Source organism: Micrasema longulum, unplaced genomic scaffold, assembly GCF_059751315.1.
Source record: "Micrasema longulum isolate JH-2025_06_02 unplaced genomic scaffold, ASM5975131v1 h1tg001048l, whole genome shotgun sequence".
NCBI lineage: Eukaryota > Metazoa > Arthropoda > Insecta > Trichoptera > Brachycentridae > Micrasema > Micrasema longulum.
In genome coordinates this window covers 3,029-132,725 of record NW_028278236.1, presented here as the reverse complement: position 1 = coordinate 132,725, position 129,697 = coordinate 3,029, and the positions used below count along the sequence as shown (strand labels likewise).

The following is a 129,697-nucleotide window of genomic DNA, read 5'->3' as shown; positions in this document are numbered from 1 at the left end:
ATGTAAGGACAAAACTCATATGGGTATGTCCGTACCCACAGACTAATTTCAAAATAGAAAATTGGAAAATTGATCCTACCATGAAACACAGCATGTTTGCATAAAGCAAAATCATACTTACAATATTTATTGTTCAGAATAATTCTAACTAATTCCTTCATTAGTTTTCTGATGGATGTAAAATAGACTATATTATTATCAATACATTTTACTTATTGAAAATAATCAACACAATTTTTTTTTTTTTTTCCCTTTATTAGAAAAAAGTATTTAAGAAATTGAAAAATGTAAATTATCAGATTTTTTATCAAATTGTCGCCTTGAAATGGTGTCATTTCAATCTTTCAGTAGGTTTATAGCTTAATTATGATTCCAATCAATAAATAATATTCAGATGTCAAAATACTAAACTTTACTGCATATATGTTGTATCCTTTTTAGATTTACAATAAAGCTGAATTGAAAATAATTTTGGCTTTTAGAAAATGTGTTTAAAGTAACTTTACTTTGACAAAATCATCTTTGTATTCACAACATATGTATGCGTTAATGGAGTGACAGTCATAATATTTAATGATAACTTCTCATTCAAATCTCAGATTCAGAAACTGACATTCTGGTTAAACATCACTTTTTTATTACTTGTAATTAATTTATGTACAGTCGAACTTGGTTACTACGAGGAAGTGGGACCGGCTGAATTTGCTCATTATAAGCATTACTCATTACACCGAAGAGGTTTTCTTAAATCCAATCACTGTTGCATATTGTCACTAAGTAAACAAATAAATATATATTTGACTCAAACAGATAATTTATAAATGCAACTACTAAGAAAAATTATAATAATTGCTTACAAATATACCACTATCTAAATTTCAAATGTAGATAGATAAACATTCTTATTTTTCCGCAATGTTGACTGTGGATAAAAATAGAGGAAACTTTTTACAAACTTGATCATTTTTTTTGCCATGTCCTATTTCACAAATAATTGCCACTTTTTCACGAATTCAGAGACACAAAGTGAACGCAAAAAGGTGTAGTGAATATAGAAGAATAAGGCTTATGAGCTACATTCTAAATTTTTTTTCAGAAAATCATACACAGAAGAATATATAAAAAGTGCGCGGAAAATTTGATCAAAATACAATTTGGTTAAAACCTAAAGGAATGGATATTGTACAAGAGATGCTCTCTGTTGTATTCAATTGCTTGTTGAAAAATGCCACGTCATGAACGTGGATGTGTACGCATGTTTCATAGACTATACTAAAGCATTTGATAAAGTACGGCACCAAGATCTTCTAGAAATTTAAAAAAGAAACAACCTGGATTTTAGAGATATGGGATAATTGGTAACCTCTACTGGCATCAAAAAGCTGTAGTGAAAGTGGATGATGAATTGACATCAGATATAGACATATGTCATGGAGCAGACTCCATTCGGCAAGGATGCATTCTGTGTCATCTCCTTTTAAATATGTACTCAGAAGACAATTTTAGAAATGCGTTAAGTGAACTACCAGACGGCATTAGCATAAATGGACAAATTATAAATAATATCCGATACGCGGATGATACTGTCCTTCGAGCAAATAGTATGAAAAGCCTGCAGCTATTATTGGACAAAGTACACATGGCAAATTTGAATAAAGGGCTAGAAATGAATATTTCCAAGACTAACTAAAAAGCCACAAAATTTCCCAATAACTTTAAAACTTGGAGCACAGATTATAGAGCAAGTCCATCAATATAATTATTTAGGATGCTGGCTGAATGATAAATGGGATCACTTTTAAAGAGATCAAAGTCAGAATAGAGATGGCGCGAGACTGCCTTTTCAGGATGCGTGGTGTTGAAACGTGGACACTCACCCAAAACACTTTAAATAAGATCAAATCCTTTGAAATGTGGTGCTACGGGAGGATATTAAAAATCTCCCAGGTAGATAAAGTCCGAAACTATGGCGTTCTCGGACGGATGAAAAAAGATAAAGAGGTACTGAAGACCATAATAGAAAGAAAACTCGAGTACTTTGGGCATGTGATGAGAGGCGAAAAATATAACATTTTACAAGTTCTTCTTCAGGGAAAGAATGAAGGAAGATGCAGTGCTGGTAGACAGCACATCTCTTGGCTAAAAAACTTGCGTGACTGGTTCCATTGCAGCACTCAGTCCTCGTTCGGAGCAGCTGCCAACAAAGTGAGAATCACTATGATGATTTCCAACCTGCATCGGGAAGAGGAAAAGTTAGAAGAAAAAGAGACACTTCGTTTTGTTAATAAAAATGTTTTTAATTCAAGGGTTAGTTTTTGACTGATCTATCATCACCCACTCATAATGTTTATTATGAATTGACCATAGAACATTTTTAAAAACTAAAAAACATTGAAAAAAACCCCAAAACCACGTCATTCGTAAACTACGTTACTGAGTTCAAAAAGCTATGATTTTTTTAGACACTAAACTTACATATAATCATAAACAAAATTTCATCACGACGCCCACTGGCATCGGTCCTAAGTTAGCCGCCGGTTTGGATTTTATTACTTACAATCTTATTTTGAAAGTTATGTTTTTAAACAATTGAAGAGTTTTTGCTCAACTGTTTACAATATTTTTGTTTGGTATATCCGAAAAGTAGCTTGTTATAAAAGTAAATAAATAATGTATGGAAAAAACCATAAACTAAAATGACAATTAATGTTCCTCATTACTCCGAGATCTTGCTATTCCTGTGATCGTTATAACCAAGGTTGACTATATATATTTTTTTGTACCATCAATGATGGTTTTAATTTTTCAGTGGTTCAATAAAATATTTATCGATTACTAAGCAATTTTTTTCACTGGTGATTTATCAGAACTGTAAAACTAATTTTGAATAATTTGGTTTTTGATTTTTTAAGTATTATTTTTTTGTATCTTCTCATGTCAAACAATTTATTTTATTTAGAATAATATTAAAGATTTCAGATGTCAATCTTCAAATCTAATTTGGAAATGATTGTTAATTTTTTTTTCCTAAGATATTATATTTGTTATATTTCGGGTTTTTATTTTACACTACCACTTAACCTGCAACATACCTGACAATTTAATCACTATAGTAAATTATATAATAACTATAGGTCGATGCATCGATGCACTTAATTTTATAGACCAATTACCGGTTTCATTGCTCTCACAGCATGCCAGGTTTGTGAGTGGGAGTGAAATGATATAATAAGAGCAATGAAAATTGATAAAACTAGTTTTCAACCCACAAAACTAAGTGCATGAATAAACCTGTTATTTTATTGATTAAAAAAAAATTACAGTAAAGATATATCAAGAAATTACTTAAAAAGTAGTAAAAGTTTAATTGATTATTATTCATACTTCATTTGGCTATAAGGTTAAGTGGAAGTTAAATCTGACCCACTTAGTCAATATATTTAAATAGTTTTATCTACATATATTATGTATATTTAAATGCCTTATTATTTTTCTATCATTATGTGTGTTAAAATAATAATTATTACAAATTATGCTAGTATATTAATTTGTTAATGTTTATTACACTGTATGCCTAGGCGTTAGGTTTATTATTAAACATAATTGTTTTATATATTTTTTACTCTATTTGTCAATATAAGGTATTCATATTATGTACATACATGTTGTGGATAAAGTATTGCTACTATTGAACATTCTAGTGTGTTGCACTATAATTTTTTTAACTCTGTACGTTTCAATTATCAAAAAATATTCATTAAAAAAATACTGCTTATGCATCTGGGCACACAATATTGATTTATGATTAGTAAATCGATTATCCTGCGTTACCACATTATTCTATATATATACTTTCAAATGTGTTATAATCATGGTTACTTTTAACTATGGCTCCTTAGCAATAATATATTATTATAGAGATTTGATTTCATATTTGGTTTTTTCTTGGATTTCATGGATGTCGCTGACAAGTTTTATTAGTCCACTGTGTTTTAAAAATTGTGAAAATAAAAATAAAAAACGTTTTTATCAGTCTCAAAGTGTCAATTATAACTTTCCTTCGTTATCTTCTTTCCTATTGACAACTTAATTAATTATGTTCTCCTATCAAAAACAATCTCCGTTTTTTTATATGAAATTAGTGGAAATATTATTTCTATTCAATTTTTGTTTTATCTGATTGTAAAATTAATTATCAAGCAATTCATTTGTGGGTTATTTTGAATTTAGTCTTAAATCCTCAGTATTTTACTAATTAAAAAACTTTTTACTGTCAATTCGGCATTGTTAAAAAGTAATTTCTCTAAGATTGTATATTTTCATAAGATGGAATATAATATTGTCTATTCAATTCTGAACTGTCTTAAATGCCAATTTTTCAAAAAGTTTTTCTTATATAATATGAATCTTAAAATTCTCTTCCTTTCTGTATAATTTTAGATGTTTAATATGCAATACTTTCAAAGTTATTAATTCATTTCTGTTAATCTTAAACGCATTAAACACTTAAAATCATTCTTCTAAACTATCCTAAAACCCTAGGATGATACTCTAGAAAGGCAATTATACTTTGAATTATTCACAGGATTTTCTCACTTTGAACAATTTACAACACTCTGGAACGTACCATTTGTGAACTTAAAAAAATTGCTCTTCTGCATATTTCATATTTTGTCATTGATTAATTAATTTTATTTATTTATTAATGCCCTAAGGGCTTTTACATATACATAGGTTATAAACAATTTACAAATATAAAAATACAACTGAAAATACTAGAGATTCAATTATTATTTTTAAAAAATTAAGAATAATTTAACATAGTTATGCAGAAAGCAGCCAGTCCACAATTTCAAAAATTAAATATTTTTGTTTTCGGGTGCAGTAAGGTCAATTCTATGTTCTGCTAAAAAACTAAACCGTTTTCATACAGTTAAGCTGTAATAATCACCTACTGAAAAAAGTGTCGATCACAAAAATGGCATTTCTCAATTTGCAAAAAACACCCACAGCACTAGAAAAATCTGACGGTACTTTAAAAATCATTAAATTATATTCTTGTTTGTAATGTAAAAAAACTAATTTTTTCATTGTTTATCATTTGTCAAAATCAAAAACATTCCAACTGTCGTGAAGATTTGATCATTCACTCATTTCATAAAGGTGCTATTATTATCTCAGTTTCACTTTTCTATGACTGGCTGCTTTATGCATAACTACGTTCAATTTCTTCTTGAATTCTAATACAGTTTTAGCAAATACATCAATTTTGTTACGATGGATAGCATTGAGAGATGACCAAATTGCTTTAGGATAGTTCTGAATGGAATAGACGATATACTGTATCTAATTATATTTATTTATTTTTTAAAGTCGTATTTACAGCATTTTAGCTGGGTTATTTCTGGTACCTCAGGAACTTGTGGATTTTTTCACATTTAAACTCGGAAAGGTTAAGAATTAATAAACATTTCTCATTTACTTTGTATGCCAAAAAGCCTTTATATATCAGCAATTAACACTTGTGCCTTTATTATTATATTATAATAAATACTTAATTTTTTTTTTGTTTAATCTCATAATTGAGATGTGAGATTCTAAGATATTCATTTTAAGTTGTTAATATTGTATTAGGTAATCGTTTTTTAAGAAAATGCAATTTTATAAGTAGATATGTTTCTTTTTTTTTTCTTACAAGTAGCTTTCTTCCTTTTTTATACATAAATCTCATTTGTTCCTCTTTGATAATGCCTTTTTTATTTTTAAAGTGAGCGTACATTCTCAATTGTTTTTAAAAAACTGATCGACTTTATATTTTAATTTTAAACTCTACTTAATTTGATCCCTTTTACAATTTCTCATGAAAACGTATTTATAATGCGTCCATTTCATTTTTTGCTTCTAATTTGGCTGTTAACCTACTCAGCCTAGCACAAAATGAAAAAGACATCTAAAGAAATATAGTACAACGAACAACGTATAATCTTGTTAATAAATATAACTCCTAAATAATAATTTTAAGAGATGTAGCTACACTCTACAAAAATAAATTTTGTTTTATTTTCAATTCTGTATTCACAAAGTAAAGTTATTGAGTACATTATAAATGTGAAAATGTATTATGCAATTATGATTTTTGAAAAAAACAACACAAACACCAAATCAAATTGAACAATGGATACTCTCAACGGATTGTTATACTTACCATACAATCTCGTTCAACTGAATATTGATTTTTTTACGCATATTAAAATATCGTAGTACATTTTTGTCAAAGTAGGGTCCTTGCTATGTGCACATAAAATTATTTACTACAATGTATATTAAGGTGGTACGATTTCTTATTTTTTGGAAATTCACTACGGCCCTATGAGGAAAACATGTTTTATGGCCTACAGTTTAATGGAAAAATAAACAAAAAAATATTTTTGGGTATAAATTGAAGTTTAAGAAGATATACTTGGACTCAAGTTCTTTTACCAGACTTATGTGTTTTTCGTTTTGATTTTTCTTCAGCTTTTTTAGAAACAGCATGGTCATATATTTACGTCCATCAAAATATACATTTTCTGATCAGAATCTGCTACAACTGGCTGAGATGATAAAGTGGTTCTTGTTATTGTTCTCTCGCACCGAATTTAAAATTCAATCAATGACGTTCGATATGTTGCTTAGAGATATAAGGCCAACATCTTGAAGCGCAGCTGACACGATAGCTATCTCTGCTCAATCAAAAGCGCCGTACTGATCTGTTCTAGCTGAAAATTCGGTCATTTCAAGTGTAATTTCTTTGAGATTTGGCATGCGCTTTCAACAATATCCGACTATTGGGAAGTCAGTACTCTCGCTCACACGCTGCTTCAGTTTGATCGTATTTTTGTCAAAATGATCTTGTGCTTAATTATCTTATCAATTTCTTTACTCGGTGCAGAAATGTCTTCCTTATGCCGCATGTCGTTTTTAATGCCAAAATACCGACCAGATTATGTTTTCATAGGTAGAAAGCATATTTGGTGGCATAACACAACCAGACCAGAAAATCGTGTCTTTTCTTAATATCGCTGATTAAAGCTGTCATAATATATTATTTAATTGATGATAATAACTTATGCATGTTTAAATCGTAGACGAACAGTCATTTAGTTTTCAAAATCATCTAACCAAAATATGTATTTTAAAAAAAAAAAAACAAAATTTAATCCCGTTACGGCAAATCTTACCCTTAAAAAATATTTTTAATTCTATTTTTCCCTTATTCTACATACTATGGAACATTTTTTCCGCAAAAGGCCATTTTGATAATTTTTTTTTTTTTTTATATACAAGATCGATTCACCCTAATGTATATGCGTAATACAATACTCCAAATTTATATTTGATTAGCACTTTGTTCAGTTTAATAAACATTTTAACAGATTATTTACATAAAAAAGTAAAGTAAAATACTGCACATTATTGATGCCATATTAGATTAGACTTAAGTGTTATATTCATTGTTCAAAAATTGTACAAAATATTTTATTAAACATTTAGTTTTTAAATATACATATATTAGTGGTGTTTAAATAATATATAATGTTTAATTTTATACAAGAAGAGGTGTAAAATACTATGGTTTTCTTTAATACTCAGCATACAATTTAGAATGTGCCTTCAAAAAGTTTATACAATATTTAATAAAACAACCTGTTCATTTACATAAAATAAGTAATTCAGCAATTTGTTTTTAGACCTATTAAAACAAACAACGAAAAAACTAGTTTTTCAGTGAGTTCATCGAATGAGTTTTTCTAAACATTTAACTATAAGACCGACTTGCCTTAAATCTTGACTTCAGATAGTTTTTATTGAAACAATTATAATTTTTATTTACTTTGATCACATTGCTACTTTTATCAATAATCATATATGTAATTTGGTATTTTAATGTAAATCTACTGTGTAAAAAAATACCATTATAATTTCTTATTTATAATAAATCTGTCGATGTATTTAAGAGATCTCTTCAAGTTCTCTGTTAAAATAATGATAGCATGGATATCAAAATATTCTTTGTAAAAAGCCATTAATATTAGTAATTGAGTCCAGGTTCATCTTATGTTAAAAAAATAAGAGGCGCTGAGAGCCAGAGAAACTTGAACAGATATTTTTTGGAAAAATGTCTTCAAAATATTGATTACTAGTTGGATTTCGATAATAATAATAATTATGGGTCCCGTGGGTAGTGTCGGGAACTCCGAATAGGATGTCCAAGATTCAAACCCCGCTCTACCACAACTCGTTTCCCATTTTACAATATGGTTATATCGCGAATAAAAGAAAATGCCCCCAAAATGAAAATATTTGGCAAAAACATATTACATTCTTTTTTTAAAAATTTTTCTTTAAAAAATGAGACTTGAGTTCCTACAGTATATTATTATTATTTTTATGAAATTTACACCTGACTTTTGGATCTTTAAGCCTCTATGACTTGCAATATAATTAGAAAACAGAAGATCTCTGAATTTTTTGTGACAATTTTTATTTTAAAAAGTCCATCTTAAATTGCCTGAAGTCATTGTGGCTTGAAACATAAGTTTTCTTTTTACATTAATTTAGTGCCAAATCTCGCTTAAGCTCCTACCCTCTCAGAGCTTCTTACATAAGTTATTAAAATTTTCAGATTAAAACATAACTTTTTATATTACATACAATTTTATGACAGTAACCTGAAATCATTACAAATTACCTTAATGTTAGGTAAGTTAAACCAATGTGATATAAAATTATTCATAATGTAACATGTAAGCATTTATTAAATCAATGAAAAATATTTTATGATTATGTATGTACATTTATCTTTAATCCAAAAATTTCTTTTAAGTATATAAATCTTTATTAAAAAAAGTGTTTTTCTATCATCCTTCTTTGCCCATTCCTTATTTAGTATTTTGAAAAATGGATTCATATTGGCCCCTTTCTTGGATACATGAGATTTCATTTCTTCTCATAAATAAAAAAAACACAAGTAAAACAGCATTCCGTTAAAACTGCTTTACCATATTTTTCATTATTAACTTCACTACCACAATTCATAAAAAAAACTTTGATTAAAACAAAACATGTAACTAACTTTTATTTTTCTTTTCTTTTCATTTTTTTTCTTTCTTTTCTTTTCTTTTTCTATTCTTTTCTTTTATTTTTCTTTTCTTTTATTTTTCTTTCCGTTTCTTTTCATGGTCATGTCATACCATATATATGTGCTAGAAATTTTTTAATCATTAAAAAAGGAATGGCCCACGCTCAGACGCTGTAGTCTTTGTGGGCATTTTTTCCAATTCATGTTATAGCTTAATTTTAGAATGTATTTTTCTAAAGTGTATTTTTTTAATTATATTTCTATGTAAATAATATGTGTATGGAAAAATAAACAAATAAAAAATTTAAATTAAAAAAAATAATAATAATAATGGGTCGAAACGTAAAACTACTTTTTTAAGAGTAGTTTAGTCGCCTTCTGTTTGATGTGCGTATACGGTTTCTGGACTATTCTTAATTCTATGGTTTTGGGTAATGCTTGAGGTCGCAATAATGTTCTAAATGGAAATCATCATGTTTGATTTCACGTGCTCATATTTTTTGACGTTTAATCATTAGTGTGGCCATCAGGGTTGCCAGACTGGATCAAGCAAAAAGAGGTAGATTCAGAAAAATAAATCGGTAGATTCGGGTGGTGAGGAGGGGGGAGGGGGGAAAAATAAATTTGACAGTTGGTCAAAATTAAAGCGCCGTTTCGCCTAAGGCCGTTGCTTTAAAAAGTCGAAAACGCTTGATAAATGAACAATTGAAAACCAAAATGACTTCACTATGTGAATTACCATTCCAGCTTGCAATTTTGCCAATTTTGGCCCAGAATTCAGGTAAATTGTGTTTTATTACTTTGAGGTTATGTTGATGTTTCTATTTGAACTTTTTCATTTATTTTGCGTAACTATACAAACTCTTCAAGGGTTAAAGGTATATACATATTAATGAAATCACACTAAGTCACCTATGAATGCATTTTTTTTTATGCACAAAGATACATCGGTTGAATGTATTTCCATAAAATATATTCAATGATGTATGATAATACCCGTTCTGTGGAAATTCAAGTATTGTGTATTGTAAACCTTGTTTGGTATAAATAGTTTTTTTTTGCAGGTAAAAGCGTCTTGCAGCATAGAGGCCCTGAAATTGATGGGTATTCTCTATCTCTCTTTGTCCTGGTCATTTTTACAATCATCAGTCAAACTTTTTGCCATCAAAATTGCCAAACAAAGAAATAATTATCATTAATATTTTAAAGTTCTTTAAATTTAAAAACTAAACTGCTGAAGTACTGAAAACTTTGCTTAAAACAATGATTCAACTAAATTTAAATAGATAATTAACTGTAGAAAAACTATTTCTATCATTTTTATATGAAAGGTGATCTCCTTTCATTTCTCTTCATAAAATAAACAAATATATATATGAATTTTTCAATATTGTCATGAAATTCTATCGTCATGATTTATCATACCGCAATATTATATATTTGAAAATAACCGGGAATCACCATTCACTAATACTAACCAATTCATTTCGTTAATATATAATTCGTTATATACTTATGTACAATAGATAATGAGTTTTTTTTAACAACCAACAGGTGGCAACCTAAGTGAGCAAACAAACAATAAATTATTATAACATATTTTCGTTTTATTTGTATTGAAATTTTGTTCTATGAAAAAAAAACAAGGAAATGTATAGAAATCGGAAGAATTTCAATAAAGTTCGGTAGATTGCTCCTAAAATCGGTAGATCTACCGAAAAATCGGTAGTAATGGCAACGCTGGTGGCCATATATGAGGCGAAAAATAGACACACGGAAAAAATAAATGTCCGTAAATTAACCACTTCAGGGGATAGAGAAGATTCACAATTGCACCCCTGAAATGAATGAAAAAATTAACTAGTATTTAACCACGAGTTTTTTTTAATAAAAATAATTTTAGTAAAAAACGTTGCGTTATATCCGGGCTAATACAAACAATATATGTATTTATTACTTCCTTGATAAGTTACCCGTAAAAGCTAAATTAAGGATAAAAAGTTTATATTTTAAGTTATACATTTTTTACAAAGCATTGTGGGGCGTACCTATGTACATGTTACGGTACACAACAAGGCTTGATTAGAGCTATTTTGTGTGCAAGAAAAACTCCTCGGCTTTTAACCCTCTTAGCACAAGCGTCCTTCCCCAGACACGCGAAAAAAAATCATATCTTGTTATTTTCCTAACCAATCTGCCCCATTTTTTGCATTATAGCCAAAGACATATTCTTAACAAAACAATATATTTTTTATGTTGGTAGTCCACGCTTGTTCTGACGTTTGTGTTTTAAAACGATTGTTTTCTTATTTGATAATTTAAAAAAACTTTACAATAATTAAGTTTTTTTTTATATACTTATAAATATGTTTATTTTTTTAAAATTCTAGTATATTTTTTATATTTTATGCGTTTCTTACAATTTTTTCGTATAAAAATATATAAAACAGTAATATATGCCTTTTGTACTCTACCTTTATTTTACACCCCTTGAGCCCCAATGTCATTCCTGAAGTTCATGTTTTTTTTGTAAACTATGAAAATATTTGAAAAAATAATCGAATTTATATATGCAAAAAAAAAATCTTTTAATCTGGTACTGAGGGGTTAAAAGAAACCACACCAGGAAAACTTCGAATATATGAAAAACACAATAGTTCTTACTTAACTACACGGCTTATGACGTTGACAGGTCATAAGCCCTGTAGATGCCTAGACTTCTATATTACCTTTTCTTAAATGTTCTTCATCTCTGTTGTAATATGTTACATTATATTGGTTTAGTTTTATCTTGTAGAAATTATAAATTAAAGCAGTAGAGTAATAAATCACGTTTCATCCAAAATCTAGTCAGACAAGCAATATATTATGACCAATGTATTGAAGCTCTCCTCCAGCGCATTATTCATGTGACCATTTTTTGAATTCAGTGCACTGAACTTACTTCTCGTTTGCTTTTCTGTGTGCAAAAAACTCCTGGCGATACAGGCAAAAAAAAACAATATTCTGCGTCATCGTCAGTTCATTTTATCGTCTTGGTTCCTTTTCTTTAGCCTTCTTGGGTTTCTTTTTTTTTACATTTCTAATTGCTTCTATAGCAGCATTTTTGTCCTTAACAGGTGTGTCAGTAAGCACAACAAATTATATCTCGCGTCCATTAATTGGTTTTACTTTTCTTGGTCAAGCCTTTGGCGATGGTCTAAGTGCTTTTGGGTAAAACACATAAAATGTTGTGACGACTGGACTACGAACTTTGGATGTGTAGGCAACAGGTCCTATATAATTTTCAAGTTTTTCATTGGCTCATTGACGATATAACTCAAAATACGAGTACTCGTGGCAGATGTTGTCATCTGTTCTTCGATGTCGGCAACATTCCCAATATTAGATATAACAACATATATACTTGGATTAGCAGCTCTGTTTCTGAACTTTGCGAAGCTTTTGTAACATTTAAAACTTGCTTTAGCACTGGATTAGTTACTTGACTGACGCAGGTCTACCATAGAATAAAATGACTCGTCTAAAGTCTGTATTAAATGCCGCAGCGAGACTTATTTTTGGAATCTCTAAGTTCAGTCAAATCACTCCACTATTTTGGGAATAACACTGGCTACGTTTTCCACAGAGGGTGGAATACAAACTTTGTTGGATTATATATAAGTCACTGCACAATTCTGCTCCGGAATATCTAAAGGAACTTTGCATTCCAGATGAACTAGCTGACATACGGCTTGCGCTTAGATCAGCTACAATTGAGAGGTAAAGTTATTATACCTCTACGCAAACAACGCACGAAATTCGGTAAACGCGCGTTTACGTTCGCAGGCCCTATGGCATGGAATGCTCTCCCAGCAGATGTGCAAAATTGGAAGAGTGAAGTGATGTTTCGGAAAAATCTTAAAACCCACTTGTTCTCTAAATTATTAGAATAAATCCGTAGCATGTGATAACAAAGTTAATTGTTTTGCTTAAATTTAAAAAGTAATAATACAATTTATTTATTTATATAATTACTTTGTAAAGCACCCTTGAGGTATTATACTATAAAAATGGTGATTAATAAGTAATCCGTAATAATAATAATTGACTATGCAGGAAATCGTTTTCTCCAAAAATATATAAATTGACAGGCCATATTTCTGTTACAATAAAACCAGCACTGATATTTTTCGCCATAATTGCCTCATCAAATGCAGTTTTCACTATCGACGGGATGTCATAAATGGACATGACTTTTTAAAGATTTTTAGTACGTCCAATTATCGAAAGAGTGAAACGTAGTAAAGATTGTATGATGGTGCGGCATTTCTGAGACTCTGCCCCTTCAGTCACCTCCTCATAGGCTAATATATTTCTATACAAGCCATGCCCCTATCTGTTGGGCATTCAGTAACAAGAACAATAAACAATTTAGTGTTTAAATTCACACCACAAAACATTATAGCTGATAAAACTGATTAAAGAAGAGAGTTGAAACAAGCTGTTTCAACTCTCCTAGACCAAAAAAATCACGCCATGTTTAGAATAATGGCTCTTAACATGAAAACAAGAGGCGAGCTATAAAATAATATCATGATTTGAAACTTGGATAGTCAGTGGATATAAAAAATAATATCACGGCAGCATTTACGTAATACGTATCGATTAACAGGCCATCAAATTATTAGCCAAAAACTTACATTTGGTATTTTTTCCGTCCAGATGTCGTATACACACAACCACTCCCTGTAGACTGCTGTTGCCAATTTAATCGATCATATTTTTTTTAAATCACCATTGTTACAACTCTCCTCTGTTATAACCCTCCTCGGTCTCCCCTACTATAAAAATGTCGTCAACACTTTTGAATCTAACCCCGTGAAAACTTACCGTAATGCCCATTGGTTTATAATATCAACGATAATTTTTAATTTATTTTTTATTAAATCATCCATTTTTTGAAAAAAAAAAGTTATACTCCCAGGAGTTACAACAAACTCATTTTAGGACAGAATAATATTTACATAAAGGTATGGTCATAATAATAATATGGTAACAAGTAATAATATGTACATACAACTGAAATAAGATAGCAAGCAAATATATAATACAAAGAAATTTAAACAATCCATAATAAAAATTAAAATGAAATATTTACATATTGTAAGAAAGAAATATCCAAGGAAAAAGAAGAGCTTAAAACTTAATTTCACCTTCCACGTTCAATTGATATTGCTTTTTCGCAACTACTGATAATCATCATCACACCGCTGTCCGTACTCGATGGTGCATAGGACACAGCATTGGTAAACTAGATGCAGCGTATATCAATCATCTGTTATCTTCAGGTTCAGTCCAGTAACACAAAATATTGCAGTGTAGAACCACTTTTTAAACCAATATTTCATGTCGACCTTCCCAAGAACCAAACCCGGGACAGAATGGTAGGCGAACGCTCCAACCACTACACTACTAGGCGGACTTACTTACGCTCGATTTCTTTATTCAGAATTTTTAACTGAGAATAGCCGCCAATTGGAAGAACTCGTCCAGGGTTCTTGTTCTACTTCATACACAGAACTGTATTCTCAATCCGCCCGATCACAGAAAAAATACTCCTGACTACAGGGATTAAATAGTTTGCTTTGCTAAAGTACAATTGTGGATAGGGAAATATCAGTTTTTTTTTCCTTTTGAATGTAATAAAGGTCTATGAAATACTGTCGTGCGGTGCGGAAAACGGGACAACGAATCGCCTATTTTGTCTATTCTAACAAAAGGTCAGACATGCAGTTGTCGTTTTCGCACAGCATCAGTGAGGCATCGCAAGACAGTGACAGAAATACCATGTTTGAATACCTAACATGTTTATCAATATTCTCTGTCCTCACAATTTATGTAAACCGAAACACAAAAATAATAATGTAAACGTACATATTTAATTTGGACTAAATACAATAATTGATATCATATCGTGTTCATTTAATATACATTTACGAGTAGGTACTCAAATCTAGCAAGAAAAAAGTATTACCGGGCTCAGCTCGTACTACGCTAAAAATTATTTCAAACTTATAATTAACAATATACGTAATGTGTCATAAGTAAAGTAAAATTATACAGGAATAGAATTTGGAAAACAAAAAAATTAAGGTTTCTACATATTTGCCTTTGAAAATTACAAAAAAAATATGCCAAATTATTGGTAGGTATTAAAATAAGTTAGGTATTTTAATAATCACGTCTCGAAATAACGCGAGCTGTGGTTCATTTCAATTTCATTTTATTTTATTCATATAAATACATACATATTACAAAAAAATATAATAATAACGTATCCCAAACTATTTGAAGCCAAGGGCCCGGTGTTGAGTTGCGATACAACATAATGAAAAGTGGAAGCGTGTACTTAATTAAATAATAGCAAAATAAAAATGAAATATTAAGACATAAACATTCATATATTTCAATAGACATCTGGACAACACGCTTAATAGTATATGAATGTATGCAATATCTCGCAGCAGTCTCCTATTTGAAACGAAGAAGAACATAAAAGCGGTGGTTTGACTAAATAAGGAATACAGAAATAATTTAGCCGATCACTGTCATTAAATTGTGGCTATTCTGTTGGCTCGGCCCCGTACTGTGTACGAGTATGTCCTCCGAGAACCTAAACTACGTTTTGCCTACTTTACCGCCCATCAGGTTCTCTAGTTCTGGATTTCCACTACCTACAGTTCGTTGATAGTTCATCTCTGAACCACTGAACGCGGACCGGATGCAGGAAGACACACAGGAGTTAACAGGCAAAGTTTAATTAGCGATATGTTTAAACCAGCCAATGACTGGTCACAAGCCCTGTTAATGCCTAACTCCTATAGTATTTTATTGGTACTTTTTGTATATATGTATATTTAATTTTATCAAACTCAGTTTTTGTCAAACACATATTTTATTAAAATCATTATTTAAGTGGAAATTGCAATATTTATATACTCATATTTATACGTTATTTGTCAGGTGTAGCGTGTAGCTACAACTTTCAGCTCCTTTTCTGCCGCATCCTGTGCATTTCTATCCGTTACAGCGTTCTCTTGATAGTAAATTCAGACTATCCTGAAATTTCAGGAGTAGTGAAACAAATTAAACGACATTTAATATATCTCAGTCAAGAATCCAACCTGACACCTTTCGCCTGCTGTGCTTTACCACACTACAATAATAGGGCGCGGGAAAAATATTAATTTATTACTTAGATAAGAAACAAAACATATGTTAAACTTTTTTCTCTCGCCTACTTGCTAGTTCGAGCGCCCATCTTCGTCGGCTGCCGCCTGGCGTGGCTGAAAATAAAGATACGTTTGTGTAGTATGTTTTTTTCCTATTTTTTTATTGTCATTATTTGTTTGCGAAATTTTATCATATTCAGATTTTGGACATATTTTCCAATCGAAAGTTTGATCGCGCCTGCGCATTATTCACCAGCCCCAATCACCAGAAAGCTTAAGACTTAGTGTAGTGGCGCCGTTGGAGGCTGAAAGGTGGAAGAGTGTACAAAATATTGTATATATTTAACTGATGGATCACTCGACTAGTGTATAAATGTGTTGGTTTAAATAATATAGGTAAAAATCTTTTTTAGACAATTTATTATACCAGTTGAAATGATTTGAAAAAGGTTGAACGGGCGGATTCGCATAATATTCGCGGTAATAATTAAGTTGCATTGCGGAAGCGCTGTCTCCTGTGGCAGTCGGGGGATGTAGGACGGGGCTCGCTAGGGGCCCGAGACAAGAGGCGCGGGTCGAGGGCTCGGTAGGTAGCCCGTTGTGTAATCTGGAATGAACGATGAGCGCCGAGGCGGGGCAGTGCGCGTGTGCAGGCGCAGCACGCTATCGATCGGCGGCCGACGCCACTCGGCCGCCGCTGAACCGACCCGGCCGCTGGGCGTCACCTGAACGCTCTGTTTACTTGCACCCTTCGGACGGCAAATCCCGCGCTCGCGATGGCCCTTGGAGTGCTCGCGTCGCCTCCGAGGTAATCCTTCCAGCCCGAACTGTTAGCGTTCCGCCGCCCGCGAACACAGGCCCCGCGATGTGCCGTCGCACTTCGATTGATGGCGTAACCGTATTCTGCCGGGAAAATGTACCTTTCGGCGTTTGAGTGCAGTTCTGATACAGGGCGCTCGTATGCAGCTGTAGGACACCTATCCGCAGAGTTCCGTATATTCGCGCTCGCGACCGTTTCGCGTTCGCGGAGATAGTCGGGACGACGAGAATCCTTTTCACGTTCTGCGAGATCTCGAAGGTTTGTGAGTCCAGTTAAAAAATCAGAGTAAGATTACATTATTTCTCTTGTGCGGTGTTCCTTGGAAACTTAATCGGTTCTGTGGCATAGTCTAATTAAAATTTGCGAATTTGAATCTCGTTTTGCCTCGAATTATTATATTTTTTCTCACGTCTTGCACACCTGCCATGTTTAATACATAATTTAAGAGTTTCGTCTGAGGATAAATCAGCAGTTCGCGTGTTTTTTAAATAAATATTTTCCCCTTGAAGATATCTGTGATTGTATTATTGACGAAGATGTAAAAATGTGTATGTGTAGAATATTCCATCAATAAAGAAATAACATTTGACTCTTATTGGCCGAAATGTTTGTGGGCGTTTCCTCTGTTGCAAAATTTATCGAATGATTGATATCGTTTTATAACATCCATCTTAAGATTGGTTTACCCCAATTCTTTCTTTTGAGATTAGGTCTTATTTCAGTATGTTTTATACATATTTCTTCCCTTCGTTAATATGTCATTTTTTATTTTGGTTAAATAATATATTACTAATCCTATTTTATCAATACTTTCAAGCGATAATTTTGAGTCGTTTTCATTATTATAGACTGCGTTCTTTATTTATCAAAAAAAAAATTGAGCGAAAATACTTAGCGCTGATTTAGTAATGAAAATAAGTATTTTCGTTTACTTTGTTTATTACAAAAACCATTTACAAAATGAGCATTTTTACATTTGCAGAATTCCGAAACAGGGTTTAGTATTGATTGGCATGAATATCCTATGTTTGGCGAACCAATTGTCATCCTTGCTGTGCGTTTATAGCGAATTGAGCGAACTCATATTGCTACTTGTACATCTCATGCTTGAATATTAATTTTACCTGACCTTTCAGTACAATATTATTTCTGCATTTTAATTTATAAACTTGTGCATTCATGGTGACATGTAATGTTTTTCTTTTTGTGCAGGTTATATGCCATCCTTTGCAGGACACACTGAAATTGAAACATCCTTCTCATTATGAATGTCACTATTGTTCACAGCAGGTAAGTTTATGCGATTTTGCGTATATTTGTATTTACTAAAATTAATTTATAACATCTGGACTTATTCTTTCATTCGTGACATTCTGTAAATGATGTGTTTTGTAGCATTTGTGCTTGAGTTTATATTATACATTCGATGTTAACGTTTATGTAATTCTGTGTGACAAAAGGAACATTGTTTAATCACTAAATTTCTCTCCCCAAACATTAAACACCAATTATTTCGAAGACGGGAAATAAAACGTGAAAACTCTTAAATCAAAATAAACATTTATTAGTAGACAAATAAAAACTAAATAAATAACGGATTATTGGTTTTTCGTCATTTACATACCGTCATTTTCGCGACAGGTCAATAACGTAGATAATTCAAAAATAAAAAGTGAAATATTTGTTATTAATATTTAAAGCATTAACTATGTTGTCAAAGATTTCAATAAATGTTAGAAATTATTTGTACATAACTACGATCGATTTTTCTATGTCTTCCAGTTTCAAAACGTGTTCGTCTCTTTGTATCGACACTAATTACGCTAACATTATATCGAGGAATATCTACAAAAAAATTTTCACTTAAAATATTAAAATTGCTCTATAAAATAAAACCCTTAAATATTAATAAACAAACAGCAAATCTCAATTAACATCTTTGCTAATAGTAGCACAAAAATTTATATATTTTTTAAATTTTGTAAAGTGATATTTGCGTGTTAGTGAAGTTTGTGTCCTGATAAAGAAACGGTTACGTCTCGAAACCGGTAGATATAGAAGAGTCGGTTAGTAATTATAAACGAATGATTATAACTTACATTTATATTTAATTAAATATTTATAGATATTAATTTTACCAGAACTTGATAATTATTTGCTACTTATAGATAATTATCCTGATAATAATATTTCGTTTTAATATAGCGACAAAAAAAAAACATACAAATTCATCACCTTTCCCCCCCCGCACCTAGTGATGCATAGGGCACTCCAATGGTGCATAAATCGCAGCAAGCCTGGATTGTTTTTAGATACATGAAAGCAAGATGATCAGTTTCATGCTTCAGGTGTCAGTCCACAGGCTATAAGATATAACAGTGTATCAACACCTTGTTAAATAAATATTTTATGTCAATCTTCCGAGAATCGAATCTGAGACCTCTTGCACTGACAAAATATCAAGTTACACTGCGATTTCTATACCAATGCAGTGCCCTATCCACCATTCGGTGCGGAAGGGGAATGATGATGAGTTAATTAAGTGTAGGTAAAGCGTTCATGGACAAAATAAACTTGGTGAAGTGTTAAGCTAAGAGTACATTTTTTAAATTGCCATAAATTAGTAAAGTCTAATTACACTGAAACCTTTTTTATTCGGTTTTTTGTTAAGAGGTTTTGAAATAACACAGTACGAAAAAAAATGTTTCTAATATTAATTTGACAATGAGTATAGTAATATAACAATTGAAGGGTTCACTGCATAACGATGAACTTCCAAAATATTTAAAATTTAAACCAAGTACATAATTTGATTGCTTTATTCACGTAGTAACTTTTCACATAAAAAAATCATGTAAAATCGTTGTCAGTTTCGTGATAAATCATTTTTAAAAATACGACTGCACGACTAGAATGCTTAGCGTCACTAATATTCACCGCTATAATTGAAGACATTAGTGGATAAAGCAGAGATACAAAAACAAAAAGCAGAGATATCTGGAGTTATTGATGACATTACACCTTCATTCGCTCTCAAAATTTGTTTTCTGCTAGTTTTTTTATGGTGTAGTTGATTTTATATAAAAGGACTGTATAAAAAATCTTCATCTGTGTAAAATAACACATTTTTGAAAATTTGCGACATAACGCCTTCATCCTCTCATGTTTTTAATGAACAAAAAAGATGAATCTCCGTAGTCAAAAACGACTACCACATTGTTGCATCATTTCTGTTTATCTCTTTTTTAAACTTAAACCGGAGTTACGCATCGACCGTTTAAAAAGTTCAAAAGCTTGCATCCCAAAACTACATTGAAAGGTTAAAAACATTAATTGTTTTATTACAATGTACAGGGTCTAACTAAGGGGGCTAATAAGGGTGAGTTTTTTAATTCTCAGCCTTTTAGCTCCCTTAGTTGGAAAACTCACCCTTATTAGCCCCCTTAGTTGGACCCTGTACACTGTAATAAGACAATAAATGTTTTTCACATAAAAAAAATCTTCTCTTAAAGTACACATGTTTCAATAATTTGTCTCACTCTGTTCCATTGAAAAATTGCGTATCGTACATTTTTCAACTTATTTTTTTAATGTACCTACACTTTAGATAATATTTAGTTTTATATAAATTATCCTTACACTATAATATTCACCAGTTTGAAGATGCCCATTAGAGGGTGAAAGCGCTAATTGGTCAAATAAATGAGTGGAAGTGTACCAAGAATTTTTAAATTAATAACTTACGTGTAAATATAAGTTATTACATGATTACAATGGAGTTCCATCAAGAGTTGTCAATAAATAATTCAAATAAGACATTTATGTGTTCTTTGTCATAAATACAGTGGACCCTTAATTAGTTATACTATTCGTTTTAAAAATTCCCTACGGAGCTTATTTAATAAGTTTACCATACAGTATTTTACTGCCATACTATTTTTTTTTTAAATAACGGTACATTGAGTAATAAATATTTTATTATTTTTAAATCCCGAATTGATTTTTATACAAGGAAACATATACACCATTCTGTTTTTAGTAAAATTTTTTCGCGGTACTTCGTGGAACATAACACAGGCGGCCGTCGACTTCCATGCATTTTACTTTTGCACAATGGGGAACTTCAGCACTACGGGAAATTGGAAACAAAAAATGATTTATTTTCCCGCAGTAAAAATAAGAGCATTAAATTGTACGACAAAGTCTCTTGAAAATGTACGAAAAAAATAATAAAAAATATTTCGATAAAAAAAAACTACTTTGAACGACGTCACTGGTTCATATGAATCAACCAATGATAAGAGAGTTGTGGAAGATATCCGATTTGCTTACCGTAAGCGAATCAAACGACAGAACTGACAGAGAATAAGCGAAAGAGAACCTTTGACGTCATACATACATAAAAAATCATAACGCTGAAAAAATAAATGTGGCTTAGTTTTATAGTCAATCAACAAAAAAATAATTTAATAACCACTTAACTTCCTCATTCGCTATTTCGCACATTGAAAAAAAAAGTTTTTTATAGATTTTTATTGGTAGTACAAAAATTGTTCGCTTCCATGCCGTTGATAAATCAAACATTAAACAGGTGTAGTCTTGCGATAGGGCGCGTGTCGATGCGTTGTGTGTTTGCCAATTTATTAGTGCGTATTGAAATATGCCCCCTTATAATTTACAAAAATGAATAAAAAACCAATAAAATGTAGTTTTGATACGAATACAAAAGAATAAGCGCTTATAAACTGAATTCGATTGAGCCAAATATGGAAATAATCCATTTTTCTAATGGCTGTGAATCATTTGATTCAATCGGCCGTTCGTACGACATAAACAGATCTACGATAAAAAAACATATCTTCAAATCAACAAAGTAAAACAGATATAGAGAACATTTTAGAGAAGGGAATACGGAAGTCTAGTCATTGACATGGCTTATGACCTGTCATTGGCTAGTTTAAGTGGCCACTTTACACACCGTGTAACATTCACCATTTTGTCCGATTTGAACATCCATATTTTTTCGATTCTTCCATCTGTTGATTTAGTGGAGTTAAAGAGCTGAAACCTGTATTGTTGTGAAGAGATTCATCTGATTGAAGTATTTCATATACTAGGCATCGCACAATGGGACCAACAGTTTATTTTCATTCTAAAATTCAATAACTTAGAAACCAATAAAAATATTGACAAAAAATTTTAAGGAAATATTACTCAATTAATATAAATCCATTATTCATAAAACGTTTTATAGAAGAAGAAAAACACAAGGACTAATGTTTATAAAATAAATTTTATTATAAAAATACGCTTTATTATAAAAATAATAATCAGTATTTGAAATGACACTTTTATGAGTATTTTAAAAAAATATTTTTAAGAAAGGTGTTTTTCAAAAATATTTATCTATTTTCAAAACTACTCATACATCTTGATTTTTATAGTTCTGTATTTAAAAGTGCTTTTGCCTCGTCTCCTAATTCCATCACTTTGCGTGATGTATACATACTTTTGCTAAAAATATATGGATCTGAACTGTACTAGAGTGTGAAAAACATCTTCGTTTGTTGATGACCGTGAACATTTTCTTGCGTGGTGCAGGTGATAATACTTGTAATCCTTGTTTCTTGCTTCTTGGCCATCTTCTGAAAGCTGTCCCGGGTCAAGTCTGTCCCAAGCCCCTGTCAGCGTGATGTTTTACACCAGTTTCTCCATGTATTAGGACTCTATGTACTGAAGCAGGCATATATTCCCATTCGTACTCTTATACGTATGATTCGGCTGTTATTTTTGCATATCTTCCGAATTTTTGTGAGTTAATAGAGTTTTCACTTGTCATGGTTAGTAAAATTATGTTAACTCTCCTGATAAGTTCTTTTTTTACTCCAGTTATATTTGCACTAAATGTGTAAATAAAAAAAAACCTTCTTGGAGTTTTCCCGTCGTTGGAATTACCACTTCCTTGACCAGGTTTGTCAATAATTATTCCTAGCTCATCTCTGATTTTTTTTTGGACTTGTACTTTCTTTTTTTTTTTTTGTTTTTTGTTTTTCTCGCTCCAAACGAACTATTTTTCGAATTCTAAATAAAAAAAAATTGCGAAAAATTCCAACGGTGTAATGTTGAAAGCCCAAATTTGTAGGCTTCTTGTCTGTCTTCTTTAGTTCTAAATATTTCTAGATTACTAATTTCAGTACGTTTCGCTAGACATAATGTATATGCCGATGAAGATGGAGTGTCTGTCAAAACTTGTGTTAATTTGCAGTCAATCATATTTAAAAACACTTGGTGCCTTAGAGAAGTAGTAGCATATTCAGAAACAACCACCTGCGTAGAAAAAAGCACTGAAATTTCATGTTCTATTCCCGAAATAACTTCGCGTGTTTTTGCTGGTGTTTCTTAAGTAAACTCAATTGATATTGGCTGGCAGTATCTGTGAGGTGATGGTGTTTGATTTTCTACGCTATATCACACGCTCTTTGTAAGAGTCCACCAACCTGAGAGAAACTTAAGAGGCAATATAAAGATTATTATCTGAAATAAGTTCACTTTCACCAGTTAAAATTGTTTGTACTCTGTCGATCCTGACGATCAATCACACCCTTATTTTACGTATAGTATCATTTCTAAAGCATCAGTTTATTGATAATGTCAATCATTAGAATCCTTTTTACAATTCCTATGGTTAAGAAGGCTCTGAAGTTTAACACTTACTTTTATATCTGTAACAGTGATCCCATCGGGGTAGCATTCTAATTTTGCTTCCGATATTATTTTGTAAGAGGGAGTACTTTGTATATTTTACTATCAATTTTTTTTTTAAAATTGTAAGTTGTAAGTCTACATAAATAGACAAGGCTACATCCTTAAAACAATATTGCCGTCTGCCCGACACTTTCAAGCCAAGTTATTAATAGGCGGCATTTTAATTCCGGGACGAATTTCTCAATTTTTCAATTATACTTGCTTGCGTCGTATCTCCAATCGACCTCTGTGCTTGTAAATGAGAAAAACTTATTTGATCTGCTCCCGAATATTTTATTAATTTTGTGGCTTTATTCTATTTTGATGATTCGGAAGACCCTTCGTAGTCCTTGCATGGTCTACCTCTTTTTGACCCGAATGATGTGGATGTTTCTGCATCTTCGAAGTTAATAATAAATAGAGAAATGTCACATACAATGAATACTGATAAAAATATACGATATGAATGAGAATAATTAATTGTATTTTCAAAATCAATATAGATATTGTGGAAGAGTGTTTTCATATGTATATATATATATTTTTTTTAAAATTTGTGACTAGAAAAACGCGACATGCTTGGCCTTGATAGTTGCGACGTCAAGATTCGTGACAACGTTCTAAACAAACTTGAATGGTCAAGATTAAATAAACATGAATCGTGACGTATTAGGGGCGTGGTCAATGGAATGGCCGCTTTCGCGGGAATTCAAAATTAAATATTCAAAAATATTTTTTATGCTAATAAAAGTAACCAAAAAAATTTTTTACTGGCCAGTATTTCATTTCGTAAAAATTAAAGAAAAAACTGACATTTCCGTATTCTGTATTCAACCACTCTCGATTATAATAATAATTGGCAATAAAACGGTAGTTCTTTCTTGATGCTGCTGCCCATTTTAAATTGAGGTTATAAGAGCTTTTGTTCATGTTCGTTTTGACGCAGGTAAATTGCGTTTCTGTTAGATTAAAAATATTGTTCAAAAATGTTTCTGCGGTTGAAATATGTTTCCCGTGATTAACAAAAAACATACAAAAGTCGTGGACGTTGATCTTTACTACAAACATTTTTTAACGTTTTAATCAAACAGTTTAAATATGTTTAACGTTAGTAAAAACGAACTGTGTTTATATGTGTATCAGAAACTAAATTTCAAAGTTTAACTACAAAATACGACGGATGCAAAATGCGAGTGGAAATATGAAATTTATAAAAAATGTAAATATTTTTCCTATAATTAGATAAATAAATATTTTTATTCTCAATTGATATTTACGATTACGGTCGTTGGTTATTGAAAGACAAATTATTTTTTATTAATAACAAAAACAATTACTTGTAAGATAACATTTTTTGGTGGCACCTATTAATTAAGACATAGGGCCGGTTGCATCAAAGTTGGTATAAATTTAGTTGAAAGTTTAATATTTAAACTTAGTTAAGGCTCAAAATCTGGTAACTGAAAAATTCCGTTGCATCAACATTATTTTAGTTAAGTTAAAGTTAAGAATATTGCCACTGTAAAGGTTCAAGTTTCACCCTAAACATTGTTGGGATTTTTGCGCAAGCGCGTACTTGTTTATTTACATATAGCAATACACATGCCCCGCGACGCGTCTTTGGGCACAAACGTTTAAATTTCGTCCCAATTTTCAGTGTGTGCAAAAGGGCGAAGCAACACTGCACATTCGGAGAAGAAAAGAACAAAAGGGACATCGTCCCTTTTGTTCTAGATAAAAAATTAAAAGAGCAAAAGCTAAAACAAAATGAAGAACTTTTTACTCTAGAAATAGAGCAAAAAAATGACATTTTTCGGGCAACTATAGCAGCTTTAAATGCCCAGAAAGAGTTAGCTGAGCTCAATCTAGCTCTATTTAAAAATAAATAAACAGCATTTCAATACAGTGATGATTTAGATTTATTTTACACCACGCCGCTGATGATCAAGTCCTGTGTTTTGAAAAATAATTAACAATTAAAAATTTAAATAATTATTAGTTCTTCACTTTTTTGACATTCGAAATCTTGCGATAAAGTCGGACTCTTCCCACAAAAAATGGTCCGTTCGTGGTTTGAACAGTTTTTTTTTTCGGTTTAGAATATACTCGATGATAAATTCGTCATCGGAAGACGAAAAATCAGATAAAATTTACATTTTGTGCAACTTTTCACAGATCGATCAATAGATTTCAACACTCACGACGCTTTTTTGACAGATGGCAGATCGCATTTAACTTTAAACGGTCCCCTGGCGGCCGGTCAAATAAAAGTAACTTTTTTGTTAATATTTAGTTAGCTTTTTTTGATGCAACGCATTTTGACATAAAAGTAACTTTTATTTGACTTTAGCCCTGACTTTAACTTAACTTTTGTCGATGCAACCGGCCCTTACCGTGATTAAAAATAACCACAATTTTGTGGTTAAAAATTATTCAAATTGAATCGTAATTGATTTAATAATACGTGAAAAAATATTGTGCTTGTTAAAAATAAATTATTTTTTAATGTAAAACTATTTTTTTTTGTTGTTTTTTTGATAATCAAATGTTATCAACATATTACAACAGAGATGAAGAACATTTTAGAGAAGGTAATATAGAAGTGTTGGCATCTACAAGGCTTATGACCTGTCAATTAGCTGGTTTAAGTGGCCACTTTACACACTGTGTAACATTAAACATTCTGCTCAAATTTGAACATCTATATTCCTTCGATTATTTAATCTGTTGATGTTTGTGAAGTTAAAGAGCTTAAATCTTCTTGATTATAAATATATTATAAATACAAACTTCTATATTACCTTTTCTAAAATGTTCTTCACTGTTAATATTAACAGCTCCCCGGGGAGTTAAATTCAGTCCTTGTATACAAAAATTTGGACCAACTCAAAATATTATTGATTATTTGCATTCTTTCATTTTCGGGGTGTAGTCCTTATTTTAGTTTTTTTTTTTAATTGACGCTCGTATATACTCTAGATTTTACTTCTGTTCCTCAAATAAAACATTTTACTTACAATAAAAATCATAAAATCCAACTTTCGGCAAAATTCGCTAGTAACTAAAACGGCACTGAAAGTTGATTTTTCAAAATATTTAAAGTTATGTGTTTATGAATTTGTGATGAAAAAATATTTAGCTAAATAAAAAAAAACGTGTTTTCATTTAGAAAAAAACACTGTTTAGTGCAAACAAGACAAAAATATAAAATATTTCTAATCAAAATGTTTCATACGAGGGTTTGAAATTTCTCTTAAAATTATTTAATAAACAATTACTTAAACACATCCAACTTAAAGGTGTCATAATTAATAAATTGAGCAATACAAAGTCAGCAATTTTCATTAAAAAATATATAGTTTTAGCATTATACATATTCAAAAAAATTAATTTAAGACGATTCTGCTCCGGCCGCTCGATAATGCAACGCCTGAAAACTATTTTTCTATTTTTAAACTTATTCTTGGAATCCTGTAAAGTGTAAAGTGGCCACTTAAATCAGCCAATGACAGGTCATAAGCCCTGTAGATGCCTGGACTTCCATATTCCCTTCTATAAAATTTCCTTCATATCTGTTGTAATTTGCTAATCTTAATGACTCCCTATGAGGTGAAATCCTGCCTTTTGTCTACAAACGTTTTGACACACTCAAAATATTATAATATCTTTAAATATTATTTCCAAAAGACACGGTATTGTCATGGATGAAATGGAAAGATCTTTGTTATCATGGATTGATGACAATTTTTTTACTACTCGTATCATGCAAGAATGTGGTCCAAATGGAAACGTATCTCAAGTATGTACGTAGAGCGACTCACCATGTTTTAGAACTCTTCTTAAAGAAAATAATAAAAAGGGTGGTATTCATCTAACTCTTGACAAATTTATAAAGTAACTATCTGAAAACACTTCAATAACGTAATTATGTATTACATATTGATAAAACAAATTATTTTAAAATGCATTTTTTCATGTTTTTTTTTACGTCTCTCGACTTTCTAACATTCAACATTCGCACACATTTTCAGGAACCAATTATGTGCTTAAGTCAAGAGCCTCTTTATATGCTAGTGGTAAGCAATAATAAATAAACAAAACATACATCAGATCAATAATGCCTTACCTAATCGAAGCAAGAGCAGACACTGTTAAAATGAAACATCTCCTTCAAACATTAGAAATGAAAAATCGTAAGTAGAACCGAGATGGGATAATTTACGAAGAGATTCACAATACAGCGAAAACTGTAAGATGGGGTAGACAGAGAAGACGATTCTAAAGAGAATACGTTGAGAGGATGGATCCAGCAAGGATCCCTAAGATCATGATGCTGAGACTTCAGAGGGTCATCGACCACGAGGACGACCATCAAAGAGATGGAGAGAATGTTGGACGTCTGCATCACATGACCGAGATTTAGCTGTCTGAACAGATTGTAAGATCTATAGAAATAAGAAGAAGAAGAAGTATCCAAATTATCCAAATTCAGCAACAGAGACATTTTAGAGAAATAAACATCGTTTATGATCTGCTATTGGCTGGAAAAAGTAGACCGTGTAGACTTTGCACACCGTGTAACATTCACTATTTTGCCATTGTTTGAATATCCATATTTCTTCACTTCACATTTGTTGATTTTTGTGATGTCAATGAGTTCAAACATTAGTGTAGAGTTTCACCTGACTGAATTATTTCTCGTGGTGGAATAGTCAGCGCGTTTGCATACCATGCTAGAGGTCTCAGGTTCGATTTCCGACATAATAGACATGAAATATTTACTTGACATGAAATATTTAAAGGTATTTTTATACCAGAATATTTCATAGGTCATAGACTGATCATCTTTTTTTTATGCAACCAAAATAATTGAGATATGCTGCAATTCGTGTACGAATACAATTCCCTATGCACCACTAGATGCAGAAAGGGAATGATGATAATGCCATGGTGAATTATTTCATCTATTACGAAATGCCTGAAAACGTTTTTCAATTTGTGCACTTTTTTTGGAACAAATTGGTTTCAACAATCGAATTGTAATATTTTTATTTCAAAACCCCCGAAAATTGAACTTACCGTAGCTTTATCGGTAAATATTGTTGTAGTAAATAATATATGTAGTAAATATTGTTGTTGTAACATATTGTTTGTCTTATTACAAAAACGTGTTTAATTTTTTATAGCAATATTTTTTCGATCGATTTCTTTATAGTAAGTAGGTTTTCCCATTCATTTTTGTAAAAAAATACGGAATCTGTATAATTGCGTTATACATTTAGTAAAGTGTTTCCCTTTCAATTATACATATTTTTATTTGAAAAACGATTTCGACTTTGTTACAAATATATATATACAAATGTTTATCTTTTATAGCTGATTCCAGGACCGCAATTACAAACGCTATTTTCATTGGTACATATCGATACAGTATAAAGTAAAATCGAAATTAATAAATGAAAATATGTATATTTGTATGAAAATTTGAAGTTCCTTCATTAGCAACATTTATGCATATTCTACTTTTCATATAGAAACTTAATGTTACTTTGTAGATAAAATTGCTTCCCATTGTAATACGTTTTGAGGTAAAAGTTGGTAGCAACAAATTTTCGAAAAATGAGATTTTTTTTATAAATGGCATCAAAGTATATTTGTTTAAAAAGTAAATAAAAAATATTTCATACTTGGTTAGTAAAAAAAAAATTGTAATATTCAACTTACGGTTTTATTCAGATTGTTGATTTGAGGTGAGCTTTTAGCTTTAAAAGTACAATCCTATCTCACAACTAGTAATACGTAGTTACCAACTTACCAGAAACTCGACGATCTATACTTAACTAATTTTCGTCAAAAATGGTATTTACGACCTTTCTCCGTATGACGGCGGATTCGCGGTATTAATTTTTAATAAAGTATTTTTACTAGGATACTTTGATTAAATAAAGTGATTATAATGATTTGATAATAAAAGCGTTTTCAAAATCTTAATTATTTCTTATGATCTTATCGGGAATTAAACCCGGAAGTCCCGTGCGCTAGGCAAGCGTCTAAGACATTTCAGCGTGGAGGCGGACAAAATGATTTAATAATAATTTATCGAACTCAGTTCCTACTTGGTCTTATGGGTAATTCGGGGTTTAAAAGTTGTTCTGATTCTGATGTTCGAAAATTGATAAAATCATTTAATTAATTTTGATCAAGGATTATATTTTAATTGATCAGTCAAACAGCCAATCACGGCTTAAATATTAAAACAGGCATTCAAAGTTAGTAGACATAAGATACTTATCTAATATAATTGGCTAAAAAGTAATTAAAAAGTTCGTCTATAAAAATAACGATGTGCTTTCCTGTGTCATAACTAAAATTCAATTATATCTGAGATAGATACGAGTATTTTTTAACAGTCTTATACTCTGTCATCGTCTTTCGGGAAGTTAAGAGAGTTCTCTTCAAGTGTCTATAAAATAAAATTAATTTTTGTGTACGAGAATGTGTAAATTTGTATCAAAATCTAATGTCGTTGTTGGTTACGTATAATCAACAAAAAAAACTACATTTTTAAAACAGAAATTTTCATTTACCTTGGTCAACTTCACATTGTAATACGAACTATGGCGTCATGAGCTGGAATATCAGGCTTCAAAGGGAATACGTTGGTTTTGGGACATCCTGCATTAGTAATAATATATTTTTAGGATAGTTTAAAGGACTGAGGATCATCCAATGCAAAGTAATCAACTTCGAATCTGTGAATGACAGTATGAAAAAATAATCAAAGGGTTTTATTGACTTCCTGTTTACATAGGTTCTCTTTATAAGCCAGATTAAATCCAAACTTTATATTGAAAATACGTTATTGATATTTAGTTAAAAACGAAATAATTTTTTGACCAGGGGAAAACTCGACGTATTTCTGCACAGTTCGAAAACAAAATTACATATTTAAATATTACTATTGGAATATCATCAAACGATGAGAAATATTTATTAGCATTTGTGACCGATGCCTCTCAAACACAATTTTAATCAGAATGTCCGACTTCAGGGTATTGGCTGAAATATTTAAGGGGGAATACCAGTATTGCAGCTTTTTCATTACCCAGCCTATTTTTAAGTCCTACTATCTTGGTAATCTTAGAAAATAAGGTTTATTTCAAACCATGGAAAAATCTACACGGCACGATAAAATAACATAGGGTGTATTATTATTTTATAATTATTTTATTTATTTTACGCTAAACAAACGCAGTGAGTACACCACGAGGCTGACTAATCTTCACTCGATTTTTTTGCCCGGGCTTCATCTGAGAGTGGCCGTTAAATAATTTTTTAATAAATACAAAATTATAAAATACGTCTCACTTTATTAACCTTGCGGCGGGAATTTTGACGATATGTGTTAAATTGCCCTAATAATTTAAACTTTGCAACTTTGCTTTTTTTACAATTCGAGTGTTAATTAAAATTTATACGAATTTAAAGATTTTTTTACCATCGCACGAACCGAAATTCAAAAGCGGTGAGTTTATTTTTTAATTACTGGAACTTTGTAAACGTCGACAGTCTGAATAGTTTTTTTTTATAACTTTGACAGCTATATTTTTTAGGCTAGTTTTTTTTTTGTTTTGGAATGAATTTCTGTCGTCATTATTGATGATATGTAAAGCAAGTTTTAAACATATTTCACCAAAATTAAATTAATTTGATTTAATAAACATAATATATTGTAATATAATAGATTTTTTAAAATTTATGTGGGTTGATTATTAGTTTGGAACTCATTCTTTTAAAAAAAGTGAACGTTAAATAATTTCTAAAGATTAAAAAAAAAACATTAAAAGTACCAACAATTTTCAAATAATTCCTTTAATACGCAAAGAATAAAAAATATTTACATTTCAACAATAATCCAGGTCTGAACGGGTCAAACACAATGCACAGCGACTCTCATTGCTATGCTTTTAAGTTGATCAAAATATTATTGAATTATCTAATACTGTTTTTACGCAAGTGATATTTTTAGCTTATTGCGTTTCCTTATTGCCAAATATACCAAAAAGGACATTTAGCGTTTACCTTTATACATATCATAATACAGCATTTTAATACATAAAATAAGTTTCTGTGTTCATTCTCATTCTCGAAGTCCGGAATTCGAGTCCAGGCAGGGTGCACGTGAAATACTAATTTTGATGTTTTTTTTCGAACTGCAATATTTCATTCTTCCTGGACTGGCATCTGAAGCGTTAGACTGATCACCTTACCTTGTAATAGGTAATCGAACTACATTGCATTTGACATGATTTATTATGGGATTATGATGACATAATTTACAACATAAAGAGATAATTGTTTTGATTAGGGAATATAAAAGTCTAGCCATTTACAGGCCTTTGATCCATCATTGGCTGGTTTGAGTAATCACGTTGCACACTGTGTAATTTTCACGATTCAGCCTATGCTTAAACATTCATATTTCTTCAATCGTTCCATCGTCGACTTTTGCAAAATAAAAGAACCGGCGGGTGGGATCCTGTCTACAAATTTTTAAACAAATTTTCTCAAAACGTTGTTTTTTATAAAACAGACACACAATTATACAAAAAAAATTAGGACAGAAAAATTGAAAGAAAATCCACAAATAAGCATCACGGAATTAAAATTTACAAGTATTTAAAAAAAAAGCTTTTGCTTAAGGTAAATAGAAGGTACATAAATATTTTAAGAATGTATAAATATTTGTAGTTTATGAGGGGAACAATGTATTAAGAAGCAATAAAATTAAAAAGTATTTTCAGGCGTTTTCCGTTATGTAAATCAATCGGATGAATCTTACCTACATCAATAAAGGTTTAGCTATTTTACTTTAGAAAAGTCAACATCAACAAAATCAACATGGAAGATTAAAAGACATATTCGAATGGCGAACGTTAACACAGCGGTGTAAAGTGATCACTTAGATATGTGTGAGTGAATGAAAATATTTGTACATGCGTTCCTGATTTAAATCAGCATTCCCACGCACAGGCACACCCAAGTGTTTTTTTGCTACCTAATTTACTGTCAACCTAAAAAAAACAATAATTTAAAAAAAACACCAAAAACAAATGCCTATACTCCCCTATTGCTTTTTCAAACATGTTCTTTTTCCCTGTTGCAGTTATCTGTCAGTTAAAATAGTAGGATGAGATTTTTTTTTTTAAACTTTTTTTTTTCATTCATGTGATTTTTTTAGTGATCAGTAGAACATGGAATATTATGCAGCACCATTCTCCCCCCAACCAGCCAAAACATAGCGAATATACTAAATTGACCGCGTCAGCGAGTTTATTCGAAATTTAATATTATTTTTTCTCTTACTCGGATCATTTGTTGTATATTATACTGCATCTTTAAGCTGCAGTGTTGTCTTTATTGATTATTACATTTTATATGAGTTACAATCACATGTTTATACGTTTATGATTTATATTATTAATCGTGACGTTTTTCGTACGGGTGTCTCAGATTATCCGAGTTCATCATACCATATTCGCGTCTAAGTTTGAAAAACTTTTTGTATTTACCGCCCAATGGACATTTTCCCCCTTATATAGGGTGAATTCAGCACGAAATTTTTTTGCTGGAAAACAGCGCGGTTGATCTAAAAACAGTGTTTTTAATGTTTATTAAAACATTCACGTCACAGCATTGTTGATCATGGAATAACATTTTAAATATTGATTCTAAATTTCAAGTTGCACAGAGTTGACTGAAAAAGTCGATCGAAATTATTTTTAAAATACATTCGATTTATTTGAACTGACAATTACAGAAGTTAACCTTGGAACTATAATCACGAAATAAGGACAGTAATAAGTTGAAAATAAAATAACAGTAGAAAGTTTTTAAATTTTATTTATTTGTTTTGGCAAATGCATATGACAGGCCCCCATGCGTCATAAATATGCGTTACAAATCACCATTTTCATAGTCATTTTAAACTAAACAGAAAGCTAAAATAAAACAGAAAATGTCATATAATGATATGCCTACTATATTACAAAAAAACGAAATAAAAAAATGAGAAAGCAGTATAAAATATACACGAAAATTGCCAAACATAATACAGAAACACTTTATAAATACACTAACACAAATTAAAAATCAAAACACCGAAGCACTTACTAATTTTTTTTTCCAAAATTAAAGAAAAATTCAGAGATTTCTGATAAAAATATTTACAAGAATTCAAAAACAAAAAACAGAAACACTCAATATATATTTACAAAAAGTTAAAAATAAAATACAGTACGAGGTTGTAGGTATTTAGACATTTTGTTTTCGGCACTTTTTGTAGTACTAAACATTAAAAAAAACGAAGATAACATACAAAACTTAAAATAAAAAAAATCATACATAAACTAGGAAATAATTTCATAACGAGGTGATTGATTCAGTTATACATACCCGATTATACGTGTATAATACCCACCTTAAACATTTACAATTTACTTAACCGGACTCATAAATACGTTAAACTTTATTAATTTTTTTCGGTATATTTACTTGATGACAGCACGTGAGATCAGCAAGAAGCTTAAACGAAGAATGATTTGGAAGTTGTGAGAGACGGTTATCAAAAAAACGTGACGGATTTTTGTGCCCCAGACCCTTATCGTACTTTAGGTAGCAGCGGCTTCTTAGAATTCGTTAGTTAGTAACTTTCGACTCTTAATCAACTTTTCGGGTCATATGCCCCTATGTGCGGCATTTTAAATATTGATGACAAATTTCATGTCGCTACGACTACGTTATAATGTTTAATTTTATACCGTAGAACGAGAAAAAAATAGCTTGTAAATACGAAAGCTTCATTACGAAATGAGATTTGAAATGTAAATTCTATATTTCACATTGTTACGACTTATCGTTAAAAAGTTCCCTTCATACCGAGGAAGGTCGAGAAAAAATGAGTTGAAAATATCACAATTGACGTAGAAATTGCATTAAAAAAGACGCACCTTAAATTTACATTGTTTTGGGGGAGTTTCTGTGACGGATAAACAAACAAAAATACACACACACGTATTAAAATTTTTACGATATAAATTATTCAACGGCTTATGCCTTTAAACGAAGAAAATAATCATTATAAAACAAAATACTTGTGCAAAAAACAAACTCTGAAAATAGTGGTATATAAAAATAGAAAATAAATTGTACCTGAAGCATAAGTGTATTTGTATAAAATAACATAAAAATAATTCAGTAAATATTTTATCAATAAAATATTGGAGTCGCAAAGCATCATATTGTTTCTCTTTATCATACGGTTATCAGCGCAAGCGACATAGTTAATAATTATAGTTTAGAAAATAAATGCTTAGAAAGTACAGATTTTATTTGTATAATATAAGCATAAATGAATTTTACCATTTCCATGTATGTTTGCTAACATCTGGAGCCGTAGAAAAGGTGAGTACCTTGCGCTGTATGAACTATGAAAATCGACATAGAAAGCATTATTTTGTTTCATTTCTCTCTCATAAAAGAATAAAGGATTGTTTTCATAAACACACTATACACAGTCATATCCTTAGCGATTTTTTTTATAAATCAATTAATAATTGGAAATTTTAGACGTACCCTGAATAAACGCATGTTGGGCAATTAACTCGACCGACGGATCAAAGGTTAAAGCTTAAACCCTTAAGAAGAAGAAGCTTAAACCCCACTTTATCACAAATTGATTCCCATTTTCTTAGTTATTTTCAACACGTTAAAAACGAGACTCAAAATTTAAATATTTTAATAAATCACGTGAACGAAAATATTTATTTAAAAAAAAATAAACAAAATATTTATTCGTTATAAATTAATTTATAGTTTATTTTCGTTAACTTATTACGGATACAATATACATAGTTAATTAAAAGAAAGTATTACTATAATAAAGCCCTTACCTCTATAAAAATAGTACGTACCTTAGTTAATCGTTCGCTATATCGAGTTTTTCAAAGAAGCAAGTATATCACAAATGTTTGTTGTGATTTTAAGCGTAGAATTTTCGAAAAAATGTGATACAAATGTACTCTCAACGACAGCCACAGATGCTCTGACTCGGACGTATAACTAAGAGGCGGTTGTTATAATGTATAAAACACAAGCGTTGTCTTAATCACTTAAAGCACTACGAGATAGTGAAGACGATCCTTACCAATTGGACACCCGCAGAGATGACTAAAGGCACCAAGATCATCAAGTTAAGCGTTCTGCAAGATAGATTAGATAAACGCAGTTATCTCGACTCGTTAGTTGCAAGTGCGGAACAAGCTGCTCGAAGAAATTACATACGAAAACTTTTCCAAAGTATAAGTAAGATCTGACTCGATCACTCCAGGAGCTGTAAAAAATTATAATGGAGCTATCGAATTAGACACATTCCACCTAAAGGAAATATGGCGTGGTCATTTATACAGAGTGCTTAATCATCTTCCCCCTCCTTCCACCCACGATAAATATTTCCATAGAAGCTGCGTCAAGCATTCTACTGGCAGCCAACATTCCAGACAGTTCTCCGACACTAGCCGAAATACAAATGGCCGTGTCAAACTTGAAGAACGGAACGGAACCAAGAGTTGACACACACCGGAATACACCCGGAATTTTTCAAAAGCAGCATTACCGATATTGTCGACACTACACCAACCAATGAACAAGGTGTGGGAATAAGAGAGGTGCCCGAGAGACTGGGTAAATCGGGAGATCACCGCATTGCACAAAAAGGGTGATCCATTAAACTAAGATAACTATCGTGGCATCACGCTACTTAGTGTTCCGGGAAAGTATTTGCATACATAATACTGCAAAAAGCTCGAGGTCCCATTATGCGAGTGTTAAAAGAGAACAAAGCGAGTTGCTTACCTGAAAAGTCATGCACTGATCATATCCACAACATAAGCTGCATTCTACAGCAGAACAAAGATCTAAATAGTTCTTTGGCTATGTTCTTCGTAGATTATAAAGAAGCTTTTTATAGTCCGCACAGACCTACACTCTGGAAAATACTATAAGCATATGGCATGCCTATAAAACTAGTCGAACTTCTCGAAACCCTTCTAACTCAAATCGCGAATGCCGAATCAGAATTAACGATGTTTTCACACATTGGTTTGAGGTCACCACCAGAGTTCGTCAAGTTTGCGTTCATGCACTGTTTTTTTTTAATAATCCTTACGGGCTTCATCTTAAGTGAGGAATATCCATCTCCTCCTTCCAAAAGCTGTGCGATCTAGAGTAGTAGATTAAAAATCAATGTTGCAAAAACCCATGCACTGTGTAACACTTTGTGCTTTCGTGTTTAAAATACGCCGACTCTGTCGAACCAACTCATCGAAAGGGTCAAAATTTTTAAATACCTGTCAATCGTGGCACCTTACGAGTACAAGGTCCCGAAACAGAAAAATATTGTGTTTTGAGGATAGATGTCTTAGAAGAATCCGGGTGTGCGGTGATTTGACTTTGGCCGCGATACAGTTGGCTGAGCCATATACTGCGGATGTCTCCTGAGAGCCTTACCACGCTTGCCTTCCTGCATCCTGTTCTCGACGTCCTGGTCGTCCGCTGCTGACTGTTCATGGACAGATGCCGGGAGGCTCTTGGACACCGTGTACTCCAATTAGAGAGCGTAGATGGAATGATGATGAGATCACTAAACGCAGCTTTTAACCTGGAATGTTCCTATATTGAGCACTTCAATTATTTATTGAAATTAACCATGAGGCCTTGGAATACTCTTATTACAGTTTACAATATGTTTAGTTTTTAGATTAGATTAAGTTCATCACTCTCTGTTTTTCTGCAAAGCCAATTTGTAAGATGTTCTAGAAATTATAAATTGGTGATTTAAAAAAAACAGTATTACTATAATTTAAAATACGTATACAGTAAAACTCCAACTATACGAATCGCTGATTATCTGAATCGCTTTCACAATTTAAAAAAATAAGACGGAAATGTACCGCGGTTCGCAAAATAATAATTCGACAAAATAATTAAATTTGAAAGATTGCGCTTCCATGGCGGCGAAAGCTTGGAGCTTGGTTAAGGCAATCACATTAAGACGTGCGTGGAACACTTTTAAGGCATAGAAGATCAAGAAAGGGAAAGCGAAGAGACAGGAGAATCACAATTTCTCATAGCGGACGCGCGACTTAGCTGCTCAAAAACGGATGATGACAGTCAAACAGCTTACTTTGACCGAGATGGTCAGCAAGGAATGCAATGCAGCAAGCGACTTTCATTTACAGTACGGCACGTACATTCTGTACTAATGTAGGTAATGTACTTGTAACTACGCTTAACATGTAAAAGTGTTACCTTTTCATTTATTTAATTAATAGCTCTTTTTCATAAAAAAAACATTGTTTTCTATCATTTTCAACATGCATATAATAATTGGTTAAAATATACTATTTTTAAAAATCCAACTTTCCGAATTTTAGATTATCCGAATGGGTTCCGGTCCTAATTAATTCGAACAATTGGAGTTCTTCGTATAAAACACGTAATTTAAAAACAATGTATTGATAAATTTATTGGTTTGACAGAATAAAACAATCCATTGTACTTCTATATACCTTATATTTAATAAAATATACAATAGAAGGTACATTTCGTTGCTTGTTGTCTTTATAATTATTATGTCGGTATTTAATTTATTAATCGTTCTTCATGGGAAACCAAAAATAAAAATGAAATCCATTGAACATAATTTGTCATTTTGAATATCGACTGAATATCGAAAATCAATTTACGAAATGATGAAGAAAAAACAGTTCCTGTATTTACAAACATGATTGGTATATTACAACTAAATTATTCAATTATTTATATGCTAATGATATATATTTTATTTTCATGATATGTTTTCTCTTTTTTACTAGAATATAACGGAATACATTTCGTTGGAAAGCCGTTACATATTCTTTGGACACGTCATAATGACTGCTGCTCGTTCATTGGTAAGTTACGTGTCTTTTTAAATTTTCTGCATTTTATTTTAACATGTTATTTTATTTTTCAACTAATATTGCAATTACTTAACACATACACGTGTCCCCGTTTGCAATTTAATTGAATAAATAAAATAAAATAGTTAGAATTTTTTACATTTCCATTGCGAAGACATATGTCGCCATTATTAAGAAATAAGTCTTCCAAACAAAAATGCCTATTTGAAAAAATCAACCGATTTCGAATAACATCTAGGTGGAAAGGGTGACTCAGAATGACGTCACATGTGAAAATGAAAGCTAAGACCGTAAAAATTTACGTCTACGGGAAAAAAAATGGCGTCAAATACCACGAAAAAATAGGATTTTTTTGCATAAATATATACTATTTACCTAAGTATTAGTTTTAAATAATAATACATTTTAATTTATTTTTATAATTTAATTTTATTCAAAATTGTTTTCTTCGTTTTTTTAACTGGTTCAAAGTATTTTTTATACCAAATTATCATTTTTAATCGATAATTCTACTGTTGGTAATATTTTATTTTTTATAGTTTATCTTTTTTAGACTTTCTTAATTTGTTAATTAATAATATTGTTTTAATGCTCTGTATTACTTACAATTGAACGTAGTTATGTAGAAAGCAGCCAGTCCACCATTTTGAAAAATTGAGATATTGACGTTGTCGGGTGCAGTAAGGTCAATTCTAGCTTCTGCAAAATCAGTTAGACCGCTTTCATACAAAATAAAACTGTATTAATCATCTTCTGAAAACAGTGTCGATCCTAAAAACGGCACATCTCAATTTGCAAAAAACACCCACAGCACTAGAAAAATCTTACGGTACTTTAAAAATCATTAAAACTGGCCAAATACATAATTAGATTCTTGCTTGTAATATAAAGAAAAAACTAATGTATTCATTGTTTATCATTTGTCAATGTCAAAAACTTTCCAACTGTTGGGTAGCTTTGATTATTATTTTTTTTCATAGAAGTGCTATTATCTCAGTTTGACTTTTTTATGGATGGCTGTTTTCTGCATAACTACGTTCAATTATGCTTACATGTATGTATATTTTATTGTTTTTGTAACTAATATGTAAAAGGCACTAAGTGCCGTTTATTTCAATAAAAAAATAGAGTTTCAAACTGCTTCAAAAACGAAAATAAAACTAATACGGTTTGGTCAATTCAACCTTATTATATGTGTTGGGTAATGCCCAAGGTCGCAATAATGTTCCAAATGAAAATCATCATGTTTGCTTTTACGTATTCATGTGATGTTTAATTATTAGTGTGGCCATATATGAAGCAAAAATTAGCCGCATGGAAAAAATAAATATCCCAAAATTAATTACTCTTTAGGGGATTAAGACGATTCATAATTGCACCCAAGTCAAAATAAAAGTGGCAGTGCCTTATTTTAACCGACTGGATATATGGGGAGATTACCTAATTACACAAATACGGTATTGATTCAATATGACGAGTGATAACTATCACAGCATCTAACTACAAAAAAGCTTGCTTAAATTATATTGCAAAGAGGTTGAGCTTTCTTAATGCTAGTATTGAAAAGGAAAATTGGAAAACTAATAATTTAGCTGCTCCTGGGCTATATGCGTTGAAGATTGTGAAAAAATATTTGATATATAGCACAAATTGACATTGAAAAGGATGACTGTAAATCCTGATAAACTTAGCAATAGATAAACTAGAAAATCGTGACAGAACGAAATTACGTTTTCTGGACAGATTCAGCCAAACATACTTGCATACATTATAATGCAATAAGCTAAGAGAGAAACAAGTTAATCTATTACCTTGTTGATCACGTGAAAATCGAGAGTTTAATAGTCCTTTGACTCCAAATATTACTTTTTTCCGTTAAATGAACCGTTTGATAGTCCATAAACACGAACACTCAAGAAAGTTCTATCAATTATTATGAAGTGCCTGTAAAACTAGTCGAACTTTTCAAAGATCTTCACTCGAATAAAAAAAACCGTATAAGAATCGAGGATGTTTCACTGTCTGGTTTAAAATCACCACTAGAGTTTGACAATGCTGCGTATTTGAGCCATTTCTATTAATGATTCTATCGGATTACATCCTAAGGACGTCGATACAACCAGACCTAGGAATATCTACATATCTACGCTTTTCATTTATGTCGATAATTAATGATTCAATCGGGAGTCTTCGGATCATTGTAAACATTGTGAAAACACATGTGCTGCGTAACATTTTATTCCAAGATACTCAAAATACACTGACTATGAAAGCAATTCGTTTAAACTGTGGATTTTTTTAATTACCAGGGAGTGTATGTAAAATCACAGTTTTAGGCGGGAGTACAATAAGGATTAGCAGGCCTCATAAATGACAAAATAAAGGTTCTGCAGTAAGGAGAATATTGAATAGCTGTACCTAATCGTGTTGAAAAATCAAATATTCTTTACCTCAAAAAATGTTTTTCCGGTTGAAACCAGGTACTTTATTTTACAGTCCTAGAATACTCGCCTGCATTAAGCATTTATAACGCACGTAATCGTGCATCGGGCACTGCATTGATTCACTGATCTTGATTATTTTTGTAACGCAGGTAAGATGATCAATCTTACGCTTCAGTCCAGAGAGTATGAAATATAAGTCTTGTAGTAAAAAAACACAATTTCAAATCTATATTTAATGTCAACCGTAACGGGAATCAAACCCAAGAGGTAGATGTGTGGCACTTAACTAGAGCGTAAATCAGCAGTTTATTTGGTTTCGAGAAAAGGTCTCCGACGAATTCTGGTTGTGCGCTGGTTTTTATTTTGCTAGGACCGTAGAAATAAGATGAGGAACGCAACTAGCTCCAAGGACAACTGCAATGCCTCCCAAAATTTTAAACCATGTCAGCCTACTTTACAAAGCATCGCGTTCTTGGTGGGCGTCCTGGACGTGACTAAAAAACTGGGACGCTGACCTGACTTCGCAGCTCACAGATAAACCTGAAGGCTAATTCTGAAGACATGGTCCAATTAGGAAGGAACAGTATGTGTTCTAATTACCATTGTTATATATGCACATAAATAATACTAGCCACTTGTTCATATTACATCGGCTCAAAGTTTTGTTACCTCGCGCCTCAGTTCAACGGTGTCTATATCGGTGTGAAGATTTCGCATTGGACCAGGGATACACTGTTAAATAATAAAAGCGGCTACCATGTTTAAAAATTTTAAGATAGAGCATGGAAAAATGATAAAATAACAATACCTTTACACCAGAGTTCAAGTTTATTGAACTGCGTAAAGCGGATAAACCTAGTCAGCTTACAGACACAAAAAAAACTAATTTTACTTGCAATATTTGCAACGTATCTTAGCATGACATGGTAGAACAGAGCGACAAATGAGGATGTACCAACCAATATTAGTATTTGTACTCGGATACCTTGGGCGATGGTCTCAAAAAAAAAACGAGTGCGTTGGCTCGTTTGTGTGAGTCACTTGGAGAATGGCAGAATACCGAAATACATTATGACCATTGGGAGGTTCTCACCAAAGACCGAGAGAGCTGGAGAGAAACTGTAAAGAAGGGCAAAGTGACACACGGTGACCTGTGATTTGAGGCTTTTAAAAAATAGCGAGCAAATCAGCTACCTACAAGAGCCCTCGCACAACCTGGAGGTGTGAGAGATGTAGCTTGCTTTGGTGATCCCGTACAGGACTCTACAGTTTAAGGAAGAGCTTGCTTGTCACAGGTGCCTTCAAATCGCTTCAAAAGAGTGCTGCATCACCATTGCTTTTCGAATGCGGACGGTTGCTTGAAAGAGAGGCACTCAAACCCAAAGACCGGTGTGACACGCATTAGAGGTGCGAAGTTTGAATCCCACTCTACCACAACTTGATTCCTGTTTTCTAATAGTGAGTTATTAACAAATCGTTGAAAAAAATGACCCCCAAAATAAAAATATTGTGGTGAATCTTAAGAACGCAAATATTTCTTTTAAAAGAAAACGTTATAAAAAAATTATGTCCTTGATGTAATATAAGGCACATAAAATAAAGGTGATACTTTCTACAATCATGTTTTTTGACTAAATTAATAGTCCTATATTAGATTTTCATTAAAAATATTGTCTACTTTTATTGAACGGAATAGGCAAGGGATAAAATAATTATATTAAAACAGTATTAGAATTTTATAATTTCAATGAAAATTAATCAAATAAACGAACGAACCAGAAAACAATATATTTATTAAGCATCATAACATGAAGTGCAACACTCAATAATATTTTGAGTACGATAAATTTTTTGTACACAAGTAGGTGCTGAGTAGTTTTTCCCGAGAGTTTTTATCAAAACGATAGATATTTCAATATGCAACATGTTGTTGCCTATAATAGATGAAAGACAACCTAAGGAAACCAATGCCATGGACTACAGTAAACATAATATTAGTACATACATTAGTACATATTGCACAAAATCAACAAAAAGATGTAAAACATAAATGGTAAAAACACAAAATGTTCACTAAAATTTGAAAAAAAGCCTTTGACGTGTACTCAAGATGTCTTTAAATATATATGTTCATCAATTAACTAAAATGAAGTACATATGTATTTAAGCGTATATTTTAAGCGAAAAATTTCAATTCAATGTTTCCTGTCATTTTTTTCAAACTTTATGCACTTTTTTCTACAAATAATAGAATGCAGGATTGTATTTTGTATTTTTCCGTTGAAAAATATGCCTATACGCCAGTTTTCTCGCCAGCTCTGTTTGAATTTCATAATCGAAAAATCGCTATTTTTGGACCGAAGCTTTCATTTTGATTGAAAACTTGCTATAAAGCAAATATTTATTGCAACGCGCAACGAAGCGTTATTTTAATCACTTTTTCATTTTAAATAATATTTTTTACTACGTGTTGCTAAATAAATAATCCAATATTCAACATCATAGTGGTAAAGTAATTTAGCCGTTACTGAGATTAACCGATGTGAAATCTGCAGACCGGGTTATCATATCGTGGTTGTGTTACGAATACATGATTAAAGGTTTCGAGGTTCGAGCCTTGCTCTGCCACAACTTGAGTCTTTTTTTAAATTAAAAAATAATAACATTAACATTTATCTTTTTTAATTAAAAAAATATGCAACAATGGCAGTTGTTGATGTTTTTATTTAATTTCATTAGCATCCAATGTTTTGTCAAAATCTTTGTTGACAAATTCTATTTTATATAATATTTAGTATTGCTGTTTTAAATTGGACAAAATTGTCCATGTAATATTTTACGAGTCCCCTTTACCCTTCAGAATTTATCCCTATCTTTCAGAATCATTCGAAAGAATGATTCTGAAAGAAATCTATGAAATCATATGAAAATATGTTTTCCCCGTGCACCATATTTTAACAGTTCTAATAAATTTGCAACCATTTTCACGATCCTCGTGTTTTTAGGATGGATTTCACGAATTTATTCGTTTTCAGAGTTAATAATTGGTTCAAAAATTATTTCTGACTTCTCACAATTTTTCCCTCCCAGTACTTAGCTTTTTGGAAATACTGATTATTTAATATGTAAGTTTTTTGTATTTTTTGTAATATAATTAACTTTCATCTGTTTGTAAATTATATACATCTTCAATGAATCTTGATAATTTCGAGATAATAAATTAAGAATATGAACTAATCTCTGTTATTCATCATCACCATTCTCTTTCATAGGGCACTGCATTGGTGCTCCACCTGCAGCGTGTCTTGATCAATTGTCACATGAAGGTAAGATGAAATATTCTACTGTAAAAAGATCCTTTAATCAATATTTCATATCAACCATATCGGGAATCGAACCCAAGACCTCATGCATAGTTATAAAACGCGCTGACAATTTGACCACAAGGTTCACCCCTTTAATTATTACATAACACATAAAAAAATATGTTCTATTTTACATGTATATAATTTATATATTCATTACTATTGGATACAACACAATTTTTCATATATGTTTTAAAAATGTTTTCCATTTATATCAGTATACGATGTATATAGTTATCGACGTTATTTGAAGCAGTTTCAACGGGACCATTTAGTTATTGAATACGCCCCTTCAAATAAAACCTTCAATATCTTGTATGCATGTTATTGCTTAGATTTTCCCAAAAACTCAGGTTAAGCTTATTCCACAGATGGCGTATAACCTTCCATGAGACAGTCGTGCCATCGGTTGTTAGAGCATCAGCATCCAGGTGCCGAAGAACCACCTCTTTATACTCCTTGTAATCAAATTTCAGGTGAGTTTATACCTTGTTTGTCTGCCTATATTATTTATTTTCTTTACATAGGTACATGTGATGTAAAACGTCTCCATTACAACACAGATCTCGAACATTAGAGGAGAAAAAGTTTAGATTAAAAATAAAAGTAAATAATTCACGTTTAAAAGCACTTTTTACTTTATTCTGAGATGACGCTTTTTCAATTTAGTTAAAGCGAAAGTATATTTTCGCGTTAGAAACTGCCGCGGCGGCTGCGGCGTTAGGATGTTTTTCTTAGAAACATTTTCTCAGGTTGTGCGATATATTACCTGAATAATTTCTTACATACACCTGTTATTACGTAAAATAAATAAGTTAATTCAAACCGGATCGCGTTTAAAATCGCTCGCAAATTAAGAACAGAATATCCAAAATTTTAATCTACTGCCCCTTTAATAACATTATTGAATGTTTTAATTAAAAAACATTTTACAAACCTTGCCTTGAGTTTTATTATTATCATATCCATAACTTAAGTTTGGATTTGTCATGTAAGAATTAATGTTATGTCATGTTAATAATAGGAACCCACGTTTTGATTTCGCATCCACAGCTTTTTGCGCGTATTTTTGAGCACTTAGTTGAATCACACATTCTAAATTACAATTATCTGTTAATTAAACACAAAACAAACTATATTGTGATACATTAACACTTTAAAAAAATCTTAACAGCTGATTAAAAATAATACATCAAAGAAAATATTAATGAATTTAACGTTAAAATATACATGTTTAGTGATATTCTGAAGGATAAAAGGTGTTGTATATATATTTTGTCACTTAACTAATACCCAGTGGAGATACGTTTGATTTGACCCAGTAGTATCGAGAATACTGATTATGTGAAAAGTAATTTCAGTGCACTTGGATACTTTGGAATATAATTTAACAAAACCATGAAAAATTTAACAAAATTCTACTACATCCCTTCCTATTAAATCAGAAAACAATTAAATTATTTTGAAAAGACTACTAAAAATGCCTAAGAGACTACTTTTGAAAACTGGGTCACATCTGACCCACCACCGCCACCAGTGGGCTTTAATAGTTAATAAAAAGTCTCTTATAGTAAAATTTTGGTCATTGGTGGATGTACTTTCAAAGAGGAGTAAAAAAATCGTAATATAAACTTTTGTAATGATTTCATCATTATTTCAATATATTTTTTTTAAATCACAAAGAATCGAAAATTCCACATTATCTGCGTACAACTCATATATTAGTATGGTTTGTAAATTCCATTTCTTTGATCTCTTTATGATGATCTGATAATTTTATTGGTTTATTTGATTTACTTTTACAATAACTGTCTCTGTCGTGAATTGAGTAATAGATAAGAGGTAAGAGTGTGGCTGCAGCTATTCGCTAAATATTTATATGATGTTTCAATAGTGGTAACAGATAATGACCTGCGAGAGGGCGGCGGCAAGCTGACCCGACATGCGACGCAAGAAGAAGACGAAGCCACTCTTAGGGAGCTTCTTATTAGGTAATAATCATTCATTCTTATGTTATTTAAACACAAAAAATATCATCCTAACTTCATCCCACATTTCCTACAAATTCGTTCAAGAGAGGTTGTCATAACTTGGAATATAATACAAATATACGGTGGAGTAGAGGTTTGACAAATATGGTTTTTCTCTCACTTTCTCGCAAATGCCTCCTTCTGTGTCTGCGCGTTTTCCGTTTTTCAAAAATATTTATCGCATTTGTATTCTGTGCGTCCGAAGACGGCAGAATAAAACTAGGCACTTTTAAGGGTTTTTGAATGGTCCTATCTCCTATAAAGACAATTTATAAATATAAATAACGAAAGATAAGGACACACCAATGGTAGATAAATATCTATGGTGTGTAAAAAAATCATTACTCTAGTGTCATAATAGAGGCCAAAGCTCGATATGGGCTGTAGCGCCGTCTGGACACGTTTGGACACGTAACTTCAGGCGGTAACTCTGGGAAAGATATACTATACTCGTATATCATCAATACTAAAATTTGATAAACAAACTACTAAAACTATTGGTTGTGATGGTACCGCATCAAATATATGAAGTCTCCAATGAATCCATTTTATTTTTGGAAAATGCTGAAAAAAACAGACATTGCAGTGGTGCACTTGCTTCATTTAAACGATTTGCCTCTTAGGAAATCTAAAGTAGCCCTCGACAGTTCAACATCTGGACCTTCTTCTTTTAGTGATGTTATCGGAAACTATTGTCAATTTTTTCCAGTTATTCTTTTATATATATAAAACAGATACTATTTTTCAAGAGATTGTTTGAAGAAGTTGAGCACTGACCAGAAATATATCTGGCACATAAGTATTGTCAGGCCATGCCTTTTGTGTATGGTGAATGGTGAATGTTGATAAGAGTTGGCAAACTGAAACACTGGAAAAATCTCTTATTTAAGGTGAATGACAATAACAGACCAAATTTCGCGTTTATATATTGATCAAACCCGCAGTCATGAAAACTAGCTAAGTTTGCAATACAAGTTTTGGCTCCCCTCGTGGTTTGCAGTTAGATGCAATACAAAAATTATTATTCATGCATCACAAAACTATTTCTAGATAAAAAAATTGACCTACTTATGATAATCTTAAGGCTGTTTTTTAATCAACTACGGAGAAATACTTTTATGGTACGCAAGGGCGTAAACAGGGTCTCAAAAGGTTGAAAATATTGTTTGTCTCATGGAAACTAATTAGATGTCTGTCAATCAAAAATGTACAAAAAGCTCTAGTTAAAAGCAAATAGGGTTTTCAAATAATTACAAGTTGGTTTTCCTTATTGGCTAGATCTTATTGATTGGCAGTTAACAGAAACGAACCATCTCTCATAACAAGAACTAGAGTTGATCGATGAAACAGGAACTAGTGAAAGAAAGGAGTTTAAAATTCCTTTGCACATACAAGCAGTAGAAATAACTGTAAAGCAGCTTACAAAAGCTTGAAATAGTGTTGGTTGTTTGAAAAAATGAGATAGGTTAATTAGATCAAGATTACTGGACATAAGATACTTTCAAAATTTGAAACGAAACGTTACTTAACATTTGCAACTACAACCAACAGTACAGGATTAAACATCAATTAAGATTTCATTTTCTATAAGAATAAAACGTAAATTATTTTTGAGATAATAATAAACTTCAAGGAATATTTAGGTTTCTTTAATTGTTTAATTAAGCATTATACTCGTAAGTGGTCATTTACTACAAATTGTCCTTTACAACCAGCATAATGAAAAGATTTGGTTGTAGGTTGAGAAAGCTGCTTATAATTGTGATGCCTCATGCATACATACGAGTACATAAAAATAAAATAGGTATATTCCGAAATGATAACTATAATATTTTGGAATAATTTAAGATCGTTTTAATTATATCCATCAATTTTTTATTTTAAAATATAATACGAGTAAAATTATAAATAATTTATAAATTACATTTCTCGAGAAAACCAAATTTATTTTACTTTCAGTCCAATTTTTTTGTTTCAAAAATATACTTGATTTAATAAAACAAAAAATAAGGGTGTTAGATGGTTACAAAAAATTGATTTAAAAAAAAATAAATGGATGTAAACGATATTTATTTACTAACGGTCCATTCAAAAAATGTTAAACACATATCCTTATAATACATACGAATACAGGCACAATTGAATCGACAGTTTAGACAGAATGTAACAACACGTAAATTTTGTAAAATAGTTAACAATTTTACAGCTTATCTGAAAGACCTCAATGTTTCATGACTGATATTATTTATTCGATACTGTTATTTATTTATCATAACTTTACGTTTTCATACTTTAAAACCTTAAAGAACACGTTTATTTGAATAAAAATATATTTGAAATCTAAATTATTTGACGAAAAAAATCAATTCTGTAAAAAATGTGTGTAAAAAAATGACAACCTTAGGCATTAAAGGAGAAATAGCTGATGGAGATGCCAACGCCATCATTGTGCAATGTGATATTAACAAATCATTTAATAACACTAAAGAGAAGATATTGATTTGCTTGTCTTGATGATTGCTTTTTCTCCGCAACAAAAACATTGTGTAACCACGGAAGGGGAAAGTTGACACAACAATATTTAGCTACTTATCCTTGGAGTTACATGAACTTGAAAATATTGCACAAAAAATATTATTTTAATACATGCTTTTAGTGGGTGCGACACCACCTCATCTTTATTTAGAAAAGGTAAAGCAAAGATTGTTAAAATCAAGCGTCATAGAGCCATTGCCGATGCATTTTACAATGCCTCATCAACGCCAGATGAGGTGTCGCGAGCCGGTGAGCAAATGTTTTTGGCACTTTGTCAAGCTCATGAAGATGATTTGAACAGCCATAGATACTCTATAGATACTTCTCGAAGTCTGTTGATGAAACCTGATATTCCGTCACTGTCGCCTACGAAAGGCTAAGGCCAGCAGCTCGTATTTAGAGTATTTTTTCCAAGTGCAGCAGTAGTTAAATAATCAACTGGCACCTAAAAAGTGGGAGTGGATGCAAGGTAACGATAGAACACTGGAGCCCATGTCGGCAAAGGACTATGCCGCCCTGTCTATCGTGAACACCATTTTTTATGGATGTGTGTTTGGTTGTTGAAGGACGGTGTGGATGTCGAAAGGCCGGGATAAAATGCACTTCGTTCAGCGGCAACTGTCAGGGGAATTCCGTCAGTAGACGAGGAACTCCATGAGGATTTTTGCCAGCAGATGATACATTTTCAACTTAAAATTATTCCGATTTTAAGAAAGGATACTATTATTTTTATAATATTTACATAAACCTACTACCTTTATAATCTAAAAAGTATGTTTTAGTCGTGTAGGTACTAGGACGAAAAATCTTCAGTGTTTTATTTTTCTTGAATTTTTTTTAGTTTGTCTGCCTTGTAAATATTACTCCTCTAAAAAAATGCACATTTTTTTAAAGGTTATTTTAGTTACATTTTTTGTTCGTACAATATTTTTCGCTAGGACTGATAGTTTCGGAGATATTTGTGAAAAACTATGAAAATCAACCTCCCACTCTTAGCGGACCCCCCCCCCTCAGGGACTTTTAGTATGTCATTCAGTAGATACTAACAAGCAATCATCCTAAGTTTCAAAACTCGGGGCTTTTTTTCTCTCCAAAAGTCTGATTTGCCTGGGCCAATAATATAATTCTTATACCGTACAAAAAATATTTTTTTTCTTAGTATACTTATTTATTAGACCTTTATATTATTTTGTTATACCAAGAAATGCAAACTAAGATAATTGAGCCAACACGAGTTAGACAAAAATATTTTTTTTAGGCATTTGTGATAGAAAATATACCTAATAAATCACTTAAATAATTCCAATCACTGTAATAAAAATATTGCCAATCACTTTTTACGGTCCAACCACAATCGGTTTGAGTAATATTGGTAAACGCAAACCAGCATTACTAAAATCAGAAATAAAAGCAGCAATCCATTATCTTAAACCAGGAAAGGCTCTCGATGTGGGTGAAACCCAATAGAGGTCCTTAAAAAAATGAGAGACTATGTTTGGATATGTTTTACAAAATAGCCACATCTGGAAGATAGGAAAATGGCTTAAGGATTAGTGTCATTCTGTTTTTATACCACTACATAAAAAAGGCTCCATAAAAAAGTGTTCAAATTATAAACTACTTATATCACTTGTTTCTCATAGAAGCAAAATAATTCTTCATATTTAAAACAAACGATTGCAAGCATTACTCTCAGAACAGATACCTGAAGTACAAGCAGGATTTGTTAGAAGAAATGGTACTCGAGAACAAATCATTATATTCAGACAAGTTACCGAAAAAGTGAGAGAATTCTCTTCTATGAAATGGGAAAAATTATGAACCATTGAAATGGTTCCTAATCGTGTAGTTTTCCTATTAAGAAGTCTATTTGAAGGTCATTCTGCTACGGTGAGGCGGGGTAGCGCTGACTCTGATGTATTTGAAACTCGTGCTGGAGTTCGTCGGGGATCTGTCTTGTCCCCCTTCCTATTCAATATCCATACAGAATATATATTTAGAATAGTATAGGGAAAAGACTTAATTGATAATAATTGGCTGAAGAAATGAAAATAGACCGGAAATAACTCAAATTGAAAATTACAAGGTCGTGATGGGTATATTTATCTGGACTCAATGATAGTAAACAGAGAAGAGTGCCTTGCTGAAATCGAGATTCAAAATGCCGATAGTCGCCGATAAAAAGAGAAAAAAAAATAAGTTAATAAAAAAAATATCTCTTCTTCAACTGTTACCAAACTATACGAAAATGTGTAAAATGCCTTAAATACTGTAACATTATTTAGCTCATTAGAAACCTTTAAGTTTCAACTAAATTTATTTTATGTCTTAGCTTTGAGATGAAACACTAAAAAAATGTGAACATATACATCCCTGAGAGAAAAAAATCGTTGCCCAATCTTTGTATTATTTGAACATAAACTTTTTGTTCTTAGATTCACTATTTCAGGTTTTCATTAAAAATATTTATTTTCTTAAAACTGAAAATATGTTTTGGAAGATATAAATATCCAACATATTTAATTTAATTTAATAAATTTTACGCCTTTTGAATAACCAATATTTTTTAATGCTAATGATCTAACTTTTGCAATATATTTCTTTACCACAAAAAAAATCAATTAGATATCATTGGAGTAAAAATATATTTTCTGGAACGGAATATCAAATAAACATCTTCAATAAGTTTTAGGATGCTAAAAGTAAGTATTGTATTTGTAATTATAGAAGAAATAGCACCAAAAAAATAAATCTTCATTATTAGTGCAATTTTATTTATGAGGAAACGCAGTATGACTTTTCTTCATACAAATGTATTCCCCTATTTTCTCCCTGGATTATGGCACTAGAGCAGTTATTTTTGTTACGTACCATAGATATTTACCATTGTCATTTATATATTGTTTTACTTTTTTGATAAATTATTTCTTATGGGAGTTAGGACCATCCAAAAACTCTTAAAAGCGCCCAGTTTTGTCTTCGGTGTTCAAATATGACAAATAATTTACACACTATAGATATTTACCATTGGCGTGTTTCTATCGTTTTGCTTTTTTTGATAAATTGTTTCTTATGGGTGCTAGAGCCATACAAAAACCCATAAAAGCGCCCAGTTTTATCTGCTGTTGTCAGACGTACGTATTACAAATATGATGGATAATTTTTTTTTTAAAAGTTACTGACACTGAAAATTTCATTTTCATACTCTTCGGTTTAGTGTTGGGGTGTAAAACATTGGACAACCGAATCTGGATTTCGCCAATTTTAATTAGGTATAATCAGTCCGATGTGTAGTTGTCTTTATCGCACAATACCGGGGAGGCATCTGCGAGAGAGTGACAAAAACTGTGCTCAATTACTTATTCATCAAATTTCTCTTCCATCGCATTTCCTCTTAATTTTCTGACAATTATATTTTTCCTCATACTTTTGACCAATGCAATACGAAAAGAGAAATTAATTAATTAATCCATTTTAAAAACAAAAAGATTTGACTTCTCCAAAGTTTGTAAAGATTCCCAAAACGCTTTTTATTGAGTGACGCTTTTTGTCTTACAAGGACATCGGAATACACTGTCAACAGCATCTTTAAACAAAAAGCCTTACGTAATAATAAAAGTGTTTCAACGAAAAATGTTACTTTGTATTTAAACTACTTATTGATTGTTTTTGTTTTAGTTTAAATGATTTGTAATGTACTAATGTACAGCACTTTTAACTAAACTTTGCATGTAAAAGTGTTGCCTTTTCATTTAATGAATTAAAAGCTCATTTTGCAATGTCAATCATTCATTTTCATTTTCAACATACATACAGTAATTTATGAAAATGCACCATTTTTTCGGAAAATATCCAATTTTCTGAATTTCGAATTATCCGATTGGGGTCCGGATCCAATTACCTGCCATTCTGACATTTAGAATATTTTTTTTACAGATTCCTTATATTTTTTTTTTTTTTACACTGCGAAAATAATTCAATTGCATCTTCAATACAGTAATTCATTATTATTATGGATTTTTATAATATCATAGTTACGCGGCAATACATTACATCACGTTGTTTCGGAGATTATTAAAAAAACTTCTTGATGATGGATTTAATTTTTACATGTTTTTTTATTGATAAAAAGGAAACATATTTACTAAATTGAAAAAAATGTTTTAGTTAATTTCGTTGAAACAAAATTATGTAATCTTAATGTGAAATCAAAAATAATTTTAATAAAGAAAAATCGCTTAACAGATATTGCCGGCGCAACGTTAATAATATAATCCCTCAAGGGCACTCTACAAATACATGAATATTGATGTTAATCTGGATTGCAGAGATCCTAACTAGGCCCGAAGGGTCGATCAACTGGGGCCCATAGGGCCGATTTTATAAGACCAAGAGGACAGATTAATTAAGGCTCGTTAGACCGACTAAGCCCATAGGGCCGATTAAATAAGGCCCGAAATGCAGAATTTAGGAGTATGTAACTTATTTTGCATGTTATTATTTTTAATTACAGATTCTTTACTATTTAATTTTAATTGCTTGCTAGCCGATATTTTTACGTAGATGCAAGAAAACAAAAAAATATTTGGATTAATGAGTGATAGTTGATATACGGACATGCAGAAATCCGGATAGTATGATTAACCATTAAATTAAGTCAATATTTTGACAAACAAACAAACCATAACGCTGTTTCTCCGTAAGAGAGGCAGAGATTCTCATGCACGTACCCAAGTATTCGTACTCTTTATATGTCCATCATAAAGTTTCAAACATTAGTTTTTAGATGAAAAAACGGCGAAATAAATCGACGTAAAGCAGAATAAAAACCGTACTATATTTAATAAAAAATATAGGTACATAGTACATATATATAAACTTAAAGCTAAAAAAGTTTTTTAAATAACATAAATCGAACAAAGCGACAACGTTTATTCAAAGTACCACTGAAAAAAATGCTTCTTTAATTCCCACGTCTTGTTTCCATATTTTGAAATTGGTACTAATTGGTTGATTCGCAAATCTTCATAGACCTTGTGATATCAACTATTATATCTCGTTAATCTCATATCCAGTCTGCAGAGACAGGTGAGCGTGATGAGTATGAACCTGTCTGCAAAGCTGGACGAGCTCCAGCGGGGTGACCGTCAGATGGAGACCACGGTCGCCCTGTGCGAGATTCGAACCCAGCTGCAGGAGCTGACCAAAAGCGTGGAATCCTGTCAGTCCGAAGTATCAGAGGTAAACCAACATAAAAATAATAAATGTAGACGAAATAAACATAACAATTTTTGTTCCTTTTCTTTTATTGTCTTGTGCACATCGACCAATTGTGCTCGTCCCTCTAATAATTTGATCATCGAAAACCTGTCATCGTTCTGTTTTTGACCCTAACAAGAGCCACATACTTGCAAGAAGATTGACGAGTATTTGAGTTTATTGAGACTATGTCACGTTAAGTACTTTCCGTTCGTAAACGGTCAGTCTGACGAAATTCGGATCGTCTAAATGTAAAAACAATAAATATTTTCACTAACTTAATTGACAGTAGTATTTAAATAGTTTGAAGATACTTGGTCAAAAATATTCTATGATTTTAGATAGTTCACAATTAACTCAGGAGAGTGTTTTTTTACAACTAAAAAGTTTGTTTCCAACGTAATTATACTAAACATATCTAAAAAAATACGTTATATAGTAAAAAAAATAAATTAAAAGAAATATTTGCGTTCTTATGATTTACCCAAATATTTTATTTTGAGGGCCATTTTCAACGAGTTGTAAGTAACTCACTAATGGAAAATGGGAATCAAGTTGGGGTAGAGTGGGATTCGAACCACAGACCTTTGGTCCGTGAGTCCGAGACACTAGCCACCGGACCACAACCCGATTAAGTAAAGTTAATTCACAAGTATTCACACTGCTTTACTGTACTGGCCAATCGTGAGTACTTTAAGAAGTAGTGAGATCCGAAACTTATCCGACTTGACCAATAAATTTATTGTTTCGAATTACGTAATTTGTCATTGTTTATTTTTTCAATGAGGTTAATTCTTGAATTTCCTAACTTTTGTGATTGAAGGTGAAACGAGACATGGTTGCCATAAAACAGGAATTAGACACTGTACAAGCTGTAAAAGAAGAGATAGAAGAATTGCGTGAATATGTCGATCGCTTGGAAGAACATTCTCACAGGCGCAAATTACGACTACTAGAACAGGTAAAAATTAAACGCACTTAGTTAACTATCTTAAATTAGTGTAAATGGATTAAAACATTGTATACATGGCTTTTTAAATTTCCAGGGACTAACATTTTTCCTGTCGTACGCAATTTTAGCAGCTGTACTTGGAATGTTACAATTTGGATACAACACGGGTGTGATAAATGCTCCAGAATTAGTGAGTTGAATAGTTTTTTTCTCTAAAATCATCAAATCATAAATTATGTCTAAAAAATAAAATTTTCTTTAAATATACGCTTAAATTTATTAAATTGAAATATTTAGCGTCCATGAAATGATTTTTCCAAAGCTCGGTATTCTTTACAAATCTCTAGTTGCCACATTTAATGCTCAAAGAACCACACATGATTTTATTTTCTTTTCAGAATATTGAGAATTTTATGAAGGATGTTTACAAAGATCGCTACGGAAAAGACATCCCGGAAGATTCGGTGAAGCAACTTTATTCAGTAGCTGTCAGTATTTTTGCAATCGGGGGGATGCTCGGGGGGTTTTCGGGAGGGATGATAGCCAATCGATTCGGAAGGTACACAACAACTTTGATGTGGAATTACGTTTTGAAAATACGTTTAAAGAAATACTTATATGTTTTCGCTTTTCAGAAAAGGAGGATTACTGCTCAATAATGTTTTAGGTATAGGTGGAGCCTGCCTAATGGGCTTTACAAAGATTTCACATTCTTATGAAATGCTTTTCTTTGGTCGGTTTATCATAGGCGTAAACTGCGGTAAGTCTGTGAGAAATGTATCGCGTGTTTTCAATAGGGTACTCAATTATTTGGTAAATAAATTTTATGAATTTCGACATGTGTTTTAGGACTTAATACATCATTGGTGCCAATGTATATATCGGAAATAGCTCCATTGAATTTGCGAGGCGGCCTGGGTACCGTAAACCAATTAGCCGTCACAGTTGGTCTGCTTTTGAGTCAAGTATTGGGTATTGAACAAATTCTGGGAACGGATGAAGGATGGCCACTGCTGCTGGGTAAGACAATGCACGATCACTTTAGATTCTTTAATACACTAATTTAACATAACACATCTTACATTATTTCATTTTCTAGGTCTCGCTATCTGCCCGGCTATCTTACAACTTGTGCTTTTGCCAGCGTGTCCAGAATCTCCGAGGTATTTGCTCATTACCAGGCAGTGGGAAGAAGAAGCTAGGAGAGCATTGAGACGGCTACGGGCTAACAATCAGGTTCGCCTTTGAAATAATAACGTGTGCTTATTTTTTTTAAATTCTGTACTTCAGGTTTTAAACAAAAGACTATTATGATAGGTCGAGGAAGATATTGAAGAAATGAGAGCAGAAGAAAGAGCACAGCAAGCTGAAGCATCGATCTCTATGCGGGAACTTCTTTGCTCACCTACCCTCCGCGCACCTTTGCTCATTGGAGTTGTAATGCAACTCTCTCAACAACTTAGTGGAATCAATGCCGTGAGTATAACATATTATCCGAAACATTATTACAAAATAAATTTTGCGTTTGTTTGAAATTATATAATACACACATGAGCTATATATTTTAATTGAAAAAAAAAGTTTATTCAGTAAGTTTACATGTTTACCTACCTTGTTTAAGGTCCCGGGTTTGAAGCCCGACAAGATAAACATTACACGTTTTACAAATATTGTGCAATTTAATTATATACTAATATCTTAAATTTAAAACAAAACATCATGACAGCACTAACAAACGTTATATTTTTAAAATTCATCGAATCCATCTTGTATCAATGCGGGTTCTTAAAATGTGAAAGAGGAGAGGAAAGAGGACTATCCAATATCAAATATTTACTGGATTTTTCACCTAATAATCTTAAGGTATATTTTAGGTGTTTTACTATTCTACGTCGCTTTTCACATCGTCTGGCCTAACGGAGGAATCCGCAAAGTTCGCCACGATGGGTATTGGAGCCATTATGGTAGGCATGACCCTGGTTTCCTTGCCTCTCATGGACCGGACAGGGCGCAGGACTCTCCATCTCTATGGACTGGGTGGCATGTTCATATTCTCTATCTTCATCACGATTTCTTTTCTCATAAAGGTAAAACCAAACCATTCTTCAAATGGGTGTAAATGTGTATTTCAAAAAATTTCTTGGTTTTGTTAAAAACTATTCTAATTTCACCAAAAAATAAAAAAAAACCTTTCCCTTTAATACTAGCAAATCAGTAAAGTCTATAACTGAAAATAATAAAAATTTTCGTGCCACAAATTATTCCGGGCTCAAAACATTGCTGGATAAATTGAAAATTTAATTATTGGAAACTGAAAAATGATCAAACTTCACTTAAAAAACTCAATAATTGGAATCTGAAAAATGATCACTTTTCTAGTTCAGTAACAAAAAGCTTCGTTGATTGCTCTCAATTCATATTATTGGAATTCATTATTTATACATTTTTGAAGTTAATAAATAAATAATTAAATACGATAAATTCAAAACTTGGGCAAAGATTTTTTACTACACGAGTAAGTATAATACGCAGATTATTAATGCGATCAACAACCAAATAAATCAGATAGAAAAATGGATTTTGTGCTTCGGAACGCGGTGATTTTTAATTTTTTTTTATGAAAGTTTTCTGTAATTTAATTTTCGCTTGGAAATGAAACAATAGTGGATTCAAATTTTTCGCGTTTTTACCTGCACTATCATGCTTGGCGCTATAAAAAATCGCACTTGTCTCTCGTTCTTAGATATATCTATTAAAATATATCTATAATGGTTTGATCGGCCGATTCGGCCGTTTTGATCGATATTTTTTCCAGTTGTAATATAATATATGATACAAACACTTGTACATACATTTACCGTATAATTTACGAATTTAAATATGTCACACAAACGGATTAGAAATGTTTTAAATTACTGATAAATGTTCCAAATTATTGATAATAGTAATCTGAGAAGTGATAGCAATGATATACGTATCGGGTAATAAAATCGTCAAATGTTCGTACCTTTAATAATTACATAATAGGAATGTTTTGTAAATCTTTCTAAACATTTTCATTATGTATTTATATTTTTTCATCAAAATAATACAATGGATGAACTAAAATCAGAATTGTAATAGAGATAGGTCTAACAAATAAATTATTTTTAAATAAGTCTGACCAATTATCGTCATTTCCAGTTCTTACTTGTAAAATATTTAGTAAATAAACATGCTCACATAGTGATGGAAATATTTTTTCAATTGACTAATTTGACATTAAATTATTATTGTTTTAAATTGACAGTTAAAACTTGATAATTACAAGTTTATTTAATTTACTAAGGTACTAATTTGAATTATTATTATTACTTATTGGAATAATGATTGCACTTTGTTACGTTTTGAAATATGACCAATTTCATTGTGATATAAAAAAACCCATGGTTTTTTTCTAATTCCTAATCAAATCAAAATATTGTATTTTTATGTACTTGAATCTATGAACTCTGTACGTAATTCGTTCTGAGAAAATTATTTTTACTAATTTTAGTGTAGACTATTTATTTTTATCAGGATTCAGAATACGGGTTTTATGCTGTCAAAACTAATGTATAAATGAATATTATTAATGTAGTTTCGTTATAATATGTTTTAATATATGTTTTGCGCATAGACAATATTATTTTTTCAAATTATTTTATTTTATTCATCACAAATTATTATTATTCTGCACATCTTTGCCAATTTCGACAAGAAAAAGCTAATTTTATTAATATTTTTTACTGAATTTATAGAACTGTATTTTCAATAAATACAATTCTTACACTGAATAATCGATTTTGTAATTTATAAAAACATAAACTAAGTTATGTTAATTGCTTTTATATATTATATATTCAGGCACTTTTCATATACCTATGAAATTATGGTATATTATATTTGACTGCCGAATTACGTATTTATAAGATGCACAGAACAATATGATATTCATATAAATAGCGATATTTTCATGTTTTATTGCAATCATACTTTTTTGTTTTTCACCTCACCGCTTATTATGCGCGTTGCCCTCCCAGAGAGCGACTTTCCCGATTCTGTCCCCAAAGGGAACTCTCACTCACACTTCGCACCAAACACCCACTAATATCCTCGTATATGTACACTTTTCATTTATTTATTTTATTTACTCTTACCAAAACTCACGCAAAACATGGGCCAGCTCAGATCCCATACAAACTGTCCACGGTGCAGTGCTCGGAACAAATACAGCGGTAGATCGTTTCTACGCCCGTCGCTTCAGGAGATGCGCCCACAGATGGTCGGTAACTCTCCCCGAAACTGTGAGTACATTTTTTGAAGGGGCTTTTATAATCGGCACACAGAGTTAAGAAGGCTATTAATTTGGCATGCTATCAAAATTTTTGTTTTTATTTTAATGAATCGTCACTTCCGTGTCGATATGCGTTTAAAAGTTTAAACGACAAGCAATTTTTTATGCAAGTTTCGCTATTTGCGCACTTACGTGTCAAGTAATGAACTCGATAAATGCACAGCATACACCTTCCACGGTGTAAATATACTCAACACGGGGCTTAGTTCTGGGAAGGTGTGCCGAGCAGTTTGCGTCCGCGAGTGTGTGAGTAGACAGACCTTGCGGGAATCGGGGAAGAGCATGTATTCTACCGCCTGATAGGAGTTTTTCGGATATGTCCAGGAAATGATCGACTGGATGAGCTACCTGTCTGTTGTATCGACGCTGAGTTTCGTGGTGTTTTTCGCTGTCGGTCCTGGCTCCATTCCGTGGATGATCACCGCAGAGCTATTCTCCCAAGGCCCCAGGCCCAGCGCCATGGCCATCGCCGTCCTGGTCAACTGGATGGCTAACTTTGTGGTTGGCATTGGGTTCCCGAGCATGAAAGTAAGCTGTAAATGTTTATCCACTCCGTATTATTGTTTCTTTCATCTTGAATCCGACTGATGTTTACGTGTTTTTCTTATTTCAGAGCGCGCTGGAAAACTACACGTTCCTACCTTTCAGTGTTTTCTTAGCCATATTTTGGATTTTTACTTACAAAAAAGTTCCTGAAACAAAAAATAAGACCTTTGAGGAGATATTAGCTCTCTTTAGGCATTCAAATGGAAGGTAAGATAGATTCTTACGCAATTAAAAAATAATGCAACCAATTACGTATACCTGCGATGTTCTCAAAAGTAAAATAATCAGAACAATAATTGTAAAATTTTTTTTGCACGTGAATAATTTCAATAAAAAATATCGTTTTCAATTTCAATTCTCTCTTTATTCTTTGTTTCTCAATTTTTATACTATGTTGACATCCACTAACTATCTTAAATTACTTCATAAAATGATTTTGATTGTATCAACCCCTCAGTAATTTATTATTTAAACCGAAAGTTGAAATGACAGAAATGTTTGTGATTTTACAGGGGAAGCTTGAGGGACAGTCGCCTGTATGGAAGTATGCTAAACTGTGTCAACGCTCTTGAACAACAATTGCCTCCACCGCCGGCTCCAACTGAAGAAAAGCCAGATTCGTGTAAGTAACCGTGCTATTTTTCTATTCACATATTAAATTTATCAAAGGTTACAGCATTATGTTGATAACGTTTAAATATTATTAATAGTTCTACTCGATGTTTTTTTATTTCCTTCTACGTTAAGTCCACGTCGCGTTGACATGAACTGCCGATGAACTGTCGGGTACACAATAAATCGGGACTAGAAAACCTGATTCTTCGTAAAGTAGGCAAACATTGACTAACGGGATGCATCCGAGTATGAAGCCCGGCAACCAGCCAAACGAATGCCCTTGATACTAACTGTTTTCACCAGAGATTACCACAGTTGTAAATTTGTTTAATATGAAAATTACAAAACGGGCATATAACACTCGCAACTAAAATGCGGAACAATGAATCCGAAATGCTAAAATAACGTTGTTATTTTTGTTTATTGTGGATATGAACTAATTCAAATTTAAGTTCTTATTTACGTACAACTCATATGGTAATAGCAGCGAACGAAACCACACTTGCTTGTGTTAACTGGCGGTCTAACAACTTGGCAGTTGGTGCGGAAAGTTTGAGCATTGAGGGGATCAAATGCCCGCCAACCACCCGCAACTGTTCTCCTGTAAAATCCTGGGGGATTAACTATTAACTAAACGTTAACTACAGTTCCGACAATATAAGAAGATACTTTTGACAGTTTACAACAGTTTATATTTTCAGATGGTAAAAAAGAAAAAATCGCGTTTTCATATTAATGTAATTAGCTCGATTCTTGCTAAACATAAAACGGTTAAAGTAAAAAAATAAAGATAAAAGCAGTTTACTTATTTGATTGATTTGGTCACTCAATAGGAACACATAAATGAAGGTAAGACAAAATAACACAAGAGAATAAGTTATATCGTCTGACTAACTTGCAAAACTCCAATCTCCAAAAAAAAAATATTTTACAGGAGGGTAACAATATAATTTCATAAATTTATATTGTTTTTTCACCGTGTAAAAAAAATATTTTTGGAGATTGTAGTTTTGCAAGTTAGTCAGACGATATTATACCTTCCACATAATTATAGAACGACAAAGAGAGACATATAGATTTATACAATTATTATAAAAGTAATAATTGTTTTATATTTACTCGGAAGTGCTATCTTTTCACGTACTGAATTGTAGTATAGATCACGTAATCATAATCATGACTGAAATAGAGATTTTGACGGTATTTTAATAATAATAATAACACATTTTTCCAAAATAAAAATATTTTGTTTTATGGCTTTCAATCTCACTCATCTACATTACTATTACTCTTCACTGAACTGTATGTCTGTCGTCTCTGCCGTCATCTCGAACATTAATTATAATTTTGCTCTCTAAAATGCCACTATTCTCACATCTCTAGGCAATGTGAGAAAAATAGAGCAAAAGTTACAATTTTGTGAACATACCTCGTTTTAAGTGACTATCACGCATAACGGTATATTTTATTTTTAAAAGTTTAACTATTTTTAATTGGCGCGTAAATAAAATCGATGTCAAAATTTTCGTCGATTAAATTTAGTTAATCGTATTGCGAACTCCTTAAAATGAACACATATAATATAATTCGATATTCAATACTAAGTCCATATTTTCTATCGATAGTGAAGTTTTTCGGCAATACATCACTATTGCGGCGACTGCAACAATAAAGTACAGCATTTGTTTCTAACACTTAGCTGTCAATATTTACAGAACTTCATGAGCGTGCAAACGTCAAAAGTCTTTTCTCAAATTGCCTGTAGAATAAGTTCGAGCGACTCGTTAATATGGCCGCATTCTATCTTCATCACGATTTATTTTCCTGCAGTGCGATTCTGAATTCGTGGGTGTAGAAAAAGCGTTGCTAGCATCTAGCATGTAATTAGTACGAAAATAATAAGCCGCGATAAAAACAAAATGCGTATTTTAAATGTTTTTCCGGTTTTGTTAAAAACCATTCGAATTTCCCAAACTGTTCCGGCGGCCCGGTAGCCGCTGGCGCGCCTACCGCCAAGTCGCACGTCACGCACCGACCAATATAATAAATACAACCCTCTTTGTTTTCAGCCGTGTCAGAGCACTCGTCTCAGGGCGGGCGACCGCCGCCGCCGCTGCCGCCGCCGCGCTTCCCGCCCGCGGGCGGCGTCTGACGGCGGGCGGCGCGCTCCCGCCCCTCGGGGACCCAGGCGAGGCGGCCGCGCGGCTGCTGAGCTAGGGCTTCCGTCACCACCGAATGTTCTAAACTTTCTATAATGCGCACACTCGCGCCGCACCGCGCTTACACTGGTATAGAGACTTCGCGCTTACACTGGTATAGAGTTTATTAATTTAAATTGTATAGAATCCGTTATTATTTCGCAAATAATACTGATTATTATTTCTAAATGTAATAAATTGTACGTTTTTATCTACAATATTCTATAGTATGTCCAAATCAGAGATTTTGTATCGTGTTATGTTGTTTTCTGTAGTTAGTATGACACGAAATAAATAATCATAATTTTCATTCCACTTTAACTTATCAATTTTTTTTTTTAAATATGCTTACTGTCAATTGTGTCTATGAAAACTGATATTGCAACAGAAATACACAGTTTATTGAGGAAGGGAATATGAATGTGAATTCTTAGAGGTGGGGGTCAGTGCTATTCAAGCTCCTGACGTCACTGCGACCTGTGAAGATCTATTGTGACGGGATGTGTAGGTCATTTAATGATTGGCTGGTTTTAGTGATCACTTTACATATTGATCATTCCGCTAATACCTAACTTATATATTTCACCCTTTGCTGAGATACATGTTGTTATTGTTCGGGGTCAGGGTCTCGCGAGCATCTGACATCACTCTGGTCTATCTAGGCATATTTTGACAAATTATATTTCTTTAAATCTCACCTTCCATGCCTTACCTGAGTCCTAAGAACTCGGATTCTAAAGGCTAAAGATTAAACCTGAGGATGTTGAAGAGCTGGCCTCCTACCAAATAGCCCGATACTTTCCGGATCTGGGCTTGTAAAATGTAAACTTTCGCCTTCCACACAGTAGCCAGGCTCTTTATAGACCTCGGCTTGGAGGGCGGGAACTATTAGATAGACCTTCACAGGTCGCAGTAATGCCAGGAGCTTGCATAGCACTGACCTCCACCACTAAGAATAAGAATAGTAGCTCAAGATAAATGTAACATAGGTACCTTGATAACATCCCTCGGATACTCGAGATATCTTTTCAATACTTGACTATAAAGATTTGGTTCCACTCAAAATATTGTAGAATAAAAAACCTTTCAGAATTCTTTTGTAAAAAATATCTCATGCCGTTGACCGCTTTACAAGTACGAGTAGGTATTTTTTTAAAGATGTCTCGATGACTTTTGTTTTATTTGAGAGTCTTAACTCTAGAATAAATCGTGTGTTTATACCAGAGTAATGCGCAAAAATAGTGGATATGAAAATACTAAACAGATATTCTAACACAAAACGAAATTCAGCAAACGCCACTCAGATGATTTATTAAAACATTTTTGTATAAAAACGAAAAAAACGGTAGGCATCACGGTTTTCTGGGATGGGAAATTATTACTTATCAAAGCGTGAGTTTGAAAAATCTTCGTCACAGATATTTTCCCAGTTATTTCAGTTTTTCAGTTGCTTTCCTCAACATTGATATGTAAAAGAAAACTATATTAAATTTTATAAAATCCAGCGGATGTCTTGACTTTGTAATATTTTCAAATTCCACAAAACGTGACCTAGTAAATAAAAAAATATCAATCTGAGTGGTATATTTTATCGATCTTTAATTATCGTTCTGGCCTACGTAACGACGACGCCGACGAGTTTGACAATTACGTTTTGTGTAGGTATCGTTACTCATTCCAAATATCAATCGTACAGTAACATATTCGACTTAAATTATATTATTTATATTCTGCGATCAACGTGAATCAATCTCACATAAACAGTGCTTTTTGTATTTTTACATAAATTCTCTACATAGTATATTTTTTCTGGTATTTGATGTTATGCGAAATTCCCTTTGATCTATTTGAAAAAACATATTTTTGTAAATATATAATACATTAGGTATATCAAATACAATTACTTTATAAAGCGATTTTCTGGCCTAATATGCCAAATAGATAACGCTTCTTTGTTTCATTAAATATATCAGACTTTATTATTTTCAACACAAGTTTATTATTCTGAAGTAGCTTATAAAGAAAAACTTATTTTTAGTTCAGTGAAGTTGGCGAGTATGAGATGCTATGTAAGTCTCACCTGATGATTGCAATGTTGAAAAATACTCTAATCTAGTGTTAAACCAAAAACCAACCATGTGTATGTTACTGTGATTTTCATTTCTGTAAATTTTCTTTAAAATAACTGAGACTTTTTTATATATCTAATATAATCTATTAAAAATAAGCTAAGAAAACTTGGTCCATGATGGCGGCCTTAGTTTAGGTAGGAATAACCCTTTTTCTGTTTTATATACTCTTATTTATTCTTCTTCGTTTCATAAAACTGTGCGAAACATAATATATTATTACATCTCGATATTCTCATATCCACTGTAGGCCACGAGTGTGCGTTTATGTGTATGTACCTATGAATTTATTATAATTATTTCTGGAATACTGTATTCCGCGTATGTATATGAGATATTATTAAAGTAGGATAATTTACAATTAGTTATAATGAAATTATAATTAAATTGAAATGTGTGACGGCCTATCACAAACTTCCGTTGTATTGCACGCTTCTTAAAGTCCATTTTGTTAATACGTTATTTTTTCTAATTCAATTATAGAAAATTGACAATACATCACACATACTGTAGCAAATGCTATGGTATTTTGAGAAAGTATTTTTTGTTGTTTAATTAATATAATAGTTTCATATTCGAGAACCAAGGAGATTTTAATAACCATAATAAATTTAACATTAACGTTTTGTTTACTTAGAAATATATCATCGTTGATTAGTTCACTTTAAAGCTCGACGACACATTGTTATTCAAATATTGCCGAATCTGTATCGATTGACTCGGTAAACTTTACCATGGGGTACACCTGACAGTGATTTGGATGGAATACAGTCAATTGTTCATTGCGTATTGTTAATTTCATTTAATATTGCTTTTTTTATATATATTTGTTAATTATGTTCAACATATTATCAACTAGTCATGGAACATATCAATTATATTAAAAATTGCCATCCGTAATAAATGTTTGGATAAACTTGTTTTGTATTTTACTTGGATATTTTTTTCAAAAAGATATATAATGACTTCCCCGATATTTTCGATACGTATTTTATCATTTGCATGAGTTATAATTCAACCGATAAATTTATATTTACACTCGTTATCCTCCACTGTCAGGTAATAAGCCCCTTTCTTTTACATTTTCTGTGACATAGTGTGAAAAATACATACATTTAATATAAATTTGCGGGAAGACTAGTCGGTCCGGAAAATCGGACAATCATTCATTCAACTTTAACGGACTCCAAATCAATTCTAAACGATCGACACTCGTACATTATTTTCACTTACGCTCGCGTAGAATTATTTTGCGACTAGAATCTAGCGATAACTAAACTCAATGCTCAATATTTAGGGACACTTTACTTATGGAAAACTAAACTACTCGATTGTTAACGTTTAAAAAATTAACATGTATATATTTCTCAAAAAAAAACAAAATAAATAACATGTGGGTCTTAAATTGTGAATAGGGGTTGCGCTTTTATGTCCAAAACATCTGCGGAATAAGAGCGGCAGAATACATTATCACATTATTAGATGTTATTATATAGGAACTAAGAAAATTCAAGCCGAAAGACTGATCGGTTTTGGAGATTATGTTTTGTTAAAAATATTCCTGATGTGCTGTTTTCTCTTCCGATATCCCTGTTACGAAATATTTCGAATTAGATTTCCGATTCAAATCCAAAGTCAGTTACTAATGGAGAAGGAATTCATTTTCTATCGAGTCTTGTGGAGTGACTTCACTTGCGGGTGTCGCTGCATTATTGCAAGGAATATGTATGTCTGTCTGTTCGATTCAGTAAATATTGCATTAATTACAAAAAAACTATTTTCAAATTAACTTATGACTTTGTTTCTTCTTTTATAATTATAACGTATACCCATATTAAATCTCTTGTTCCTAAGCTATAATAGTCAAAATTACTATAAAATATTGTATGGATTATAATGAAAGAAGACACTAATATTCATTTCCATTATTCTTTTCTGTTTTTATTCCATTACGCACATCTCTTAGCTACAAAATGGTGAATGTATGTAGATAGGTACTCATTTTTATTGATATTGTTCTCATGAAAATAATGTCAGAGATTCTTGGCAAGAAAACATTAAATTTATTGATTTTCTTAATACAATTAGGTACCTATTAGGTAAGTAGGTACCTATGCAATATTATGTATGTTGTTTTAAATTATATGTAAGTACGAGTGAAGGTTTACAGTATCAACAATCGGTATTAATTTTAATCGGGTTACATTTAATGTGATATTATAATATGAATTAATTTGGACAAACAATTATTTATAGTATTGCATGCCAATATTAGACTTTTTGTTGGTTTTCTTGCTACGACTCTGACATAGTTGCTTGGAAAAATGTTTTTTTACAATGATTCCTACTGTACTGTTACATTGAGTGCCGTTCAATAATATTGAACGGTCACTTTATAATATACAGACAAATTAATACAATGGCTTCGCACACAAGTGTGTATACAGCGATGGGAACTATCTAGTGGAAATAATATCGGAACGTGCTACAAGCTTGTAACGATCAATCACCGTTATCATTACAATCACTCGACCTATCTTCCTTATCTGCTGCGAGTTACGAGTAGCTACCTGAAATTACAGTTGAGCGAGCGTACTTTTACACTCCGTAAAATCAAATTACTCTTTTAGCACCGTAATGTGTAAAACTACAGACACTTATATCTAAATCTACCATTTATTATGTAGGCACATATCATTCATTGTCATTTTCCTGTGAAGATTACAATATTTTTCAAAACTCCATTGATGTTTAGGTATATCACTTTACATAGACACTTGAATGCGAATCCATGTCAAGCTTAGTAATTTATCGAATGATCCTTTATGTATTCATAAAACCCAAGACTTATATATTCGTATTAATTAGCGACGATTGATATTTGAATCCTTTCCTCTTTATAGCTACATTATTTTACAACACAATTAGTTACTAATTAAAATACGCAAACCAAAAATATGACGAAAATGGTTCAATATAAAAAAAAGCTATAATCTTGTATCCATTTTTCTTGATTGAACATTTACAGCCGACTTACAAGTAGACCTAGCTATTCACGTTCACAAACTGTTAAATAAGTAAGCGTATTATATTATAGGGCAATTATTCTAAAATATACATTATAGAACACATTCTAAAAGTTAATATCTGGTTTAAGAATATTGTATAAATAACATCGGTAGATTTATTAATGTGAGCGTATGAAATTTTAAAGATAATATAACGAAGGGAACTGTGATTGTAAAATACATACAAACGTAAGGAAAGAATCATGGCGTCAAAATGGAGAGAAGCTGTCGACCGCTGGGAGAGTTGTAACCTCTTCTCATCGAAAGCAAATGTTAACAATAATTTTTAATAGCCCTTAAAGGAATCATAATGTAGGATAAATGTACTAAGCATAATCTTATCAGCGCCGTGGCTCCCCAGGAAGTTTGAGATACTCAGTATAGCAAGTGACGTGACCATTCTACACAAGGTTGTATGTCTTCTGGGTAAAGTCGATGTAAATATGTAAATACCCGCTAATCTATGTACATACATATATCGACTCTACTTGTGTACATACGTATCCAATTCTAGCAAACTACATATAGAGTTAATCAAACCTCGAACGATTGGAAATGCATAATTAAAAATATATTTAGTTCTCGTGAGATCTGAAGGCCTAAAGGCCAATCTGGTCACGTCTAAATACCATAGTTAGAAAGTGGAAGATAGTATTAGATATTCATATGGGATCTGTTGATTTGAAGAATCACACCTGAACACATACTCAGAAGAGACAAATTAAACGTTTTGCCAAATGTTCATCAAACCCATCACGCCACACCGCGGTGATGAATTTTAAATATTAATATATCTATTTATTTATAGCAAAATTAACAGCAAAGTATAGATAATTTACGATAAATATAAATATTTACAGTATGTTTTGTTTTTTTTTATTTTATCAAATGATACCTATTCGATATGATCAGGAGTTATAGACAATGTAGAAGTATTAATGACCCTTTTTAATATTGTTTTATAGAATGTAATTATCTGTCATAAACATTAGCACCATTTATTTAAATCAAAATTGAATAAATATATGAAATAATAAAATAAATTTAAATATGATGTGTTCAGAATATCTACTTCAAATTGAACCTGCCTTGTAAAATCCATACAACAAATAATTTATCCAAAAGTGTTTCATTAAAACTTTGTGGATATAAAACGACTATTTTTATTTCCCTATCACCTTCTCCTTAAATCATCAAAGGCTTTTTAATTGGCTGACCAGTAAAAATCTCAGTCGGGCATTCCAGTGAACTCCAGTGATCTGGAACTTCAGGCCTTCAGGGGTAAGTTGTACAGAATGCAATATGATCATCTCCACATAATACTCATGAAATAGTCCATACAAACATTTAAACACAATCAAATATTAATGATTAAATTAACCAACTGGTATAAGAAGCATAAACATTTACAAGTGTTTTCAGTTCAGGTATTGTCTAAAAAAAAATCACGCACATGGTTAAAATTGCGTGCAAAAAGTCCAAGCTTTGTGAACTAAGTACCATTCGGCACCATGTTACAATTTACACCTTCTATTGTAATTTAGAATGAAATCCTTATTTCGGGGCTTTTTACAACGCTTTTCAGTTTTTTTTTAATGTTCTATGGTCAGTACATAATAAACCATACAAATGGGTGATGTCAGATCAGCAGCGTTGCCATTACTACCGATTTATCGGTAGATTTTGGGAGCCATCTACCGATCTACAGAATTTTATTGAAATTCTACCAATTTCTATACATTTCCTTTTTATCCATAGAACAATATTCAATACAAATAAAACGAACACATATTATAATCAATTTATTGTTTGTTTGCTCACTTAAGTTACCATCTGTTGATTGTTAAAAAACTGTTTATCTATCGTACATAATTATATAATGAATGATATATTAACGAAATGATTTGGTGATTCCCGGTCATTTTTAAATTTATAATATTGTCGCATAATAAATCATGACCATAGAATTTCATGACATTGTTCGAAAATGTATATATTTCTTTGCATATCTTATGAGGAGAAATGTAAGGGGATCACCTTTCATATAAAAAATGATAGAAATGCCCTTTTGTCAGTTAATTATCTATTTAAATTTAGTTGAATCATTGTTTTAAGCAGTTTGTTTAGTACTTCAGTAGTTAGCAGTTTTTGTATTTAAAGAACTTTAAAATATTAATTATTTATTTGTTTGTCGATGTTCTTTGACAACAAAGTTTGACTGATGATTGTAAAAATGACCAGGGCATAGAGAGACAGAGAAGCTATCAGTGTGAGGGTCTCTATGCTGTAAGACGCTTCTACCTGCAAAAAAAAACTATTTATACCGAGTAATTGACAGGCTTACAATACACAATACTTGAATTTATACAGAACGGGTATTAATATACATAATTGAATATATTTTATGAAATACATTTAATTGATGTATCTTTATGCATAAAAAATGAATACATAGGTAATTTTATTTATTTATTTCGCTACATACACCTATATCAAAATATTTAGGCCTTAAACCCCTGAAGAGTTTGTATGGTTACACAAAATACAGTATTGTTGAAACAGAAATTAAAATATCAACATAACCTCAAAGTAATAAAACAAGATTTACCTGTATTCTGGGGCAGTTTTGCGAGCCGGAATCAATATATTTTGGTGATTCACATATTGCAGTCCTTTTGGTTTTCAATGGTTCATTTATCAAGCGTTTTTGACTATTTAAAGCAACGGCCTTAGGCGGAATGGCGCGTTAATTTTGAACAACTGTCAATTTTTTTTCCCTCCTCCCCCTCCCCCACTCCTCACCACACGAATCTACCGAAATCTACCGATTTATTATTCTGAATCTACCTATTTTCGCTTGATCGAGTCTGGCAACCCTGCAGATCAGTATAAAACTAACCCTTGAATTATAAACATGTCTTATAACAAGAGGAAGTGTCTCTCAATTCGTGAAAAGTGGCAATTATTTGTGAATAAAAATTCTTCTTATCCCCAGAGTAAATATTAGAGAAAAATAAGAATATCTTTTATCTGCATTTTAAATTTAGAAAGTAGTAGGGTAAAACCACCAATGATTGCCACTTAAAGCGTATTGATTGAGTAAATATTTATTTATAAATTAAACAATCATCATTTGAATGTAAACGTTTTTTTTGCATCAACAAATATTAGTTGATTTTAAACTTTTAATTGATATTCAGAGGATCTTTCATTTTTTAAAGATAACTAATGATTGAGTTTTTCTACTGCTATTTCTTGGTGGAACTGCATTTTAATTATAATATTAAAAATACTTTATAGTTTTATTCCACTTTTATTTATAATTTTTTATATTTTTTTCACCAGTGACTGGGTTTCGTCGTGACCAGCATCGTCAGACCAGTCTGACGATGTCGGTCACGACGAAACCCGGTCAATGGTAATTTTTTTTTTTTTTTAAATATAAATAATAGTGGAATAAAACTATAAAGTATTTTTAATATTATAAATCTAACTAAAGATGATTGAAAATATACTATTTAAGCCATTTATTGGCACTTTCAGTTTTTAATTGGCACAGCAGTTTGTTAGTTATTGGCACCTTTAAAATTTCCGTGTACATAGAAAAAATAAAAGACAATATTTTTTATAATTATTGAATAGATTTAATATTATAACAAAAAGACAAAGTATAACTCAATCTGAATGAGATGAAGATAGCAACGCTCTTTCCATTAAAAAAATTGTCTTAAATATTTTTTCCTGGGACTATTTCTTTTTATATATAAACCAATCCTTTTTGTACTAAATGCTTAAATAATTTACTTAAAACTAACAAAATATCAATAATGCATGTAAAATACTGATTGGCATGTGTCAATAATTCAAAAATTTACGAATAACACTACAACATGTTAGTTATTGGCACAGTGCCAATATCTGATTTTATACATTTTTTTTCTTCGTATAGTTGACACTCATCAAAAAAGATAATTTATTCGTAAAATAATACAAAAATAGCTTAATAAACATGTTTTCGATTATTTGTTAACATAATGAAGTTAAGTTTTGTACTAACCTTGCTGAAAATTTAAGTTCAACACAGCTCTGTTGAGCTGTGTTGAAAAAAAGATTCTCGAAAAATCTTTAGAAAGTACAGATTTCTCGCACGTTTTAATAGAGCACATTGACAGATTGCTTTAAATAGGAATACCAACACAACAATAACGATTAACTATGGGAAGTATTTAACAATATAATTAAACTTGATAGATTTAAGTACTTTGTTTTACTCTTCTTTTTTTAAATTGAATATGAGAGTGCTAATTACCAGGGGGGTGCCGACAATATCCTGGTTTACCCTAAATGTATTAATTTCATTTGCATTTTCCAAATTACATAGCTTCTTTAAAATTTCATAACCTTGGTTCATTAACAAACGAAAGAGATTATTATTATTTTATTTTTTATTATTATATTTATTTTAAGCGAGCAGCTTAAAGCTGATTTACTCAAATCTATTTTAACGAAAGTTAGCTGTTGGCGCACTTTGACTTTTATAAAAGAAATCTAGTACATTTTGAACCCATTGATACTACGCATTGAGATCAGCTCTTGTGGCAGCTTATTCCAATCATCAACAACCCTATTGCTTAGAAAATGCTTCCATATATTAAGATTGAACCTCGTTTTATCCAGCCTGAGACTGTGGCCTCGAAAACGAGCATCTTGTTTAAGCATGAACATGGGATCTAAATTTGTATCTTGTATGTCTCTATCGGGTCACCCCTTTCTCGCCGTTCCTGCAGTGTTGTGAGACTGGGAGTTTCCAGTCTCTCCACATATGGAAGCCGTTTTAGGCACGGTGACAACTTTGTAGCTTGTCTTTGGACTCTTTACAACAAGTTGATATCCTTAACAAATTAGAGATTCCATATCTAAAATCCGAATTTGAGAGTAAGTCTGATTTAGATTTTGTATATTTGAGTCGTATATTCGGTGTTATATATGAGAAGGCTTTTTTCATCAAGTAGATAATTAAATAGGATTTTTTGTTATGTCTAATATGTGACATTCTCATTTGAAATAATCTGCTATTGTTATTTCGAAGTATTTTGTTATTTCACAGCTTTCAAATCTATACCATTTAGACTAGTTATAGGTTTGGGGTTTTTTGATCTGATGTGGAGAACTGTAGATTTGTTAACATAGTTTGAGAAGCCATTTCTTGGTCCATTCATGAATACTGTCCAGGTCATGCTGTAGTTGAGTTGAGTGAGTGAGTGGATTTGCATACAGCTTTGTATCATGTGCAAAAAATTTCGACTTTGACTTTATGATTGCTGGTAAATCTATAATGTAGAGTATGAAGAGAACCAAACCAAGTACGCATCCCTGTGGAACGCCACTTAATACTGGTTCTTTACGCGACAGTCCGTCATTAACTCAAATTTGGTATGTTCATTCGGTAAGGAAGACTTCAATCCAGTCGTAAACCATTCCTTGGATCCCATGTAGTACAGTTCGGCTAACAATCTTTTAGTTGGTACTCTGTCAAATGCCTTTTTGAAGTCTGGATAAATAATATCAATTTGGTTATTTTAATTATGTTCTACGGTCCATTCATCTAAACTCTTGAGGAGATTTGATATTGTGGATCTTCCTGGTATGAATCCGCGTTGCTCGTTGTTAATTATTTTGTTTTCCAATAAGGGCATTCGAAGTTTTTGAACAATTAACTTTTCTATGCATTTACATAGTATACTTGACAAGCTTATCGGTCTTTTCAATTTATTGATAACTTAAGCACCCATATTAACAATGTGTATTTTAATTCTAAGCCCCGTCTTTCTAAATCTATGAGAATTCTGAAACCATGGATAGCTATTGAGGTACTTAGATGCATTCGTAAGCGAGACAAACTTCATACATTTTGTAAATAAAATCTTAAGGTTTTATTAAAATTATAGGAATATTTGAAAAAAGATTTTAATAAGAGCCAAAACTATATACTCTAAAAATAAAATCATGGAAGCCGAAAAGGATAGCAGGAAAATTTGGAATATCATCAAGGAGATTTCTCATCCTCAAAAAGAAAGTCAGCCAAAACAAAATATTGCCGCTGATGGAAAAATGGCTTATATATATACATCGCTAACCACGTTAATTATTATTTTTCCTCTGTTGGGGCAGGTCTAGTGAAGAATATTTTAAAACTACGGAAAGTGATATTTCACTTAAGGTTGATAATTCAACCAATCTCAACCAATCTATTGAATAAATTTTCACCAGCAAACACGAAAGAAGTAATAGATACGCTATATTCTTTAAAAATATTAATAGTTCGGAAATTGATGGTCTAAGTACAAACATAATGAAATATCTTTAAAAGTAATTAAGCTTACCTATAACACATATAATGAATACTAGATTTGAATCAAAATGTTTTCCGTTTTACCTAAAAGAATCTTATATTATTCCTATTTATAAAGCTGGTGAAAAAACCCATGTATCAAATTATGGTCCCATCTCTCTCTTAAGTGTAATCACAATTATTTTTTTTAATTGTAAAAAAGGCTCCTAAATTTACTTAAGAGTAGCAATGCTCTTTTAAATAACCAATTTGGTTTCCGAGAGGGAAGAAGTACGGCATACGCAATAATTACTGTTATTCAAAATATTACACGAAGTCTTCATAACGGAAGAAAGCTCATTGCAGTATTTTTAGACCTTGCCAAAGCTTTTGACACGGTTACTCACCTAATTCTCATAAAACGAATACAACGTATTGGCATCAGAGATACAGCTCTTGTATTACTTTAAAAGCGCGAAGTACCAATTTGAGAATGGGAAGTTAACATTTATCATCAATTTTATCTTTTTTTTGAAAAAAGAAATATTTGCGTTCTTATGATTTTCCCGGATATTTAATTTTGAGGGCCATTTTCAACGAGTTGTAAATAACCCACTATTAGAAAATGGAATCTAGTGGGGTAGAGTGGGATTCGAACCACAGACCTTTGGTCCGTGAGTCCGAGACACTAGCCACAGGACCACAACCTGATTTACAAAGTTAAATTAAGTTTTCTATATGTTGTTCAAGCGATGGCGCGATATGTTAAGACCACCATAAGTGCTGCAATATAAAATTTTATTTTATGTTTATATTTATGTTTATTGTTATATTTATGTTTATTGTTATATTTTTTTTTATATTTATGTTCATGTTTATATGTTCATATGGTAGAATTGCTAGAATAAAAAAAAAAAAATAAAAAAAAAGCAGAATATGTATACAATTTTTCTTTTAAAAATATTTAATTATATGTTGCCGGCGGAGATACTTTCAATGTTCATGCAAATATGCCAATTTTCATACGATAATATCGGTTTTTCTTTATAGACAGTAAAATATAATTCTGTTAGCTTCCCATTGTATGTAATCGGGGCCCAGATAATGCTACGTATTTGTCTATGGAACTGCCGTTGGAATATTGATAGTTTTTCACTGCAATATTTCATGTTCCTGGACTGGCACCTGAAGCATAAGGCACATCACTGATCACCTTACCTTCATGTAGCAGATGATGATGGATATACCCCGAATTAAGTAAACCTACGCAGCACCCTATGCATCATTAGGTGAAAGTTTTTTTTTCACTGTTACAATATAGAGGTATAAATATAATTACTTTTTTTTAATTTGTTGCAACAGAGTTGCTATTTTCTTCCTGCGACAGGGATAATATTTATCGTCGGTCTACCTTTTCGGGGCCGTACTGCCACTGTGCCACTATGCGTACATCTCTCTGTTCCCTGTCTCGCAACATTCATCCTCATGGCCATATTGCAAACACGAATGGCAACAAAAACTGTATCTTGTTTTATCGCAATGGCCCATGTCTATCAAAGTAATTTTGTAAGTATTATAAAGTAAGATTAGATGTTTATTATCATTATTTTTACATTTCCTAACTCCGACGCCCTTCATGTAAGTCACCAAACGATAAATCCCATAATCATGCATATGGCACCGCTTACTTTAAAGTTATTAACTACATCAATTTAATCAAGTCACAGTGAAATTATTGTTATTAGGTAGGTACGTACTACTCATAACCATATTGCAAATTGCAAACCCGAATGGCAGCAAAAACTGTATCTGCTTTTATCGCAATAGCCTATGTCTATTTAAACCCTTTTTCTCTTACATCACATCACATTACATACTTTAATATTGTTATTTTTAATCAAATTTTTAAACTGAATTTTTTATTACTGCTAATATTGATTTAATTACATTTTATTAACTACATTTAGTTTAAAATCTTCTCTTAATATTGCGTTTTAAAATTTTGAAGATTACTTGATATACTCGTTATTATTTCTTTTTTCTCAGCTACGCTTGACATGTTTTAATACTTTCAAACTACCTTTAATTACTTTTAGAATTGCTTCTAAAAAGAATATGTTGCTCTTTTTATTGTAATGTGTCCTTATTTTTGAAGATGTTTTTAAAATTAACTTAAATTAATAAATTAAATTCATTGTATTTTTTTTTAAAGTTTTTTCTTGTCGTTTCTTTTTTGAATCCCTTAAAAATGCGTTTATTTATACATATATATTTTCCTTTTAACAATTTATTTTTTGCATTTGAGAACGTTTTTTTTTTATATTTTAATTCGTACCTTTTAATAATTACTTTTATATAATTATATTATTTCCATTTATGTAAATACGTTAGTAGTAGTTATACAAACTTATAAAAATAACTTTTTTTCTTAGATTTGAATTTTTAACCATCTTTCATTTATCTTTTTTTTACTCCTTTTTTGCACTCTATTTTTTTTTCTGCTCTACGAGATATTGTGTTTGTTTTTACGTTACATTTTATTTTATTACCTAAGACCATTATTTGAGTTATTTTATTACAAAAATGACGCTATATAAGTTTTCCACAATAATAATATTTACAAAACTCTCCCCAGACCGGTTATTGAATTTGGTGCCGAGTGCTGGGTTTAATGACCAAAAGAGATGAAAACACGGTATTGGTATTTAAATGAAAAATATTAAGGAAGATATTTGGTGCTGTTAACCAAAACGGAGTGTGGAGGAGACGGTTTAATCGTGAATTCGAGGCACTCTTTAGCGAACCCAACATTGCACAATTCATAAAAATAAGAAGATTACAATGGTTGGGCCATGTGAACAGAATGAATGATAATCGTACCCCAAAAAAGATTCTTCATACTACTCCGGAAGGCAGACAAAACAGAGGCAGACCAAAATTAGGATGGCTGGATAATGTGAAAAGTGACATCAGAGCAATTAGCCTGACGAACTGGAGAAGAGCCGCAAGGTGCAGGAAAGAATGGAGACAGATTCTGGAGGAGGCCAGGGCTCACAACCGGCTGTACCGCCACTGATCACGATGATGACATGAAATTGTTAATTTTCGAATATATATTTTTTTTCAAAATACAAAAAATTAACCATACCTTCATAATAATTGTATTCCCATGAGTTAGCAAACTCATTCTGGGAAAGTTACGATTAATAAGATTATCTGATATGAAGATTTATACATAATTAAAACAAAAATGGACGAATCACGAGGACTTTTTTAAAAACAAATCATAATATAAATATTACCTAACACAAGCTTACATAAGTCAAGGGTTATCGAGAAATAGTTTTAGGAAATGACTTTTTAATGTTATTTGATTATTATTGGTAGACTGATAAGAAATTGATTAGTGAACCAGCAGAAGGTTACGTTGAGTGGAGTAATGTAAATAAGTGGCCTCAATCCGAATTTAGAGGAGTGTACAGTGTACAGTGTACAGAGGGTTACAGTTACGAGATCGTGTACGATGATTATGTACATCTCTGTTGAATTTTAGTGTTAAATTAGAGTTCAATTTATTTTGTAATATTTGTAAAAAAGTGTTTGTTATTTCATATATAAATAAAATACTTAATGGGATTATATTAGCTTCGAACGTTCCTTGAAATACATAATTACATTTAAAACATATATAAAAACAGAGATGGATCGCATTATTTCCTTCTCTTAAATGTTATCCATCTCTGTTGTTATTAATTTGTTAATCTTAATAAACTCCTTAGGATAAACTCCTAACTTTTTGTTAGAATAATGCTATACTGTCAAAGATATGTGTTGTTCAGGGTCCGTATTCTAATGAGAAGTTAAAATGTATCTTCGATTAATTTTATCTACAAAGTAAAATTACCTGTCTTCTTTATGAAAAATGTAATAGGTTTACATTTTTTCTTCTAAATATGTTTAATTACCGTGTATCGGACATCGCCGCTCGTATGGCAAAAAAGGCGGAATGCGGCGGCAAGTGACGATCATTTAAAACATCATCAAACCTAGCGGCCCTTGTTGGGGCTCATAGACCGAGGCGATTTCTACACGTGGAAAAATGTTCAACTGAGCGCTGAGAAATCCTTAGACCTCGATGGCAGTTGAAGCTTCGCGAATCATCCTTAGGGCTACACGCGGCGCTTCAACCAGAGCGGCCAGCACCGGTGTTTTTACAAGTTTTTCTATATGTTAGTTTTCTTGCTTATTTCGGCTAGTAGTCTCGATTTTGTAATCTAATAAGCTGCCACTTTAATAAAGACGGTTAATTATGTCACTTGCGGGGGCAGACGTTAGAATATCGAGACTCTAGCCATAAATATATGTAGGATTATGAGGTACTAGGCCTCACTGAATCCCATTAAAACGTGTGTCACCCTTTTAATCGGTATCTAGGATCTTTTTCCGTGTTATTTATGTATTAATTGGGACACGGGAATGATGTCTACATACTTCATTTTTTATAAAATGTATACCGAGGGTGTATGACTTTAAAAGTTCTGATGTAAAAATAAAATATAAGAATGTCCAGCCAATGAGAGAGCGTCCTACGCGTTAATCCAGGGCAGCCCGACCCCCTCTCGTTCTCTCCTGCGGCTTAGGTATGCTGTCCCGCACCCTGTCCGACAACGACATGGTGCAAATCATTTAACAAAACGTTTTGTTTTGTAAAGTTTGTTTTTCGTGAATAAAGTTGTGTATAAATCAAGACTAAGCGTGTTTTATTGGAATTACGCCCTCTCCGCCTTCGACTCCACCGCCTGCTCTTCTTTGAGGATATCACCGCCGACCCAGCCAGAGAAGCCTATCTCATCCTAGATAGCCGGACTACAGCAGCTACAGAGCCACCTCTATCTACAGTTCAATTATACACACGGCGAGGTGTCGTGTATATACCGGTTACCGACTATGATACTTTGAATTTTCATACAAATGTAGGGTTTTGGTTGTTGAGGGTTAGAGCTCCTACCCCAGTTAGAGATTGACGGGAGACACGAGGTTGCTGTTAACTGCGTGTTCATTACATGGCGAATACATAATGAATTTAATTATGCCGCGCGAGTGTTTTTTTTTTTCCTCTTGTTCCCGTTATTCATTGCTTTGCTATGCATACAACGTTTTTTTCCTGGTATGTATATTTTGCACAATATTTATTTTTCACGGGTCTGAATCAATGCCTTCATTATTTTTTTTCATTTTTGTCACTATGGCCTAAAGGCCTAAAGAAAGTCAATGTATTTTTCGGCAGTGGCTTCATTTTTTATTACTTCCTCTGGGTTTTTTTAAAAATTTGGCCGTATTGTGGGCACATTTGTATGCAGTTTAACCTCTCGGCGTCAAACATAGGACAATCATGTAATATATCGAGTACGTCCTGAGAGCTGAGTCCATCGCAAGGGCCATTGATAGGAATCCCATAAACTGATATCTCCAAGAAATTATATCCAATCTCACTATTAGTAGTACTATAAAGCGTCTTGACTGATACTTTTTCCAACGAAATCCAAAAAAGTTTTATGAGTAGTTTTCTTAAATACGCTTTGCCACCATCTAAAATATCGCACTCTTTAAGGGCCGGGTGGCCGGGAGTTTTTCACTATCGGAACCATTTTTTTTATTGCATAGAATTTGTGGGTTTTTTGTCGTATTGCTCCTTTACAAAAAACGTATACAATAATGTTCTTCTTATATGGAACTCGCTCCCCTTTTGTTGTTGCAAATAATGCACGTCCTGTCGTATCATTCTTTTGATACTGCTTGCAGATACGCCGCCGCCAGTTGCCTAGCTTGCAGACTGAATAACATTATAATTCAATTAATATTTTATTTTAAGAGACTTTAAATGTGCAGTAATATTAAAAACTATTTTCCTCACCTGCCAAAGTAATGGCCAGAATGACCGAAACGAGAGTTGGTCGGTTTATCCATTTAATTAAAAATATATCGTGGGATACGGGCTTAAACTTCGTAGCAAGAGACACGCGTCTGCGCAGTTTCTTGACCTTGGATTAAGCGAAGTATACGTACTCGGGCACTTATCGGGAACTTATAACGCGAAACTTATTCGGGAATTTTGGGAATTAACTGGGAATTTATGATTTTTAACTTAATAATGCCTGTTGTTTTTTAAATATTGTTTTAATGTATGTTAAAATCTATCTTTCACATGTCTAAAAAGTGCATAAATGCATACAGATTTTTAAATTCCCGTAAATTCCTGGTCACCGGGAATGTTCCCGCCAAGCGAAACATTCCGGGAATGGCACATCAGTAGTTACCACCCCCTTAGGTCTCTTTATAGACCGTGTTCGTTTTTTTCTACGTGTCTCTCTAGTAGGAACGATGTTAACGTAATGCAGGGCGTTTATCTCGTCATTATGTGCAATACTGTTAGTCTTGTACTCAATATTTACTATAAAATTATGACTTGCTTCAATGGTCGTTGCACTATATTTCAGGAGAAATTATTTAGCACCTGTGTATGTCATCGATTATGAACCCCATCATGGACTATAAACCCCACACAAATAAACACATTTTTGTACATAAATATCGATGTTAGTTTATACCGTCTCGATATGTACCGATGAAGATAACACTTATAATTGCGGTCCAGGGCCGGCTATCTTCATCGGTATATATTGAGATGGTATAAACTTCAATATTTATGTAGGAAAATGTGTATATTTGTATGAAAATTTAAAATTTCTTAGTCGGTAGGCGGTAATTGAAAATGTTTTGAAAAAAAAATCCATACGCATTCTATTTTTCATACAGAAAACTTCATTTTACTTTGTAAATAAAATTGAAGATAAATTTTAAATTCCCATCAGGATACGTACCCTGGGGTGGTATTCTAAACGCAAAAGCGCGCGTAGAGAACGTATTTTTAACGTGTATTTATGTACTTAATACACCCTAATAGAGCGATCTCTTCGCGCGGTATACTGTTCAGAATACCAGCCCAGGCGTGGATTTCATTTCCTCAATGGGAACCACAGCTACTTTTTTTTAAAGTAGAAAATTTTAAATTTTCGGTTGGTTTTTAATCGTTTAAAATTATTTCATCTTCTTAAAGCACGTTATTAGTGACTATGTATGAAACATAAAAAATCATATTAAATTGCGATTGCGAAAAAAAGTTATTTGAGGTTACTAGGTGCTGATTCCCCGTTCTCCCCTACATACATATGTATTATAGACGGGTCAAAATGACATAAACGCTTTTTTTTAACTACCTACTATAAAACACTCGCAATACATTCACCCTGTTTGACGTTTAAACATAAACTGGTAAAAGTGGGAAGTGGGAATACCAAAAATATGAGACCGATTTCTCATAGTTTGCCGGTATAGTTTGTGAAAATAAGTTATGTATGGGTGATTTGAATTCAAACATAGTAGTGAGAATAAAATACAAAAAATGCGTTTTATGATGAAAAGCACATAAATATTTTCATGGTTAAAGACTATGGATAAAGAGTAAAGAATATCGATTTCTCTTTGGAATCTAACTAGAATCTAAAAATAATTCGAGGGCAAAATTAAATTTCCCAAATTACCACAAAATATGGTTCAAATATACGTGTTGCCGGTATGGAAAAAGACACGATAAATGTATTTTGATACTTTACAAATATTCCTTACAATCATTATCAATGGCTAGTTAAATAAATAAAAAAAATCACCAGGGTTTTTAAATATTTCAAAATACAAATGACTGTTTGCTGCTTTAGTCAGATATTGATTATTTTAATATGTGGTACAAAACCAGCTACCTAGAATTAAATATTAAAAAATGTAAAAAAATGTATTTTATAGAATGAAAAAACCTATCTCCTTTGATTACAAAATAGAAAATATTAATTTAGATGTAGTCAAGTCTATTAAGAACCTTGGAGGTATCATGAACTGTAAACTTACCTTTAATGAACATATTGATTCTATGATTAACAAGTCTCTAAAACTCTTGGGTTTTGTTAGCAGGACATCTAGTGACTTTACTAATATGTTCACGGTTAAAACCACGTTAAAATACTATATTGCTCACTTGTTCGTCCTCTTTTAGAATATGCATCCGTGATCTGGTCTCCCTTCTATGTAGGTCGGATAAATCATATTGAATCGGTGCAACATTGTTTGCTAAGAAAAGTAGCATGGATGATTGGCCTCGAGAGAGGAAACTACACTTACGGAGAAATGGAGTCAATGTTAAAAATCTCAAGCCTACAAAAACGTAGAAATAACATTGACTCCATATTTATGTTTAATTACTTGAGGTAGTAAATTTTTTTTTGTCCTAGCTTTAATTTTATTTAGTTGTAATTTATTTTATCAGTGCCTATATTTATTATAAGAAATTGTATTTACCATTGTTAGAATGGACTGCATAAGTCCGTCAAATAAATAAATAAATGACTTCCTGACAATATATACAACAAACTTTATTCCAAAACTTAAGGTGGATTGTAAGATAACAGTGAACACAAACATTCAAGACCGTCGAAATAAAACCGACCTTCTAGTCCTGTTTGAAATTTTCAACTCACTCTTTGATGCGCCTGAACTTCTGAGCTCAATAAAATAAAATATCCAAACTAGAAACCTCAGACAAAACTTACTATTTCATGTCGATAACCGGATAACCATATAACTAACTATGGTTTTTATTTTCTTATGCCCAGAATTCTTAGGCCTGCCAACAAACATACCAGTCTTGATTTTTTCAATATGTCTTCTTTCATACGATCACTGAATCAAATTCAATTATAAACACCTCTCTCCCGCTTTCATTCCCACCAAGTCTTCTATATACCATTGTGTCTTTTTACTCTATTTTATAATAATTTTCTATGCATACATATGTCCTTTAAAATGCCCTTTGGGCATGTATATAAATAAATAATGATGAAAATATGTCCTAAATGCCTCATAACGGAAGTAAAAACTTCTTTAGCGATTGTAATCAATTCTATGACGGGTTTATTGGTAAAAGTAAAATCTTTCAAACAAAAACATACTTGTACATTAGTTAGATAAGCACTTACAAATTTTAAAAAACTGATGTAAAAATCAGTATGTAACACGCTTCATATATTTTACTTTTTCAATGTCTAAGAAAATTTATGATTATTCCCTTAAAAAAACCAAACCTGCACATATGGAAATACTACAAAATCTAAATATTTTTTTCAAACTGGCAACACAAAACAAATAGGTGTCTGCGCATATTCTAGTATGCAGATTTTCCATAATATTCCATGATGTTCCATGACATTCTATAGGGGTTAAAGGAAGGGGCTTTATACACGAGGCTTCATATAATAGGCTAGGTGAAAATTAGTGTTTCGGTGGTATTGGTGAAATGAACTTTATGGTGGTATTAGTTAAATTGGCCGTAGACAATAATACTTGCAGATGAAGCGTATAAAAAATAATTCGCACAGACCTACAAAATGTAAAAAAAAATATTCGTATAGTTTTTCAACAAACAGTCTAGTCTCAGAAAATTGAATATTCGAGGTTCGCTTAATGGCTACTTGTTTCGTATTTTCTTACGAACGTAAACAGACATTATTATTAATAGACTTAATACATAATTACTTATTTATGTTAAGGGAAGATGTTTTGGAAAAAAAATCACTATCTAAAAACATGTTTTTGATAATACATTTTTTGTTTTATTCCATTTGACTAATGAAAAAAATATTGTTCACCTTAAGATTTGCAAATGATTTAATAACTTTTTATTTTCTAAAACATAAGTTTAAATAGTTGTTTACATAGTCATTTTTATCCCGTTTTGAAATAATGTAAAAAACCACTACAATCATTATTTTACACGACGTATTCAGGATTAAGAAGAGTTAATTTTCATTATTGTGATTTATTACCAGAAAACTTTCCAGAATTCAGTATTTTTGCCACAGGTACCTACCTACCTATCACACAAGCTAAAATAATAAACATCGCATTATTTATTCGTAGGTACAAATGTTTCTTTTTTTTATTTGTTGTCTCTGGTTTGTAGTGTACATAGATTGCATAATCTTTGGTGTAAATGTATTAAAATCTATATTATCTTTGCTCTTTTCACATGAATACACGCAATGACATACACATTGACGTGCACATTGACATCATTACAATCACACATTGCACACATTCATATAATATTGACATTTGACGTTTCTGTATTTTCGAGCTCGTGCCGATAAGTTTTAAGTGCAAAACTTCTGTGTGTTGGTGATTGTTTGTTTTTTTAAAATTTATAATCTAGTGACGTCCGACATACCTTCCTTCTTTCCTTGACTTTGGAAGCTTTATAGCGCCGAACACTGATAACGATTTGAATAAATAGAATACATAACCTAAAAGGACACAACATAACATAATAAATAACATCACGTGTACACATACTTTGTCAATCTAGTATTGGAGGCAGAGATGCGGCGTGATCTATAGATTGGAAGTTACAACGGTTGTAGTCGGCCTTTATCTCCCGGCAACTGCCATATAGGTTGCGATATAGTTTCTGGCGTGCAGTTTGCAGCCGCCGTTTGCCGTGTGCATTACAGTTCTGCGTTGGTGATTATTATGAAGAAAGGCTGAAAATCTTCTTCAAGATGAATCCAAAGTAAGTGAAATCATATTATCCATTGACACGTTTATTTGCAGTCCGTTTTCTCCAGAGTTTCTTCAATTTTAGCGATTTTTCTTTGTTGTGAAAAACTACACCCACCCTTAGCTTTTGTTAGCTGGTGAGCCATTGTGACTATAGTTTTCTATCAGTTAGCAATCAATAAATTATTAACCAATTGGAATAGTTATGTTACTGACAAGTAATTGTGGACTCTAAAGTGAAAATAGAGTTGGGTATGTTCATATAATCTAATATCACTTGGGGTGTTAGTTAAGACAGAATTTTTGTTGAAAAAAATATTTTTCCTACAGGTTTACAGTCTCTTTGAATTTCACTTTTGGAATCAGAAAAACTAAGTCTTAATGAATTTTCATTGTAGGAATATTTTATTATCACCCTTTTTCAGGTCACATCCCCCCTTTTGTCTGCCACCCCTTTGAACTCTCCCTTATAATCCTTTCATACAAACTCTATGCAGCTCAGATAGGTACATACATCCATATTACATGTATCTACTATATTACTCTTTGTAATCACAATTTTTTTCCGACTACATTTTTCCTGTAAGTAGAGTTTTTCGGTTATTTATTTTAGTTTTATTGTGAAATTATAACATCAGAATGAAAAACTAAATACAAATCCTAATTTTTTTACCTAAAAATTATTTAGGATTTAGTAAAACTGAGAGGAAAATGTTTTCAACTATGAAATCTTTGTATGTATATGTTTGTTTTAAGAAGATTGGCATAAATATGGAGAAAAAACCTTCCTTTTAAAGAGAATAATTTTAAATTAGCTAATCACAGTGAAGATGCTAGCTAATTTAGTAAAAAAAATAAGATTTTTAAACATTTTAGACTTTCCATATGTTAACAATTTTTTTTTTCTCTTTCATTTTTAGAAATGTGTATGATGTTATTGTTATCGGATGTGGTGCTTCGGGTATTGCAGCTCTGTCGAGACTGACTGAGTGCAACTTTAAAGCTCTTGGACTAGAAGCGGATTCCCGGATTGGGGGAAGAATTCACAGCGTGAAGTTGGGTGACGGATATATTGATTTGGGAGCTGAGTGGTAAGTGAATTTAACTCTAAATAAATCCTTCTTTGTCCTTGCCTGCACCCTATATGGAGCATATTGAGTTCACAAATCGCCTTCAGGTTAATCAATCAAGTACAATTCCCATGTCAGGTTTTTATCACATAGTTCAGACATGAACTGCCAACAGTGGACATTTACAACTAAGGAACAAGTTGTGAAATAGACAGATGTATGTGTTCCAGCCAGCCGAATCATCTCCAATTACTAATTTGTTGACAGAGGTTTCTGCATCCATTTTTTTTATAGTTGCAATTTTTTACCGAAGAAGGTGTTTAAAATATTGCGTATACCTACTTATTTTATAATATTTTTTACAGTTTCACATAGGTTATTATTATACTAACACTTCATAAGGATTGTATGCTATTTTTTGTCAATTTTTTAATACAATGTGTTCTGGAGGCAAGTGACCGGCTGTTGTCATATGAAATATATAAAAAAATATCGACAGAAAACTTAAAAAGAGAGGGTCTATCTCTTATAAGTAAAAAAATATTAATAAAACTAAAAAAATAAACAATTTTAGTCATGGCTCTTACAATTTTTTGAGAAATCTTTAGATTTTAGAAAATCGTTGTAAAAAAGAATAACTTTTAATTGTTATTGCATTGTTTTTACCATTAAAAGGAAAAATCATCCAAAAAAACAAGACAAGTTTTTGGAAAAAAAATATATGAAAACAAAAATTTTACATATTTTTTTAATTGGAAATTATGTAAATACCTATTTCTCTGGAAAATGTCCCTTTTTTAAATTTTCAATAAATTCTTTTTTTTTTCTACAAAAGCCTTTGTTGTTTTGCTTTTAATAGTTAAAATAATGCAACAAAAAGATTTCTCAAAAAAAGTTTAAGAGCTGTGACTAAAATAATTTATCTTCATTAATGACTTTTTTCTTTTAAAATGTAGACGCCCTGTTTCATGTTTTTTGTCAATGTCTTTTTTACAAATTTTTATATGACAATAGCCGGCCACTTGCCCCAAGAATAATTGTATAATTATTTGAATTTTACCTTGAAAAATAATGCAGAAGTTTAAAAAAAATATATTATTCGTTTTAATTTTTAAAAAAACAACTTTGTTTTTAACCACTTATAATTTTTCTTTACAGACCATAAATACACTGTAAATATTAAAAAATGAGTCATTAAAAACAAAGTTGTTTTATTTGAATTTAAAAATGAATGCTTTTAGATATAAAATCCTAAGAAATTGTGACAAAAGTAAAATAATTTTATTTCATCAAACGTGTTGCCTTAATCTGGGTCTATGATTAAGAGCAACACGATAAAAATGACAGTCCTAATAAATATGCTTCTTCACTATGTTGAAGGTGTATTATTTAGTAATGCTCTTGACTCAGTACAAAATGATAAAACTGATAAAAGTTTACCAGCTGCGTTAAGTATCATTATCTATAATTTTATTTATTTATTTGGGATGTGTATTCTTAATAGGTATTTGGTCGCCTAATAAATATATTTTTCTTGTCCCATGTCCACTTCCTAGATAACTCTGACTTTGTCAATTCATGCATCCCAAAGGTAGAGTGATTTTAATAACTGACAGTTTGTCTAATGGAATTGAAATCGCTGTTGGGAACGCACTTGAGATTGTCAGTTTGAAAACAATATGGAGATTGTATGTTTTTTTTTCATATTATGAAATATTTTTTACAAAAAGATAGTTTAAGAGTCCTCCTCTCTAGAGAAACCTGTTCTAAGAAGTTTGGAGTGATTAAACATTAAAATTATTACTCAATTAAAACAAATGCTGCTAATGAAACCTCTTCTCTACGGTGGCACCTTTCTTGGGTTTAAAACAGCAAATTATAGGAGTTTTGTGGATAGGTATATCAAAAGAATTCCGGGTGGACGGTGGTTTAACTTTGTAATGCATTCGGAAATACGGCAATGTACATGGATACATGTGACCCAGTAAGCAGAGTAACAGTTGTTACTAAATGTTTAATGCAGCACCAGTCAATCCCAACTGTTTTATGTTGCTGCCATTTTACATAACAGGCAACTGTTGGGTTAGTTGTAGATTGACTTGGTTTGACATCATGCAAATTTTTTTTTATGTATCACTTCTAATAACAATTATTTTTTCCCTTAGGTGTCACGGAGAAAATGATAATATCGTCTTTTCGTTGGCTGGAGACTTGAATGTTCTAAAGGAGCCAGTGGGAGAATACGTAATTACTTTCGTTGATTCTTCTGGCAAAGTCATGTCCTCTGAACTTTCTTCCAAGTTGAATGGAATATGGATGGATGTAGCTCACTCCACCAACTCAACAATGATAGGCACGCCTGAATCCCTTGGAAAACATTTTTCCGAGGTGTAAGTATTTCGTTTTATTTGAACATGTTTTTTTATATTTTTGTTTTTGTAAGCGAACGCTATAAGTTCGTAATAAGGACTCGTGGCTTTTACTAAATTTTATTATGTTCATATATTTTTTACAGCGTTTTGTACTTTTAAAACAACAATATTTTTTGTATATCAAAAAACCGTTTGCAGACTCTCCTTTACAAAGAGTCTTTTATTTTACAAAAATCATTAGTGAGCGAACTCTCTCCATACACCCGAAACCATTTTAAATACCGAGGGTCTTTTGATCAGTTTTGCTCATACTTTCAAATAATTGTCAAAAATCGAGTTACTTTTTCGGATTGTAGTTTCATAATCTGCGATTTTTTCAATAGAATTGAATTTATCTTTTAACACTTTTTTCTACCTTTCACTGTGAGTTTGATATTGTGTATAAAAGCTTATGTTGGATATTTTCATTATTTTTCATGATTGTAATTATACAAATGGTGTAATCCTATACGAAAAATCTTTTTCTTTTTTTGTTTTTGTATTTAATGTAAATTTTCTGATTCCCATTATAATTTTTATTTTGAAAAATTACTTAAGCGTTACTGAGACCTTTCATACAAGTCACAAAAAATATTAAATCTGAAATCATGCAATTAACGGCTCTTATTTCCCCCAGTTCAATTTAATCTTGTTACAATGAAAGAGTTGTTAGTGAAGTATTAATTATTATTAAGTATTATTATTGTACAATACTAATAATAGTTATAAAGGCAACTTTGATGGGAAAGGACAGCGCAAAAATGTTAGTTCAGTTCAAAAATCAACAGATGGAAGAATAGAAGAAATATGGATATTCAAATATAGACAGAATGGGGAACGTTACACAGTTTGTAAAGTGAACACTCAAAACAGCCAATGGCGACGGTCACGAGCACTGTAAATGCCTAAACTTCCATATACTCTTTTCAGAAATGTTATCTATTGATATTATTGAAACTTTCTACTTTGTAATAATTACTTCACACGTAAAATTTTCTATAAATAGCATAAAAAATACCTAAAAATCTTCTGTTTAATGCGAAACTGTCTTATTTTATAATAATAAACGTTTTATTCCAGAAGGCAAATAGAAGTGTAATATTGTATTGCACTCGAGCTTGGTGAAATTCTAAATCTTGTGTTTGAACTGTTGTGCAATAAAGAAGTCGTTAAAAGTCCATCCACTTTAGTTTTACTGGTGAATTTTGCTATATTGGACTGCAAAAATCAGTAGGCTCATTGTTTTTCCAACTCTCCTGAAACTTACGGATCTTGCATTTCAGGAGAGAATAAAAAAAGTAACTTCACCACTCTAAAATATTTCTGTTGCACTGCAGTATCTGGAAATCTTGAAGAGCTGTTAATATATGCATTGTTATTTGTCACCATTTTTTGACATTTGCGATATTGTCTATTTTATTTAAAGCTCACTGGTATAGATCGATGTGCAGTAGTACGCTCTGAATAAAAGTGTCTGAAGAATCAAATATAAATAAAAATATATAAAAAAATGTTATATTTTTGTATGTATCTCTATTATTTTATAATTTTTCTCTATCTATATCAGATACAACAACGAAACGTAATAATATATAGCAACTGCGCTTTCATATGTCAAATTGTTTCACGTTTAACAGGTTTTCTATCCCTGTAGGTGTAGAACATTACGAATGCACTTAGCAATTGTATTTAATTGTGCATTGTGAAGAAGATAAGAAAACCATCTAGAGAAGTCTACTTATGTTGAAAAGTAATTTGTATTTATTGAAGTTATGGTAATAAATTTCCAAGGTTGCACTTAATAAGCTATGATGCATTTGAGAACAATGGTCTGAGCTTACTAACAATTTATTTAGGTATCCAACATTTTAACGTTTTATGTTTGAAATAACTCGATGAATCACTTCTAAAATCATAGAATAAATCATTATTTTGTATATTTTGTTGCTGTTGGAAAAATAATGTGCATTGCTGATACTAAATCCTACTAATTTTTAATAAACTGTGATCATATTCATAGCTTAATATTTTTTAGTATTGGTTCAATAGCGTGCGTTCCATATAAAAAAATAAATTAAATTAAACTATTTGAAAATTTTAGTATAATTTGGTAACTCCATCATACCAACCGGTCAGCCGCCATTGCAAATTTTTGCTCTACTCACTCATATGGCAGTTCATTTTGGACACAAACATAGTGTTTGTATATGGTTTATGTACATTTTTCTTCAGATGTCAATGTGTCAGTATTAGTAATCGGTAGGCAGTGCTTCATGTTAAAAAGAGCAAACAAGCAAATTAATGGAATCTTGCGGTTTCTTCAATCAATGATGAGAAAACATGCTCAGTTGTCAAATCGATTATGTATTAATTACAATTGAGAATATTGTCCCGTTTTCATTCTGTCTAAAAAAGCTAAAATAAAAATCTGTTAATTGTGCTGGTGAAGGAAATGGGTGTTTAACCATTTTAAAAAACAAAACGTATTCTTTGTTAATTTTTATTGACAAAAAATATTATTGATAAACGAAAGAGTTATTTCAAAAGAAAAGTTTGACAATTACACGTAAATTCAGCGTGAAATACAAACAAATAATTTATATTGTTTCCCTTATACATTATTTTCTGACCTAAAAACAGTTAGGACGGCCAGCAGAAAATTTAGTACTTATTTAAATATTTAATCCGGCTTGGGTAATTTTCACATCGACTACAAGCCAGCAACATAGTAGTTTTCAAAACGCATGTGACATCCGAATGAAATTAGTATGTACATAAATAAGTAGTACGTTATTTTTCCTACTGCTGCCTTGGTTATAAACTCTGCACGCGACTCATAAAATCAAATTATAATAATAATTGAATCGGCATTCACTTCCTGGCACTTCACAATAAAAGTAAATAAACTTTCTTACTCAATTTATCATATTCATGAACAAAAAAACTATAATTTGTGTTTTCCCTTGTAGTGGAGATTAATACATCGGCAAAACCATCGAAAACATCAAAAAACATCCCATATATTGAACACAACTTGTAAAAAACGTACACACGTTTGGTTATGTTCTTTGACTATAATAAATTGAGTAACACCAATAACAAAGTGTCTATTTCACAATAATAAATAAATATGTAGTTATTTAATAATATTACTTAGTGTAGTCCACATTAAAAAAATGTAGTTTAAAATTATGAATTTATAGTGTATTGTGCGAGCAATGAGTCTAATAATCTATTGTTGTTACCAAAAATTGCGTAGTGATGGATTCTTATCTTTTATATCATATCGAGACTTAATGCATTAAGTCATTTAAACAAGATCCGAGATGATCGCATTTAAAGCTTTTTTATTCTTTCAACGCATCAAGACTGTTGACTTAATGCATTCTGTCAGTATAGCCTTAATATATTATTGTTGTCACCAAATTGTTACCAAAAAGTAAGTTGCGGCGATTTCTCAATGATAAAATATAACCAAACTATTTTGAGTTTATCTAAATGTTTGTAGATAAAGAGTGGTTTTCACCCCCTGGGGAGTTAATATTAATATTGACATACATTTAATCAGAGATTGAGAACATTTTTGAGAATATGGAAGACTAGGCATTTACAGGGCTTCTGAACTGTCGGTTGGTTTAAGTGGCCATTCAACACATTGTATACATTCACCATTCTGCCTCTATTTGAACATCCGTATTTCTTCCATCTGATGATTTTTATGAAGTAAAATAACTGAAATCTTTATTGATGTGGGTGAGATTCATCTGTATTATTTCACCAACCAGGCCACGTGTTAAAATACCTCTCAATTTTTATACTTCTTTGACTAGATTTTATTAACAGTAACTAGATTTTATGTCCAAATGTTCTTAAATGTCATCATCATCGTTCCCCCAATTCCAACCTGTCGTGCATAGAGCACTGCATTGGTACTTTAAATACAGCTTATCTTTATGATTTGATACATGAAATCTGTCCAACGCAAGATCCAGTCCAGGGACTATAAAATATTGCAGTAAAAATCACCATTTTAAATACATATTCCATATTGACTCAATCAGGATCTCTAGCCTAGTCAACCGTAAAATTTACTCGATTTCCTTTTTCAGAACTTTTACCTGAAATTAGCCCTCATTAGCATAAAAAATAAGCATCCGGGGTTCTTGTTGTATTTCACACACCCAATGAGGAAGTTCAGTGTCTTTTTTTATTTGTTAATAGAATATTACTAAGCCAAAAAAAATATTTTTTTTCAGCGCTATGATTTTTAAAATTTTGTATTTCTGAAATAACTCAGTGTGTGACGTCAGAGGTTGTTCTATGACAGTTCTTCTAAGTTCGTTTACTGTGACCAAACCGGATATTCTTTAAAGCTCTCATATCATTGGATGGTTCATATGAACCAGTGACGTCATTCAAAGTAGTGCATTTTTATTAATACATATTTTTTTTTTTCATACATTTTTCAGAAATTTTACAGTACAATTTAATGCTCTAATTTTTACCACGCGCAAGAAAACATTTTTTGTATCCAATTTCCCGTAGGGCTGAAGTTCCTCATTGTATTTTTCATTCCGTCCAGACACGGGAAAGTAGTAGCCAAGTTTTGTAGGTAAGTACTGGATTTTATCTCATAGGGAGTTTATCAAAATTGATTTACGTTAAACACAGATGGAAAACTTTTTTGAAAAGGGGATATAAATGTTTAGGCGCTTACTAGCTTATGACAGTTATTGTGTCTTTACTTCACAAAAATCAATGGATGAAAAAATTTAAGAAATATGGATGTTTTATAGGCAGAATAGCGAATTCAAATCAACGTTGCCAACCTGAGCCGAAAATTCAGTAGATACAAAATAAAAAATCGGTATATCCAAGAACTTTGTGGTGGGGAGTAAGGGGGGAGTATAAGTAAAATTTCCTACCTTTTTTCATTGCAAAATTTTGCTAAAAATCCAAATTGAATTATTAAATTTTCATGGAATCAAACCAAATTGCGGCCCTCGTAATCTACTGACTAAGACGCTTGCTTCACACACAGAGCGTTATGGATTTGATTTCTGGCATGACCACAATAGTTCTATGTAATTTATTTTTTTTAGCCAGATTTTTTTGCGCTGCACTCTTGATTTATTACGTATTTATTTATTGACATATCTATACAGTCCCATCCAACAATGGCAAACATTTTTTCTTATACTAAATACAGGTACATATGAAATAAAATACAACTAAATAAAATTAAAGCTAGTACAAAAATATGTATAAATATATCAATTTTGGGTGTCTTAATTTTTCGTAGTGCTAAAATTAGCTGTTCTTAGATTTTCTTATTTTACTATATTTTGATATTTGGAAAGAATGATATAAAAATGTATTTAAGTACCTCGCTAAAAATTATGAAGAAACATGCCTTGAAATTGTTAAAAAAATATATTGAATGTAATATTGTCGGTATACTGATAAAACCCTCTAAATGCTTAATTGGTTTGCCCAGGCGCTGGCAGCTGACTGAGATTTTTGGATGTTCTTTGTGGACACTATAGGCTCCAACTAGGGAGCAGACATGGAATGATGATAACGGAATGCATTATTGCCTAATCTGAGAAAAATCAGGGGAAATCGCAGGAAAAAAAAGGGTTTCCCTGCGATTGCCATTAGTGCTTTCATCTCTGAAGTTCTGCGCAGATTTTTTATTCTTATCGTATCTGCTCTTGCCTCTACTGCGTATGTCATAATTGGTCTGACACACTTTTCGTTTATACGGACCTTGCTTTCAATCCGCATGTGTTTATTGTGCCACACAACATTTCTTAAACATCCAGATGTTGCCGAGGCTTTATTAGTTTGTTTCCTTACTTTGGAGTATAGGTCGCTGTGGCTTGAGATTTCAACCCCTAAATATTTGAAAGACATGACCCGTTCCTCTGTCTTATCATCTATCATCAGTTTGCATCTTTTAGGGTGCTTAGATATTGTTAAACTTTTTGTTTTACTGACCGAGATGCTCACGTTATGTTTCTGAGTTGCCAGATGAAACTTGTGTAACATACGTTGTAAATCGTCTTTTAATTCCGCCACTATGGTTGCATTCCCTGCCTAGCATATTATGTTAATAACCTTGTCTCTTATTTTGTAACCTAGTCCTAGATTTTCCACTTTCTCTATGATCTTGTCCATAGTTAAATCGAACAGAAAAGGGCTCAGACTGCCACCCTTATGCCACTGCTGCTCTGATTTCTTTAGACATTTCACCACCGACCTTTATTTTGAGTTTGCTGCCAGTGTTAATATCTTGGCTGGTTTTAGTGGCTGCTGGCTATATTCTCGATAACTTTGAAACTAAACCTCAGAGGATTTAGAGGATCAGTTGAACTTTTCTCTAATTTTGTCATTTACAGAGTTTCATCAGTATACGGGTGATAAGTATTTATGAATGATATTAAAAAATAAAAAAACATGAATAGATAGTAATTTTTAAATATTTTTTTTTTTTATGAATGAAAAATTTTTGTTGTGCTTTTGAATTGTGTTTATTTGATGTCTTCATTTTTTTCCCATTAAGTCGAGAACATATCAGCCAAGTGGCTGCTGCCAGAATTGATAACCATGCGGGCCCAATTTTTGGCATTTTCCATCACTCTTTCCAGAACTTCCAGCAATAGCTTCTCTCATTCTTGACGGATGTTCTCTTAGAGAGCTTCAAAAGTCTGAGGCTTGTTGACATAGACTCATTACTTAAAGAAACCCCACAAAAAGAAAACTGGAACGGTTAAATCGGGTGATCTTACCGGCCAGTGCAAATCACTAAAACAAGAGATTAGGCTACCTGGAAATACAGCCCTCAGAATTTTGGTTATGGCTCTTGCAGTATGCCCCGTTGCTCCATCCTGTTAGAACCGTTTTTAAAATCGTTTGGCCTGCGGCATTTTCGAAAAAATTAGGTCCGATGACGCCCCCAGCGTAAACACCACATCATGCAGTAACTTTGAATGGGTATTCGCTTTCTGAGCAAGTAGAAAAATTTGATTGTTCATTACGGGATTGCCCATATTGGGGAGAAATAAATATTAAAAATTTGATTTTATGGAAAAAAGAGAAATGTTTAAAAATCAGTAGAATTTTGGTAAAGTTCGGTAGATTCCTCCCATAATTTGTAGCCGAAAAATCAGTAGAGTTGGCAAAGCTGATTCAAATGATTTTTAATTGGACTAAAATAACAACAAATAATATAAAATATTTAAAACCTGGTATGGTTATAAAGACTAGTCTGAATCACATAGCCTATGTTCAAATATGATCCAGATTTTGTAAAAGAAACAACTTAAGCTCAACTATTCATCAATATTTATTTTATCCCCTTCTAAGTAATCACCATTAGAGGTAATACATATATGCCAACATTTTTTCCAATCTTCATAGCACTTCTTTTAGGACGATTTCGGAATGGCTTTCAGCTCGCTCTGCGAATTTTCTTTATCACCTCAATTGAGTCAATATGCTTTCTGCAAAGTGGTAATTTGAGTTAAAGGAACAGGAAAAAGTCACATGGAACCAAATCAGGTGAATACTGTGCTGGAGAATAACTTTAATGTTGTTTTTAGCCCAAATAATCACGTACAAGGAGAGATGTGTGAAACGGCGTCTGATCGTGATGCAAAAACTAAAAACTAATGTTAGTAAATATTAGTATATGACCATTTACGGTAAGTGGTTATATACTAATATTTACTGACTTAAGTTCTTAGTTTTTGCATCACAATAAGGCTAAACGGCGGTATCATTCTTAGAAAGCATCCCTCGGAAAAAGATTTGCATTGATCTTTTTGAAGAAAATTAAGGAAAATTCACAGAACACATCAAAGATAGACTTATTGACACTGTTGCCATAAATAAACTAGGGGTAGGCAGAGAGAATGGACCGCCACACACGTTTATCCTGGCATACAATCCTAGCTTCTTCCACATTCATACATCTTGTCATACATGCCCTTCGGTTCTGTCTGCTTTTGACATGACCAGACTTAAGATTTTGGTTTATCTGATCATGCCACGTCTTCCTTGGTCGTCCTCGTCTCACGTTGCCGTTCATTTTCGCCATATATACTTGTTTTACCATTCTTTCGTCGTCCATTCGTTCTATGTGACCAAACCATCTCAAAGACCCTTTCTTGATCTTATCAATTATACTTGACTCAGATTTACACTCTCGCCTGATTTCATCATTCGTAACCCTGTCATACATTGATTTCCCACACATTCGTCTCAGAGATCGCATTTCAACCGCGTTCACTCGGTTTTCATCCTTCCTCTGCCAGATCCATGTTTCACTTCCGTACATAAGTGTTGGGACTAAAACCCCGTTTATTCTGCTTTTCTTACAAAAGCAGAATAAATATATAAAAACGCTTTCAAGAATGGAAAAAGTGGTAAATCTAGAACTAGACGGAGAGATTACGTCAATAAAATGGACAGCTCTAGAATCACTTGTACCATGGTCCACGAAATCTAAAAACCACAACTAGAAACCGTGTCTGCGATACAGAAAAGTAGCCAGAAACTGGAATGCACACAACGATTCATGAAAAGAGAGATGCTCATGGTATTATGTCTAAGAGACAATAAAAAATAAAGAAATTAGATGCCGAACCAGAATCATAGATATCATGGATCGTACAGTAAAATTAAAATCCAGAATTATAAATTGGAGACCACAGGCAAACAAAAGAAGTGTTAGGAGGCTAACTCGATGGTTAGTAGAGCATGGAGGAAAAAAACGGGGGACATAAAGCAATAGAAACATTTGGAAACGGTTTATATCCAGCAATGGAGAGAACAAGGCTGAAGAAGATGATTCAAGATGTTAAATTGGGCATCAGGCCAGGAACCCTTTAGCAATGGCTCGTCAATAACAAGTATTTATCTAAAACATGTCGATCTCCAAAATAATCATGTTTAGTTGCCTGACTGCTCTTCGACATGATCATGTAACACAGTATGTAAAGGAATCACTCTAACCAGCAAATGACAGGTTATAAGCAGTGTAAATGTCTAGATTTTCATATTTCCCTCTCAAAAATGTTATCAACCTCTGCTGTGATATATATTAAAATGTTATTTAGCTATAAATTGGCACTTGCGTTAACTCCTGCATATTAATAGTGACGCTATGTCAATGTAGAAAATTCAACGGACTAACCAATTTAATATACTTCCTGTGTAAAAGACCCTTCTGTATTTGCACCATATAATTCAAGGGGAATACTAATGCACGTCGACATAATGACAAGGTAAATGTGTACCTTTCCTTATAATAGTATTGTATTCTGCACTAGACCTATCATTATTCCCTTCCCACTTCTAATGGCTATGTGGCGTATCTTTTGCAATTAAACATACAATTTCAAATAAAGGCTTTCATTAAAGGTTGAATAATTTATTGCGTCATTTGGCCATTTTTTTCCCTTTGTATTTATTTATTTTGTCTAATATATTATCACTTTGCAGTTTAAAAATATATAAACCTACTTATGCTTTATTTTTTTATTCTTGTAAAGCTTCTGTGGGCGTTTAAAGCATAAGATTAAATAAATTAAAAAACAAATAGGCCACTGCACAGGTAAACCAACTGCAGCGTATAATTATAATTTTTGTTAAATGAGGGTAAGTTGATCAGTCTTACGCTTCAAATGGACCGCCAGCTGATGAGTTGACTGATCATGATCTATGATATATTCTAGTGTAAAAACACATTTTAAAATAGTTATTTCATTTCAACCATGTTGGGAATTGAACCCGAGACCTCTTGCATGATAGACAAACGCGCTGACCATTAGACCACGAGGCGGATTAGACCTATAATATGTTGATAAGTGTATATTTTACAAACCTTTTAATATTTAGACACGTATCCCGACGGAGGTGGAGGAATTATTGAGGATATGGATGTCTATGCAGTTACAGGGCTTATCATTATTTCCGATTGGTTAGGTGAACTGCATCATTCACTAGTCTGCCTATATTCAAATTCCACATCCCTACAATAATAATAAAGTAAGGAAGTTTCATGTGAAACAAATAAGTAAATAAAATAAATAAACCCATAACAACACGAGTGTTTTGAATTACCGTATCTTGATATTTACTTGAATATTTCTTGATACTTTCTTCATCTATTCATCTTAATGTCTATCTGTATCGATAAAATCCTGAGAGGGTTAAAGATCCAGTACTTGTCTGCAATGATTCGGACTTAATATCACTCCTAATATATTTAATTATTGTTGTGGATATACATTGTATTTTATTGGTGCCTTGTGAATTGATTGTGATTGGTGATGATAGAGGTGGAATATATCCAATTTTTATTGTGAGCGACAGCTGTTTCCCCCTCCCTCAGAAACTGTCAAACAACTGTCACTCATCATAAAATTATAGTAGACTGTGTTTGATTTATCCAACACTATCCAATTGTGCAATTCTGTCATGCAGTTTGATATGCATCTTCGGCCAATAAAGTGCATATTAGTTTTGTTTGATCAAACCTGTGGGCAACGCAAAAAGTTTAGTGTGATGGCGTGTTTTAATGATATGTATATATCGTCGGTACACTGATAAAATCCTGTAAATAACAACATTTGAGAAAACAAGTTATAAATGCAGTTATATGTCACTTTTCGAGCTTTATCGACTGATGAAATCTTTTGAATCCTCCTAGGTTTAATTTCAAATTTATCATGTATAAACACCAATAATTTTTTTGTTTTAGTGTTTTCTGGTGAAAACCATTAATTTGTTTACTAAACATTTTATTTTCAAAATCTCATCCATTGCAACAATTTTAAGGAACCATAGTGGTTTCATGAGTACCTATCGTGTCAAACATTCAACACAATTTTCCTCAGTATACTTCGTCATAAGAAAGAAGGAAGCATCTAACATTTTTTTCGAAAATGAGTTAAATACATATTCGGAATCAGGAAAAAAATATGCATCTACTGAAAATACATCTATCTTCCTAAAATAACCACTACCTTATTCTTTTCACTATTAAATGAGACTAAACTGCAAAAAGTCTTGAAGATTACTAAATGTAAATAAGGCTGTTCTGACTTATATAATTATTAAAGACTGATTAAAATACTTATTTTTTCTTCTATTCCATTTTTAAAAACATCTAAAATAAATGTACCTACCCGTTTTAAATTAAATTTAAGATCTGCTGGTAATTTCAAAGTTATTTGATTATTAGGTCGGCGTTACTAGTTTGAAAAACATTAAATGGCCAGTAACGTCCATTTCATTTAGTTGAGTAGAATCAATTGGCATATTAACACTAAAAAAGAAAGAGATTAACTTAATTACTAAATAAAAAGGGCGTTTCTAGCTAGAAATGTCTTTTCATTAAAGTAAAACATATTTTCTTGTATTTTTTTTACTAAAAAGAAGATGAAAGTGTTAATTTTTAAACATGTAACGTAAAATTTATTAAAATTAATATATATATTTCGTTAGGGCGAACCATAATACATACTGTTGCATAATAATATACATAATTTTTGTAGTATTTTTTACGCAGCGAATTTTTCAATCTCCGAGTTACAAAATATTTATTTTCTGGTTTTTTTGTTTTATGTAGAAACGTCCTTCTTTCTTATGACGGCAGTATAGTCAAAGGTGCATTTAGAGGGTTTTACCAGTGTACTAACATTATACCCTTTATTCTTTTTTATCTCAGGCCATAAAAGGGAAGATGTTCTTTTATTGAATTCATGCATACTTCTTCTTATGGTGTCACTCCATCGTGCATTAGCATTATGAATTATCATCAGGGTAATTTTTATTTTGTCCACGGCCGCTCTAAATAAGGATTTGGAGCTACAGTGGAACCAATCCCCTTAAGCCAGGAGATACGTTGCGTTCCTACAGTGCGTTTTCCTTGAAAAAAAATATTAGTATCAAATTAAGCATTTGATACATTGTTCTATGAAGTTGATAAAATTATTAAGTCATTTCTTTAGTTTAAAGTTAATTTCATATAAATGACAATAAACTTACAGCAAAATTTGATATTTATTTTTAATATACATTAAAAACAGTGTTGTCTGAGCAGATAGTTTTAGTCATTAATTTATTTATTTTCAATTTTGTTTTATGGTCAATAAAAATACGAAAATGTTTTAATTCCCTTTTTTATCTTTGATAACATTTTGACCTTTTTTGGACTAAAATAGTGTTGGTTGCAGCAATTATTCAAATCAAATATACAATTTATGCCTTCTTTTATTGCTCTGCGATACTAGACCATTATAATATGTTATTCTATGCAGCGAAGTGTGCATACATTATCTGTTATGCATTTATTATTAATACACCCATGTCTTAAATTTGCAATATAATAATATTAAGGCTGTAGCCTGATAAAGTAAGGATTATTGTGGAAGTTCAATAAGCAGCGCCTGTTATATGGATGGGTAGAACAATTAGGTTTCTTCAACTAGTGCGGCTGGCTCTATTTTCTTCAGTTCGGCATTTGGCACATTTTTTCCTTTCCATTGGATGTACCAATGTTCAGCTTCACCTGTGCAATATTATTATAACCTATAGATATTATTAACCTATAATTTTTTGTTTGACTAAATGAGCCAGAGGGGGGGATAAGCCCCACCGTGGCTAGGCTTATGGTATAGAATAGTTTTACACTTTTGGTTTTTGATATGACTACAATGCTGCAAAGGTTAGAAATCAGTATAAATGACATTTTGTGTATTTAATTACTTGCTCTACAATACCATGTTCTTTGTAACTGTGATGCGTTTAATTAGTATGTTTGTTACTGTTATTATTTACAGATTTTGGCAGCTGATAAGAACAAAACATACCGATATTGATTCAACTCTTGCGGCTGAGATTCTCGATTGGTTTCAAAAGTACGAAAATTCTATTAACGCATCCGATACATGGTTTGAGGCTTCTGGGAACGGCCACCTGGAATATTGGGAATGTGACGGAAATTCTCAACTGCATTGGAAGGGTCGTGGTTTCAAAACGCTCCTTGATATTTTGCTGGTAAGGATCTTGTTTCAGGTTTCAATATCCACATATGAGTTTCGTCTTAAGGGTAAAGTTTAGAAACTTTATTAAATTAAAATAGTATTATTTATATCAGTAATTTCAAAATCTTGTAAACTTATTTCCAATTACAGAAAAAGTTTCCAGATCCATCTAACGAAATCCCAGTTGAGATCTTGCTCAATAAGGCTGTTATCAAAATCAACTGGAACACAAACTCCAACCAAGTCTCGGAAATAATGTGCAGCGACGGAACTGTTTATTACTCCAAGTTTGTGATTGTCACTTTATCTATTGGTGTTTTAAAAGAGATGTAAGTGTTGTTTTGCTTCTTTTTTATTATTTTTACTCTGGAATTTGGTTATACTAAACTTCTGAAGCGCCATACAAATACATGCCCAGTCGTTATATCCAACTTATTGTATTCTACTATCATGAACTGAGCTTACCTATCTATTTAACCATTGTTTCTGCACCTATAAGTTTATTAATCTTTAATTTTTACTATACCCGTATTTACTCTACATTTGCACTTGCCACATCAACTCACTAATGCCTTGTTTAATGTACCTCGTTTTTATCATTTTCCTTCTACTAGGAGTGTACTTTTTAACTTATAAAAAAAAAATTACATTAATATACATTTTTGCATTTTCGACATTTAAATAATTTTTTATTTATTTTTACTAGCAACTAAAATCCCGCCAAGCCACTTTCTGTGGCTTGTTGGTGGAGATTTACATTAATACTAACTTGTATAACATTACCTAAATTTATAAAAACAATGAATTTACAGATATATTTATTTATAATAAAGATGTATTTTTTTTAAATTCAAGAAAGAAAATAAATAAAGAAAAAAATGTACCCAGCTAGTTTAATAACTATTTACATATAAACTTTTGATCCACTCTCTTATTTTTCTCTTTTTACATGCTGATTTTCCATTAATATTATTAACTTCAGTTTATAATCATTTTAAAAATTATCAAACCATCATTTAATGCAAAATTCCATAACCAAATGAAACTGCATACGTATTTCCAAAGCATTTAAAGTTTTTTGTTTTTAATGAAAATAAATATTTGTGTTCTTATGATTTACACAAATATTTCAATTTCGGGGATTTCAATGTGGTAAGGTTCTTTGTTTTTTGTGATTCCTAGTGATGATGGTTTGATAGTCTTTTTTAGTTTATTGAGGGTCTCATCGGGTTTAGTTGCTCTGTCTTTCGGAAAGACAAAGACTGCAGGTCTAGCGGGAAGGGGAAGAGCGTTATTCCTCGTAATAGGAGGGATAGAGAGGCCAGTTTGGTTGCAGAAGACTACAGAGCTCCAACTGCGCATTGCAGGAATTTTTTCAGATTGTTGTTTGTTGTGACTCTCGCGGTTCATCCTTTGGCACAGATTATTATGATTTTGACAGTTGCATACAGAAAACATGTTTGCAAAGGATTTACTTTTAACTACAGTCCTATCTGAAGTGAAATATTCTAAAAAATAAAGTTATGATATAAGTAGACAGAATTTGACAGTTTTTCCGCATTCAGTTTTCACACTATAGTAATAGACTGCTGACTTTGTAGAGCATCGTCCCTGTTGCACGCGTCCAGTGTAGAGTGAGTGTATGAATGACAAAGACGGTGCTATATAAAGCGAATTCTTGTCAAAGCGTCTCTGTAAAATACGGTACCTTTCCGTTCAATGGTTAAATGGTCAAAATTTCTATATTCAAAAATAAGCCCTATGCACTTTGAAAATAAAGTTTCAATTCCTTCGAACGAGTTCGGCCGGTCATCACGCCACAGAAAAAATCAACAGTCACGATAAAAGAACGATAGGGTGGACTGATTAATAATTTTTTTTTTAAATACTTAAATACTAAATACACAAACCAGTAAGCATGAGACCGACTAATCTTCACTCGATTTCTATTAACAAAATATTCACCCGCGAGTAGAAACTAAATAAATAAAACCAAAGAAGAAAATTATAAATACGTATTCCCCACCCTAATTTTACCGGACCGATTGGATTGGCGCAATACATGTGAAACTGGCCTGTACATGACGGACACAATCAATAATTTAAAAAATAATAGTACATAAGATTATGAAAAAATTACAACTTTAATATTTTCCTGAAATGCGTAGGTACCCAGTGATTGTTAAGTGGTACCGAATTTAATTAAAAAGTACCTCTAATCATTTAAGCAATACATCTTGGCTCAAGAACAAAATGAAATCAATGGTGGCTTCTTATTCTAGTACGGTGATGATCAAACAACCAGTGTAATAATACTAATGGCCGCCTCGAATATTACATTTTCTTTGTTTTACCTATTGATAAAGTGAAATATAAAATAGTAGATTTATAAACTTTTGAACCAAAGCAGTTGTGAATTTACTTTACATTTATTACTATTACTATGCATGTGCATATCCACACCTCCTATGTAAAATGACGTAACCCACAAATTGTTGATTTTGTTTTTAATGTATTTCATCTATGTATTATTATATCTCTGGTTCCAACAAAAAAAAAATATTTTGCAACTTGTTAGGTTGTTTTTGGATTTATATTGTCGTATCTCATATTTTTTATAAAGTATAGAATTGTATGAACCCTTGTAATAATTTTCGCGGGGCGAAAGAGATGACCGGAAGCTGAATAAGTATCAGTTACGGTTGTGTTCTCCGGACTAGATGGGACATTGTCTCTTGCATTTTTTTATATTTTTAAATAGCATTTTTTTGTATATTTTTTCCCAAAATGAATTCTGCTTATACCGAAAATAAATTAATTAATCTAACTAGAGCACAAAAATGTGATTTAGCCATAGAAACTTAATCTACACTACGTACAATTGAAACTCCAACAACAGATTCATTGTATAATAACCAAAGACCATATTTGCATGAAAGACGGCAAAATGCTTGATAAAACAAACCAGTTACTTGCATTTGTTTGATTTTGATATTAATGTTTTATATTTGTTATAATATACAGAACAACAATGTACGTAATTGTTAGTGCTTCTTATGGATTATATACATCGTTTGTAAGTATCAAATAATTATCGTATGTTATACATAAAATTTTTTTTTTCAAATAATCCTGATGTAAAATGTTGTGACATTCATACAATGTTTTACTTTACATCTTTTACGAAGTACAATATTATATTTTATTCATACAATTTAACTTAACTTTAACTTAACATCTTTTCAAAGTATAATATTGTATGTGCATTTTTACAAAAACCACAAAACATTTTAAGTTTTTTGTAAGTTTATATGAAAAATAAAAATCTAAAAAGAAGTGCCAATAATAATAATGCATGACATTTTTTTCAAAAATCAGTATATATTTAGATTTATACTCAACAAAAATATCTTTAAATCCTTCTTCTGTAAAATCACATTTTGTTGGTTACAATATTATACGTAGGGGGTGTGGATATAAGTTTACATTTGTTTTGTTTTTTTTTCGGCATTTTGCATGAAGTGTAATTAGATTTGGTGTCTGATATAAATCAAATCAAATTGTATTTTACTAAATGTATTATGCGTATACCTTGATTGTACGGCTCTCTTGTATAAATCGTTATCATAATATGCGATTACACATTAAAAATAATGTTAACAATCTTGCCCGTGAATATATCAGCATCGTTTTTCACTGGAACTTGTTTTACATTTTCTGTAAAATTTAGATTACATCGTGATCAGATTTAAAAAAAAATAATTTGATTTATTTATTCAATCTTTTTGTACAAATTACATTAGTAAGTTTTTTGCCATGGGGCAATATCTTTCAACCAACCAAAACAAAATTGGAAATATTCATGTAGAGATTTAAGTAACACACAACAAAAATAAGATGAACTGATAGTTTTTTTATTTTAGTTATTAATAAATTATAAAAGTAAAGGAAAGTATGGAATAATGGGTGTAGAATGGAGTTTTAATCTAAGTAGTTTGGTTCGGAGTTCTATGGAAGATAATGATGCCTCAGACATTTCTTGAAAAATATTGAAAATTTTGCACCTTTTATAGAAAAATGTAAATCATTTCGAAGTCAAATGGCTTGCACAGAAAAAGGTTTACTATTAAAGAACGTATTGTGTCAAGTAAAGTACAATGGGTGGTCCAAATTTTGCAGAATGGAAAGGTAGCGGGGGCGTACTTATACACAATAGTAAATAGTGTGACTCATCACTAGTGTATATATATACCAAGTATTGACAAAAATGACTAATTAGTTGAATAAGTGAGTCAAACCGGAAGAAATACCGAGTATGAATAAAATTAAGTTCCGAGTCGTCATCAAATTTCTCACCAAACAGAATAAAACACGGCGTACCATTCTGGAAAAGATTTCAGCATTATACCGGGACTCTTGTCCTGGGAAAACCATGATTTATAAATGGTAGTGTTTTCAAAGATGGCAGAGAGTCAATTGAAGATGACCCCTGCCCTGGTCACTTCATCAAACTTTATTGAAAAAGTTGAACAACTTATAAATTGGAGGATGTCCATTTGAAGAAAAATCAAAAAGCAGAAATGGTAGAAGTATCATTACGTCTATTTTGATAATCCTACGTCATTATCTTGGTAAGCCAACGGAGAATGCTTGAGTCACTTTAATAGTGACGCGCATCGAGTTTCTGCCTTTTTTATAGACCTCTGTCAAGAAAATAATATTGATGTTTTGTATCGGTTTGCTGATTTGAAATCAGATTTCATGCAGTGGCATAAAAAGGGCACACTACCCTCCAAAAAATTGATAGCTACTGTTTTTTGAGATATAGAGGATATTGTATTGATTGACTACAAAGAAATAGGTTTCATTTACTACTATAATTTTCCGAAGCTGTTAAAAGAAGCTGTAAAGGAGAAAAGAAGAGGAAAATTGACCAAAGGTGTCTTGCTTCTCCAGAACAATGCGACAAGAGCAATGTTGCAATGACTGCTCTGCACAAATGTAGCATCCAAATCTAAAACCACCCTGCCTATAGTCTAGACCTGGCCCCATCTGTTTATTATTTATTTCTAAATAACAAAAAAAACTCAGAGAAAAGAAATGTACAGATGATGAATAAGTCAAGTCAGAAATTTCAGCCTATTTTTCTTTCAAAGGCATAAATAAATAAATTGAAATATCTCATAAACGTATACGTATACGTATGTGCTAATGGAGAATGCATTACCATCTTTCTATTTACCCCCCTTATCCTTCATTCGAATCAATGCGAGTTTTTGACTATTCTTTGCATATTGCTGGAAAAGGCAAATTTTACAATTCACAAGCTTTTGTAGTAGAAATTCTTTTAGTTCAATATCTATTTTGTGAAATATATTTTACAGGTATATGAGCATGTTTGTTCCTTGCTTGCCTGCTGCAAAAGTGAATTCCATTGAAGGTTTGACTCTTGGAACGGTTGACAAAATTTTTGCTACCTATGAAAAACCTTGGTGGAACGGAAAACTCAAATGGGTTGGATTTTTATGGCAGAGCAAGGATAAGGAAATGTTCGTCAATCGTGACAAGTGGTTGTTGGAAGTATTTGGGGTGAACGCAAGTGAACATAATCCTTATATACTGTGCGGTTGGGTATCTGGCTCTGCTGCCAGATATATGGAAACCCTTCCCATTGAAGAAGTTCAATCCGGCTTCCATCGTCTTCTGTGTCTCTTCCTCGGGAAAGAGTTTGATGTTCCTCATCCTATAAGTATTCTGAGGTTCGTATTCCTTACTTGATTTCATTCTTAAAATGTATGGGTGTTAACAACAAGTTATCTGTTTTTTTCTGAATTAAGAGAACGAGAGGACAAAAAAAAAATACAACATATTAGTCAATAATTCATAGCATCTTCATTATACGCTGCTCATATATCGCGAGCAGCTATATTCCCTCGATTAAATACGAACTGAAGGAGGTGTTGAAAATGCTCACTTTTGTCCACTCGACATTCCATTTTGAAGGCTTGTGATCAAATGCTGCGCTTTGTCATAAAAAAATGTTATTTTGTATTATCGGTCTATATAATGATGGATTCTACAAATGTAAATAAAACAAAAAAGTTTTACACTTTATTACAGAGTGGTGTGTTTTCTTCTTGGAGCATTGTCAATCTTGTACTAATCATGAAATTAATCTATTATTTTTTATTAAGAAATGTTAAATGTATATAACATGGAATTCCACTACCTACTATCAATTAAATATATTATCTAAAATGTAACTCTTGAAAACGTTTACAGATCAAACTGGTACAATAACCCCCTGACTCGAGGTTCTTACTCATTCCGTAGCATGGATTCTGAGAAAAGAGGTGCCAGTGCCGAAGGAATGGCTTGCCCCTTATATGACAAGGCAGGGGCTCCTGCCCTTTGCTTCGCTGGTGAGGCAACCTCATCTCATTACTTTTCTACCGTTCACGGAGCAGTGGAAGCAGGATTCAGGGAGGCTAATCGTGTTATTGATTATGTCTCAACATCCAAGTAAGTTTCTTTGCCTATTCTTGACGACCATTTTTTTTAAATCTAAGATTATGGAAGATTTAGGGAGACATAGGTTCTGGTTATTTTACCCGAAATTGTTAAAAGTTTCTTAATTTAATTAAGTTCCTTAATATTTGATGCCTCGATATGTGTAATGGAATAATTCAAGTATTTTCTTCCAAAAAACTTTTTCTTTATAGATTTTGGTATCTATATCTTATTCAAAAACACGATTATATTAGATTTTTTTAAATCAACGATTGAACTTCAGCTTTGGTTGATGATTTAAAAGTTTTAAAAATAAAATGTAAATGGAACGTATTTGATATTTTATATGATTGATATTTTTTTACTTCCCTTATCCATTTTATAATATTATACTGAAATAATAAATAAATGGATATAGAGATTCTGTTGTCTTATAAAAAAAGAGCTACATTAGTTTGTGATATTGTCGCTGGAAATTTTGAATGACCTAAGTGTGTGTATGTCCTTTTACTCGGGAAAATTTAAATGATATATAAATGCCCAAGCCCAACTTTTATTATTTAAAAAAAATGTATGATGGTTTCACAGACTTGGAATAGTTTTCGCTACTCCTAAAATGTCTTCACTTGTCCCTTACGCCTTTAAAATTTGCAATGGCAATGCGTTTATTAAATTTAACAAATCTCGAAGTATCAGAAATACCAATCAAAATGGAAAAACTTCATCAATTCAACATTCAGTATTTGGGTACACTTTAATCCAAATGAATGATTCGAGCTGTTTGTAACTAAGCTAGCTCTGACTATTTGATTAAGTGAAATTTATTAATACATGTCGTAAATAAGATTAGTTGAAGCAATCAAAGCTCCGATTTATTGTAACTAATAAAAAATAGCTTATGTAAAAAAAGAAAACGCTGCAAAGCCGGAGAAAAATCTATTTGGTTAAAACCAACTCATCTAATTTTGACTGAACTTTTGAACATTGAACTTTTATGAAACATTTCAATTTTGTGCATGTTTTTTTGTAAATAATGCTTGTTGCTGTATTATTCTGCTATAAATGCATGCATTTTATGATTTTTAACTAAAATAATGACAGTACGTATATACCTAAAGATCGTCCAGTTCATCACAACTCTAGAAAAACCAAATGAGAAAATAAATATTTCAATGGTCATTTCAAATATAATATTATTGATTTTTGCATGTTTTTATATTTTTTCAACTGATCATTAATAATAGCATATATTGACAGTGTCTGTTTTATTAGTAGGACATTTGGATTGTTTTTTAAATGACCCAACCAACCAATATTACCATTTAACTCTGTATAAGTTTTTCTGCATCAAATTTTTTTTGGTGGCATTTTGCAATATTTTTTTTATTAATGAAATACTCGTGTTCTAATGATTTACTCAAATATTATGATTTTGGGGCCATTTTCTTTTAGTCATAAATAACCTTGTTAGAAAATGGAAAATAAATTATGGTAGGGCGGAATTCGAGTCTCAGACCTCTTGCTCTGGAGTCCACTACACTACCCATTGGAACCTTATTTCTGAGTAGTGAAGCAGATAGAAATTCTGCATAAAACTTAAATGAAAAACTTAAATCACATTTATTTGGACATGTCTTGTAATGAACTGGACTATCAATTTGTATTGTTATTATTTATAAATTTATTGCATATACATTCATATTTATTACCAGGGAATCTATATAACACATAACACTAGAGTATTTTAACATAAATATGACTGTTATTATCGGAAAGATTGGCCAAATGAGGTCCTTAGTAAGTATATCGTTGTTGCGCCTTGGAAACCGGCTATATGCTTTTATCTTACTAAATGCGTTTTTTATGCCAAAAAATTCATTTTTGCCACAATTAAACTGATAATGAATCAATTTTCATAAATATACTACAATTTAAATATTCACTCAAGAAAAAACTATGTTCCCAGACATTTCTATTAAAGTCTGCGATGTTTATTGTTTCACCTGAACATTTTTGTAAAAAACTCATAGCCGATTTCCAAGAAGCTATATTATGTATTTATGGAAAACTCATTTGTAATATTGGAATCCTTTAGTTGCTTTCATACATTTTACTCACAAATACATATAATAATGTTTATACTCCCTTTGTATCGTTTCTTTGCTATTTCATTTCACAAAAGCAGTAGTCTTTTTTCAAATTCATCTAACATTTTCCATCCTGGGGGCAGGGCAGGGCATTAAAAGGCACCACATTGGTACACCAACCACCGCATCTCTTGATCATTTTTGCTACGAGGTAAGATGATCAGTCTTACGCTACGTACCAGTCCAGGGGCTATGAAATATTCCATGTCAACCATGCCGGGAATCGAACCTGAGACCTCTTGCATTGTAGGCAAACGCGGTGAACAATTGACCATTTGTGTCAATTCACACCAATAGTATTGACAACTCAAGGCAGGCAGAGAGCTGTGCTGGTTTAAATATCGATAGGGATAGAATGGCTAAAGAGATTTACCATGCAAATGTTGATTGATTATAAAGACCGAGAAAAACATGGTATGATAATATCATGGACATAATAATCTGGTACATTCATGAGAAGATGAATGAATGTAGAGGAAGCTAGGTCCTTAAGTAAAGATAAAGTAGTGTGGCATTCTATCCTCTGCATACTACGGCTGGTTGTTGTTAGGCTTGGAGGTCGAGAACTAATTGGTGTTATTCGTCATATAACTCAGACACCCAGTTGGCCAAATCACCCTTGAAAAGTTGCTCTCGGATAACAAATTTATATTTTAAGCACTTTATCGGTATATATTTGAAACATTGTGTTATTTATTTGATAATCTTTAAACGTTATTTATTTATACTAAATAAAGCTTTTTATTGTTTGGCGTGTATACAAAAGCAATATTATCGGTGATACTGCAATACCGCATAAATATCAATTGAGTTTTTCGGCAGGGGAACCTAAGAAGCTTTCCATTAATATATTACTTACGATTTTAATCAGCCAAAAATACCACTGGAGTATCAGAAAAAACTATTGTTATTTAGAGTTAAAATAGCAATAATTCAAAAATAACAGCTCTTAGTCTCTATAACAAATTTTTTGTATAATTCTTAAATATTTACGTAAAAAAAAGAAGTTTTTTGGTATTGCAGTATCACTGGCATTGTGTTGAATAAATGGGCTTTGGTAGATGCATTGAAAAAGATCTCCATTGGAGTTGATTTTTAATTTATCTCAATATGTTCTAACCAGAGTTGTACCTACATATCTATAACCGAACTTTTATTGTATTAATATGTTTGTGTAAATCATGTCTCTGTAATGCCCTCGGGTGATAACAAAAATTAATGATTAGTACTTTAAATTGAAGAAAATTATTATATTTTTTTAAAATTTAATATCTTTGCACTAATTATTTTTATAAATAAATACATACATATTTTGATGTTTTAGCCTTTTCTCATCCGAAGTAATTTTCTTAGATTCTTAACATTATTTAATTGTTTACTGGAATTATTAAAAAAAAAATGATTTAATAAAAATTGAGTTTAGGAGTTATTTAACAACTGTTGTTTGCATAGAAAAAAATAGTATGAAGATAAATATAACATTTAACCTTATGAAGTCATTTTATTATATACATAAAATATAAAAAAATAAAAAAACAAAAATAAACGGTGCAATAAACTTGGGCATCTGTCAACACAACCTCATAAAAATATTAGTCGATTTGTGTCTGCATCATAAAGTTATTCCCAATTGAAAATGAAAGTTTACAAGCCAAATTCTCGTAATTTGCGGAAGGTTTTAATTTTCTGCTTCAGAATGAAGCGATCTGTGGCTAAGGCTCATCTAATGGTCTCAAACACTTATAGCAAGTAAAGACTGGTTTCAAAGTCTAGAAGAATTGCCACAATTATTTGGAGTGCCCAACAAGCAATTCCAAAACGCCTCAAAAACCATGGGAATGATTTAGAAGCAAGAAAATAAGAAATAATAATAGGAAGCCGTACGCGTTGAAACCGAGAGATATTAAGCTGCGTTTGTTTGGTTATTAACAGTTGCTTGAAAGGCAAAGACGGTAGGGATTTCTGCATCTCATTGTGACTGGGGAAGAAAAATGGGCCCATTACGATCGTTATCGAATGCAATATTAATGAACAAATGTGATTGAATCGAGAATTGAAAGACAAATGGTCGCAATACAAAGAGAGACACGACAAAGTGATTTTGCAGCATGACAATGCTCGACCCCATGTTGCGAAAGTGGTCAAGACATACTTGGAAACGTTGAAATGGAAAGTCCTGCCCCATGCACCGTGTTCTCCAGATGTTGCTCCCTCTGACTATCACTTGTTTCAATCAATGGCGCAAAGCCTGGCTGATCAGCACTTCTGGTCTTATGAAGAAATGAAAAATCGGATCCATTAAAAAAATGACCGTTTTGTCAACACGGGATTCGTATGCTGCCCGAAAGATGGCAGAAAGTAGTGGCCAGCTATGGACAGTATTTTCAATCATATACATATAGCCAGTTTTTCACAATAAGGCCTCAAATTTTGGAAAAAAAAGGCGGAAGCAATGTTGTACACCTATTAAATAAATATTTTTTGAGTTTGATAAAAACATCTCCTTTGGAAAATTTTTAAAAACCCGAACACGGCAGTTTGTTTATGGAGGCTTGCTTGCAGATAATCCAATAAAACTAAATAAATAGTTTTACCAGAATAGATCCACTTAACCAATTCTAAAAAAGCCAAAAGTAAATTGAGTACTTTACAAAAAATTTTTAAAGTTTGTGTTTTTTTTAAATAACTCCGGTAAAAAAAGAAAAACTGGTCCTTTAAGATTTGAAGGTCTCATCATTTAAGGTTAAATTTGCACCAATGTATCGCATGCTGAATGATAATGCCTTATAGTATTAAAATTTAGTTTATTCTATACAATAGTAATCAAAAATAAACTTTTTTTTTATATCTGGTATATCTGTGAGTGACATTACTTTTCCGCTTTGTATTCATCTTTCATGCACCGTTTTGTCTGTGGTTTTTCGATCCAACAGTTTGTCGAGCTTTAAAAGATCATGAATATTGCTTTGCAATAATTTTACAAAATATGAAAATTGAAATAATTTTTTTCTATGTTCGTATACAGGTTAAATCACTCCCATTTGTGAATGGAGGAAAATTACAATCATGGATATTTCTTCTACAAAGCGCTTTAGCACTGTTCACTTCAATTCAGTTTGATATATTCAAAACCTTTATTTTTGTAGTTATACTAATATGTTAATATGGAGTAGTCTTTCAGCATGGTTACCTTCATTTTGTATCTTTTGTCTGTATGTTTTAACTAATACAACATTTATGTATCTAGTTACTTAAGTTAACATTCATTATAAATATATTTTGAATAAACTTGATTAAATGTGAATGCCATTTTTTATTCATTAAAAATATATTTAAATAATTTGGTTACAGTGATAATTATGCATCTCAGTTATCTCAAAGAGCGACTCATAGTACGGGTCAATATAAAATTATAATAATAGGTGCTGGAATTGCTGGATTGGCAGCTGCCAGGGTATGTTTACTGGCAGGCATAAATGAAATTCTAGTACTCGAGGCTCGAGACAGAGTTGGTGGTCGCATCCATTCAATGCTTTATGAGGAAGGTTACATTGATTTCGGTGCTCAGTGGCTCCATGGCGACAACAATGAACTGAGTGATTTTGCCAGAGACCACAATTTGCTATCTCAGATCCCATCATTCGAAGGACAAGGTCAATTTTTACGAAATGATGGTTACGAATTTGATGCAAGTTTCGTTGAGCAGGTGGAAGTAGTCATTACGAATATTCTAAAGCGTTGCGAATTATTCTCTAAAAATGAAGGTGAATGCAACTTCTCCGTTGGAGAATTTTTGGAACACGAGTTTGAAAAGTATATTAAAACGAACGCTTCAGACTATAACATCTCACTTTGGAGGGAACTACTAAATTGGCATATCAGGTTTCAAGAAATCGATAATTCCTGTGAATCTCTCAAACATCTATCAGCAAAGGCTTGGGGATTGTATGATTTTAATGGTGGTGAGTCTCAGAGTCATATCAATTTTAAAAACGGATACATATCTGTTTTGAACAAATTGGTTGGCACATTCCCTGATGGCATTATCAAACTGAATACTACCGTGAATCAGATTCGCTGGAACAACAGCGCTCATGGCAACACTGTTGGCGTATACCTGAATGACAAGGAATTCTACCAGGCTGATCATGTTATAGTCACCCTTCCACTAGGAGTGTTGAAAACCCGTCATCTGGATATGTTCCTACCGACACTACCACAAGAACACCAGAACGCTATTGATAGTCTCGGGTTTTCAGGCATCGGTAAAATATTCATCCAATTCGAAGATGATTGGTGGGGTGAGAACTCTGAAGGTTTTCAATTTGTTTGGAAACTAGCAACTTTCCAAACTGCTGATGACGTATTTAAAAGAGAGGTAAACATTATAATAGATTTTTTGCTTTTAGATAAAAAAAAACTGCTGGAAAAAACATAATTTTCCAAAATGTAAATTAAATCCAGGATTAAAGAAAATCTATTGTGCATTGAATAATTTTATAATGAGAAAGCCGCAAAAATGAAAATGTTTGTTTTCTCTATTGGTGTATGAAGAAAATAGGAAAACGACAAATCATTCATTTATCTTCTGTGTGGATACAAAATACTGACCTAAAATTTGGGTTATCCGAAAAATCCAGGTTTTCATAAAATATAATTTTGTTATGATACAAAATGTTTCCATTTTTATATAATTAGTTGGGATTGCAGTGGCAGAATTTTTCTTCTAAGTTTGGGTTATTATTATTTTTAAATACTAAAAACTTAAATGCTTCTAAAGAAATCATAACATCAGTAGTTTCATAGCTTCTATTTCAAAATAACTTTGAAAATTCAAAGGACAGTAAAACCTCATTTTTGCATTCCTCAATTTTACGTTTTCCCGCCTTTTACACCGAAATGTTCAGGTATCATTTTTCTTCTTACGCTCAAACAAACATTCCACTTAATTAACGTTTTTTGCATTTTTCATCACCCCCGTTTTACGTGAAAAAAATTCGGAATTCATTTGATGTATCAAAAAAGCCAAAATTTTGTCGTAAAAGCAGTGCTGGGGTCCGCGTGCCACCGCGTGTGCCACGCGAATGAAGAATAAAAGCAGGTAATAACTAATAAACTCTAAATTACTGTCTTAAACTAAATTCAATTCAGGTGCAGTAATTAAAATATTTGTTTGTGTGTCTTCCTTTAGGTTTAGTTTTTATTTGAACGAAAATGTCATATCCACATTATTACAAATCATGACACGCAGTTGACAAACATTAAGGAACAACAAAGTCTTCATATCAATAAATTGCGATGCATTAAGTTTTAAAAATGTAATTATAGATGTATTTAAAGTTATAAAAAAGATAGTTTAAAAGGTTGTCATAAAAGTGGGAAACAGTTTTGCCGCGATCTATAAGAGTTGTTTTTAGTAATGCCATACAAAAAAAAGTGATACCATATAAATGAAATTTCACAATATTTAGAGGAAAAAATATTGTATGGATTTTATGCAAATTCTAAATTTTATTTTCGGTTTTTAAATTTATTTATACATCAAATAATTTTAACATGCTGTTTTTATTTTTTTTTAATAAATACGGATTACATAATATTGTTTGAAAAAATACAAAATATAAACATATTTGTAATGAAATCATAAAAAATAGTTTAAAAACATTAACAATCTTCAATTATTACGGTTTTTTTTTATTTTTCTGGAAGTATATTTACACTAAAGTTTAGCAAAATTTATTTTATTTTCATATAATTCCATTTTTTTCATACATTTTTCATTTCCTCACTTAAGCATTTTCCTCAGTTTTATACCCTTCTTTTTCTTGCTCTTGAAAAAAGGGGGTTTTACTGTACGTATATTTTATTGAGATGTGTTAAAAAAATGGCATTTGTGGTGATGGTTTCAACAAACTTAGATTTCAGGTGAAGGAACAAGGTATTACTATCTCTCATAGTTATGTAAAAAGTTAATAGGAGTAAAGACTAGAGAACAAGCCTTATTTGATCACTTCTTTAGATGTAATATTGTGTTCTTTTTGCGTTGAGTCAATCTTTTGGTAACACATACTTTTATATTGATAGGGTTGTGGTCCTGTGGCTAGTGTCTCGGACTCACGGACCGAAGGTCCGTGGTTCGAATCGCACTGTACCCCAACTCGATTCCTAATAGTGAGTTACTTACAACTCCTTGAAAATGACCCTCAAAATAAAATATTTGGGTAAATCATAAGAATGCAAATATTTCTTTTTATTAAAAAAAAAAAAAATCCTGGTGGTTTTATAGTTTTCTTTTCTTTACTAATGTTTTGACCTAAAGATGAGCTTATCAGTAGTCAAAACATGAGTAGATTGAATAAAAAGACAACCAAATAAAAGAACTATGTTGAATATTAACTAAATTCAAATATGAAAGAGAGGGGAGCACATTTGACTTTTAAATTTAATAGATCCAACCTGCGATTTTTGATAGTCGTAAAAATTCTTACCAATAAAATACATGTCACTTTCAAAATTATTGAATTATTTTTGTAAAAATTGTTTAAAAAAAAAAAAACCTTGAAATTTTACCGCATATGTATCATACAAATAAATGAATTAATGTTTTAATGAATTTTTTATATGCACTGAAAATTCAGACTTTGTATTTCATTGCAATTTTTATTTTTTAAATACGTACATACATTTATTATTTACAAAGTCACATTTCCCCAACCCCTGATGCTATAAGCCCTAGGGACACTTATAAAATCAAATGTTGAAACATATTTAATAATTTTAAAATAAATATATAATGTTATTATTATTTAATATTACGTATAAAAAACATTTTCCACATTTTTTACGAAATGGAAAAAAGCTTACATGAAGAAAGAAGTATCATAAAATTTAAGCCAAAAATCAAAGATATGTTTTGTATACTTTCCATATGTAGTAACAAAAGATGGCGAATGATTCTCTAGAAACTTTTCTGTAAAATTATTATTTTTGGTTTAGATCAAGTAGCTAATAATAATAATAAAGGTTTAGTAAATAATATTATATCATTACCACCTGCCTGGCAAAATATGTAGACAATTACGCAGTGGACCTACATTCTTCAAATTATTCTCATGCATTTCTTAAAACATTGTATACAAATACCGGGACTGAGTATAAAAAACAACAACATATCAATTATTCGAAATAGGCTCCTTCTGAAGCGATACATGAACAATCCATTCATCCATGCACTTTGTGTAGGCATACTCCGGAATCGCTTTAAGTTCTATCTGAGATTTTCGTTTTATGTCGTTTATTTCTTTCTGCAACATTTTCAACGTGTCTGAACCCGAAATTTCGTTCACAACACAAAATTTAAGACAAATTCTGTGTTAAATATTTTTCTCAATTTTTTCACTTGAGTACAACCAATGTCTTTGACTGCTCACAACAAACTAAATGACAGATCGCGCTTAAACTTAACTTCAACTTAAAGTACAGTAGTGCTAACTTAGAAAAATTGAAAAATCATTTATGTGCTCCTTTTAAATGACTCAGTCCCGGTATTTATTGGACAGAATGTACTTAGTACATTGTGCATTCCATAAAATAAATCCCTCAACTAATAGGTACCACATCAGTGCTATTTGAAAGTCATATAAAAAAATAATATGTTGAGTAATATACTCTTAGAAAAGATACCTATTGAATTCTGTTGTATTTGTATCATAATGTTTATGAAATATTGTAGGTATTAACAAAAACTTAGTTTTATTAGATATATATAATTCATTAAAATAGTCGAAACTGTTTTACATTGCAAAAACTAAACTCTAATTCAAACCATTGACTTGGCTGATTTAGATTATTTGTAATGTTTATCATTACTTTCAGTCCTGTATGTTTTTTCTTTAGTTGAATATTATCCTGAATAATTTGCTGATATTTCAATGCAATATAATTTTACAGGATGCCGAGTGGGTAAGACATATTTCAGGATTCGACATTTTAGCAGTTGGACCTCCTAATACATTAGTTGGATGGGTTGACTCTGAAGGTACACCTATTATGGAAACCCTTACTGATGAAAAGCTTGCGGCTGATTGTGTTTTGGCTTTGAAGCATTTTACCAAAAATCATGTCTTACCACCAGTCAAAAGCATCAGACGGTGAGTACTTTCTGTTAATTTTTATTGAGATATGAGTAAAAAATGTTTACATTTTTCTCCAAGCAAATACAGTAATATGCAAGATGAAATTTACAAAGTGGAAAAAAATCGTTATCAAAGCTGTAACGTAATCCAAAATGTCAAAAAAGAGTGCGAAGGACCCAGGTCCTAATAAACCCAGTAAACCTTATTGTGTATCTGGACGACCATTAAAATCTAAGAAATTTAATCTCATTGAGCATGTTTCATTATACGTTTTATGGGCCGTGTAATAGTGATACCGTCTTGGTATAATATTCTTCTTTTATAGCAAGGCCCTAACTAATTGTCATGTGCCTGCTTGTCACAATGTTGAAAAGTAATTGTCTTGTAATTTTTAGAATTCAGAATAAATTATTAAGGTTGTCGAGTGTTATTTCAATAACCACAAATTTCAATGCAGCATTATAATATTGCAATTGGTGATGCGTATATCATCCAATTAAAATATATTACACAATCTAGTATAATACAAAACCTTCATTAGATAACAATGATACATTAGCAATATTAACAGATTGACTGCCACTTTGCCACGGGTAAAGAGTGGGAAATTCTGTTTATTTAACTTGTTAATTTTTAAAAAAAAGATAGATGATTCGCCACATCGGTTTCTGGCGGGATATTGCCAAATAGAAATAACATGCCATTATCAAAGGTAAATGCGTGATCGGCACATCACGCACTCCCTCCTTTATGCACAAACGCGTGATTCGCGTTCAATCTGTTAGTGATTATTTGTTTGGAAAACAAGTTCAAATGGAATATTTTTTTAAAGTAAGTAATATAGATCTTCAGATGTCAGCAAAATAGAGAATTTTTTCCATTGTGAAATAATCTCATAAATTAGCCAATGATGAATATTTTTTAAAGTAAGTAATATAGATCTTCAGATGTCAGCAAAATAGAGAATTTTTTTCATTGTGAAATAATCTCATAAATTAGCCAATGATAAGTATAAGATATGTAATTCCTGCCTAGATTGACTTATTTTCAAAAAGGTTAAACTCCGCTTAGATATCTTTCAGGAATTATTTTGTCTATAACTAAATAATGTTTCTTTATTGGATAAAAATTAATTATGAAAAATTTGATGGTGTTTTCCAGTACAAATTGGAACAGTGACCCATTCACCCTCGGTTGCTACTGTCACATCACCCGAGACTGTGACGAGCTAGGAGTCGGCCCTACTACTCTGACAGTTCCCATCCTCAACAACAGTGGTAGCCCTGTTCTACTATTCGCCGGAGAAGCTTGCCACAACACGTTCTTCTCCACTACCCATGGTGCCTTCCAGTCAGGAGCTCAGCAAGCTAGTGTCATCTGCGATCACATCATATCCAACGAGATCCTCGATCTCTAAATCCTTAACACAGTTCATCATTTCTTACATCAACATGATGCTATTTATATTTTAAAGTATTTTAATACTCTTCTTGTCTTCAACAACGCAACAGTGGGATATTGCATGGAAACAAAATGGTTTCATTTTGTAATCAAGTATATGTTTTTAATTTAAAGGAAAAACTCATTAAGTTAGTCTTACTGTATTTCTCAAATGTTTCTAAAAGGTGATAATCTAACATTTTTGTTCAAATTTCAAGAATAAGTCATCTAAAAAGTATTATACAATCAACTCTAAATCTACACATTATTTTAAAATTTGAATTTTGTATTACAAATTAATTAATGACTGATACCTTTTCATTGGATTTCTGATATTTACTAAAATTATATTTGAAATACAATTTATTTTAAAGCTATTTGGTATATTTTCTTATTATTTAAGCTCATTAAATTAATTTGTATGTAAGATTATTTTCTTTAGTTTTTAATGTTTTTAAGATCAGATGTAAAAATACCCACTAAAAATTTAGGTTTCACCTTACCTTATGCTAGATCTTAAGAGTATCTAAAAAACCTAGTCTATTTAGTAGATAATACTAATCAAGAAAATAAAAGACTTGCATTAAAAAAATAACAATTGAGCAGGCAATAGCAGTCAGTATTATATATTGTACACACTAAATTTTGTTAGAAATTTATGCATTAACATTCCCTCAATGTGAATTTATGCCGGTAAAATAAAATAATGTGCTTTCTTTGTCCCATCTTGGTTCCTTGGTATATTCAAAGAGCACATACATATTTTACGAGCCTAATTGTTTAAGAACTCTTATGCCAAAGTACTCAATATATTGCTTTGCTCCTCCCACAAAACTATCAAAACGCTTTTATTTGTACCATTAAATTAAATTCTATACAATTAGATTTTATACGTAATTGATAATTTTAGCTCGAAATTACTAATAAAGTTCATAAGAATGTCAACGACTGAATAAATCATCTTATTAATAAATTCTTACCTATGATAAAGGTACCTAGGAAAGGCTATAAAGCTGTATGGAAACTAATGTGATTTAATCATTGTTTTCAGCATTACATTTTCATTTAATGCTTTTAAAATTCTTAGGTACAATTATTTTAAGAGAAAAAGTCAACATGTATTTTTCAATTTAAAATACAGATTCGAGAATCATTGATCTTTAAATTTGAACAAAATTAAAAATTTTGGCAAATGCTGCTTTAATATATTTGAAAAAAAATTGTGCTACTTTGTGATTTATACAAATTGCCTAAAAGGCCATAGCGAAACTAGTATATATACTACTTTTTAGTTGTTAGATCACTTCATCCAAAATCAGTTTTTTAATTAAGAAAATATAAGTACATATTTATTATATAATGTCTACTCTTCAACCGCAGCTGATTATTCTTTAAATAGTTTGTTTTCTTATACTCTGGACTGGCACAAAACTGTATTAGAAAAACGCTATTCTATAAGGTTCTCCATATAACAAATATTTTTTCAGTATGAATATTTTTCACCTTGTTTTATTAACTTTTAAGCATATTTATTTGTTTGCCAGTACAAATACGGTATTATTTTGTAACTTTTATAACCCAGAATTTTCGGGCACAAATACATATTACAATATTATAATCCCACTAGTTAAATCGTAATATAATATTATAGGTGTTGCATTGAATGTTGTGCTTTTTATGAGAAAAAAGTCTCTTGAAATAAAATACCTAATGGAAAAGCTAATTGATTTGAAATTGTGGGGACCAAAATTTGAAAGACAGGGAATTTAAAATTATTTATTAAAGCTGAGATTGTTCATATTTACAAGTATTTTAAATAGTAAGTATATATTGATTTTGGATAAATTTTCAGCGTTCGATTAACTGTTTTTCCAAAAACTTTGACCAACGATGCAATTTGTTGTTCATTGGGATGAGACATAATTATCTTTAAAATCCATTTGAATAAAAAAAATATGTATTGAATTAACTTATTTAATTAATTTATTATCCATATGTTTTGCATTTTTTCTTTTAAGGCATCCTGTATTTATTTAATAATTTTTGGCTATAGTATATGGCTACTATACATCCCGTGTTCGATTTCCGTTGGGTCAACATATATTTTTCTATAAATTTCACTGTAAATTCATTTTTCAATTATTAAATACCATCTATCTGATTTAATATACCTATTTTATTATTATAATGATTTTTTATTTAAAAGATAAATGTTTAACAATCACTTCTTCGCTGTTCAAGTTTGCCTACTATGTATACATATTATTATGTGTTGGTGAAACAGCTTTGTATTTTGTAAACAAAGCAAAGAAATAAGATTGAAAAAAATAGTAACATTTTACTATGTAACATTTCACGCCTCATCCTTTTAAGTTTTTGGAATAACATGTTTCCACTCTTCCTGAAATATATTTAAAGAGTATGAAACCTGAATAGAAAGTGTATTGAAATACGAATGTCAATTTTTGAGTGTAACTCATATTTTTCTAACTGAACCAATATTTTATATATGGAAGTAAAGGATGAAATATTGCGAAATATTATTGATTTTTGATGTATAATTGTTTAAATCAACGAGCTTTTCCTGTGGTATGTTATTTCTCATATGTGTAATGTTTAAAATTACGCTTAATTTAATGTGATTAATCTACCCAGTACATTTGTTCTATTCTCAATGTAAGAGAAGGAATTTTAAAGGATGTTCTCTTGTATAACGATCCTTTTGGGCTGAATTTAAAGCTTGTGGTGTGATTTTGAACACTCTTACAGGTGTAGAGAACGCATTGCTAGCGCATAATTAGCATGTACATTACGTGCAAGCGAAGCATTCTCTACTCTCGTGAGAGCGTTCCGAAAACCAGCCCTGTATTTGTGAGTGTGGAAACATAAAATGTTTTTGAACATCTTGGGTATAGTGTGTTCCAAGTTTGTAAGATCATTTTAACTTGATTGAAAGACTATTCCTCCTCTTACCGATATTGAGTTACATATTTAATTACCAATTTATCAGTGTTTATTGTAATTCTTGTATTGTAGCTAGTTACGAAACAAGCCAACTAGTCCGCACGGAATAAATTAAAATTCCTAGAACTAACTCTTGATGCTTTCAATTCACATGAAATATAGTTCACTCACATAATGTCCAATTGTCAACAGATTTTTAAACTCTGTTTGTGTATTAAACGGAATTCAGTGTAATAAATTTGGAGTCACTTAGTTATTATATTGGTACCACTGTCTATCAGATACAACTATCGTAGTGATTAAATTATTGAGTCAATTGTCATACCGGAAAGGACATTCGAAATTTGTAGATATTCATTTACCCATTCTGACTACTGTGTGTTATTTCATGTATTGTATGTAATTAAATTATATTATTAGACTTGCGGACTAGGCAAAGCTACAAACATATTCATTAAATAAATATCAATGTCTTGTGTTTATGTATCCCAAATACTGCATATCACATTTATTATATCATATGTGTTGTGAATTTATAATAAGTACATAAATATTCTAGTAAGCCTTTTACTGGGTTAATTGTGTCGACAATAATAAACTAAATTACTATTGTAATATCTATTTTTTATTTTTTAAAATAAATTTAGTAACATCTTAATATAATCTGATTCTGAATCAGATATAACTATAACCCCTAAACAGGTTAATTTGATACTGTTTATGCCTTCGTAATATTTTAAATAAATTATTAAACGAAAATTAATGATATTATATTATTATTCTTTAGTTCTTAAGCTATTTTATATTTTAAAACGCACAAATCGTGTACTTTAATTATAAAAAAATAATTCCTCCTTTAGTACTCAATGAAATTGATTACAAGTCTTTGGATTCTGATTATATAATCATTTGAAATCTATATTCTCTGTCGACACATAAAAATACATAATATAATCTAATTGTCATTTAACTTTTATATGTTTCCTTGTGCATTGAGATGTTGTACTTGTAACCACCCCTGTGCTAAAATTATCTATACTACAGCTATTCTTAACCTATGGTCATTCGTATTTGGGATTTGTAAACAGTAAAAACGTCTTTTAACATCTTTCAAGGGAGCAATGGAAAAGTATAAAACCGAGGATAACACTAAAGTGAGGAAATGAGAAATGTATGGATCAAGAGAATGAAATAAAAAAAATATATATACAGACTATAACGCAAATACTGCCAGAAATATTAAAATTGTAAAAAACTGTCAAATTGGAGATTAAAAATATTTGTAACTAAGATTTAATTTAAAATATTTTATATTTTTTTAAATGAAATTCCCATCTGTTTTTTTGTTACAAAAAAAATATGTTGCATATAAATAATTTTATATGTAAATACTTAAATTTATTGAAAATCACAAAAATAAAAATTGCTGAAATTTGAATTGTCATTTAACAAAATGTTTCATACTTTTATGAAATTTTTAAACCATCGTCTTTTCACATATTTATGCCTTTTAATAATACATATTTCTATTGCTACATTTTCAAACTTTTTGCGATTTTAAGCTGCTTGTCACAATTTAGTAAAATGTCAAAATGTCATTTTTGTTCAGAAAATGTACGAGGATTTAATGAAAACTCATCCTAAGGACATTGGAATGTCACTAAGAGTATATTTGTTTGAAAAATGGATTTAAATTCAAAGCAAAAAAGCATTTAAGTAAATTTGACACTTAATCGGAAAGGTCAATGCACTCACTTTGAATTTAGTTTGGGCGCACGCGGTCCATGGTACCTTTTCATGTCAACCTAATTTTGTCTTTTATGGACACATCTAATGAATATTGAAAAATGTTGAAAAGTGAAGGTGGGAAAATATCTGTACGATAATGTATTGAGAAAAATGGGACCTGAATATGTCTGCATCAAAAGCGGGAACATGTAATATTGAGGAACGTAAAAATGAGGTTTTACTGTAATATAATATAATATAATATGCGTGTTATAAACCAGTGCAAATTATTTTGAAAATAAGAGTAAATCATGTTGAGTGTCTTAATAGAATATATTTCTTTTTGAAAAACAAGATCGGGTTAGCAAATGAACTACTGGCTGGGTAAATTTTAATTATGATGTCTTGAGATTTTCCTGCCATTGTGCATTGTGCAGACATTATTATAGACATGCTCATTTTAACCTAATTTGACTTTGTTATATGTGATGGTTGTCTAATTCTACAATTCTGATTACAAATGACTAGGAATTGGCATCATCTTTAAACGGGCTGAGCCATGTTAGATGGAGACTAACCTAATCAGAAGACACTACATATTCATGTTAATCTGCTCTAATGTTCTCAAGATTTCTTGGAAATAAATTTATGTGCTTAGTAACAAACTAATAAATAAAAAAATTAAAAACATAGTAACAGCATTTTTGTACTTTACATTAAAAATATATGCATCAAATAACTGATTGTCACCAATGAGATTATTTATAAAAAATATTTGCTATCCTGTTAATTACAAGACAAGCCATTTTTCTAAAACTATTGACTATTAAATTGAGTCATTGATATTATATTCTCTCAATCAACCGACACATCTATGTGACAGATAAAAAGACGTCTTTTCAATCATTGAAGTAAAAAACATCACCCATTTTTTTACATTATTTTTCATATTATATGATGATCATTACATGATATACTTAAACAAAATAAAAATTAGACTATTGGAAGCTATACCTGCATATTTGTGATTGGTTATTTCTGCTTCAAAGGATTTTTAATAACCGCATCAGATGATATCCTCCAGGTCTCAGGACAAAATAAATTTATAGTGAACCATAGGTTAAGAAAGCTGCCATTAATCATATATCAAAGTATATGCATGTCTGTGTACCTACATAATCCTTAAATTAATGTTGATGTAACAATAAACACCATTGAGAAATTTGTGTCTTATTTTTCCCCTTTCATCGAAAAACTCTTACGGCATATGCATTTTTACATTGAAAGAAGAAGAAGAAACATAACTTAAAGTAAGAAACCCAAGCATCTGCATCATCTTGTTCAATGTTGATCATTGTAGTCTACAGATGTTACGTACGGTGTATGGTATGGTACGTCTTCATTTCTCTCGATATTGTGCGAAGTTGAGGGCAGCATTTAACCTTTTCAAATGTACACAAATTTATTTACTCCCGTACCTACCGAAATTAAAAAGCGGGGAGGTATTTTTTTTTAATTACTGGCATCCCCTTTTTCCTCTATTTATCTTTTTCTGTTTAAATTGGTAGTCAGAATTACACAGAAAAATTCTTAGCTAGACAGCTGGCTTCTTTGTTTTTTCTTGACGTCCATCTAAATGATGCTTGAGAGAAGAATTAAATACGTATTACTAAAATTACAACCCATTTTTTACTAACATCTAGACCTATTACCCGCCAGTTTCAGAAATAGTTTCGAAAACTACTTTTGGAATTTTTCCCTTGATTTATTATATTATAAAGTAATAACACATGTTAGAATAACTTTTTCAATTTGTTATGCGTATCAATAGTTTTCATTCAAATGAATGTTACATAATTTCTAAAATACAAGAGATAAAGAAATGTAATAAATTTTTTAGTACATACAAAATACTAAGTATTTTTTTTATTTTGAATTAAGTTACAATAGTCATACTCGTAGAAGCAATAATTAACAAGGCACACAAAATGACTGGATTTATTATGCAGCTGTGTAAATCTATATATTTATAATATACGCACGCTCCTATCTTGAATATTGCACTGCAATGCAAAAAAATTGAGTCTTCAAAAAGATTCCTGATCAAGTAGAATACGAATATCCTTTTCATTTTCCAAATTATATAGCTTCTTTCAAATTTCATGACCTTAACACACAGAAGGTCTGCCAACTAGGCTCTCTGATCTTTTCTATATTCCTAACATTAAAACTTGAGATAAAGGGGAGGTTTAGTATAGTGTACAAAGGATATGCATCCCGAATGGGGCATCCAAAGGCATCTCATGTCTTGTCAGTCTTATCCACAGAAGTAGCTTTGCACTTTTCCAAATTTATTAAATTAAATTTAAAGCACACTATCCTAACAAGGATGATTTGTGCTATAACCAACTAAAAAAAAAACATTCAAACTAGTCATCGGAAACATTCAACCATCCCTCGTATATGTGAAACATTTAACAGTCAAGATATAATTATTTAACACTCCATGTAAAGGGAAATTAAATATATGTATATATAAGAGAACTAATATAACATAAATTCATAACAACAGAGAATAGATATTTTGTATTTTTTTCTTTTTTATTTATTTAAAACTTCAAGTACAAAGAATAAGTACTTTGCCGGACTTATTGCTAAAAGCAAAATCTTCCAGCCAACCAAAAAAACAGACTGGTCAAAAGAAGAGTTGGTCAAAATTTTATACTAAAATAACATAAATATATATATCAAAAGATACATACATAAAATGAAATAACCTAATTAATTAAAATTAAAAGCTGTTTTTTAATTGGGAGATAAAAGGCTTGCATATATTAACTTTTTTTTAAAATACTTTATGGTACTATACATATTAGATAATGAGAAATGTGGAATCAGATAATGAGTTTGGAAGGAGAGAGGAAGAGGAACCAAAAAAAGAAAAAGGGATTGTTTCTCGTCATCAAATCAATTTTTAAAATCTATTTCAATTTTACACTTTTATTTTTATCCTCCGCCACTCATAATTTTCATTCTTTTTCTTCTCACTATCTTCTTTTTATGTCCTTATTTCTTTTATTTTAATTTACATGAATAACATTGTTTCAATTATTTATCATTTTATTTTGTATATAGTTTAAAATGCCGCTTTATTTTAGTCAAATTATGTGAATGCATGTAAGTGGATGGCAGGCCCTGCTATTTATCATTTTTTTAATAGTCTAAGTATAAAGATAACCTATACCTATAACGCCTGCATAACACCTATTCTCCTCTACGGATGCGAATCGTGGCACCTCACTAGGGCCCAAAACAGCAAAATACTGAGTTTTGAGAATAGGTCTCAGAAAAATCTCGGGTGTGTGGTGATTTGACTTTGTGAAGAATGAAGTAATAAAATAATGGACACACAAACTCCGGTGACAACTTTACTGTTATCTAATTATTTCACGTACATACAAGGCAACGCCTGAAAATGTTATTTGTTCAATTTCTATACTTCTTCATAGACCAGGTGGATTTATTAACAATATTTCTTCCTCTCTGTTGTGATATGTTAATATAAACAGCCCCCCATGGAGTTGAATCCAGTCCTTGTCTACAAAAACTTGGACAAACTCAAAATATTGTTGATAAATCCACCTGGGCTGGTATTCCGAACGCGTTTACAGCGCGCTATAATGCGTATTTAGTACGTAAAAACGCGCTATACCGCGCTATAATTTCGTTTAGAATACCAGCCCTGGTCCATGAAGAAGTATAGAAATTGAAAAAATAACATTTTCAGGCGTTGCCCAGTATGTAGGTGAAATAATTTGATTAGATGAGTCTCACCCGCATAAATAAAGGTTTCAGCTCTTTAACTTCACAAACATCAACAGATGAAAGAATTGAAGGAATAAAGATGTTAAAATATGGGCAGAATGGTGAATGTTACACAGTGTGTAAAGTGGCCCCTTAAACCAGCCATTGATAGGTCATAAGCCCTGTAGATGCCTAGACTTCTCTATTACTTTCTCTTAAATGTTCTTCATCTCTGTTTTAATATGTTGTGATTATCTATATATTATTACTCTACAAATAATTGATTATGTTTGTCCTCTGTACGGGTCATTTTGCCTGCTGGACGTCCGGTCAACGTGGGCAAAACTCAGCCGTAAGACCCCCGACCAGTCGACGAGGGCGAAAAAATGTTGTTGAAACGCCAAGCAATCGGATCCTCACAAGTGTAATTTTTTTTTTTTTTTATGTCTCAAATGGCAGATAAAATATTTATATAAATTCTTGTAAAATAGTAACAATTAATAAAAAAAAAATAATGACAAAAATCTTAGCTTTTATATTTTAACATTTGACAGGTCAGCCGCTAGATGGCAGTAATTTACGTCCTCAAGGTTTATAAATAATCAAATGCAGTTTGTATTTTAACTTTACAAACAATTATTTTTCAAAGATACTAAATTGATTAATTTCCTTACAATTTTTTATGCTGCATATTACCTTATTCTTAATGGATTTTTAGATTTGATACATTTTTGAAAAACGGATTCGTACACACTGAGTTCTAGGTACCTCTTTTAATTCAATATTTGAATCTTATATATTATTCTAAAAGTGAGTGATTGCATCTGTCATGTATGGGCCCGTTTAACACGTATCGCGCCAATTCACTTGGTCCGGTAAAATTACTGTTGGTGGACACATGTTTACTTTTTTCCTTTTAAGGTACAGATATATTATATAGGCGTAATATATATAAAACATAATAGGCGGCCTCCGCGGTGTAGGCAGGAACGGAAGGTTCCGGGT

At 31.5% G+C, this 129,697-nt stretch overlaps 2 protein-coding genes and 1 long non-coding RNA gene across 9 annotated transcripts; 2 read left to right on the top strand and 1 right to left on the bottom strand.

Moving 5' to 3' along the window:
* Positions 1 to 16,618: 16,618 nt before the first annotated feature.
* Glut1 (Glucose transporter 1) lies at positions 16,619 to 63,469 on the top strand. Of its 2 annotated transcripts, none has more exons than XM_088232994.1 (18): positions 16,619 to 16,731; positions 18,368 to 18,445; positions 38,833 to 38,910; positions 45,100 to 45,204; positions 46,623 to 46,719; positions 54,369 to 54,534; positions 55,376 to 55,513; positions 55,599 to 55,694; positions 55,903 to 56,063; positions 56,140 to 56,264; positions 56,354 to 56,524; positions 56,604 to 56,740; positions 56,822 to 56,980; positions 57,379 to 57,591; positions 60,183 to 60,407; positions 60,493 to 60,632; positions 60,938 to 61,047; positions 63,110 to 63,469. In XM_088232994.1, the coding sequence occupies exons 4-18, from the start codon at positions 45,117 to 45,119 to the stop codon at positions 63,190 to 63,192; spliced, it is 2,109 nt and encodes a 702-aa protein (XP_088089120.1). In that variant the 5' UTR covers positions 16,619 to 16,731; positions 18,368 to 18,445; positions 38,833 to 38,910; positions 45,100 to 45,116; the 3' UTR covers positions 63,193 to 63,469. The 2 variants fall into 2 exon arrangements, with proteins under 2 accessions (XP_088089120.1, XP_088089119.1); XM_088232993.1 differs by lacking the exon at positions 16,619 to 16,731 and adding an exon at positions 17,001 to 17,413.
* A 21,426-nt stretch (positions 63,470 to 84,895) lies between these two features.
* On the top strand, positions 84,896 to 126,110 carry LOC148277333 (spermine oxidase-like). 3 transcript variants are annotated; one of them, XM_088232986.1, is made up of 10 exons: positions 84,896 to 85,441; positions 86,349 to 86,519; positions 88,664 to 88,888; positions 101,761 to 101,977; positions 102,115 to 102,293; positions 107,349 to 107,723; positions 108,247 to 108,486; positions 113,973 to 114,999; positions 118,572 to 118,771; positions 119,918 to 126,110. In XM_088232986.1, exons 1-10 carry the CDS (start codon positions 85,431 to 85,433, stop codon positions 120,171 to 120,173), a joined length of 2,901 nt encoding a protein of 966 aa, XP_088089112.1. In that variant the 5' UTR covers positions 84,896 to 85,430; the 3' UTR covers positions 120,174 to 126,110. The 3 variants fall into 3 exon arrangements, 2 of the variants coding, with proteins under 2 accessions (XP_088089112.1, XP_088089113.1); XR_015823513.1 differs by lacking the exon at positions 113,973 to 114,999; XM_088232987.1 differs by lacking the exons at positions 113,973 to 114,999; positions 118,572 to 118,771; positions 119,918 to 126,110 and adding an exon at positions 113,647 to 113,925.
* Positions 92,587 to 100,049, bottom strand: LOC148277334 (uncharacterized). 4 transcript variants are annotated; one of them, XR_015823515.1, is made up of 4 exons: positions 99,943 to 100,049; positions 99,038 to 99,453; positions 98,799 to 98,946; positions 92,587 to 92,909 (listed from the first exon to the last, which is right to left on the bottom strand). It is a non-coding gene; the product is annotated as an uncharacterized LOC148277334 (long non-coding RNA). The 4 variants fall into 4 exon arrangements; XR_015823514.1 differs by lacking the exon at positions 92,587 to 92,909 and adding an exon at positions 96,253 to 96,414; XR_015823517.1 differs by lacking the exon at positions 92,587 to 92,909 and adding an exon at positions 96,253 to 96,414 and having other exon boundaries at positions 99,055 to 99,453.
* Positions 126,111 to 129,697: the final 3,587 nt, after the last annotated feature.

What these genes read in the sequence shown, in the direction of transcription:
- Glut1 (XM_088232994.1), top strand. Translation starts at nt 45,117, where the DNA reads ATGAGACAGTCGTGCCATCGGTTGTTAGAGCATCAGCATCCAGGTGCC. An exon ending in TCCTTGTAATCAAATTTCAG is followed by an intron (nt 45,205 to 46,622) that starts GTGAGTTTATAC and finishes ATGTTTCAATAG; the next exon opens with TGGTAACAGATAATGACCTG. An exon ending in TTTAGGCATTCAAATGGAAG is followed by an intron (nt 60,633 to 60,937) that starts GTAAGATAGATT and finishes GTGATTTTACAG; the next exon opens with GGGAAGCTTGAGGGACAGTC.
- LOC148277333 (XM_088232986.1), top strand. An exon ending in CATCCTATAAGTATTCTGAG is followed by an intron (nt 107,724 to 108,246) that starts GTTCGTATTCCT and finishes AAACGTTTACAG; the next exon opens with ATCAAACTGGTACAATAACC. An exon ending in ATGACGTATTTAAAAGAGAG is followed by an intron (nt 115,000 to 118,571) that starts GTAAACATTATA and finishes ATAATTTTACAG; the next exon opens with GATGCCGAGTGGGTAAGACA.